Genomic DNA, 121,896 nt, shown 5'->3' on the forward strand with positions numbered 1-121,896 from the left:
TGTGTGTGTGTGTGTGTGTGTCTGTGTCTGTGTGTCTGTGTGTTATAGTGTCTTTGGCACAAAAATGCACTCTTCATGCTACCTGAAGAGAAACACTAAACACAAACCTAGACACAGCAACAAATTACACACTCTGAATGAGACCTTGAGATGTCTCAAACAAATTCCTTTCCTCAGAGCTCAAGGAAGCCCATAAAAGAGGAAGCAGAAATAGTGTGTCAGAAGGGATGAAGGACACCAGGAAAACAAGGTCCTCTAACTCAACATGAGCAAAGCTCCCATCAGCTAACAGAACCTGAAGTAGCTTGCATAGGGCCTGCACTGGTCTGCACCGGGTCCTTTGCATATGGCCTCCAGTTCATATTTCTATGGTAACCTTGAGTGTGCAAACTGGTGGGTTTCTGTTGCTTGCACCTCTCTCTTGGATTCTTTTCCTTCTGTTTGTTTGTTTTGCCCAACTCCAAAGTGTTAGTGTTTGTTTTTATCTTTCATCATTATCCCTTAGAAATCTGTCTCTTTTCTAGTAAGGGACAGAAAGGGCCTGGGTTCAGATGGGAGGACGTGGGAGAAGTGGAGGGAGGTGAAGTGTGTTCTAGATTTACCTGAGCTGTTCTGAAGCATCATTCTTGCCTTGTCGGTGTTGCTTCTGCCCTCAGATGTCTCTTTCAGTCCCTTGAGTATGTCATGGTCCTTGCCACTGCAGGGCCTCTTCACATGCTGTGCCCTTCTCACGGAATGATGCAGTATTACCTGTTCTGCATCTCACAGTGCCTCGTACTTGGAGAGGCCTTCTCTCACTGCCATGAGCAAGCCACAGATCACAGCACTTACCAGAGTGAGAGCTTTTCACTGTTTGTTTTGTAAGTTAATTAACAAAGCACTTTGAAAGCAGATGCAGTTTTTCACATATAGGCTATATCAAATTTAATGGGTCATATTTGCTTATAGTGGGACCTATTATAAGTAAAAATTGAGAACAGCTTGTGTCTGTGGTAAAAATAAACAGCAATTTCAGCCTTTGTGTTAAGAAACAAAGGGAAAAATGAACAAATACTAAATATCAAATACATTTAAATTGTTTAGATTCTCTTGTTAATTTTTTTAAAAGGCCTTCACTAAATTCACAGTGTAAAATAATGTTACTTAATTAGTTTTGATTTCTTAACAGCTTATATTAAAAGCAATTGAATTCTCTTTAAAATTTTGTTAAAATCTCTTAAGGACAGTTTGTTATCCTTTTTCCTGGGGATTGAACTAGGCTTTGGTGTGTATAAAGCACATTCTCCCTTATGCTATGTCTCCGGCTGATAGTCTTTTTCTGCATATATACGTGTGTGCATCCATGCGTGTGTGTGTGTGTGTGTGTGTGTGTGTGTGTGTGTGTGTGTGTGTAATGGAGAATATTTTCACTACTTTGCTAAAATCTTACATAGTTTACTCACATTTGCAAATGAAAATAATTACTGTTCTAAAATGAAGAATGTCTCAGATTTTCACTTACACTAGTAAGAAAGTAGACGGCTAGTAAATACCTGAAAACTTCACAATTTTGTTAAGAATTGTTAGGGACTCCTTTGCTTTATCTGATAATGATGTTGAAAGAATGTCCTCATCGTTTTGAGTGTTGATCACAATAAAATGATGAAAGGCAAAAAGAAATGTTCAAATTTAATCTGTTCAAAATTCAGAACAATGTTCAATGCAAATGAAATATGGGCTGGATAATTGATTTCTAAGTTCTAATAACAAATAAATGAATGAATGGTAATTTCTATAGTATGTCCCACTATAGCCAAATATATACTTAGATACATTCAAAATGGTACTGTTTCAATAAGTAGCCATATAAGTTACTGGTAAAATATTTTGCCTCTTGTGTTTATACTAAATGTTTCTAACTGTGGTGTGTGTCTTACGCTTACAACACCTCTCTCGTTGGACCATGCAGGTGCATAGTGGCTGCCATATTGAAAGGAGCAACAGTCAAAAAAGCAACAAAGGTTCTAACATGCAGTCCTGGCCCCTTTCTGTCAGTGGTACAAATACTCCACCACGGTCAACTTGAAACTAGCCAACAATGGAAAAAGATGCAAAATAGCAGTGTCCCATGTTTGCTGCAGGCAGTCACAGTAAACATAACATAAACAAAGGCCAAAGTTAGCTGTAAAATAATGGAGGATTCATGAGCCTGAAGTATTTCTTTGTTTTTGTTTTCACAGAAGCGTAAGTCACAGAATTTCAGGTTTATGTACACTAATTTTGAATAATGGCTGTGTTTAATAACTGGCTCAGAAAAAATTTGGATGTATTACATTTAACTCCCAGAAGCCAGAATAACACTTCTGCAGCACACAACTAAATTGAATCATCAAAATGGATGTCACAAAACACAGCCGGCGAAGTGAGCTATTTGGCTGAGAGGATCAAAGAAGTGCATATTTTATCTCCCTCCCAGTGCAGACAGTACCAAGTTGATCAAGGTATAAAAATTAGGAGAGCTGAGTAACAGAAAAGTATTTCTGTTTTAAGATGCTTTCTTTACGTTACAACTGTTGAGCTCATAGAAGCAGAGTAACAAATGCCAAGAGCCTTATTCAGGAATTTAATGCTGCGTTCCTAACATTGCTAATTTGAGCTGAAGAACTGAGCAGAAGTTAGTCCTCCTGAAATTATTCACTTATTAATGAGTGATAAATGAAGGGTGAAATGTGTGCCTTTTTAGTTTTCTGTACTAATTGTAATAATTTCTGCAATAATTGTGATAATTTACAGATCCACACAACACAGGTGTTGAAAAATAGCAATAGCTACTTTGTTAATTTCTGCTCAATGTGAGAAAACAATAGTAATATTTCTAATGATATCAAAATTATAATACTGATGAAATACGAACTATATATAGCCAAGGTATAATGATTAATACACTGCAGAAAATAAAGATTTCATGAACAATCATGCCAAAGCCATTAAAGGCGAAAGTTACAGGGCCCCCCAACCAGATTTGCAGATCCAAATAGGATAACACCCAAAGGAACTAAGAGTTAAACGTGTAGACAATTATGCACCCAGAAAAATAACAAAAACAGAAACCTGAAAAGGAACCTGGGATGACCGAGAGAAGATACTTCTTAAACAGCAAGAAGATACAGAGCCCTTGGTCAGGCTCACAATCTAGGCTCACAGTCTTGAAGGTCTATTCTTTGATTGATCAGCCTTGCTGTTTTCGTGCCTGCAGGAAGAAAGGGCATCACCACAGGAGTCTGTGATTGAGCAAACCGCTTACACCGGGTGGTGAAAAGCGTCGAAACAGGAGGAAGAAGCGGCTTTTTATTTCCACCAAACATGCCTTCACTGAGTCAGCCCCAGTTATCAAAGTTTCGTTTGCCTCCTGATGCTGCCACCTCAGAAAGGCCAAGGCTCTTAAGGTATTGAACGTACCAAAAGCACTTTTAGCATCCCTGATCCAAAATGAAAAAAAAAAAAAAAAGAAAAGACATTCCTGAAATCCCTGTTCAAGCTACTATGAAAAATGAATGAAAAAAAAAGTCTAACAGTGTGTGGATCGAACAACAGTGTTAGCTTTCTCTATAACACACCGCAACCAAGGCTACTTATAAAATAGAGCAGTTAATTGGGTTTGCAGTTCCAGAGGAGGGTTAGTAGAGTCCACGATGGTAGAGAGCTAAGGTATGGTAGCCAAAACAGTTGAGAGCTCACGTTTTTCTTTCTTTCTTTCTTTCTTTCTTTTTTTCTTTTCTTTCTTTTTTTCTTTCTTTCTTTTTTTTTTTTTTTTTTTTTTTGGCTTTTCGAGACAGGATTTCTCTGTGTAGCCTTGGCTGTCCTGGACTCACTTTGTAGACCAGGCTGGCCTCGAACTCACAGAGATCCGCCTGGCTCATGTTTTAAAACACAAACATCAGGCAGAGAAAACCAGCCCCAGGGACTTCCCCGGCAAGGACAGAACTTCTAATCCTCCTTGAACAGCCACCGACAGGGTACTGAGTACCCAGAAAGATGGAGGAGCCCCAGAACAGGCCCAGAGCCACTAAGGAAAAGAAAGATGGTGTCCCCAAGCTGTTCGATTTAAGGAACTGATTTGTTCCCAAACTAACAAAGAGGCATAAAAGGAATTGCAGGCACCCATGGGAAGATGTTTAAAAAAAATAAAAGTTAAAAGAAAGTCTACTTGAAGAGGCATTGGCTATGACCCCTAACAGAGGGAAAATGCCTTCCTGTTTGCAAGGGAAGAGAGATTCCAATTTCAGACTACAGTCTGTGTGTGGACACGGCCTGGAAAGATAGACCTTCCTAGAGCTCTGGCTCTAGAAAGTTCACCCAAGTGAGCAATGGTCCAGTGTTTACACATTTTGAACTTGGAAAAATTAGACTTAATGTGTGACAGTTCGCTAAGTTTGGCCTGAGGTCTGTTTTTGCACATGTATAAACTATGACCTGTCTTAGGATCATATTTAGAGTAAAAGAGAAAGTGTGTGTGTGTGGGTGGGTGTGGGTGGGTGGGTGTGTGTGTACGCGCACGTGCGTTGAATATGCTGAGCTGCTCACTTGTCCTGAGGACTCAGGGCACAATGACCTTCTATTATTTGGAATTGACCCTAGAAGCTAACTAACAGCAGATTCCAGCCTTCCATTTGAGGGTATCAAATTTTATATCTGTCACCCTTTACCTGGACTCACAAAATGATACAGTAATTATGCTAATCTCTTCAGCAGTATTTCACGTGTGAACAACCAAAAACAACATCCCACGCCCTTCTTGGCAATTCCCTGTCGTGATTATGAGAATTTGAGAACTGGGATTAATCACGGCAGTCCTGCTGAGAAATGCCTGCGATTTAGAGTTGAGGATTTCCTCCTGACCTTGCCCAGACATAGAACTGCAAGACACGGTGATGCCTGAATAATCTTTCCAAATAAAGACATGGAGCACGCTGACCTTTGCGAACTGTGCACCATCAGCACTGAGCTAAGAGAAAAATCCTTTGAAAGGAGAGCCAAGGTGGACAGGTGTTCCTGATTCGGATCACTGGGGACTTAAGCAGTATCTCAATTCCAAGGGTTTTAATATTGAAAAGTTCAGATACCAATCCCTCATAAAATAAAATAAAATAAAAATTATTTCACAGCTTCTGAGTTGTCAAGAGACTGCTTCTTTCAACCGTTCCTACCTCTCTGTCTTGCTGTGCCAAGGATGCCATCTTGCCCCTGGCATTTGTACTGACCCAGTCTGACAGAAGCAGGACAGGCTAAAAATAGCAGCCACAGAGGCAGCCAGGCCTACGCTGCTGCTCCAAGGATGTTTTTATGTTATGTTTTCAGTTTTAAAATGACACAATGATGCTTTATTACAGTGTGTAGAATGAAATTCTGATGCATGTAAACAGATAAATTACCTAAGAAAAATATGCTAACTCACATACATATGAGCATATAATCTTAAGCAATATAAATGCCAAAAAAATTACTACACAAGTCAAGTTTAGTTTCATTCCAGAAAGAAAGCATGTTCTTTCTGGCAATGTTTTTACCCTCTCAGTATAAAAGCGCTGACCTCTTCTCATATTCAATAATTTTTTAAAAGCTGTTAATCTGGTAGAGAGAAGCAAAGCATACTATTTTAATTTTGTTTTTCATCATTCATTCTTAGTGATGTGGATCATGTGTAATGTGTTTGTTTTACATTTATAATGTTACTGTTATTGAATTCCTTGTTTGCTATCCACCACCCATGAAATGAGGCGGTTGTCCTCTCCAGGGACAGCCTATAGGACTTCAAAAGAGGAAGATATTGCAAAATGTAATAAAAGACAAAAATTTGACCACATGAATAAAAGTTTCTATTCCATTTTTATCTTAGTGGCCTTCATAAAGACAACTTCTCTTGGTTTAATGCTGTCGGCTGCTCTGTCTTTTCCCTGATTCGATGCAAGGCAGTCCATAAGGTTGTTTAAACCTACTAGTGGCTACACCAGTGGTTTAGGAGTGTGTGCTGAGAATATTTATTATAGCTGACTGATTATATATTATATAATTTTGTTGGTGACAAAATTATATTCCCCATTGAGGAAACCAACAGGGGCCTGGTTTATCACATTCTTGCTTCCTTATTTATTTCTGAAAAGCAAAGAAAACACTAGAGAATATTAAAGTGCAGCGCATCAGGAGAGATCACACCTAGCTGTTTAACTCATGAGGTACGAAGTCCCACTGCTTCCATATAAGCATCTAAATCATTTTTGTTTGTTTGTTTGTTTTGTTTTGTTTTAGAACAGGAGTAATAAAGTTCAGAGGAACAGCCTGCCTTCTGCTCAAAGCACTATTAACAGAGAGCAGATCGTATCAAGTTCTTAACGTACTGCAGCTGTGTGACAGAAGCACATTAGCTCTAAGTAGTTGGCTGTCCTGTTTTTTCCGCCTCACTCATCCAAACAGTCTCACCTAGGCCCTGCACTTAGTGAAAATGTCTTGTGCTGTCCTTAACTGATCACTTAAGCAGAGTTGATTATACAGATATTGACACTAGACAAGGCAGTGAAAGCCACCATTTGGCTCCTGAACCCACACATCAGTGGGAGCTGAAGGGCGGGGTAGGGGTACCTCAGGCACCATTGACAACAGTTTCCTCCATAAACTCAAGCATTTCTTTTAACTCATGAAATACCTGTATGTAATTTTTGTAAAATATTCTTTAAAGAAAAAGAATTCCCTGTCAATTTAAAATGATTTAAAATAAAAATTTATTCCATGTCCTTAAATTGTTGTTTGTTTTACTACATTGTTTTTCTATTACCATGCTCAAGGTCCATGCAAAGGTGTGATGGTTTCCTTACCCATAAACACATTTAGATTCTTGGTCCAATACAGAGGTTGAAAAGCATTTGATTTTTAGGTGATTCAATTTTATATATAAAGCATGATATTTATACATCCATACTGTGTCTAGTAATGTTTCTATATGCACACTCCATGCATGGTTTAAAGTTAGCAAAGCATAGATATCTTCAAACACTTTATTTTCTTGTACACAGTGCTTCAGGAATTTGTGTGTCCTCTTTGTACAGGGACTGTGCTAATCCATGCCATTCCAGTTTTTAGTGTATGGGCTGATGGAGTGAGCACCGAACAAAATAATTTTAGGCATAAAATAGAGGCTTTATGACACTATGTTTTCAGTTGATATTCACACACACACACACACACACACACACACACACACACACACACACACAAACACACATACACACATACACTACATGTGACTAAGAAATAGAATAAAGACATTACTTATCTCTGCCTTCCTGGTATCTATTCTCTGTCTATTAATAGCAGAATCTCTTCCTGGAATACCGAGGAACTTGTGAGCTTTCACTGGAGAACATTTCTCTAGATTATGCCTTTGTCAGAACAATTGCATAACATAACAAGGAAATAGAATGTCACTTCAGAATTATGAGTTATGCCTCACACAGCAGAAGAACATGAAAGAAGAAATTACTCTGGTGAGGCCTCTCCAAGCACACTGACTCCCCTTCAGGTTTACAGTGGTGATTTAAAAGTTTAGAAGGTTGCTTGTGTGAACACTAGACCGTGACTCGTCTTTTACAGGTGTCTAGGCCTGATGCTCTGGTGGAGTTGGTCTACCACCTACAGCCTCTGAAATGATCATGACGCAGAGTCAGTTAAAGACCTCTTAGCCCAAGGATATGCAGAGATTTCATTTAGCTCAAAATCATGCCGCATTTGACCATCACAGCCATTTTTTTTTCTTCCAAAGCTGTGAAGACAATCTCCTTTAGCTGTCTTAGTGATCTATCTAGGACTTCTAGTACGATATTGAGGATATCCAGAGAGAATGGGCAGCCTTGTCTTGTCCCTGACTTCAGTGGAATTGATTTACATTTCTCTTTATTTAATTTGATATTGACTATAGGCTTGCTGTATATTGCATTCATTATGTTGAGATATGTGCCTTGTATTCTTGCTCTTTCCAAGACTTTAAATATGAATGGGTGTTGGAATTTGTCAAAAAGCTTTTTTTTTTTTTTTTTTTTTTTTGGCTCTAAGGAGATGATCATGTGGTTTTTGTCTTTCAGTATGATTGTGGTTGATTACATTGATGGATTTCTGTATATTGAGCCAACCCTGTGTGACTGGAATGAAGCCTACTTGGTTATGGTGAATGATATTTTTGATGTGTTCTTAGATTTGGTTTGCGAGTGTTTTACTAAGTATTTTTGCATCAATGTTCATAAGGGAAATTGGTCTGAAATTCTGTTTCTTTGTTGACTGTGACTTCATAGAATGAGTTTAGCAGTGTTCCTTCTGTTTCTATTTTGTGGAATAGTTTTTTGTTTAGTTGGTTTTGGGGAGGGTTGTTTGGGAGACTTGATGACTGCCTCTATTTCTTTAGGAGATATAGGACTATTTAGCTTGTTTACCTGATCTTTATTCAATTTTGATAATTGGTAGCTATCAAAAAAAATTGCCCACTGGGTTTAGATTTTCTAATTTTGTGGCATATAGGCTTTTGAACTAGGACCTAATGATTCTTTGGGTTTCCTCAGTGCCTGTCTCCCTTTTCATTTCTGATTTGAATACTCTTCCACCTGCCTTTTACTTAATTTGGCTAAGGGTTTTTCTATCTTGTTGATTTTCTCAAAGAGCCGGCTCTTGGTTTTATTAATTCTTGGAATTGTTCTATTTGATTCTAAATCATTGATTTCAGCCCTGAGTTTAATGATTCCCAGCCGTCTATTCCTCTTTGATGAGTCTGGTTTTTTTCATTCTAGAGTTTTTAGGTTTTCTGTTAAGTTTCTAGTTTGCAATCTCTCCAATTTCTTTTTAAAAAGGCACTGAGTATTATGAACTTTCTTCTTAGCACTATTATCTTCGTGCCCCTTAAATTTGGATATGTTATACCATATTTTAATTAATTCTAGGAAGTTTTTATTTTGTTTTTTTAATTTCATCCCTTACATAGAGGTTATTGAGTAGGGAGTTGTTCAGTTTCCATGAGTTTGTAGGCTTTCTGTTGTTTTGTTGTTGTTGTTGTTGTTGTTGTTTAATTTCGACTTTAATCCAATGTGGTCTGATAAGATTTAAGGCATTATGTTTATCTTTTTGTATCTGCTGTGGTTTGCTTTTGTGTTTGGGTGAAAAGTTCTGTATTTCTCAATTAGGGCCATTTGATTCATGATGTCTATTAGTTTCATTATTTCTCCATTTATTTTTTGCCCTGATGATCTGTCTCCTGGTGAGAGTGCCATGTTGAAGTCTCCCACTACTAATGTGTGAGGTTCAATGTGTGATCTAAGCTTTAGTAATATTTCTTTTATGAATGTGGGTATTCCTGCATTTGGGGCATAGATGTTCATAACTGAGACATCATCTTGGTGTATTTTTCCTTTGATGACTATGAAGTGTCCTTCCCCATCTCTTTTGATTAGTCTGTTTTACTAGATACTAGGATGGCTACTCCAGCTTGATTCTTGGGTTCGTTTACTTACAATATCTTTTTCTAGACCTTTACTCTAATGTAATGTTTATCCTTTATAGCTGAGCTGTGTTTCTTGTATGCAGCAGAATGATGGGTCCTGTTTTTGGACCCATTCTGTTAGCTTGTGTCTGTTTATTGGGGAGCTGGGACCATTGATGTTGACACATATTAGTGACTCCTTGTTATTTGGCTCTTATATGTTTTATGTTGTAGTGGTAGAGTATGAGTTTCCTTTAATTTTGTTGTGTAGATGTGGAGTTATTTATTTCCTTTGTTTTTCTGTGTAAAGTTAGCCTCCTTTGGTTAGAGTTTTCCTTCTAGTATCTTCTGTAGGGTTCAAACTGTGATTAAGTACTGTTTGAACTTGGCTTTGTTGTGGAATATCTTGTTTTCTCTATTTATCGTTATTGAAAGTTTTGCTGTCAATAGTGGTCTGGCTTGGGATCTGTGGTCTCTTAGTGTCGCCATGACACTGGTCCAGGCCCTTTCATAGTCTCTGTTGAGACATCAGGTATAATTCTGATAGGTTTACCTTTATATTTGACTGAGCCTTTTTCTCTTGCAGCTTTTAATAATTTTTCTTTGTTCTGTATATTTAGTGTTTTTATTATTATGTGGCAAAAGGATTTTCTTTTCTGGCCCAATCTATTTGGAGTTCTGTAGGCTTCTTGTATATTTAAGGACATTTCTTTCTTTAGGTTAGGGAAGCTTTCTTCTATGATTTTGTTGAAAATATTTTCTGGGCCTTGCAGCTAAAAGGTTTTTTTCTTCTTCTATTCCTATTAGTCTTTTCTAGTGTCCTAGATTTCTTAGATATTTTGTGTCAGGAGGTTTTTAGATTTTCTTTGACTGTTGTACTGATTTCTTCAGCCATATCTTCTGCCCCTGAGATTCTCTCTTCCGTCTATTTTATTCTGTTGATGATGCTTGTGTCTGTACTTCCTTTCCTCTTCCCTAGGTTTTCCATTTCCAGGATTGTCTCGGATTATGTTTTCTTCATTGCTTCTATCTCCATTTTTATGTCTTTTTTTAAATTGAATTTTTTCTTTTTTTTTTTTTTATTAATTTACTCTTGTTACATCTCAATGGTTATCCTATCCCTTGTATCCTCCCATTCTTCCCTCCCTCCCATTTTCCCCTTATTCCCCTCCCCTATGACTGTTTCTGAGGGGGGTTACCTCCCCCATTTTTATGTCTTGAAACCTTTTATTCACTTCCTTCTCCATTCTGATTGTAGTTTCTGTCTTTTGCTAATTTCTTTAAATGATTTGTTCAATTCTTTCATCTCTTTATTTGTATATTCCTCTTCTATTTTGAGGGATTTATTTTTCTTCTTTAAGACCTCTGTCATTTTCATAACCTCAGATTTGAAATCCTTCTCTCGTGCATCGGGTGTGATAGTGTCTCCAGACCTTGTGGTGGTGTTGGGACTGCTGGTTTCTGGTTGTATCAAATGGTCCTTGGAATTGTTGTTTGCGTTATCTAGAGGTACCTAGTGAGACCCTGTCTTACGAACAAAGAAAAAAAACCTTCCTTTCACCTGCCAGTGTCTTTTAAAGCTGATGAGTCCATGCTGCTCTCTCACGCAGACCTCTCTCAGTCTGCATAAAGCTTATTCCTAAATGTTGTGGACTTAACCGATATAACCAATTTCTCATGGGATTATCAGGACTTCCTGTTTGCACAGTTTGGAAGAACTTGAACTTAAATGAACCTTGTCTTGTGGTCCTATTTGTTTTCCTTTTGTTCATCTCAGTCGAGAATAACCAAAAAGTCAGACAGGACACAAGCATGCATGTTCATACCCATCTCAATCTAAATAAATACACAGTGTAAATGTATTCCAAAGCAACTAGCTATTTGCTAGGTAGTTGAATGGTATTGCCTACACTTAGGTTCTTTAAAAGGGAGAGAAACTGTTCCTAGAGCTTTTTATTTGGAGGCTATTGTTTTCAAGGTGGTTTCAAAGTGTATTTTGTAAAAAGCTCCATTAGCGCTTACTAAGGGCAGCTTCTCTGGTTTCCATAGCAACGTTCAAACTGAGTGTAGGTGCAATCAAAGAGAATGATTGCATTAATAGGTGGTTTAGCATTTCTGTTGAGTATGAAGGTTGTCCAACACTTTAAAATCATGCAGCTATTATTTAAGTATCCTTTCTTTAGTGGAATCATTGAACATCAGATGTCTTTTGGATGACATGACTAATGAAGCCCACTTAACTTCAAATTTAAAACAATTTCAAAGGTACTAAATGATATCCTGGTTGTATTTTTCACCTATAAAGACTATATTAATTATATTCTCAGAAACTACATAGGAAGGGTATTTTTATGCTCAATGTCACAAAAGAAAGAATGAGACATGTGAGTATCTGCAAGAGATGTATTTTTGAATTCAAAGAATTGATGTCAGTTTCTGTCAGTTGGTGGGCTGTGCACTCAGGCCAAAGGTTTTTTTTTTTTAACTGAATTTCTATTATAATAGCAACCAATGTCAGCATGTCCATGCCCAATGAAAGAGAGAATAAAAACATAATTGAAGTGCCTTAAAAATCTTCTTAAGGAAGCTCTTCAAACTACATGGGAGTGACAAGCTAAGGAGACAAGCGAGTGACTGCTGGCTCTGACAGATTCCTATGGACTCATTTAGGAACGAATCGAATCGACAAGATGTCTTTTAGCATTTATTTGAGAAAGAGCTGTTTTTCACAGTTACTTTTTCTAGAGTTCTTATGAATTATGTGAACAATATGCCTTAGAAGAAAATGTTAGAAAAAATAAATTAATGAAAAATCAAATAGCAACACAGAACTTCCAAACTAGCCTACTCTGAGAATAAACCTTATCAGATAGCAAAATGTTCTGACTTAATTTTGGGATTTGAACTTCTAAACACAAGAAATGTCATTAAAATATTCCTTTTTTTGAAACTTGAATTAATTTTCTTGAGCATAACAATTTCTTGATACATTTATCCATTTTTTTCAATTTCATTTTCATCAGAAACATGAAATTTTAAAATAAGGCAATCAGATTTTTGCCTTTAATGCATTACACTTTACTCTTTTTCTGTGGTGGTACAGTGAGGCTATAGACTGTTTCACCTAATGATATCCCTATGTCTGAACATAAATATCTTTCTAAACAAAATTACTTGGACTAAAGTCGGAGAAGAATAAACACTGCACAATCAAATGGGTTGACTAACAGAGATTGATGCCTGTATTCTAGACCCAGATGTTTATCAAAAACTAAAGCCTTTTAATTTGATAGAAACATTCGTTGTTTATGTAGATCTTTCTAATGTCTTCAGACAGAAAATCTACAACTGAGATCTGATTCTTTCTACATGGCATGAATTAAGCCGAACTCCACTTCTCAAATACGTGTGACCTTTGCTTAATTCTTATTCATCCTATGCCCACGCTTCTAGCTCCTTTCTTTGAGGGAAACACATAATTATTATTGTCTACTCTATGCAGAAATGTAGAAGCAAAGTTAACCCTGTGCTTGGGCAAGGATAGATCATATGTTTAGGAGAAGCGTATGAAGCCTCCTCACTCTGCGGCTACTCTCTGGAGCACATGCGTCTACTCTCCGTTCAGCACCAGCGAGCTGAGACTCGCTGTGCTGCCTGGATGACTCTAAGTGCTCGTGATGCATCACTCACAAGGCAGAACCTTCTTATGGGCCTTCAGTCACCCTGTCGCCCTGTGCGAAGACTCTCACTACTGTTCCCCCACTTTCTTCTAAATTGAAAATAATCCTAATCTTTCTCTAGAACAATCTACTCTCTGGCTCACACTGGCTGCCACAGTGGCCTCCTGTATTCTACCTTCCCTCCAGATGATTTTGCACTCTAGTCAAATGGCTATTCTTCCCCTGAGGTTCCTACTAGAGAGAAGTCTCTGTCTTCCCTCTTCCCCTCTTTCCCTTCTGTCTTCCCTGTGGTCCTTTCTTGTTTCCCACTGATCCAGTCTTCTGTGCAAACGGTAATGTAATTTATGTGTTGAGCATATAGGTGCTGGGGAGATAAAGATAGGGTTTTTTTTCCTCTCTGCTTGTTGAAACATAAACAAGTATGCCTTGTATTTTGAACAAAACATGTAACTAAAACTGTCAAGTATAAAACAGACCAAGTCACCCAACTGTCCCTCAGACTAGTTATAGCCATATCAAGTTATTGTGCAGAGGAAACGTGTGTGTTGCCTGTTTTCAATTCCCCAGCAATCAACACAATTCTAGATGTAGGACTGAGGCTCATATTTGTTGTGGAATGAATGAATGAATGAATGAATGAATGAGTTAATGAAATTATTAGAACCAAGATAAATAACAAATTGTCTTTAGTAAAACAGTATCCTGCAATAACAGAAGATTTGAACTAAGAACCATGAGGAGGCAGCCTGGAAGCATTTGGTTTGGGATGATAAAGATACATGAGAACAAAAGTGCAAATGCTTTCATGATGTCACCCATCACTGGACTGTTCCTGAGCCTTGTAATGTACAAGAAAGAAAACACGTTTTTCTTGAAGATTTTTTTAATCAATCAAGCAATAAATCATTTTTTTCTTTCTTTGAGGGTTTCACACTATACATCAGCCTGGCCTTGGATCTATGGTAATTCCCTAAACTCTGGAATTATAATTATAAGCTGCCATATATTGTAGTAACAAGCATTTGTTAAATCCAACATTGGAAAATGGGGGAGGGGTTGGGGTTTTTTTTTTAGATGTACATTTTTTAAATCACGTGATGAAAATGATATTTATTGCCAGGTTTTACTCATTTACCAGCAAACCCAGCTACACAGTGCTCAGTTCTCAGCTCCAACTGAGGTAGCTATAAATGAAGAGGCTAGTATTTGTCTTGTTTGGATTAAGTTAGACAAAGTGGAATAACCGGAGACAAGTGCACGGCATGAATTCATGTATGAGGGAGGTGTTCAGTGAACACCCAAGCACACTGAGCACTGCCATGCTAGGGGTACACCAGCAGCACAGTGGTAGGCTGAGAACTCCGGAGCCAATCAGGCCTCTGAGCGCCTGGGCAGTTATTGTGTAAAATGAAATCAGGCACTTAACTTCTGTCTGCTTGTTTTCTCATCTATCAATATGAGGAACAATATGAGTATTTATATTTTAGTATTATAAAAAGCAAATGAAAGTTTTAAAAGGTACATTCTCATTACGGTAATATTAACCCTTCAAGAAACACTCTTACTTTTAGACAACATAGAGATAGAATGTTGGTTGCTGTCCAGCTTACTTTATGCCTGCATTTAAACTACAGTTTCTGACTACAATTTTATTACCGTTTAAAACCAACCTGATTGACCAGGTGAGCAAGAGGTCTCACAAGATGTCCTCCAACCTTCACGCATACACTATGCCGTGTATGCACACACACACATATATATACACACACATTAGTAACTATAACAAGACGAAAATGAAAATATAAGCTTTGTGATGTTTAAATTTAATAACTGATCTGAGACTGAGAACATTCTACATTATTAACACTCAAGAATAAGCATTACTCTTTATAATGAAAAATTACGTACCCTCATGGTGCTCATAATCTATAGAAAGAGTGAACAAATAATTGCCATGTGCAGTGGGGTGGGCTAATGGGCATCTGCAATGCTTAATAGGAACGTGAGATACTTCTGAGCACCTTTAAGGGAAGTCATCAATTTACTGATAATAATAGCCAAGTATATTTATTCCAGCGTACTACATTCACACAACCAGCTAACTGGAATAACAAATATTGACAAAGAAGTGGACCCCCAGTAGAGAAAATAAGCATCTTCTTAACGGGGTGTCTTTGCTTTGCTTATAAATGACTCAGAGGCATTCATTTACTCCAGGTCTCCAAAAACTTTCTCAACTGTGGAAATAACAGTGGATTTGGCTCTTACAATATTAAGAGAGAAAATGTGCTTAATTAGGAATGAAAATCACAACACATCCCTCCCCGTGACACTGCTATTGTCACAGCTTGCTTCATACCTCTTCTACCAGCGCCTGGTGCTGCTTCTCTGTGTGTTCTGTACGCTGGGGATCACTGCCGTGCCTCCGCTGACTCTAAATGGGCTGCCTGCACCCAAGCGCTCCGTGCGGCTGCCTCCCACACATCAGCCCCATCTGCCCACCTTGCTTCTATTGTTCTTTCCACCATCTCCCAGGATAATACTGAGAAAGATCAGTACTTAAGAACTGGAGCACTTAAGAAAGATCAGCAGATAATATTGCTACTTTGCATGGGTGTTGTTGGGGAAAGTGGGTTATGAATCAGGAAGTTTAAGCCGAAGTCATCAAAGCCTGAGGTTAACCGAGCTTTTGTAGATATCCTCTCTGCTATCCCACGGTTGTCACTGGATAAACTAAAATTCACTATCCGTTCTTCTGCAAGCATAATGAGTACTGTAGAACATGGAGCTCCAGAACACACACACACACACACACACACACACGAAGCAACAACAAAACAACCCTATTTTGATTTTTCTGTTCATCTGTTTTTTGGGTAAATGTCTTGCTTTTTGCAAATCAGGTTTCTTTTGTAGTATATTTCCCTTAACTTTTTGTTGTCTTTAAAGGGGAATGTAACAGTTTTAAGTTGCTCTTGTCATGGTACTAAAAGGCTTTGATAAGTTTACAGTCAGCTTTTCCCCAGGATGCTAGTATTGTCTCCAGGAGCAAATGCAGAGTCAGACACAGAAACTAGAATGCCTGTGGAGCAGACACAAAGGAAACGTGGATCAATTTTCTTTACTCTTTTACTGGATTCTCAATTTGTATTTTCTTGATTAAAAAAATTAATGAAATATGATATATGTGATTAATTTATTATTTTTCAAACTGGTAAACACATTTAAAGTGTTGACACATTTAATCTTAGTAGGATAGACTAACAGCTATAATTTACCTGAGCAAAAGATCCATTGAGTTTTTTGTCCTTTTTGAGAAAACAAGATACTAAGGCAAAAAAAAAAAAAAAAAAAAAAAAAAAAGTCTGAGGCTTCCTAAAACAGAAGCTCATCAGTGGGACACTCAGCCCCTGCTTAACCTAAACTCTAGAGTATGTTCTTTGAGACCAAAGCTAGAGTCTTAGTGGTAGCCAGAGGTTATGCTAGATTCATAGAGCCCTTGGATGATATGAATCTGGTCTGCTCCAGTGAAGTACAGACCATCCTACCTGATACGTGCCAAGTAATCAGAGACAGGGGCACAATGCTATAGTGGTTGAAAAAGAACCCAAGAATGTTACATGTCTTGGCTTAAGGTCACAACCTTTTAATGACATAGCTAAAATACCAAATGAAGTATTTCTATTCAAAATTGTCATTGGAAAGTATGAAGATTCCAGAAACAAGTATCATAGATAGCACATGCCTACAGCCATAATACAAGGCAGCAGGAAGTCACAGACAGCACATGCCTACAGTCATAACACAAGGCAGCAGGAAGTCACAGACAGCACATGCTTACAGTCAAAGCCCAAGGTAGCAGGAAGTCACAGACAAGACATGCCTACAGTCACAACACAAGGCAGCAGGAAGTCACAGACAGCACAAGTCTACAGTTGGAACACTCTCAAGGGTGTGGGAGAATCACAAACCTGAGGCTAGCCTAGGTTACGAAACAAGGCCACCTTAAAAAAGTAACATGTAGAAGGAGGAAAATGAGAAGAGGATGAGGAAAGAGAAAAGAGGAAAATAAAGAAGAGAAGGAAACAAAGAAAATGTTCTGACTTCTAAAAACTCTCTTCCTATCTTTCAGCCTCTCTGAAATATCATGCAACTAAAACAGAAAGAAAAATGCAAACCTTATGTTTATCGGATTGTAATTTTACTTGCATCTTCCTGCGAATTAATCATTTTAACTAGGTCTTGTACGATCTACCAGACACATTCACATTTTCCCAGTTGTAAATTAATTTAAAAACCTAAACATCTTCTGCCATGTATCAATGAGCCCTTTGCCTGACTATCCAACCTTGAATCTGATCTGTGCAGTGCCAATGCCATAAGCTCTCATATTACCCCTGGCTTTGCCATCCAGTCCTCTCCTCATTCTCCTTTCTCTTTTACCCTTTATTTATTTCCAAGAAAAAAACAAAGGAGACATCTTATCCATATGTCCCATGGAGACTGACTTACTTCTGCCTTTATTAATCTCTCATTTTCAAATGTATATGTTTTCTGTAATCCAAAACCACAGGAAGGAGCCTCTCAGGGCAGAAACTGACTGTCCATTCTGCCTGCTGTCTGCAGATGCCTATGTATATATACCTAGTTGGATGCTTAAGGAGCTAGCTGGTCAATTCTGTTTGAAATCAACTTTTCAAAGTGACATGTGGCCTTTTCCTCTCCAAACTGTTCATAGAGTGGGACAATTTATTTTGGTGAATATTTTTCTTGACAGGACAGTAGAAATCAGTTTGTGATTTTACTCTCTGCCTGTCTAGCTCGTGTTAAGTTCTAAAGACATCAGATGATAGCAGTTAAGAGAAGGCCACAGGACATATTGAGAAGGCTTAACCTTTCCCACAGAACAGCCCACTCAATAGCAGCAAATACATTACTAATGTTTTATTTTGTGGCTATGATCCATGGGCTTATTTTATTTGCAGCTGTGAAGTTTGCTAAACACTTTTGTTTTTTCTCCCTGGCTGTCTTCTAGGTTATAGACATGGCAACAATTCATGAAAAATGTTTCCAATTTCAGTATGTGAATTCCATCTCCGATGTTTTGTGCAGAGTGTCTTGGAGACAAAAGTGACCATTAAACCTGCAGCTCAGTGTGATGGCTAGGGTACCTGTTTCGCCAACCTCTGGGAAATCACCATCAGGTTGTTTGAATATCCTGGAACAATAAACTATAATTGTACTTGCCAATAGCTCTTGTGCATTGTCACTATGAATATTTAAGAAGATTGGTCTAACACATATTGATAACTTCTACTTTTAAACAGCAAGCATAAGTAGCTAATTGTTTTATTTGAAGAAAAGGGTAAATAATAGAATTGGTCAGAAAGAAAAAGAAAGGAAAATCTTGACAAGAGAGATAATAGTTTTAGTTTTTCAAAGACACTAGCAGACAAACATAGGATTAGAAAAAGAGGACATTTGACTGTGACAATTTAGAAAAACAATCTAACGACTAGGATAAACCAGTGGTCCAAATGCATGCTGCATTCATAACACAGGTCAAAGATTCCTTGTCAATACTGTACTGTCTGAACAAGCACAGGCAAGACTGCTTCACTCTGAAACCTTCCTTAGGTCTAGAATCATCAACCATCTCTGGAGATTTGGAATTCCTGGAGGCTGGAAAGTAGCCAGAGTGTCTGGGACCTGCTTCATGGAATTGTCTCTTGGGAACTTGAGCAGCTCTTTGGAAAAGGCTAAGGGAAAACTCCTTCAGAGCACCAGTGGCTCTCACTAGCTTCCTGTGATGGAGTGAGAGCAGATGTTACCCACGCCCTGGCCAAGAGTGTAGTCTCCAAGTGCTTGGCAAACAACCCCCAACACAAATTGTCCTTTATCACTATATCTCCAACTCCACAGCTTCCTATGACTAGAGCATGGGTTCCTGTGAGAAAGGAGTAAATAAAATAAGATAGCTCACATTAATCACTTTGCATTTCAATTTCAAATGATGTGAGGAAAAAAATCCAGAAGTTTAAATTACATTTTATTTAAATGGATGGAGCCTTGTACATTCTCCAAGTAAATTCTAAAATCAACCAAAAACCTCCCAAACAAAGAAAGAAATAGAGAAACAAACAAACAAACAAAACAAAAGTAGACACATCTGAGTATTTTACCTTGGGATACTATGACAAAAGCTCAAATTCTTGCTCCGACTTGTTGGGTGAATATGGCAGTTGTAATTTGGCCCCAGGAAGCCCTTTTTTTGAAAAGTCAGACATATTGATATTTCAGGTACTTCCAGTGGACACTAAAGCTTTCTCAAACTTAAATTCTTTATTACAAAGTGCTTTTAGCCTCACTTCTTTCCCTTCCTCTAAATAATGCATTCTGTTTGGAGTTTTTCTGGCTGGCTGTGTGTACTCTTGGGTTTCATTACAACTGGAAGCCAGAACTGCGTAAACCTGATAGCATGGGCTTCATCTGCACTGTGGGTGACTTACAGGCAAAGCACACAAAGGTGCTATTTGAGTTTAGAAAATTCCCCAGGAAAACAATGTTGTTTTTTCCCCTGAAAAGAGTGGTAAAGGGGACTCAACTACTTATTGTGAAAATCAGAAGCAAACTCTCAGTTGTTTTTTGGAGGAGGGGTGCACTATTCTTTCCAGAACCACTGACTTGTATTCATTTGTTCAAACTGTGGAAAGCAATTTAAAGTCGTGGATACGTGGTGAATATGTAGAACACCAGGTAGGGAGCTTCAGAAGCCGGTTAGTACTTACAGTGCCACGTGCCGGTGTTACCGGATTTCGTCAGACTCGAACTTCCTCAGGCTTTGAAAGTCCTAACGCATAGGATTGCAAAGCTTATACTCATTCTTAAAATACATAATTTTGAGTGTCTGATGTTATTGTAGATACAAAAAGGGCATCTTCATTCTAAGCAACGCCATAACCTTTTCATAAGACCAGGTTAAGCTTACTGAGCTCATGGGTAAGAGACACGCCACCTTGACCAAGGTGCGATTTGTCTCCAACAAGGCGAAGTTGGCATGTACCGAGATTTATAGGTTGAGCTGGGAGTCTCTGGAGGTCAGGAAATGAGGGGTACCTGATGATTATGGGGTAACAGTTTAGAGTTAGTGAGAAGAACAAGGAGGAGATTGCTGTGGGGAGAGATTCAGGTTCTTTGTGAATTGACTGCCAATGTTCTCTGCTGCAGAGTTGAAATCTTCCTGGAACTTAATAGAATAATCATTCAGGTTATGGGCTTGGGCAAGAGCTTCTTGCATTGGGAAAGTCAGGCTAGTAAAGACAAAGCGTGTAAAGTCATGCCACATCGCTAATAAGTGCTGTTGAGTGGGAACATACTGACTCTTGGGTGCTTCATCTACCAGTAGGGAAAAAGAAAAAGAAAAAAAATGGGGAAGAAACGTTGTACACCAGCCAAGGACAATACAGGCCATAAACTTCAAACCCCTACCCAGACCTAGCCAACAGACAGGACATTCTCCACAGTTGAGTGGAGAGTGGGGTATGACTTTCACACGTACTCTGGTGCCTCATATTTGACCATGTCCCCTGAATGGGGAGGCCTGGTGGCACTCAGAGGAAGGACAGCAGGTTACCAAGAAGAGACCTGATACCCTATGAGCATATACAGGGGGAAGTAATCCCCCTCAGTCACAGTCATAGGGGAGGGGAGTAAGGGGAAAATGGGAGGGAGGGAGGAATGGGAGGATACAAGGGATGGGATAACCTTTGAGATGTGACAAGAATAAATTAATTAAAAAGCTAAACTAAACTAAACTAAAATAAAATGAAAACAAAAACAAAAAGAAACATTGTACATTTATAAACTTTACATTCCAACCATTTTAATGAACATCAGATTATGAGCAAAAAATGTTCTTTTACACTTCAAATTTAGAAGCAATTCTTTATTCTATCATTCAGAAACACAATTTGAGCTTTTATAAATGTCTGGGCTTACTCTAGGTATGTTGGCAAGTTCTGCCCTCAGGAATTGTCATGTCTAATTGATGACACTAATTTAGAAATTTATGTTTTTTACATGAGATAATAAGTGATTCTTAAGAAAGTTTTACTTATCTGCTAAAAAAAAAAGTTAAAATAGTATTTTTTTCAGCAGAGTATCCTACTTAGACAGTGTTATAAGACTTTAAGACACAGTGTATGAAAAAAAGATGAGTAGGCAGAAAGGTGAGTGTTCAGTGTGCTTATATCTTGATCCAAGATCGTTAATTCTGTCTCATATGCATTATGTGCTTGAATGGGCCCCAAGGTCACTGTGTCTACTTGTTCTTATGACTAAGCATGTACAAATTGGAACTGTGTCTCCTCCCCATGCCCTCACCCTGCTCTGTATTCTGCAAGTGGTTTCAGAAGTTGTCTGATTCACAAGGCCTCTGCAGGAAAAAAGGAGTGTTGCTCACCTAAGCACAACTATAGAATGGGAAGTGAGATTATCTGGTGAGCCCGGGGCTTGCTCAAGGGTACCAACATTGTCCTGGGAGAAGAAAGTGCAAGTCAATGAGAGCTGTGCCACTTGATTTGGCTTGCCTGAAACTGCTTCTTCACATTAGCTAACATAAGGAAGTATTATCAAGTAGGGTTTCACACTCTGAGGCAACAGATGCCCTGGTCACTGCCTCAGCAAACAGAAAGCTGCTATGTACCTCACAAATCTACTAGGGCATTGACTACTAGCAACCCCTCCTTTTAAGAAATGTCATACATAGCCATCAATACAAGGAAATCTAAAACCTCACCTCAAGTGAATGTGTCATGGGCTTCGATTTTACATCTAAAATATCTCTAACGTGCAGGCATACAGGAGATATGACTGAGAAATATGTCTCACCCTTTGCACAGCAACCACACTCTCCTCCTTAGAGATACTAAAAGTCTAAGAGCCTCAACTTACTTTATGTCTTACATAAGCAGCTAACTGTACATATTGCTACATTCAAAGGTAAAAGAGTTAGGCTCTACCTTTTCAACAACAACAAAAAAAAACTATCAAAGATTTTGTCTAGATATTTCAAAAACATCCTGCATGTATTTTCCTGTTTTAATAGCCCTAATTTCATATCCCAACCCTTACTACTCTTCTTAACTTCTTATATTTATAATATCTTTAAGATCATTCTGAATAAGCAGTCTGAAAAGATTTCTTGTTTGGTCATCCTGTATTGTTTTAGCTGTGTAGTATTCCTATAAGGTAAAACAGATCATAATTTATGAAACTAACTACTGAGAAATAAACAATTAAATTTCTTCTAAGCCATTATTCTTGGGTCAGTAAGATGCCCCAGCAGGTAAAGATATTTTAATGCCAAGTCTGATGATGTGAATTTGAGACCTAGGAATCATATGGCAAAAAGAGAGAAGTGACTCCTGAAATTTTCCTATGGCCTATACACACATACCATACACATGTACCCACACATATACAGATATGCACATATCACAAACACGTACACACATGCACACACATGTTCAAAATAAATAAAATGTAATGAAGTATAAACTATTACTACTTTAAAATACAATCTTTTATGTTAGGTAAATTTAAAGTAGGAATGTCAAGTCAAAGAGTCTGCACATGAATGATTTGATTCTGCATTACAAGTTTTCTCTTCATAAATAATAATCTGTTTTATATTCCTAACAGTTGTAGCAGAAGGAGCTACACTCAAATAAAAAGATGTTTTCATTCCATCTCAGTACAAAGGATCTGAAATTGCAGCCCGTTTTCTTCTTCCGTAATGACAATGGAATAAAACGTGGATGACAAATTACCTTCATATATCTTTCTGTCATAAGCAGAACCTTGACTTCGGCTACGTGAGGCAATCATTTGAAGTAGGCAGCAAAGATGAGTAAATCTTCCTGAAATGGATGCAAGCCTGGCCCTAGCACTTGCCCCACCCACCACACATTGTCCATCTGCCCAGCTGTAAAAGAAACACAAAATATTTTGTCTGTAGCAGGGATAATATGTAAGCACACATTGAACTGCACATGAACTTCAGAGATGTCCTCTGTGTGCCTGCAATGCACCTACCAATACATACCTTCAGGCATCTTACAGTGAGACTATAACGGCTGGAGACTAGAGCTAGAGACAGACGTTCAAATTCCAGGCCTGCCTGGTGATGGAAAGTGTAAAACACTGAGATTAGAAGAAAAGTTCATGGAAACCCAGTGTTCCTGGCAGATGGAGACTGTTCTCTCTGTCCTTGCAATCTTACGTCACAGTCATTGAAAACAGAGGCTTCTACTGAGATGTTGTTTCCAGGCATCTGCATCCCTTGGTTTCTTCATCAGTAAAATGCAGACAATGGAAGAAACTCACAGGTTAAGTTCAAGATGAAGTAGCTCCACTTTGAGTCATGATTTGCACATAAACTAGCAATGAACTTTTTAAAATGTAATTTTATATTAAACCATTAGTATAGTATAATTATATTTTATATTAAAACAATTTATATTATATTTTAATAATATTCTTGGGACAATTAATATTAATACACTACTGTCAATATTATTTTGTAGTATATCTAACTCCTTAACAATTGTGTTAATTATCCTTTGATGTATAAGAATTTAGTCCCACACTAACTAGTTTAAAGCAGTATTTATTATCACTTCTTCTGTAAGTCAAAGAGTCTGAGTGCAGCTTATTCCAAGTTACTTTACCAAAGTGCCTGACCAGGGCTGAAATTAGTCTTTTAAGCACCATCATACCACTGTTGCTTTGTTTGTATTTGTTAGAAACAAATTCCAAATTTTTAGGTTTGCACTTACAAGGAAGGGAGCTTCTACGGAGTGGACCCGAGATGGGATGGCTGACTGCAATAGCTTTGCCCTGGCTTTTGCAGTTTTTGTGATGAGATAGAAGGGGGTAGGAGGTATTTACTTAATTTTAACAGAGATCATACAGGTTAAAGATTATGGTATAGCTTGAAAATTAGTATCTCTTTTATGTAAATTTATCTACACTAAGTGGATAAGGTTGAAGATAACAGTAAGCTAAGGCCCATTTGAAAACACTAAGATGTGTAAGGCATATGGCGGAGGTGTCTGCTTAGCCGTACTGTGAGAACTGCAAGGACACTGCAGCATTATTTAAATTGCATGAACGATTCTGCCCAATGACTTGGTTGATTGCCAGCGTGATGGGGTGGACAACTCCTTGGAGAGAAAAGAAAGCAATTTCTGAAAGTCCAACAATGCCTTTGATCCTGGAAAATAAGTAGTGACATGGTTATCTGGCCTTGAGATCACTGCTTAGTGTTCCTTTTACCTTCTACAACTCATCATTAAAGGCATTGGACATACTAAATACTCAAGAGTGAATACATTTGGACTTAATGATACAATGCCTTAAAGCATGGCAAGAACCCAAATTCCCAAATAAGACTCAACCCATTTATTATAGTCTGTTTACTAAGCTTAAAAAGTAGATCTTGGACATGTTTCAACAAGGGAACAACTAAAGGAGCAATTTTTTCAGAACTCATTTTGTAAAATCCAATTATCTGGAACAATGCCTTGCTTAGGCAGCCTCTCTTTATTGAGCTAAAGTCTCCCTGAAAAACACAAATGAGTCTTTCTTTAAGCAAAGCATACTAATGAGTGCCAAACATATTAAATATAGTGAAAATAAGAATACAAAAAGGAAAAAATGCTTCATCTGGCTTGATAATGCATATGCATTGTGACTTTTTACTTCCTGTTTTTGCTTTGATTTATATTCATCCTCGTCACCAGAAGTTTAGAAAGTATGTGACAGGTGCAATGGCAAACCACGTGAACAGACCTTAGTGGAGCCCCCCAAATGTATGCAGCAAGCAGAGTCAGAGCAGATGATGTTCCCCGGGGGCAACAGAAGGGAAAAGGAGTGACTTGGGTAATGCAGTCAGAAGTCAAAGGAGAGCAAGTGTCTCAGCACCTGCAGCGGGGCGGCAGAGAGAAGCATGGGATGCATCCATCATGAGAATGAAGGGTTCCCCAAAGGATTGCCTCACAGTTTAACCTTCATCACTTAACCAATCCTTGGTATCAGAGAAAACTAACCCGCGTGTTGGTAATTCACAAGAAGCCTCTGCATGGAGGGACAAGCGGGGCTGGAAGCATGGTTCTAAAGAAGCAAAGTGATATCAAAGTCGCACGGAAGGGGACTTTGATGACTCAGGGTCGGAGACTGAGGTACTTACGACTCAGCAGACAGGATACATTAGTCCAGATGAGGCTGTTTGGCCCATGTCTGGAGAGAAGGCAACTAGAGGGGAAAGTCCGTCCTTGAAGAATATCACTGGTGTACAGAGCCACGTGGAGGACCCCCCAACAGTGTCATCTTCGTCATGGCAGAAGTAAATTCCGCATCTGGAGGCATCTCATTCTTCCTGTTTACTGAAGACCTTGTGATTAACTCTGGGAGAAAATAAACAGGATAAAAGCTTTGCAATTCTCTTTCCTAGCATTTGCTTTCTACACTTTAGTGGGCAGGGATTGGAGTCCACATAGACAATCCACTTATTCAGGAAATGAAAGATTTGGGGTGGAATTCGTTTGATAGATTGTATTTAGATAATTGCATGTGTTCTACCCACACAGACTCTGTAATGTAATCTCCTCCTAGCTAAGTGCCCTTGCTCCGCAATACAGTGATTACAGAGTTCTCAAGTAAGCTAGAGAAAATAAGAAAGGAAAGAGAAAAGGAAACTGAACCTATCAGAAATGACAAGTAAGTGAGATTGTAAGTATGTGACTTTGCATGAAGCTTCTACTTTTTTATTTAACTTAGTTAGTATATGTATATTGGTGTTTTTCCTGCTTATATATCTGTCTACCACATTAATCCAGCACCTAGAGAGACCAGAGATGGCTTCAGATCGCCTACTCGGTTATGAGGTGCAACGCAATCCCAGGGAATCATGCCCAGGTGCTTGGGAGGATGAGCCAGTGCTCTTCACCGTCAAGTCATTTCTCCAGCTGATTTTTTTTTTTAAAGGATAAGATTACAAGAAAACATTGCCAGATCCGAATGTGAACATTGCTAGAACTCTGTCCCTGAGTTAGGAGGAACTAACGCATGAGTGCTTGGCTGTGTTTAAAGTTCAGGAGAGCAAAGGAAATCACTTAGTTGTTTTAAAATGAAGGGAGCCAGGAACACCGGGAGAGTGCACCAGGAGGCCAAGACAAAGTGTGCCTGATAATGTGGCCACCGTGCAAGCAGGATGGTTTTCCTCCAATAAGGAGGTAGAGCGAGCCGGGCTCTTGTGCAGCCTGTGTTCAACTCCCCCACCCGCACCCACGCGAGGTATGGCGTGATGAGCTAAAGTTTAAATCAGTGATGCTCTGATGATGGCCCACAGTGCCATGGACCTCCATTATGGGGAAGAGCCGCTGAGTGCTGCTGAACCACGGAGGGTCAAGTTTGCGCATGCTCAGTGTGGATTCTCGCTGAAAGAAAAGCTCAGTTTTCTGCTCAAAGTTACAAGCAGTTTTGTTGTTGTTGTTGTTGTTGTTGTTGTTGTTGTTGTTGTCGTTGTTGTTGTTGTTGAAACCATTTCCAATTGTCTTATGTCCTGATGTCTTTCTGTATTTTTTTCAGCGCCTTAAAAGAAATTAGGTGTTGGCAATTTTCCATAGAAACGTCTTCTGTATTTGCAAGTTTCAGTTTGAGCAGAACTGGACATGTTATTATTCTCTCACTTGTATTCCTGTGATGTCAGCCACTAGGCACAGAGGAAGACTTGAAAGCGAGTAACTGGATCTTAGCCACAGAAAAGAGTCATTCTGTTTTCATGATAAAATGTTCAGATACCAAAGCAGGACCTTGTTTGTGGCCTGATACAGAAATAAGAGCATGGCTCCTAGGCATGAATCAGGCCTGATTCCTGGTGGAAGCTCACTAAGTCACCGTCTTGGGAAAGTCAGTGCTGAGATGAACACACTGACCACAGCCTTTAGTTGAATATCTGGGATGCCTAACACTTGGTAACTTTCCATGGAATATAGGCAAGGTTTTCATAGATGTTCCTACTTGAGAGCATCCTGGCTTTGTTCCAGATGGGCTAAGGGCAGTCAGCTCTGCTCACAAATTCTTAAGGCACAGCTCAGAATGGTTTCGCGACAGAACTGAAAGACTTTCAGTGCTCGGGTTGTTGGGCAGCCGAGGCCAGGTACAGCATGGTGTCAAGAAACATGTATTACCTTGTGAGTTCACATGGTGGGATAAAATAAAGAAAATTTGGTTAAAGAAAGAAAACAAGAGAGACAGAAAGAAGCATGTATTAGTACCAATCAGCAATAGATAAAATTTACTCTGCATTATAGTCATGGGTAACTCAGTCTTAACGATTAACACGTTTACATGATGAAATCGGTAATATCTGAATCAAAGACGGGACACCTAAGCAGACAGACACAAGACACCAAGTCTATTATCCTATTCAGTCACCCAGCAGATGTACATCAGCTCCGTGGATGATTCATGGCTGCTTCTAGCAAATAACATATAGAACCTAAACTATAAAGCGAGTAACATATATTACTATAGTCCACATTGGACACGCTACCTTGGTAACCTGTGTGCCATAGCTTGTGAAGGTTCTAAGGTATCACAGACGACACTCAGACAATGGTTGTTCTTTGGGGGACTCAAGATTTACTTAACACCAGAGAGAGTGTGGCAGAGGTTCAAAATAAAAGGAAGAGAATCTGAGGCTACCCAGAAAAACAAGGAGGCCTACTGGAAGGCATTTGGGAAAGAGGGGAGGAGCCCTTGAGGAAGTGAGGATGGAGCTAGTGGGTGCAGAGGAGGTGTGGGAGAAAGGCCTCTTTGGTCTGTTCCCTGAATTGGCAGGGATTCCTTTAGCTCCTTGCTGTGTGAGGTCGCTACATTCCTTGGAGCCTGTTATTACTTTACAAACTCAGATAGGCTATTACCTCTCTCTGTAGCACCAGGGTTCCCAGAATCAACTGTGACAAACAGGCTGCCTGAGGTAGAGAGCTTCCATGTCTCTGAGTGTTAGTATTCTTTTCCTGAAATCCAGGACAGCAGGAAGCCACAGACACAGAGACATATTCCCAGTAGGGTATCTGCTAGTATCTGGAAGAAGTCAGAGAGATATGCTTTGATTAGTGTTAGAATACAATTGAAAACCTATTACAGCAAAACTTTTATCTCCCAGCCTAAAGAATGGAATCTACCTCCAGGTGGAGACAAACATTGTCTCCTCCCTTTAGAGTTAAAACAATTGGGAAGGACAATTACCTAGCCAAGTGACCACACCCTCAAGAGCATAGGTTTACCCTAAAGATGGTAAAGACATAGGTGGGATAATTAACCTTTTAATGACAGTTCTTTCCAAGAATTCCTGTCATTTATTTACCTCAGTCCCTAAAGGCTGCCATGAGATCCTACTGGGTCTGTCCACTATTTTTAGTCCTGACCCACAAAGGTGTAATTTCTGGGTGTTTTGTTTTGTTTTTGTTGTTTTCTTTTCTTTTCTGTCTCTTTATTTCACATGATGGACAGAGGCTAAGTATACTTTTCCTGGCACTTTGGACAGCCTTACTCCTTCTATAAAGCTCTCTTCTCACTATGAGGCTGGTCTAAAGCAGCTTTGAACTCTATAAACTGAGCCAAGATCAGTCCTTTGGATTAATGGTAGCATGATTTTTATATTCCATAATTAGATGTGGGGCATGCCTACTACTGTAAGCTTGGTCCAAAACCTATGACTGAAGAAGTCTTAGAGCCTGGAAGGGAACTTAATCCTACAAGAATATTGGGGTGTCTTTGAGAACGATGGAGTCTTTCTTCTCAGGGAAGTAAGTTTCTGGAAAACTCAAAGGCTACTCTCAGCCAGGGGCTTTCACATTCTTCTCTTGTGAATTTGAAGGATGAAATTAACAGACCACAATGGGTAGAAAGAAGTTTATTAAGAGATTTATGAGTGTTAGTAAAAGAAAGAAAATAGGAACAGAGTTCTTATATAGTAGGATGGGTTTCAGGAAAGCAACTTGATTGTCTAGGACCTTTTTAAAGGATTATTCCAGAAACTAGAGAGGTATAAGGGGATGCCAGTTTGTCTATACATATGAAATGAAATATCTAGGTACCTCATTTTATTTTCAGACTCCTAGGCAGGTACAACATTTAGGCAGAGATGCTAATTTAGAAGACATCAACAAAAACAGGACCCAGAGACTAATAAATACCTTAGTAGCAGTCATGTGGGTCCTAGAGGAGACTCTAATGCTGCTACTTTCCAAAATTAATATGATCCCTAACTGCATTCTAAATACTTATCCTTATAATCAAAGATAAGTGTAGCCCTTACCCCTCAACAACAACAACAATAGCTTCTTGGAATTAAGGGCAATTACAGAAAGCCACAACTATACAAAATGCAAACAACAACTGACCATGGGGTGTTTAGCCTCAAGTGACACACCTACAACATGGCTAATGCGCTTATGGCTCAGGGAGAATCACAGAAGAGGAGACAGGAAGACTGTAACATCTACAGGAAGTGTGCTAAACGATTATGCCTTCTAGGTATGACAGGAAAGCCACACCCATGAAATCTCAGTAACATGGCTGCCTAAACAAGACCTGGGAAATTCCATCAGCTGTGGTTCTAACACAGATGTTGGAAATCTCGAGAAGTCCACCACTAAATGAGGAGCTGCAGATGGAGCTGCTGAAAGAGGGAGAATTTGTCTCCACCAGGGATGATCCTCTTGCCTGGTTATTCAGTACGGTCTGGTCAGCCCTACAAATATATGTGTGCAGACAGCACTGAACGAGCTCAGTAAATCACATTTAAATATTTATTTGGTTGCACATGACAACAAGGGTTTAAAGAAGAGGAAGCCATGAATTTGAGAGGAATGTGGGACGTAGAAGCAAGGAATAAGTTGGAGGAGAGGAAGAGATACAGGAGTGACTATATTGTCACTAAAAACAAAAGCAAACAAACAACAGCAACAAGAAAAATCCCAACTAGTTTTTGGCGTCTTTGGCCTCTAGGAAGGAATTTCTCGAAACTGCTGCTGTGGGGCCTCTGCACTACATGACTTGTTTTCATCTCCCACTCCCATAACTAAGATGACTGCCAAGCAGAACCACCATATCATCAAACAAACCCTGTACATCTGTGTTTCCACACAGAGACAGAGACGCCTCTCCTTGCCAAGAGCATAGATATATGCAGAGACCCATGGCTGTACTGAACGGTGAGGACAAAGCACTGGTGAGGACTCAGACTTTAACAAGACATTTACATCACCCTATTAATTCTTGGGGAACACTGAGGGAAAGGGGGGAAGAAAACTTTTTTGTAATTTCAATTTGATCTCATTGTTTTTTCTCATCCTAAGCAGAATATTCTGTTTATATACACCAACTTCCTCACTCTTGGGCTCAGCTCTTTCATTCAAATATATCTTCTTTTCCAGTCTTGTTTTGGTGAATGCAACCAAGAATATTACTGAAAAAAATCATAATTTATTTTTTTTCTCTTTATTATACTATACTATCCTTTTTCTTCCTTAGCGTTTGTCGCATGGTAATTATCATGTTTTTCTTTAAGACCAGTTTTTGTTATTTCCCCAAATATTCAGCATATTAAAAACACTCATTAATTTTGTGATTAATGGAACCATGTGTTATGCCTATTTCTTCATAAAAATGAACATTTTCCATAGCAGGTTCATGTCCTCTCTATGAGTTTTATGAGCTTCTGTATTTTTTTTTTTTTTTTTGATATCTAACTCACTCAGTTCACTGACTTCTTCCGAAATTGTTCTAATAAGTTAATGCCATCCCAATTCTAGGGCCATATGTACTTCCTTTTTTAAAGATAAGTTTATTTCAGGAACAAAATCAAGCAGACATAATTTACACATTTATTTATGTAAATGGAGCACAAACATGTGCAGGAGCCAAACGGTGACTCATGTCCCTGATTTCAACAACTCTTTTGTCTGAACCACAGAAGCACGGGACTCTCTCGGTCCAGTGAAGCTCAGGCCTGGAGACTTCTTTTGCTTCGTGTTTTAAAAATGGTGCTGGATACAATGGCTGCACCAGAATGATTTTTATGCATGCTAATATTTATGTATGGTCTGCTACCAAGATATCAAAAATTAAATTTATAATTTTTATTTGGAACCTTGACTAGACTATATGTGTAAGCCAGGCGACAGAAGTAAATTTTAAGTACCTGAAGGAAATTAAGATTTTATTTTTAGATAAAACAATATATTCGATATTATTAACCCTTTCCATAAGATTACTTACAAATTAAATAGGAATGAGAAGTTACCTTGTCATCAATTATGTTTTATGGTTTCTTAAGTGTTTCTAATTTTGAAGTAGTCATATATCACCAACCAGGTAGCCTTGAATGATCTGCTGTTGACACTTCCTGGGTTTTGAGACCACTGAGAGAGTCAGGCTTTCCCAGCTTGGGTAGCAGTGGTCTCCTTAGATTACCGAGGTGACCTCAGCATCACACTGAAACCCTCTTCCTAGGAACTGTGTGGCTTTGGCACGCTGCTTAGCCCTTGTGGCATTCGGCTTCCTTGTTTGAACAGCAGTACCACAGTGCTCTTAACATGGGGTCACGAAGTATCCTACGAACAGCCCCATGCGTCTGATAGTCAACAAAGACTCAAAGAAATATTCAACAAGGTGCCACTGTGCCTTCACATCCAAAGTTTAACATACCTTAAACATGCCAGACCAACACTTGGAGCCTTTGTAGTTTGCCCCTTTAAAAAAAAAAAAAACATCAGAATCTCTTTACAGATATCCATTGCCTTGCTCTTTCTGATTCTTTTAAGTAACACTGAGTCCCAGCACTCAGGAGGCAGAGGCAGGCAGATCGCTGTAAGTTCGAGGCCAGCCTGGTCTACAAAGTTCATCCAGGACAGCCAAGGCTACACTCACTGAGAAACCCTGTCTCAAAAAACCAAACCAAAACAAAACAAAACAAAAACCCTAAACAAAACAAAGAAAAAACAAAAAACCAAAATTAAATGAAATTCTTTAAAAGATTCATTTTAATTTATTTTACTTCACAAGGCATGATATAGTCCTCTAATCCTCGCACTTGAAAGACGTATATACGTATATATTATATATGCATAGATCTTTTGTACAAAATTGAATTGAAGGGAGGAAGGAAGGAACGAAGGAACGAAGGAAGGAAGGGAGGGAGGAAGGAAGGGAGAGAGGAAGGAAGGGAGGAAGGGAGGACAAATGTAGCCTTTTCTGTAACAGACATGCATGGCTCAGGATGGGAGACGTTGCATTTGAACTCTGGGCTATAAGGAAAGCCCACAGTTATGAAGCCCTAAGAACAGAGCTGAGGTGTTCCCAAGCCACTAGCCCTGACTGGTGAGCAAGCACTCTCCTTCTACATAAAATGCAGATGCCATAAATGGTAAAGTTGTAGGTTATTTTAACACTTAAAAGGGCAATCTTTTTCTTCCCACCCCTTAGTTAAATAGGCAAATTAGTGTTAAATTTTAATAGAGGGCTTCCTTATTTTAAGGTAATTTGAAAATGAAATAACCCCTTTTTCTGTATTCAAACAAAGTTTCCTATTACATTAGATGTCTGTGATGAGCTCATTCTTTACTGCTGTAATTAAACACAGGCAGAGGCAGAGGCAGCCGTCTAACTCTGAATGTTAATCTACTCTTTTCACAAAGGACGTATGTCCAGTTAGGAAGCAGTTGACTCTGTTTTGTGCTGTGGAGGAAGATCCACATAGCATGTGTTTGCAGAGTAACTTTTGCTTCTCTCTCAGATAGTAAGCAAGGAAGGTGGAACTATTTCTCCACAGCAAATTCAGTTCAGAAAATCCCCAGCATCCACAACAATTGCACACAGCGGGAGGAGATTTTTTTTTTTTTCTCAGAGAAAACATTAGAATTCTCTGGGCTGAATACTACTCAGCTATTAAAAACAAGGAATTTCCAAAGTTTGTGGACAAATGGATTGAACTAGAAATTGTCATAATGAGTGAGTTCACACAGAAGCAAAAAGAGCTAAATGGTATATACTCACTTATATCGAGACACTAGTCCAAGGTGTACGTCCCCATGAAAAACTGTACCTACCAGAATAGTGGGTAAGAGGGGAGGACATCCTATTGAAACTTTAGGTGTGAGAAGCCTGGGAGAAAGAGGAAATAGAAGGATCCAGTGGGTCCTGGAAAACTACAGGCGAGTCTGGGCCCTGGGGTCCTCCGCAAACTGTGGCAACAGCCAAGGAAAAATAGGCAGTAAAAACCTTGAACCCCTACCCGGACTAGCCGATGGACATTCTCCACTGTTGAGTGGAGAAGGAGATCTAACTTTCACACAAACTCTGGTGCCCCATATTTGAACATGTCCCTTGGATGGAGATGCCTGGTGGCACTCAGAGGAAAGATAATAGGTCACCAAGGAGAGACTTGATACCGTATGAGCATATTCAGGGGGAGGAGGTCCCCCTCAGACACAGACTTAGGGGAGGGGAGGGGAGTAGGGGGGAAGTGGGAGGAAGGGAGGAATGGGAGGATACATGGGATGGGCTAACAACTGAGATGCAATATGAATAAATTAATAAAAATGTATTTAAAAAAAAAAAGAATTCTCTGGGCTGACTGCTCAGGGTGGTCCTTAGACAGTCTCCAGTAGGTCAGCAGCCTAGAAGTGACCACCTTACACAAACATTTCTACAGCTCTGTGCACCTGTCTTATTTGTCACCATTTAGTAATACAGAAGAGGAACATGCTAAAGTGCTCAATACCTAAACCTCTAAATATAAAATAACAGTACCTGCAGTATGGCCTATGAATGTGACTTCCAAACGAGCATTGTGAATTCATAAGCATGAATTTTTTGACAATCAGTATCTATTTCTGTTCTTATAATGCTAAACAAAAATTACTTTTCATTAGATCAGCCACCCAGACCAGTGCTATTTATGAAAATAAAGTAAATAAAGACAGACTTTACACTTGGTTACAGAGTGTTGGTCATGCTAAAAGTCGGAGTGAATCAATTCCATATTTAGAAAACTTGGTGTATTCTAATTAATCCTCAGATTCATTAACAAGACACAAAAAGGGAACTATTGTTTCTAAAGCCCAAACCGCTGCAAGGTACACAGATGTTTATAGAGTCTATGCCTCTCGGGTTACTCAGGCCGGTTTAGGAAGCGCTGTCTTTATGTCTGTGGATCTCATCTCATGGAGTGTGCACTTAAGTGAAGTCATCATGTACTGGATTCACCCTGTAGTTCAACACACCTGTCAGTAAAATTCTGAGGATCCCTGTCCTCTCTGTTGTCTCTAATGGTCTCCAGACATCCTCTATGCTGATTCACTTCAGACCTGCCTTCCCCATGGTGGACATCTGGATGAGATTTTGCACATGCTGGTGGACAGTGTCCACTGACATCCTCAGAAGAAACATGTGTGTGTGTGTGTGTGTGTGTGTGTGTGTGTGTGTGTGTGTGTGTGTGTTTAATTCTGAAATGCCTGGACTCTAGTTTTAAATCTACTTTCCATTTCCCCAGCTGACATTCACTGACATTCAATTTTCACACTTCCAAATCTGAACAATGATGCTTCGCCAACATAGATTCTTTGCTATTTAATAAAAAGTTCTCAGAATGAGGTATTTGTCCTTGGTTGACCTGTGGTCTAACTGAGTCCTGGATTTACGTGTGGTTAGAAGTAGGAGCATGTGAGGAATGTGCCACCTTACCCAACAAAACTTCCTTTTGAAGAGGGCTGAGGAAAGGCGGGAAGGATGATTCAGTTGTTAACAGTGTTTACTGTCCTCGCAGTAGACCTGAGTGCACAGCCCAGTTCCCATGTTGGTAGCTCACAGCCACTAGTAACTCCAACGCCAGGAGATCCAGTGCCCTTTTCTGACCTACTCAAGTACCACCATACACATGGAATACATGCACACAGACACAAACATTTTAAGAATCACTTTTGAAAAAGAAGGCTAAGAGGCCTTCTATGATGGGGCATCTGCCGTGGAGAATTTAGTCATAAGACATATGACAATTCAGAGGTTTTTGGTTCCAGCTGTTGATGTATCTTAGTTTAAGCTTGTGTTCTAGCCCAGCTCACCCCTAAGTGCCTACTGAAGAGCCTGCATGGCTTGTTGACTGAAGCAAGCCTGAAAGGCTGGTGGGATTTCCCATTTCCGCCAAGGAGATGCCTTTATACTATGGATAGTGAAATGCATGAGAAATCAGTTATGAAAATACTTAGTACAAGTTGAAAAGGCATATGGAATCTCTTGTACGTTTGCTGCTCTAACAAATTAGAACGCATTTGCTACCCTCTGCTTTCGAAGAAATTATTATGTACCCCTCATCACTTCAATAACTTTTTTGTTGAAACTGGTGAAAATTATAGTTTCTATTTCTTTATCATTTTGATCCAAAAAGGCACAGGAAAACAGAGGGGTTAGGTTGTCACCAGAAAGTCATTTGGACAATTACTGGCCAGGAATCCGCTTTCAGGCAGATCCCATGCAATGGAAATGTTCTATTCTTCCTTGCAAACTGGTTATCACCCAAGATTACTCACTATCAATGCTTACTCCTTTGTGAGCTGAGAAGAAGACAACGAACAAGCCTCAAAGGACAGTGTCTTGGGGACAATACTGTCCTCGTTAAAAAACCTTCAACTCCAAACCCAGAAAAGACAAAAGACAGAGAAATCTGAACAGCAGAATGACTGGTCACAAACAGCTTAACACAATCAAAAGAAATTAGTGCTAAAACAAAAGTTTAAATGCAAGTTAACACATCAAAAGAGAAAAGTAGCCATCAGTGTTACAAGTAGTTGTGTCCCTCCAAACTTTCAGTAAGATTTATTCTTCAAGACCTCTGACTAAAGTGTTTTGGGAGATAAGCCCATCAAAGAGATGGTTAAAGGAAAATGACAATGAGTCGGCCCTAATCTAGTATGGGTGGAATCTTCTTGTAAGAGAGATTTGAGCATAAATACATAGGGAGGAAAGACATCTGGGAGGCACAAGAGGCCATAGTTTGCAGACCAGGACAACAGCCACCCTGCTGACCTTGTGGTTTGGAACTTGCACAGATAGGGTAGATCTTCACTGCAATGGCTGGTACAAGTCTTTCTCATAGCACACTGACTGACAAACAGCCCTTTACACAAAATAAGTCGTCCCCAAACATAGAGAGCCACAATGCTTTTTCTTGGCTCTTGAGATTGGGACAGTCTCTCTTTTCAGATTGTCTGCGGGTTCTCAAAGCAGCTCCTCCCCTTCACTCTCTTGTCTCATGGGAACACATTTAGCAGGTAGAGAAGTTGAGTGGAGCAATGGCCTATAGTGTTCCACAATTCCTGGCTTCCTTCCAGGCCTTCCTACCCCTTCTTAACCAAGGAGATATACAGTATTGGGCCAAACGGAAACAGGCAGTGTGGCAATCTGCAACACCAAAGGAGACTTTTGTATTTCTGACTTTAACGTCTATTACTGACACACGCCTGCATAGGTATTCATGGGTGTGTATAGGTGTGTGTGTATGTGTATGTGGGAAATAGAAGTCTGCAGGCGTGAGCTTTGTATTTTGCTGCTGGTGATGCAATCTCAGGTCTCCATACATATGCAACAAGCATTTTACCAATGAATCATTGCCCCAGTCCCTGACTAGGTAATTTCTCTTTCAATCTATTTATAATATATTTTCATTGTATGAATCAAAATACAATAAAGAATCAAAATATTTTATGACAAAAAACCTAGAAATTTTTCTTTTTTAATTTTTGTAATAATTTATTTACTTTTATGTCATGTTTTTTGGTGTTTTGCCTGAACGTGTGTCTGTATGAAGTGGCAGAAACCCTGAAGTTAAAGACAGTTGCAAGTTGCCATGCGGGTGCTGGCAATTGAGCCCAAATCCTCTGGTAGAGCAGCAAGTACTCTTAACCACTGAGCCATCTCCCCAGCCCTTAGAAGAAAAATCTTCAAGAATATAAAGCATATAGTAAGGTATCATATATGTGTGAGTACTTGTCTGTCAGGTCCCGGCCCGCTGGACAAATTGAATCGGGGTTCACCTGAAAGAGGGAGTGGGGATTGAAAGTAGGGTACAGAGATGCGAGAAATAGTGAATCAAGTTAGGAAATTTCTGATCAAGATTCACTTTAATGCCGACTAGCAGGAACATGTATAGAGCAAGGTCAGTAGGATCTATTCTAATCTCACTCACCCTAGACCCCCCTCTCGCCCCCGGGCAAGAATCGCTCCCTGTAGAACTTCCTAGTTCTCTGAGTAGTTCCCTGTAAGAACTTCCTTGATCCTCTGGGTGGTTCCAAGTTGGGACTTCCCTACTTCTTTCAAAGGTTAATAGTCCAAGGATAGCCTAGAACACAAGACCTCATGAGGTAAAGGTCAGCAACTCGAAGGTCACAGCATACAGCCTAAGCACAGGACTTCTGACATGGCAGAATTTGGCATGGAATCCCATATTTGTCAAACTCTGTAAACTGTACAGCTCAAAAAACAAAATAACATAATGTAAACTATAGGCTGTAGTTGAACATGATGTGTCCATGTTGGCTGCTTCTCAGTAGCACTTGAGTAGGACAAGAAGTCTAGACATTATTAGGAGAGAAATAAAGTTCTGGTTCAAAAACTTTCTTATTCCTCTGTTGAGAATTCTCTGTTTAGCTCTGTACCCCATTTTTAATTGGGTTATTTGGCTTGGTGGTGTTTAATTTCTTGAGTTCTTTATTTTGGAGATTAGCTCTTGGTCAGATGTAGGGTTGGTGAAGACCTTTTCCCAATCTGTATGCTATAGCTTTGTTCTCTTGACAGTGTCCTTCACCTTAAAGAATCTTTTCAGTTTCATAAAGTCCCATTTATTAATGGTTGATCTTAGGGCCTGAGCTGTTGGTGCTCTGTTCAGGAAGTTGTCTCCTGTGCCTGTGCCGATGAGCTCAAGGTTTATCCCCACTTTTTCTTCTAACAGATTTAGTGTGTCTTTTATGTTGAGGTCTTTAATCCACTTGGACTTGAGTTTTGTGCAGGGTGATAGATATGGATCTACTTGCAACCATCCAGTTAGACTAACACCATTTGTTGAAGAAGCTATCTTTTTTTCCATTGTATGGTTTTGGCTTCTTTTTCAAAACTCAAGTGTCTATAGGTGTGTGGGTTTATTTCTGGGTCTTCGATTCAATTCCATTGATCAATCAACCTGTTTCTATGCCAGTATCGTGATATTTTTTATTATTGTTGCTCTACAGTACAGCTTGAAATCTGGGATGGAGATTCTTCCAGGAGATCTTTTATTTTACAGGATTGTTTTAGCTATTCCAGACTTTTTGTTTTTCCATATGAAGTTGAGAATTTATCTTTCAAGGTCGGTAAAGAATTGGGTGGGTATTTTGATGGGAATTGCATTGAATCTTTATATTGCTTTTGGTAAGATAGCCATTTTTTACTATGTTAATTCTCCTGATCCATGAGTATAGGAGATCTGTCCATATTCTGGAAATTCTTCAAATTTTTCTTCAGAGATTGGAAGGTTTTTTTTTTTCATACAAATCTTTCACTTTCTTGGTTAGAGTTACACCAAGATACTTTATATTATTTGTTGCTATTGACCTCATAAAACTGAGAAGCTTCTATGGGGTAAAGGCAAGAGTCAGGATGTGAAGAATGTGAACTGCAGAACAAGCAGGTAATTTATATTACTAACCCCACTATGTGGGAATAGCTCTGAGACTGGCTGAGCCATGAATGTCTATGTATAGACAGTGCTTCTTGTTGGCTACAGAACCCCTATGAATTATTATTAGATGCCATTCTTCATATGGCATGAATGAAGATTTACAGATGTCTTCTTTTCCTGCTCATACAAAGAGCAAAAAAACAGCCTAAATTGTTCTGTGCATCATGCACACCGTATACACTTATAATTTTAGGACTGATAATGCTTGTGAGGAATTATATGCTTTCAGAACAAAAGAACTGGACACAGACATTGGATCTGACCTGAAAGGATGAATTCCTTTCAGCATGCTGGACACTGACATCCTGTATCCTTCATGTTCCAGCACCAAGTGCTTCAGTTGCTGTTCCTCACCAGAATAAGACAGCTCCCAATTGGTCCAGCATTTCAGACTGTCCCACACAGGACTCTAATTAAGCCTGGAATTTCTCAACATTTAGAAACTGGACCACAAATGCTATTTCTACCTTGTTTAACCTTTTCCCCAATTTTATTTGGGCCCCTACAAAAGTATTATTCATTCCAAATCAGCCAGAAGAAACCTTAAGAGAAACATGCCTCATTTCCCTGAAGGGAGTTCGGGTAGATTTTCACTTGCTTTCTTAGGCTATAGAGGGTTATTATCAATGGAAGTTGATTTCAAGTTATTATTTGTCTTATTTAGAGAGAAAAAAAGGTTAGACTCAGTGATGTCTTTCTTATCCTTTATCTTACATTCTTAGGTTTTGGAGATAGGGGTTAAAAAGAAAGAAGGGGGAATGTAGAAATATATAGGGAAGATAGAATAAAAAGTAGATTAGCGAATCTACTCCTTAACTTAATACCACAATTGTCACTCACAAGGTTATTTTTAATTCACTGGTATAGAATATTGTATATAGATGCAAAATAAGTTTAATTCTAGTTACAGTGATATAGAATTCAAATGGAAGATTAGTCTTCATGCACAATATATATATTTTTTCTACTCTAATATGAGGTATTGTACCCATATAACTCAATTACAATACAAGGTTTACTTCCAAAATTTTGAAAGTGCTATTGCAGGATGTTTAGTATAAATAAGATATACAAGTTAACTGTTCATTGATCATGGTCATGTCAGTTACTAGTCTAATTTTATCACAAGAATATATGTCTTAAGTACTGCAGATATATATGATTCTGTGGAAAGATAAAGTAAATAAAATAAAATAGCTAGACAAGGTCTTCAAAAACCTAAGACATGCAGAATATGGGATTTAAAAAATATTTTATTATTTTAAAGATTCACTAACAATGAGACAGGTTAGCCCCTGGCAACACCCATCCTACCTCAAAGGGGATGATGAGCATCAAAGAACCTCCTTATGGAGATGGCTTCAAATGTAGCAAACTAGCCATGGGCAAAATGTCCTCATTTCTACCACAGACAGAATTCTGCCTAAAAAAGAGCAAGCTTGCATGCAGGCAGAGTCAATGGGCAAACTCTGCCAAGACAGGGTATCCTCAATAGTTCCTGCCTCACAAATATGTCTGTCAGATATACTGGCCCAGATGGCTGAAGATGATGCTCCAACGTTATAGAAAGTTTCGAGTGACTGTGCAGGCAGCAAACTGTCTCTGTCATCTTCTCATTTGGAAAGCTACTAACCTGCATTCCTGGCATACTCAGGCAATCAAGTTTATTCCTTCTCAAGTCTCTGATGGAATTGAAGACCAGGTAGGTTAGTTTTACAATGAAGCTTAATTATTTAGAGCTTAAAATGCTTTCAGGTCTAGGTAGGTGTTTTAAGTTGATAATGACAAGATGTGATGGAGATTTATTTACATTCAGAATCTTAGACACACCAAGATAGGAAAGATGTTTTCTTCAAGGCTGTCAAATACAAATATCCAAAACACTAAGAATGTAACATGTATATAATTCCTGATTGTGTCATGGTTCTTCTTGCTGTAGGTAGTTTATTATATGTGTGTGTGTGTGTGTGTGTGTGTGTGTGTGTGTAACAATATAAATGTATATGTAAAAAAATCTTATATGAAAGTTCCCCAAAGGAAAAACTACTCATAATTAAAATAAGTGTGAACATCACAGCCCCTGCTTATAGCTCAGCTTTCTCCACTTGCTGACAAATGACTCACTGTCTCTCACCTTCGGGAACTATAGAGCCAAGGGGCAAAGAAGGTAAAGATGACTTCATCTTTAACTAAAAAATGGAGAGAAAATGCTCTTTAAAGTGGTTCCTAACTGTCCTGAATATTCTGTAGATTCTTCTCAGGCTTCTAAGGCTGGAGGTTCCCATTTATAAGATGAAGCCACCCAGAAATCAATTAAATTCAATCAGGAGTTTCCAAGAAGGAAAGGCAGGCTATCAGCACAAAGGTTTCTGAACATATCTTTAGCAAAGCCATGGTTCTTGCTTTAAGTTTCTTGTTTACAGGAAATGTACTGAGTTTTAAAGTGACTTCTACTGGTGACTGGCTCTAGCAAAAAGGGGCATATGAACCCTTTGGGCTGCAGTAGAATTGAGCTGAGATAACAGACCCTAGTCAGCAATTCTTTTTTAATTATATTTCTTTTTTACCTATACATTTATGTTATTACACATAAATAAAATAAACTACATACAGCAAGAAGAAACAGGAAACAGTCAGGAATTAGATAAATGGTACATTCATACTGATTTGGCTATTTGTATTTGGCAACCTCGAGGAAAACATCTTTCCTAGCTTGGTGAGTCTAAAATTCTGAATGAAAAACAACATCTATCATATCTCATCTCTATTGACTTAAAACATCTATCTAGACCTAAAAGTCTCTTAACCCCTAATCAACTAAGCTTAATTGTAAAACTAAGCTACCTGGTCCTCAGCCCAATCAGAGATTCAAGAAGGAAGAGAACTTAATTTTCTGAGTGAATCAGCAGCAACTCTTAGGAGAAAAAGAGAAGGACAGTCACTGAACAGCCCAAGAAGGGAGGCTAGAACTTCCCAGCCAGCTACCGTTCCATGTTTGTCCCTCTGTCCTGTGGTCGTGACTGAATGAAGTAATCGTGTCTCCCCAGTAAAAGAGGCCTGGCTTCCTGTCTAGCTATGCCTGGGGCTTGTAGCGCCCTCTCCTTCTATATTTATAAGATACTCTACTTGCAATCTACTATTCTCACTCATTCATCCCACACTCATCCCTGTCAGACCTTGGCTCGTGTGCAGCAGCAGCAAGACCCTCTCACCTGCCCACTCCAGCTTTAGCATGCTTCTGTAAATAAATAAAAAATATATATGTTTTAGTGGAAAGTCTGTCTGCCCTGGATTGACTTCTTTTCTGGCTTGAGCCATGTACCTGCCCTGAAATTCCGTCTGAGTTAGACTGAATCAAATGGAGAGCTTTCTAGAACATAGCTGAGGAGAAACTTCCTCTAAGCAGGTTAGTCTTAAGATTTTCCTGTTCACTGATCACTTCACAAACATGGTTTCTCCTCTGTCTCTAGGAGACCTTTCATTTGTTTGTTGTCAAAAATTAATACTACTGGAAGCTATGAAGACTGATCAGTAAATATCTTAAAATAGAAACAAAACTCTTTGGATACCTGATGCCACATTAATGGACCAACAGTGTCATATTTCTCTCTGCAGCTTTGAACTTATAATATACACAGCCATTAACAATGCCCAGGCCTTCCTCCTCCAAACCTCCATTGCACAGGTCTTCTCCAAATCATCCGTTTGCCTTACTGCAAATCATCCGTTTGCCTTACTGCACTGCAGCCTGTGACACTCAAGCACCTAAAAGCAAGAGGCCAGAGATTTTGTAAATAATATTTAATGACGTTAAAAACTAAACTCACTAAAAACTTCACTTTATTTGATTCATAAAGGCTATGTGCTGGCTAATATTGTATTTCTGAATGGAAAAAGCAGATGCTTAAGTATTATAAATACAATTTTCAGTAATACCATCCAACAAAAATAAAATGCCACCAGGAGTATAAAATTTGTATATGCTAAAAAATAATTTTGGGAGGTTAATAGGTAATTTCAACAGATACACAAAAATGTTTAGATAAATAGGCACAATTAAATTTAGTAGTATAGGTTAAGCTAATATATTTTGCAATATTATAATTTCTATATATAATAATACAAAAATTAGTGATATTTTAATATTATTTTCTAATGGATCCTGGAGGTTGAGTGTGTACTTTACTCTCAGCTATATCTCAATGTGAACCAGCCACAAGGACAAGCTATTCAAAATGTATGCATTTGTGTGTGTGCATACACATGTGGGTTTATTCAAACTGTGTGCACTTGTGTGTGTTCATGCACATGTGGGTGTATTTGTGGGCCAGTGTGATATATATTTTTCCTTCATGCTCCACTTGGCAGAATGAGATATATAAGAACCTAGGGCCACTTAAGTCCTTAAATAAAATAGTCCTTACACAGAAACCATGTGCCATGTGCCATTGGTTACACTTTAAGGCATATATACATTACTCACAATGTTAATGCACTGTGCATGCCTCAGGAATAGTTACTATACTGCTTTTGTTGCTTTCAGGAAATAATGAGGACAACAAAAATGTCTTTACATGTTAAGTAGAGAGGCTATTGTAAATATTTTCAGTCTGCATTTGGTAGAACCTGTGGATGGTTAGCTTGTAGACACAGAGGACTCAAGTTATACATGCATACAATTTAATATATGGTAAGAGAAACATTCAAAAAATTAAAAACATACATGGGGAGCAATTCAATATTCAGTATATTGCATTGGGGGGGAAAGCCTCAGTATATGGAGCAAAATAAACTATATCCTTACTTTATAAAACAAGATGAACACTGATTAAAGATATAAATTTCAAGTTTTGAGACATATCTAGGGAAATACGTGTAATATAGTAGAGGGGGAAATGTACTTGATTCATAAAGTGGGCGCTGGGGACTGGCTCATGGCAGCATGCATGCCTAACATGCACAAAGCCTGGGGGCCAACTCCACATAGTCTGAGCTTGGTGGCACATGTCACCTTAGTACTCAGAAGGTGTAGTCAGGAGGATCAGGACTTCAAGGTCATCTTCAGGCGCAACATAAATTTAGCCATATTGGAACGAGAGCTTTGTCTTTTACCATTAAGATCTAAGTTACAAACTAATTACATTCTGGTGGAAGGACCAATAATGCTTGAAATGGGCAAGGCATTTTTATCTTAGTAAAAGTCCTTGAAAATCAAAACAGAAGAAAAAAGATGAGCATGTGCTAGAAAAAGAATCACACAAAAATTAAAACTGGACAGATAAGGAGAGCGTCAAACTCACCAGTGACCAACAAAGGCAAATGTGGAGCTACCCAATCCACAAATATTAATTTTCATCGTGCCCATTACTGATGCGAACATGAGAGAGGGAAACATTCACACGGTGCTGAGGACAGGAAACGCTGGAGTCAATCAAGACCAGTGGCCGTACAGCACCCATGAAATTCACTTATCAAAGATCTGTGATCCCTCACATCCATTTATGGGCGTAGATCTGAGAAACTCTCTCAAAATCCATCCCATGACATTTGCAAGGACAAGCACTGCAGATTTGTGTTCCCGGAAACTGGAGGCAAGTTACGCAAATGCCACATTATGCATTTCAAATTTTTACAAATATGTGTTTTAGAAAAATACCTACACACCCACAAAGTATGTGTCAGTCAGAGGAAGGGGTCAAAAATGAAAGGTGCCAAAAAGGAAGAAGAGGGCAGTGCTGTTAGCCCCGAGGATGGTGCAGTTATCTTATACTGAGCAAACTGTACTCGTGTATTACAACAAGGAATTATGAAAAAATGTAATTAATGATTATTCTGAGATCTGATTAAGTGACAGAAGAAATTGCTAGTGTTTGTGGGTAATAAAAATATCCAGTTTTTCTCTTTGGTATTATAATGTGGCTGTGGTGAAGTTTTCTTCAAACTCAGCTCAGGACACAGAGCACATCACTAACTGACATCAGCTTTCAGTTTCACCGAGCTGGCACTTTCCAAAGGGCAGCAGATGAACAGTGTGACTATTTAAAGACGGTTGTTGGAGCTGCTTCAGTCTGAGTCTTTTGTCTTATAATATTTACTTTACTCCCACTTATTTTTTTAGTAATTCTGCTCAGTTTTGAGGACTGAGTACAGGAGACACCCTGAATGAGCTTCGAGACTGATGGTATAAAGTCCTTGATATAACTCTTACATCAAAATTCACAACCCCAGCCAGGCACAGTGCTGCACACCTTTTATCCCAGCACATGGGAAGCAGAGGCAGATGGGTCCATGTGAGCTCAAGGTCAGCCTGGTCTACAAAGTGAGTCCAGGACAGTCAGGGCTACACAGAGAAACCCTGTCTCAAAACAAACAAACAAACAAACAAGCAAGAATCACAAACCCATAATTTTTCTTCATAAATTCTAAATAAAAATGGACTTGATTACCTCTACTGCAGCTTGTTTTCTGTGCTCACCAGCCGCAGAACAAGACTGGCTTATTTAGCCTGGTGTATTTAAGAATAGTTTGCTTGTGTGAAAGTCAAACCCTACTCTCCACTCAACTGTGAAGAATGTCCTGTCCATTGGCTAGATCTGGGTAGGGGTTCGAAGTTTACTGCACGCATTGTCCTTGGTTGGTGCCATAGTTTGAGCAGGACCCATACAAACTCTGGTGCCCCATATTTGGCCATGTCCCCTGGATGGGGAGGCCTGGTGGCACTCAGAGGAAGGATAGCAGGTTACCAAGAAGAGACTTGATACCCTATGAGCATATACAAGGGGAGGAGGTCCCCTTCAGTCACAGACATAGGGAAGGGGAGTAAGGGGAAAATGGGAAGGAGGGAGGAATGGGAGGATACAAGGGATGGGATAACCATTGAGATGTAATATGAATAAATTAACAAAATATATTAAAAAGAATAATTAAAAAGACATGTTTTAAAACGAAAAATAATATTTTGCTCACTCCAAACGTTTCTTCTCCCGGTTTCCTGACCAGCCTCGTGTTACGCATGTAAACTTCTGTTTACTACTAGATAGAGCTGTCCCACTTCTGTACTGACCATCTTATTTCTGGCAAAAGAAGGCTGTTCTGTTGGGGAACTGTGGTTCTGTCAGGACCTTTCTAGAGTGTCCAACCCAGACACAACGTCCTGGAATCCAGTCATGGTGCTGTATCCTCGTATGGAGATCAGGTACATTTTCAGAAAGCCTTTAGGACCCATAGGCTTAATACCACCGAGTCTTCAACGTCCCAAATTATGTTCATTTTATTATTTATATTAGCTAATATGTAACATTATATATGTGTTAGTTTTTTCTTTGTCATTACCAAATATCTATCAGAAAGCTACTTAGGGGAAGAAAACAAGTGTTTGCCTGCATCCTCATTATTTGAAGCAGCCTAGTCCATCACAGTGGGGAAAGCCTGTGTTGGGACCTGTATGGTTCCTTGTTCACTTCAGCAGGTCATGAGCACAGAAGTGGAGAGCTCGTGTTCAGCTTGCACAGCTCGCGTCTTTTTCTATCTCTGTTTGTACTGGGTTTCTAGGCCGTGGAACTGTGCTGCCTGCTTTCAGGGTGTATCTTCTCTCCTCTGTAAACCTCTACGGGGACACCCTCACAGGCATGTCAGAGATATGTCTCCTCAGTGATTCCAAATACAGTTACACTGAAGATTAACCATCACAACAAACCTACCACATCTTGACTGTGGGCTCATCTTTTTAATAATTTTACATGTTATAATATAATCACATCATTCCCTCCTTCCTTCACTCCCTCCAAGCTCTCCCAGGTACCTCTCTTTGCTTCCTTTCAAATCCATGACCTCAGTTCTTATTAGTTGTTGTTACATTCATATAGGTTTGTGTGTGTGTGTGTGCATGCATGTGTGTGTATGTGTGTGTGTGTATACATATGTATGTGTGAGTGGGGTGGAGAAGTTTTCTTAATTGCCTGTATTCTCTGACTTTTCAGGTCCCTAGAATCCCTCACTCTCCTGATCTCTAAGCAGTTGTTAATCATTATTCTAAATCAAAGACTGACTTAGGATACTGTCTACACTGCCTCAATCTTGTATTCTTTTCAGTGAACTTCTTAAATCTCTCTGTCTCTTTTTTCTTCAGTGCTGACTAGAGAAAACAGTGATAATCTATCATACACAATTTGATGTGAGAATTAAGAAATAGTAAATGTTCATTTCACCTTCCTTATTATTATTAATGTGTTATTAACATTCATTTTGCCACAATGGAGGCAGAGCCTCTGTCTTTTGTTTTACCTAACTTTCTAAGACTGAACCATCCACATCAATTTCCTACTGAGTAAGAGACAAAGGTTCTATAGGCAAACCCTAATCACTAGATTCTTTGTGTCTAGATCCTTTAAAGCTAGGCACCTCAAAGACGAAAGGGCAAAAGTATATAGTAAGTATTGCATGACTCCAGTGAGGACTTGGTCATGACAGAAGTTAATAATGTAATGCCTACTGGAATCTCAAAACCAAACCTTAGTCTTACTATATACATCAACTCTGTGAACTTGCATACCTGCCAGCCTTGGAAACCTCACACAGGTGTGATGTGCATGAAGTGGCCATGTCTGCATCCACTCAGAAGCAATATCTGCATTGGGTGGTACAATCAAATTCAGCTTTACACAATCCTAAAATGTGTTGTATTTATAAAGGTAGTATTTGAGCCAGGCATGGGGGCACATGTCTGTAATCCCAACACTCAAGGAGGCAGAGGCAGGCAGATCTCTGTGAGTTTGAGGCCAGCCTGGTTTTACAAAGCAAGTCCAGGACAGCCACGGCTTCACAGAGAAACCCTGTCTTAAAATAAATAAATAAATAAATAAATAAATAAATAAATAAATAAATGTAGTATTTACCCTTTCTTTGACAAATTCATAGCTTAATCATTCATATGGGAATTTGCCAGTAGACATCAAAGACAGAGAGCTATGTAATTTTATGATCGATCACACAGAAGGGAGGCATGTACTCCCTTGGACATTACACTATGCCCAAACCTCAGGGAAGGATACTCAAGTGTTGCCTTTAGCAATATATATTGAATGCCTGAGCTTAGAAGAAAAAAAATCCAACCAAGCAACCAAACAAACAAAGACTCTATCTCTAATGTAAAATATTCAGTATAATTTTATTCTGGTCTCTGTCAGGTAGATAGAGTTTCTAAGATGAAAAAAAAAAAAGCCTGTCTCTTTAATGGTATGCTAGCAGCTGAGAGCTATCCCAGAAAAATAGGCTCTCCATCCTGCATAAAGTCTAGACTGTCAGAAGCTAATGTGTGTGTGTGTATATATATATATATATATATATATATATATATATATATATATATATATATATATCCACTTGTGCCTGCATACATTATCCAGCCCACACCAAAGCAATCTACTAGATCTCAGTGTTCAGATCGAGTGCCTGCAAATACACAAATGGGCGCACACAGACGCTCAAAGGCTTATTAATAAATGATGGCACATCTGGAGTCTTGCTGGCGTAATCTTGTTTGTTTAAAGAATTCCATGATAAAGGCCGTGGGATTCCCTTAAATCTTTCTGCTGCTTTATGTTATTGATCACTTCAGTCACGAAATTTAAGTTCAATGACTGTGATTTTTTTCCTTTCAAAACAAGCCCTCCTTTACTGATTTAAATATTGAATACAGTAGATTAAAAGCATAATGGATATGATACACTTCTATGAAGATCTAGCAAAAAGAGACATTCCTCAAGAAGTCACTAAGCCAGTTCAGCCATACTTAGAAGCCAGAGATTTCAAGCCATTTTATATGCCTGGCCTCTAAGAAAATATTCCTGAGCTTAAAACTGTGCTGTGAGTGAGTGTGTGTGTGTGTGTGTGTGTGTGTGTGTGTGTGTGTGTGAGAGAGAGAGAGAGAGAGAGAGAGAGAGAGAGAGAGAGAGAGAGATTCCAACTTTCCCTTTCCATTTTAAACTATAAACATATTTTATTTTCTATTTCATTTCATTTTCTCTCATTCTTGCCTTCATTTATTAAGTTGTTTGTTTGTTTGTTTGCCACAACTTTAGTCCCAGCACCTTAAGCAAATCAGCTCTTCCCTTTCTCTCTTCCTCATGGTCACCAAACCTGGGACTGGGGTTTCCTAAAGAGAGAAACTAAAATTTCTTTTTGAGGCAGGTTCTCACACAGAGGCAGCTGGCCTTGAACTACCCATTCTCCTGCCTAAGTTTCCTGAATGCAGGGATCACAGCTGAGCACAGCCACACTAATTTAGAAATTGTGAAATCTTACACGACTCCATTTTGTTCTCTGAAGTAAGTAAGTAAATGAATAAAAATCTTCAAAATTATTTCTGTCCTGAAGGACACAAAGGGGGAGGAGGGAGTGTTGAATAAACCTTACCTGAGATGAAAGGTTATAACTACTGAAATGTAAACAAAGCCAACCAAAATCCAGCAGAAACAGCCAAACCCATGATCTTATGAGCTGTAATCATACTGCGACACCACCACATAATTGTAATTATGTTCAGTAATTTTGAATATGCTGGAGTGAGGTGAAATGTGTAGAAAAATGTGTCCATCCGCATCGCTGTGGGGTGGAATCACATTTCATAACTGCAAACTTAAGCAGTAATGAAAACCTGGCTGCAGCAGGATGACCTTTTACACTGTGCCAGTGTAGCCTAAATCAACGGACTCTTTTGAAAACCTAGGTAGGACAAGGAAACAAGGAAATACAAGGAGGGTGGCACATGTTTCAACCAGCCAAACCAAGCCAGTTTGTGTCTTGACGATATCCCTGTGTATGAGGAATAGCAATAGCTTATAATAATGTTCTGAAAGTTTAATTTCTTTTCTTTGATCTCTTCAAATTGTATGCTGTTTTTAAGCAGTTAGTAATTATATCAGATATATTTTTTCAAAAACACCCACCAAAGCTGTGTAAAATATCATGCTTATTGAGTATATTGAAGGCACTTTCAGTGTTTGCAGAGAAACCATCAAATTGAATGCAGATTCATAAAAGTTTGGATGCATGTTCTTACTTGTGTTTACATATACCCATACTAACTTGAAAGAGTTTTAAAAATAAACCCAACATCTTCAAACATAAACTAGTGAAACATATGCTTATGAAGGGCAAAGTTATATTCAGACCCTCAAGTGTTTCCTTGTTAACTGTTCCACTTCTGCGTCTCACACACAGCACATGTACCTGAGTAGAGGCAACTGGGGGACACTGCTCTGACTGCCGGGTGCTTCTTCTCCCTGTAAATCTTCTGCAGGTAACTAACCTTGGCTTCACTACTTGGGTTTGTTGTCTGAGAGATTTCTTCTACTCTCTCCAGCTGTCTGATTGCATTTGTCCTAGCAGCTTTGCTGCTGTGTCATTACTCCACGATTCAGAAAGCAGTCGAGGGTCAACTTGTTTTGAACTCTACAGTAGGCTTCCACCATGTGGGCAACATTATAGAAGAAATCTAAGTAAATGAATGTGCAATAAATATTTTATATTTGTGGGGAGAATAATAGAATGTTTTAGCTTTCTCTGAGACTAAAATGATGTAGATTTTAGAAATGAGGAGCCACTTTGCTACTCTAAATTTAATTTAAATATTATGCCACATCGTACTCTAACTGGCACATACTCATAGTAAACTTTCCATGGGAAAGGCATCACTCTCTTTTCCAGTGAGAAGTTCCCTGAATGCTGCTCCCGTCTACCCATCTTCTTTTAGGCGGGGTCGGCAGCACAAAGACATAGTCTCTGGCAGCAAAGAGAACAGCAAACTCCAGTGTGAGGGAACATTTAAGGGCATTAGGGAAGTAAAGAGAAGTGTGGATGGGCGGGAGGAAATAACTCATTCTCAACTGTTGAGAAACTATGACAGCCTCAGCAAGCTCAGCCTTCTGCTGTAGAAGTACACATGGAAGTCTTTGCATGGAACTCTGGGTGCCAGCAGCCTTCCGTTCTCCCTCATTCCCAAATGCCACTTCCTTGTTCACTGCGTGCACACACACCCTTCTTGCCATTACCGGACCTTTATTCCTTTTTCATATTGTAGAGCAGCATTCAATGTGAGATCTCCCCTTCAGGCAAGGTTTCAAACACACGGGGCAGGATCGCTGATCACAGGTCTGTTGTCAAACAGCTGGTCGCTGGAGCTTCCTCCTCTTACTCTACTGAAGCCTTGGACCCCCTGGTGTGGTTTCCCAACCTGACACTCTCCCAAGGCCTGGAGCCACCATTCTAAGCTCCTGCCAGGTCCCTGCTTTACAGACCACATAGAACAAAAGCTGTGCACTGAGCATCATCATCTTCTGCCTGATTTCACGCAGCAATATCTTGAGTTTTATACATGTTGTCACCTCTGTTAAGGGTTCTTTCCTCATACATACACACACATACATGCATACATCCATGCATGTGTACATACATAACACACAAGATATATCATATTAGTCTCCCTGCCTTGGCTACTGTGACATGGAGGGTGGACATTTCTTCAGTATCTAAGCAATGCACTGTGTGTTTCATAGAGTTACAACTAGGAAGGGGATGGTGTTTTCTGGACCGATGCTGGTTCCTCGGCTTGAGAGTTCCCCTCGGGGATACTAATTTCCTCAGTGTTCGTGTGCACTAGCTGTACACGATCTGTACGTACCTGCAGTCTGTAAAGCTCCAGCAAAGAAGCAAAGATAAGCAGTGTGTCGGGGACAGCAGTGTTGTGAGTTGATGCTCTTGCAGGGCTGTCTTTAAGGCTCCAGGTAGAACCAGAGATGATAACTTCAAGAATGAATCTGGCACCATGGCGATCTAAGTCATCCTTGCTGGAAAAGTAAATAATAAATGCTCTCTATTAAGGGACTTAGACTCACAGACATATTATAGATTATCACAAATACATCTTTGCTGATTTTTTTTCCTTGTGCAAAAACACAAAGATAATTTAATTATGTGTGGCTGATCATGTTGAGTGACTCATTTATTGCAAAACGAGAACCAATCAATAAATTCTTCCTCTGGAAAGGGACAAAGTCCCCTGGTTCTATTAACAGTCCCTTTATAGAAACATTAAATATTTTAAACTCTGGTTTCAAAATTAATAAGAGAAAATGATGTAAGCCCCTTTTTTAGGACCTTCAGCTGCTTGCCACTTGATGTCAGTACCCAGCGCCCTTTGTTTAATTATCCATCAGGCCATCAATAAATACGCCAGTCATAGATGAGGGCAGGGCTTTGCGAAGCTGTTGAGGGATAGGGAGGCACTGTCCTGACATAGCAACTGGTGAGGTGTTCATGCGTCACTCCCATGGCCATGTGGGCAGCCCTGCTAAAACTAAGTGAGTCACAAGACCAAAACTAAAACAAAGCAAGAGAACACAAATGGAGGAAAACGTGCGGGGGATCATGGGGGCTTAGTGAGAGGGCACAGGTGACTGGCGAGGAGATACTAAAAAAGAGAAAACAAAGAAAGATGTCAGCATAATCCTTAACTTTCAAAATTGAACCCTTCATGTGCTTTTAAAATATGAATCCTTTTCACCTCTTTTATTTCATTTGAAGACGTATGTTAACAGATCCATAGGCTGAACATAGCATTGGGGTATAATTAAGGTGACTAATAACTTACTATTAAATTGTAGGGATAGTGAGAATTTAAGTTTCTTCCTTTCATTATTTGTAATTTTCCAGATGTTTACTAGGCCTTGCAGGTAACTTTTACAGTGGAAAACAAGCCTATTCTATATACGTCCAACTAAAGTAAAGTAAAATGCTTCAATACTATTTTTAACTCAAGTGTGGCCCAAGATACCTTTTGTGAAAAAACTGCCACGGGACAGATAGTCTATGTAGAAAGGTTCTATCACCATGAAACACCACCTATGTTACGCCGAGTCGGCTTCATTCAATCCACTACAAAGATACGAATTCCTTGCTTTAGGAGGTAAAGGCAACAGTTTGTTGGTGAAAGAGATCCAAGAACTTGTACAGAAGAAAAAAAATGCTTGAGGAAAAAAGTTTACATTTCTTTTTCTTATAGTCAGACTAGAGGATATCAACGCAGGCAGAAATACAGGAAGAGTCACAAAGGCTTGCTAAGCTTATTCTGAGCACAGAGAAGAACAGAGCATTTTGGCATGTGTCACCTCAGGTCATACCTTCCTGAACTTGGTGATGACCCTATAGGAAACAAATAGATTTACACTGTATTCTGCTGTCAGGGATATTCTTCTTGGCTATACCTTTGTAGCTCACCTCCTATGAGGTGGAAATTTCCATAAAGGTACCAGAAAACCTTTTCCTTGAGGGAGCTGGCAACTCCATTAATGATTAATGACTGCAATCTCACCAAAACATCAGAAAGAGCAGAGGTAGGAAGGCCGAGCTGTCTCTCCTCTTAGGCCCAGCGCTTGCCACCAGCCAGACCCAGGCTGATCCTGTGAGTTGTTATCTCTGGGTCACATTGCGGGCCTTTCTCTCCCCACAAGCTCCATAGAGTGGGGTCCACTATCATTGCCTGGCTAGAGCTACAACCCCCAGCCTTTCTCTTTTCCTGGGAAAGATAGCTCAAGAGTGAATTTCACCTTTTCCGGGCATCCTGGGTTCAAAGATGACTGTATCAACTCTTTTAGTAGATAAAGACTTATTTCTCTTGGAACAAGATATAACTAGACATAACACACACACAGGAAAAGGAAAAAGAGAAAAATATTGGGAATAAAACTGAGTTTCAGGTCATCACAGTCCTGACACTATAGATATATAAGACAAGATATTTCAGGAAACATGAAGATGGCTTATACGCAAAACTTACCTGTATTAAAAAATTTTTTTAAAAGGCTTTGGACTTTGAGATACACCATAAATTATATTTCAATTCATGAAAGTATTAACTGCTACTGTCAATATCAGAACAGCAATTTAATTCTCTTAAAATATTTAGTTTGTAGAATTACTTTAATTTTTGAAAGATATAATTAAAATGTTAATATTTATTCACTTACAAAGAGTTCAAAATATGCAGAATAATTCCCCAACCTTTTCCCTGTGATTTATAAAGTTCTGTCCCCATGGTTTAAACTGATTGTTACAGTTTGTGAATTTATATATATGCATAGGAATACATATATATACACATATAGGTTTACTTTATTTTAACAGATTTTGCTTAAATGGTATGGTACCACACTATTTATTACAATTTGTTTTTCTCACCTAACAGGTTCTACCTAAACTTAATTTATTCCTTTTTTTTTTTAAACATGGTACATTCAAGTTCATATTGTGGATCCACCACAGTTTTGTTTTGTTTTATTAGTAATAGGGTGAATGTGAAAATATTAATAAAGAGTTCTTCCTCACACATGTTTCCATCCCTTGCCTCTTTCGGTTAGAAGTACTCACACCTTCAGCTAAGGGCTAAAATTTCTCAATAAATCAGTCATATCACAACTTTTAAGTTTCTAAGTAAGCTTTAGAAAACCATATCAAAAAACTTCATGAAGGCCTTAAAACAAAACCTTACATAGGGGTATTTTTTATTTTAACTTGTAAAATCAAAATTAAAATTTGTGCAGAGTTTAACAAAAAAAAAACAAAAACAAAACAAACAAACAAACAACAGCAATGCTGAAAGAATAGCTTGGAATTAAAATAATCAAAGAACCAAAAGAAAAAAGAAAGGCATCAAGGAAAAGATCAAAGTTTGCCCAAGGCTATCTCTAGACTTTGTAGAATAAATGTCTGCCTCCAATCCAACCACACCCAGTACGGAAGTCTTGATAATGTTGCCAGAAGTCAGGAGTCCATGTGGGTCTCCAGGACAGGAGCACCCGGCCAGGAGCTTTCAAGCTACAGGAGAGGCTCATTGCACTCCACAGCACAAGGAGTGACCGCAGGACTTCACCAGCTTTAAGTGAAAACAACTAACCCTTCATCTCTCGCCTCTTATGTGAACCTGAAAATCAATAAAGACTCGGCTGCCTCACACTGACTCCAGGAAGCCAGTATCCTTAGTGTCATGTGACCAGAGGGGTCAGCCACCGGAGAGCCATGAGTGTCCAAGCCTCGGGATGCCTGAGCATTTGTGATTTGACAGACATCCTGTAGGACTCAGGTAATTGTACAAATGTAACCAGTTTGAAGAGCCCCTAACTCCTGACTAGAGTCACAAGAATACCTACAAGTTTGGGCCAGTTTAAACCCGTTCAGAGAGCCCCTAGTCCAGGACCTAGCCCACATTGTGCTTACACTCTTGCTCCTGATATGCCCAATAGAAGTAAAGATTACCTAACCCACCTTGGAACATTCCGTGATTATCTATTAAAAAAAAAAGCCTACATGCTCAACTCAGCATCTTTCGCCATCTTATTTTGCATAGGCAAGAACCCAGTGCACTGGATTTCTGCAGAAAAAAAGGCTCTTTGCTTTTGAATACATATCACTTCAGACTCCTGATGGTCCTTGCGATATGGGCATAATAGTCCTGGGGGGTGGGGGGGGGGGGGACAGATTGTCCTGAACTAGCGTTTGTTTCCGACCAACAGACCAAATGAGAACTCAACATGTCATCTTTATCTTGCGTTATAGAAGCATAATGTTGCCAATTCCAGTTTGGCTTGTAAAATTCAACTGCTATACCCCATACCTTATGAAGGTATGTTTAGATTGCTTCCGGTTTTTGCTACAGAAATAATGCCATGGTAACTGTGTACATATACACATACATGTCTGTTCTCTGGAAAAGACAGCCAGAAATAAAAATTCAATATGTTCTTTAATACAGGGAATTGTCCCATTCAACCATTCATTGTACTGCTAGAAGAGGCTGCTTGGGAACTGGGACTTATTCTGTGTTTTGTGCACGCAGTAACTCAGTTTTAAACAAATGACTCACATTTATATGGGTGAGTTTGTGCTCTCTTTCAAATATGTTTATCCTCTGTATAATCGCAAAGCTCCATTTCCTCTGAATAAACTCAGCTGAAGATTGCCAAGTGCAACGTGAATCCATGGACCAGGGATCCTTGCCTTCAGGAGCTCCTCTGTTGTGTGAAGGTTTTACAGCATAATTTTGGGTCCTGTACTAATTACTTTCATTGCTGGTGAGATGAAAATATCTGGTAAAAAAGCCAGTTAAAGAGCACGGGTTTGACTCACATTGGTGCGGATGCATCCATCGCTACAGCAACCACATTGCTCCCTGGCAAGCAGCTGCCACTCACCTTTTTATTCAGTCTCAGGGAATGGAGCCCTACACTTAGGGTCAGTCGGCTGCCTCAGTTGTACCAGTATAGAAACCGCCTAACAGGCAAATCCAGAGGTGGGTCTTCTAGGTGGTTCTAGATCTTGACAGTGCTATTATATTCCTCTGATAAGTTCAGGTGTATGTCAGTGACAAACCTTTGTCTGCCAGCAGGTGAATTTTAAAGCAGGTATCAGCTAACAATGCACACAGAGACTTACAGAAGCAAACTCATTTTGTCATACAAAATAAGGGAAATAAGGCCAGAGGGAAGAAAGGATGGTAAAGACGTGAGTCTCCTTATTTAATTTTGCCTGGGCCACCTTGACTGGGATGGCTGGTGACAGTTTTCATACTCAGAGAGAACTTTAATCATTTCATAGTTTTATTTCAACTCATGATAGCCCTCACCTTTAGCCTCCTCAGTTTTCTCCTACACAGCTATTTCTACCAGATATCTGAAGGCTGATACATTATTAGGATTCATTTAGTGTAAATGTTGCTTTTATTTCCTCAGACGAGGGCATGACTTGAGAACTCTTCCCTAGCTCTTTCAGAACTCTTGCTGGCTGCCTCAAATGAGCTGTTCTGGCCCAAGTTCTTCTCCAAGCTGATTGATTCACACTGGCTTCTTTTTGGCTTCTAACTGAGGTGTTCTGCCTGGCCTCTAACTAATCCTAGCAACATGTTTTCATCTTCTGGCTCCTTCTCATTCTCTGTCTTGTTCTGTCTTCACCTGTGTCTAGCTTGTTCTCTCTGTAACCTGTCTGTCTCTGTACCATTCTTGGCGGGGGGGGGGGGGGGGGGTGGACAAAAAAACACAGACTCTCTTCTCTCTCCCTGAACTGTTCTGAAGTAGCCTCTCTTTCCTGTCCTGTTCTCATGAAGTTGGGCATATCCTATCTCTTGTTCATCCTGTCGAATTTTTCTCTGATTCATCACTTTGCCTGCCCCTCAATTAGACACCATTTTCAAACATGATTGCCTCCCTTTATAAACTAACCTTACCTTCATTGTTTAAGATTAAAGGTATGTACTAAGAGTATATCTGGATTCCAGCCAGATAATACTGTAATGCAAAGTGTGTCCGCATTCCAGCTAGGCCTAAGTGGTCCTTGGATGTGACCTCTTGCCAGAGCAGCCATCTTGCTGCATTAAAATTCCTCTACAAGTTAGGACTAAACACTGTCAAGTTGTCGCTGGAATGCTGACACTGTCATTTAATTCCTTTTTTTTCCACCCAGGGTAGCTCAAATTATTCTAACATATCCGAAGTGTCATTTTCATATTCCCAAATGACTTATCAACAACAAATAAAAATCAGGAAAGGGAACATTTCCCTATGGAATATTAAAAATCTAGGCAATTTGATCTGTGAGTTTAATATTTAAACTTTAAGCTCCATATGACCATGGAACATATCCTCCTGGAGGGAAGACAAGCAGAGAGGAAAACGAAGAGCACTGAGTGCCCTCGAGGCTGTTCTTAAACTGCTAGGATTATATAAGATACTGTGTTCTGTGTCTTTAAGCCAGTAAGTAGAAAGGATCTCATAAGTGTGTTTTTGGAGGAGAAAAGGACAAGCTTGGTGAAATAAGCGCTGCCTGCTAGCAGGTTTCAGACATCCACCCGCTTCCTCTGATGCTCTGGCACAGCAGTTCAAGGATGGGCTATAACACTTTGGTAACATCCTGGGCTAAACCATAGCGTCCCCTGCAAAACTCATTTTTTTCGCCTCCCCTGGTGAGACCATAAACCTGGCTTAGAGCCCAGGCCACAGGCCTCACCCTGAGTGCTCTAAGCCAGTCCTGAGTAAGGAACAGGAACTTGGTCCTGTTTGATCTCAAGGTCCATCCGTTCTTGTCCAGCAGCAAGTAGCCCCAGGACCAGCCTGCTGGATGTGGAATCCAGGCCATTCACCAGACATAGGATGACGGTGGCTGTTCCTTATTCTTCTGCCTACATGTGGGACCCTTTTCCTCCTCCTGGGTTGCCGTGTCCAGCCTTGATGTGACGGTATGCACCTGGCCTTATTGTAGCTTCTTATACGGTATTCGATTGATGTCACTGGGAGGCTGGCTCTCTTCTGAGCAGAAGTAAGGTGGGGCATGGATGAGGGGGGCTGTCAAGGAGAGACTGGGGACAGCGAGGGAAGAGAAACTGTGCTCTGCATGTAATATATGAAAAGAAAAACTTGAAAAAAGAAAAAAAGAAAAAAATATCACTTAAGAAAAGATACCCAAATTTGTCTCTTAGCCTCTAGACTCATGTGTGCACAAATGTGCCTTTCTGCACTCTTGCATACACATCCACATACTCACATGCGCACATGCACACACACAAACACATATACAATCATAAGATAAAATAACATGCTAGCTTCACGTTTATGAAGTGCATACTGAGAACTCACTAACTGTACACTGCATAATTTACGTGGCTGTCACCTTCGTTCTCATAGCACTTGTGAGTCTTGGTCAGCAGCATCACCTCATTTTAGAGAAGAAAATTAAACTCCATTGCGCTAAGACAGCCATAGCTGTCGTATTGTAATGCACAGGATTAAAATGTAGATAGTCTGGCTTCAAGGCATAAGGTTAACTCTGTTGCAATAAACTCTCATGTTTAGATCTCTTCTTATAGGCACCATAGGTGTTAGATCTGCAGCCAGCCTTAAACTATTAACATCATATTGCTGTTGCTATTGGACTGCCTCTCAAGGAACTTGAAGAAATTGTGTGTGTGTGTGTGTGTGTGTGTGTGTGTGTGTGTGTGTGTGTGTTTTGCTGGACACATAATGTATGAACAAAAAGCATTTGAAAGAATAATCTTCTTTCGAATGGTGAAGATTTAAACAACCTTAAGAACCAGCCACCCTGCGTTCAAATCTCAGTGCTGATAATTATTGTGTGACGATGACTCTGGACGAATCCGTTGCCATTCATTTCTGAAGAGGTAAGGAAAGCTCCTTCTTTGTATTATTGCTGTGCTGATTAAAAGTTTAAAGAACAACAACGGAAAGACTGAAACAGCGTTTGCCAATCAGAAAGCAGTTCAGCGAGCAATCCAATTCACAGACCACTTTCATCAGTGTCAGTCAGATCCCAAAGAAACTCAGGACAAAGGACCACTCGTGGTGCCTATTAGCATACCAAAGCACTTGCAGGCCTCTAAGCTCACTCACTTACCCGGCTCCTCTCTGCTCTTCTCACCTTGCGCACTACCCTCACCTTTATAGGCCAGGGATGGCTTCTCTCTCTCCTCTCCTGCCCGCCCCCCCCAGCTTTGATCTTTAGGGAAACAAGCCATTTTGGCCCTGCAGTCTCTTGCTGCTCTTGACTCCCTCTTGCTCCTCAGCTCCTGGATATTGGTTCCTCTTCCGGGCCCCCCCCCCCATCTCTTCCTCTCTTGCCCCCACCTTCTTTCTCTTCTCATGGCCCTGTTCAGACTGGACAATTCCAGATGCCTCTAGCTGTAGTCTCCCTCATATCTACAACAAGATCCTACTGCTCAGACATACCTTGGGGCAGGCGTGTCCTCATGCCATTCAATCGCGAAGACACTGTTCTGACACAAGTGGGCTTTTCACTGGTATCAAAGGCTTACTAAGATTCAGTGGGAGACTGGGCGCTGAAAGATAAAGAAGACATCTTACGCAACAGAACACCGTTCCTCACGCCTTAGCGATCGATAGGCAGAATTCGTCTATGGGGCAAATACCCTCTGCTGTACTTTGTGGTTTCAGACTATGATTAATTCATCAGGGTGGGGGAATATAAAAACTCTCTGTGAACTTCAAAGCATTAACTCAAAGTGGCTGACCACAGGAACAATTTGTGACCTTTGCAACAACATGCATTTCCTGGTTTTACTACAGAGATTTTAATTCCTCAGAACTGACACAGCATTGCCAAGCCAACATTTGGGAAGGTGGATGGCACCATTTTTAAACCTGGAGATCCTGGTTTAAGAGGAGGCCTGGTGGCACTCACAGAAAGAATAAACAGGCTACCAAGCTGAGACTTGATAGCCTATGACCATATAGTGGGGACGAGGTCCCCCTTGGTCATAGACCTAGGTGAGGGAAATAGGGTGAAAGTGGAAAAGAGGGAGGAATGGGAGGATACAAGTGATGGGATAACAATTGAGATGTAATCTGAATAAATTAATTAAATAAAAAAATTAAAAAAAAAAAAAAGAGTTCCCTACTATTGCTCTAATGTTTCAAGGAATGCTATCAAAGTCAGGCTCTGGGTCACAGCTCCCGCTGCCACGCTCTGAGTCCTACTCAGAGTTACCTTGCCCTCCTCAGGAGCTTTCCACAAATGGCCTTTGCCCCTCCCTTTGGTGAGGGTTACAACATACTGAACATTTTATAGAATGTGTATTAGAAACATATTAATATCCTAGCACTTTATGCTGCCAGTAATTAAAACTGTGACTAAAATTACTGACTCAGAAATCATAGATTTTAATGAACAACTTATACAATTAAAGCAGGTTCTGCATAGCTGCTAAACCAGTGGTTCTCAAGCCGGGGGTCGGACAACTCTTTCCTGGGAGTCTTCCCCAAACCATCCGCAAACATGGATTTTTATGTCATGATTTATGAACAACAGCAAAACTGCAGTTATGAAGTAACAATAAAAATAATCAGGGTCACCACAACATGGGGAACTGGATTAAAGGTCACAACATTAGGAGGACTGAGAGTTACTGTGCTGAAAAAACTCTGGCTCAGATAGAACAGAACCTTACTTCTCCCTGATGTCAGTTCGCTTATTTTTCATGATGACCTTGTGAAATTGCTGTCTCTTCACCGTTACCCTGATGAGCAAACAGACAGGTGGGCAGCTGAATAACCTGTCCACGACTCCATGCACAGCCAAAGGATGAGCGCATGTCCAAACCTAGACCCCCCACCCAACTTTTGTTCAGAACCTTCGCTCCTTCCCTGACTAACAAGGGGCAGCTAATTCTGCTTCTGCTATGATGGATGTGTCCTCAACTAAGGGTTTCCCTAGAGTGTTCTCAATTTGCCATAATCCTTTCAAAGACCCTACGGTTTTAATCTCTGTTAGGAGCACTCCACAGCCCCAACAATGAATAGGCAGGAAAATTGGCAGCACAGGCCAGAGTCAGATTTAGTCAAACATCAATCCACTTGTAAAAGTCCTTGTAAAAAATCCCTTTGATGCCCTGCCAAGCAGTGGGAAAGAGGCTGACATGCAGCTTGTATGAACTTTCCTCGAAAAACTTCAGAGCATTCTGCTCTGCAGCTTCCAATGTCTGTCCACAGATTTCCTCATCTCCGTGGGTCATTTTCAACACACTTAGAAATGACTTTCCCCACAGGACACGTAGAATTTCTGGGTGGCCCTTTGGTATCCCACGGTGGTATGTGCCCAACATCTTCTGCTGAGTAAGCTTCTTGCCTGACGCAGTTTGCAGCCCGCAGGAAGAAGGCAGACATTTGTACACCTATTACTTATTAGAACAGCCAGTGCTACCCACATCTGCTCCAACTTTTCTGTCTTCCTTCATTTGAGGCCTTTCCTGTAGGTCTGTTGGCCAAGAAAGATTGGGGACATGCCACAGAAAGTGACAGCAGATTCTGAACTCTGAGAGAAAATTCTAGGTAGAGGTGAGGGGATTTCATGACTGGGATCATTATTTTTCAGCTTTGTTCTTTTTCACCAGTTCACTCAACCCCGTAAACATTGCATACTTGCTAAGAGCTTTGTGAGCCCTGGGACTGATAAACCACCTGTGGCCCAAGCATACAGTCAAGGGAGGATTCAGGACAGCAGCCGAGTCATTGGGAATGCCGGAATACATAGATGCTGTCTTAGTTAGGGTTTCTATTGCTGCAATGAAAACACCGTGAGCAGAAAGCAGGTTGGGGAGGAAGGGTTTATTTGGCTTACACTTCCAGATCATAGTCCATCACTGGAGGAAGTCAGGACAGGGACTCAAGCTGGGCTGGAACATGGAGGCAGCCACTGAGGCAGAGGCCATGGAGGGTGCTGCCTACTGGCTTGCTCCACATGGCTGGCTCAGCCTGCTTTCTTACAAAACCCAGGACTACAAGCCTAGAGGTGGCCCCGCCCACAATGGCTGCCATCCTTCCCCACTGATCCTTAATTGAGAAGATGCCTCTCAGCTGGATGTAATGGAGGCATTTCCTCAGGTGAGCCTCCTTCCTCTCTGAGGTCTCTAGCTTGTGTCAAGTTGACACACAAAACAAGCTAGTTCAGATGCATATCTCAGCTTTGGGATACTGAGTGAGGACTTAGGGTACGAGTTAGGAAAATGCTCTCACGGTGACTGGACATGAGGGATTACACTGAGTTAGAAGAAGGTGGTATTTTGGACCAGGGGCGTTCCAGATAGTAACGATATCGTGAGCTGAGGCTTGGGAGAAGAAAAATGAATTCACATATGGATGTTAATAGTTGGGGTTTCCAGGGGGAATCATAGTATATGCAAGTGAATATGGGGTATGTATATGTATGCTTGATGTATGGTGTTTGTGTATGTGTGCGTGTATACGTGTGTGTGTGTGTATGAATGTGCGTGTGTGTGTGTGTATGTGTGTGTGTATGAGTGTGTGTACATGTGTGTATAAATGTGTATGTGTGTGTGTATGTGCGTGTGTGTGTGTGTATGTGTGTGTATGAGTGTGTGTGTGTGTGTGTATAAATGTGTATGTGTGTGTGTGTGTATGTGTGTGTGTGAGGAAAGCAGAAATAGGACCAAGTGGGGTAGAGAAAGAAGTCTAAAGAGGGAAGTAGCAGAAAGAAGTGGGAGAGAAAAAAAGATTATATTGCAAGTATTCTCTCATATATAGAATCTATCTATCTGTCATATATATATATAAAATGTGTGTGTGTGTGTGTGTGAGAGAGAGAGAGAGAGAGAGAGAGAGAGAGAGAGAGAGAGAGAGATGACACAGATAAATAGATTATACACGATATATATCCAGACAGAAAGAATTTTGGAAGGTGGATGAGATAAGTAATTGGGTAGAGAATAGATGATAATATTGGGGTTGCAAATATGGAAAAAAGAGCAAGAGATTATATATATGAACATGTCACAGTGCGTGATCTTGTGCACTTGGGAAAACGTGGGTTAGAAAAGGATCCTGGTAGATGAAGCTCTAACTTCCTGAAGCCTGCACACAGGACTTGCCCTCCTGATATTCTCTGCCGCACAACCCAAAGGCTCCTCTAGACTTTCCTAGTGTGAGATAAGAAGCTGGACTTTGGGGATATTGAACACAAGGGATTGGATACAGGCAGCACGCGTCTGATTCTTTTTTTTTTTTAACTTTACATACTGATGACATCTTCCCCTCCCTCCTCTTTTTCTAGTCCCTTCTCTCATGTCCTCTCCTCTCTCTTTTTCCTCACAAAAGGAGAGGCCTCCAGTCTGTCTGTCTTGGCATATCAACTGCAGTAGGGCTAGGGACATCTTCTCCTGTTGAGGCTAAACACAGAAGCCTAATTAGGGGAAAGGGATCCAAACACAGTCAACAGAGTCAGGGAGTCCCTGCTCCCATTGTTAGGGGACCCACATGAAGACCAAAATGAACATCTCTTACGTATGTATTCAGGGCCCAGGTTCGTCCCATACATGCTCTTTGGTTGGTGATGCAGTCTCTGTGAGCCCTATGGGCCCATGTTAGTTGATTCTGTAAGTTTTCCTATGATGTCCTTGACTTCTCTGGCTCTTCTCATCCTCCTTCCTCTTCCACAGGGTTCCTTGAGTTCACCTAATGTTTGGCTGTAAATCTTTTCATGTTTCCATCAGCGGCTGGGTGAGGCCTCTCAGATGGCACTAATGCTATGTTCCTGTGGGCAAGTACAGGAGAATAGGGTCTGATTCTTGAGTCCAGTGCCTTATTCTATAAAGCAAGGTCAACTACTTAAGACGTGGTGTCCTAGTTCTTTGTTTATAAAATAAAAGGCTGGTGATCTGACTACTGATTAAAAAAGCCTAGCACATTCCATTGCATCCATAAAGGAGGCCCTCAGCAAGTGTAATACAACTCTAGTTATTGCTACAAAGCTGATCATTTACGTCTGATTCATTATCTAAGAATTTACTTCTTAGCACATAAAATATTTAAGGTACATTCATAGCAAGTGACAGAGTTGAGGACCAGAGTGTCTTAATTTATAGTAGTATACCTATATAAACAGTTTTCTTATAGGCCTCAGTTTTCTTACAAGGGAATTATAATTTATACCAATGGTATTGATTCTCATATGCAATTCAGGTAGTGACTTCAGACCCTAGAATATATTGGATATATAATGGAAATACACACTATATATGGAATATAGTTTCAATCTCATTTTATGCATAAGTAAGTGCTTACTAATAAACTTTTTGATGAGTCCCATAAGAAGACATATGAAATTAACAGACATTTATTAGTCAAAAGCAATTTTAGTACAAGACCTCTTATACTCATTTCAAAATTCTCCTAGGTATAATTAATGAATGATGGGTGCCTATCTCAGTTTCTCATTCCTATAACAAAATACCTGGGAGTAGGAAATTTGAAAATAAAGAGGGCTTATTTAGTTCACAGATGGGGCCTGCGTTCCAAGGGGCAACCTCCCATTCTGGGCCTCTCAGGCCAACAAGCTTTAGTATGGATACATTATGAAGAAAACTAGAAAGGAAGACAGGGTAGGACCGGAAGCCACACCCCACACTCTCAAGAATCAGCTCAGAGTCCTATAGAACTGTCTTAATTCCTTGGGGGAGGGGAAGTAGCCTAATAACCCTTTATATAGCCCCCACCTCCGAAAAGTCCCATTGCCTCTTAACATCACCAAAGTGAGGACCAAGCTTCCCACACATGAGCTTCTCAGTCACAAGTTACATCTAAAATTACCAGGAGTGAAGGGAGAGTGGGGAGGGAGTCTTCTCTTGACACGCACAGAGAATGGTGAGACACAAAGCAAACAAAAAAAAGCAGTGGCCAAGGAAAGTTCCTTAGGAACATGAGTGCTAACCATAGTACAATAATACATCCAGAAGTAGCTGTCTTTAAATGCTGTGCAATTCTCTGTGTAAGAGGGATGCACAAGACTAAGTGAAGCGGGGACTGAGTGGGAGGAAGGCTGACGCAGTCTCACCTCGGCACTGCTTCCGTGGGTTGAGTGGGCCATTACTAACTGGTTAACTTCTATACCTCCATTTACTCTCACGCCAACCACCCTTTCTATTCCATTCCTATACAAAAGCCTCATTTTCAACACACCTGCAACCAAGTAGAGAAGAACGCATCCTCTCCCTCTCCCACATGAAGACAGCTTCCATCCCTCCCAGCCACAATAGCAAAGGGTGTGGCTATTTAGTTAGAAAAACTGATGCGACCAAGCAAAAATATTTACTGTTTTCCTAAGGTGTATGAAACCCATCTCATAGGTAGCAATGAAATACTACATTTTATTGGGTCAATTATGCCATCAGTTATAACACTATAAATTTTTGGTTATTTGAGGGGCTTTATTTAGGACAGATTTTCCCTGTGTGTAGCTGTCCTGGAACTCATTCAGTAGACCAGGCTGGTCTCAAACTCAGAGACCCACCTGCCTCTGCCTCCTAAGTGTTCCTACCATGCCTGACCCATGATAATTTTATGTGAACCATAAAAGGTGTAGCTCATAGACCTGTCAGGTAGCACAATGGTGAGGTATGTGCACGTGTCCAGTCCGATCAGTTCTCATCTCATTGTGGTTTTACCTTTATCTGTAACTGGTGGGCAATGACTCCTTGCTCTTGGCATGTGATTACTGGTCTCCTCTTCCTCCACATGTTTATACAAAATGCTGCAAAGCTTCGGTCGCTCTGCCTCTCTCATTCTTCAGAAAGATGAGTGCAGCAAGTGTCTAGGGCAGAAAAAGAATAATTTGTGCTTTACTTTCTCCCTAAAGGGAAGAGCAAAGACAATTCTGGTTTTAAATCCTGTGGTCCTACTTCCTGCTTACAAAATATTGAACATTACCATTTTATACAGTGAAATATGACTGTAGTTCATAGGCGTGAAACTGCCCAGAGGACAGCCAACTGTTCATGCCTTACAGCCTGCCTCCATGAAGTGTCAGCCAGAGGCTATAGTTCATAAATCTGGGCAAAATGCCAAGGACTTTCATGTTATTCTGAAATGTATGTCCATAACACCTCTTATGGTTGAGTTGTGTGTTCCAAAATATAGCTAATGTTTATGTTTAACGTAGCACTTAAAACATAAAGTACATAAAACATCATGGTAAGGGAACATGATCTCCATGGTGACCGAATTAAAATGAGATCTTAGGGTAGGTCTAATCCATCATTGGTGACATTGTAAGAAGGAGGGCATTAGGCAGGGGACATCCTATACTGGAGAGGGCTGCTGTGAAGACACGCGGTGTAGTGCACCACAAACCACCTATGGGAGGTGAGGAAAGTGATTTGCATGCGAGCCCAGGGGGCCTAGCAATTGTGGGAAGTGACGAGAAGCCATAAAGAGGCTGGGAATGAGGCTTTCGATCAGGTCCTAAAAGGAGTTTAATAGTGCCTTGACACCTTGATTTCTCACTTCAGCTTCTAGGAAATAAATAAATGTGTTGCTTTATGTGCCTGGCCTCTCGTGCTGTTCAATATCAGTGCTCAGGAACTCACACAGCGTGCACATCAGTCCTTCTTTTAATGGAGGATGATCAAACGCCAGCACTTCATTATTTGCTCAAAATATTTTCAAACAGAGGATGGTATGGACAGGAAAAGTCAAAATATATCTTATTCATGTACTGCAAGTCAAACAAATGCAACAAACAGCAACACATTTGGCTTGCAGTGGGTTTCCCACAGCTTCCATGGGAAGTGCTGATGGACCTCAGGTTGGGTGGTTGCTTCTCGCTGGAATGTGATCAAAACAAAGCAGGGCTAGATCACAACATAGAAGATTTCCAGCACTGGTTTTTCTCCAAAGAAGAGAGTGGTGAGCACTCCATGCCTGAAGTACTATTCAAATCATAGGTGTTGTGACCAAAATGGATAGGGGTCACTCTCAATGAAGAAGTCCTGGTTTTCAAAAATTCCATTTCCCTAGTAATGAATAGATTCTTAAAAACTTTGTACTGATTCTTTGTGAATTTCACATAATATAACCCAATCCCACTCATTTCCCTGTCAGCTCTCCATATCCACCCTCCGTCCTTGCAACTTCCATTCCAAAAGAAAATAAAAAATAAAAATAAAAATACCTTACCATGGATGCTGCAGTGTGACACACAATATACCTATTTTGCCCAAACAACTTTACTTGCAAATAAATGTGCATTTCAATGAGACATTGGTCTGGTTTGGGGCCTCTGGTTTCTGCTACTGTACCAGTCCTTTTGGGGACTCCTCTCACATATTCTGTTGTGCCCTGTGTCATGAAGATCCTGTGGCTTTGGCTCTGCAGGGCTACCTCTGTCACAAGCTCCAGCAGCTCACAGATGGGGTAGACGTTAGGGTGGGAAAACTCAAAACCCTGGATCTGGGTGGCAGCTGAGTTGGTCAACCTGCCAGCTCTCCCACTTTGCCCAGCTGAGGTACAGGGCAGCTCTGCCATGAATACCGTGGAGTGCCCCCAGGGCCTGCTTGCCTACACTCGCCTGCCTAGGGTCAGGGACCTTCCTTCACTTTCTTTGCATTTCCAGTTTCTCCTCTCTACATAGTGCACAAACCATTGCGTTTCTCTTTCTCTCCCATCTGTCCACTTGCTCATCGTAGTGGCCCACGCATGTCTTCCACCCATCCCAATGAAATAGGTTTTAAATTGAAAGGGTACAGTTAACACGTAACCTCCAATGCCTGAAGTTAATGGTTTTGTTAAGAATTCTAGACCTCAGGCTGGAGAGATGCCTCAAAAGTTAAGAGTGCTGTCTGCTCTCCCATAGGTCCTGAATTCAATTCCCAGCAACCACATGGTGGCTCACAACCATCTGTAATGAGATCCGGTGCCCTCTTCTGGCTTGCTGTCACCCATGCAGGCACAATACTGTATACATAATAAATAAATAAATCTGTAAAAAAGAAAAAATTCTAGACCTCACTATTTACTCAGGCATTTAGAATATACAATCTATGGAAGAGGTTCTGTCTTCTGAATGAGCACAGAATCAAAAGTATTTCACTTGATCTCACTCAAGACATGCTATGACTTAGAGCATTATGCTAAATTCCACTTTAATCCACAGTCAGCCCAGGCTGCCACTATTAGGGTTTATAGATTACACCATCTGTCCAAATAAAGATTAATCCAAGATTAGTTTTATGCCATAGTTAGTGTAGAATGTTGCTCATCGTCAAGAGACCAGAGCAGTGAGTTCACAGAGCAGGAGCAGAGTGGCACAGCACAGTGCAGGGCTAGCCCTCTAGAGGTCTCAAGTTTTATCCCAACACTGCCTGGGCAATCACCGAGAACTTAAATAAGACCATTTTTATGCCTGTGCTGTGTCTTCCCTAAGTGCTTCTGTATCCAGGAAGTTCTGCTTACCCCTGCTTACACTGGCTTCTCTACATACACAGCACTGCTGTCCAAGTCGGTGGATGAGCCTCCTGAGAAGTATTCCAAACTCAGAGTTATTTATTAGCTGCTATTTCAGAGGAGTGTGTGTGTGTGTGTGTGTGTGTGTGTGTGTGTGTGTGTGTGTGTGTGTGTGTGGTCTATTAGTGTTATAGAATTGAACCACTATTTATAACTTCTTTCTAAAAAACATTATTTGATTTTCTGACTCGCCTAAAAGAACATAAAATTTTCTACAGGACTAGTGCATTGCTTGTACCAAAGAAAACTTGATTTATATTTTAATCTTGGTTGTTGTTTTTTTTTTAAAGCGAACAGATTGCTACAGTTGTCTCAACACAGATGTTTTTGCTGTCATTGCTGTTTGTTTACAGGGATTCATTAGCACCCAAGGAATGAGAGCTTTCTTCCCTCTCTAACCAGACCTAAATGCCCTGCGTATTTTTCCTTGGTCACTATTACTCTCAAATCCTTCTGAGCCACTCCTCTTGATTCGCCAAACTCCTCATCACCTCAAACTGCCCAAGATTCCTCAGATGTGACTGAAAACCAAACAAAGTAACAGTTTTAAACAGATAGAGTTTATCCCGAACAGCATTTCCTGAAAAGACATCTAAGATAATAAATAGGCCGTGAGTTCTGAGGGAACTCAGGATGGTCTCAGGCTCCTACCAGACAGCACGAGGATGTGTGAGAACATGGCTTCAGGTCTCCTGGCCTTCTTCTGTGTGCAATTCCCCCTCTCCACCCCGCAGTGGTCACCGCAAGAACTGACCACAGGCCTGGGCTTTGCGTACAATGTTTGTTACTTTACGTTTGCTTCTCAAAGGACAAGAAATACCTCCAAATTTAATTTGTCTTTTTTAAGGGTCAGCCTGGCTGAATCATGTCAGTGTAACTGACTTGGTTTCTTACGGGTCATTTGGTGTTTTTTAATTATCAAAACAATTGATTGAAAAATAACTCAGTGTGTTCTGTTGTGAGGCTTACCTTTACTTGTGATTTCCCATTCTGCACTACCAGGTATAAATTTATTTTTATTCTACTGACACTAATGTGTTATGCTTTGGGGATTTTCTACCCCCACTGTAAGATTTTTTTTTCTCTAAAAGAATTTCGTGATCAGTCCTCATATTGAGATTTCATGTGTCTAATGTATTCCTTCCACTCATCTGCCCAAATCAAGTCTAATCTAAGATTAGTTTTATGCCATAGTTCAGTGTAGAATGTCACTCATCACCAAGAGACCAGAGCAGTGAATTCATGGCATAGGACCAGGAGATGGTGTCCTCTGCGAGGGTCTCACACTTTATGCCAAGGCTGCCTGGGAAGTTCGTGGGCACCTTAAATTGCGTGTCTTCTCTGTATTCCAGCTCTAGAAGATGGGCTACCAGGATGAACGCTGTCAAGCAAGGGAGGATTGATTGATACCCATCCAGTATTAGAACATGGGTTTAAAAAGTTAATGTTCTCCCTGCTGTATTATTATTACAGAAGTTGCTTTTGGTCAGAGTGCTTGATCAAAGCAGCAGAAATAAGACTAAGACACAAATAGTTTATGTTGAAGTCAAATGTAAATTTTTTCAAATGTTTTGAGCCCTGGTTAATTGAATCCATAGAAATAGAGACCATAAATATGGAGGTTAACTATAATCTACCTATCATAACATTATCAAGTGTTTGCTGATTTCTAGTGATTTTTAGTACAAAGAAGTACATAAACAAAACATTTTCACTGCACAAAAAAGAAACTCCTTGGCTATTAATAGTACTGCCCCTTTCTACTTCCTCACGTAACTGAAAACAGCTTGTCTTTTTATCTTTTTAATGTTTTTAACTGAAACAGAATTACATCACCTCCTCCGTCCCCTTCCTCCCTTCAGCCGGGCCCCAGCTGCATCCTTCACCTCCTGCTGTGCCAGGTTGATAGCCTCTGTCCCTCTAATTATAGTTGTTTCATACATATATGTGCACAAATATATATTAATATCGTTTGTTATATTTATATTTTAATAGAATTTATGATATTTAATTGTATGTGATATATGAATTATACATATAAAGCTACTGAATTTGTTTTTGTTGTTTGTGCAGATGTGGCTTTGAGGCTGACAATTCTTCATTAAACAACCCATGGGGGGGGTTCATCCCTACAAAGAGCCAATGCCCCTTGTCCCAGAAGTCATTAGTCTTCCTGCGGTATTTCCCTATTCTGGGTATGGGGTATGAGAGGAATCACATAATGTGTGTTCTTTTGTGGGTGGACTGCATTCACTTAGTGCTGATTTTTCAACGTTTATCCATATTCCACTTCCCGCTTTCAATATTACCATTTTATTTGTTTTAGCTGCCTAATTACTAAACAGTTAGTCAGGCACAGCAGCCCAGAAAACCCTACTTGCTTCTTCTAGAGAAGCCTTCCCCATTAGCTTGCTTTGATTCGCTCTATTTTTGAATTGTTCCTGAATTTACTCGGTAGGACTAGTCTTCCCTTGGGTAGATCCCGGCTGGAAGCAGAAAATACATGAATTGGGCAAGGTGCTGAAATTCAGTAAAAGAACTTCACTGTATAAAGAGTGTGGGTGGGATATGTAATCTACACAAGGCAGTTCCTTGAGCAGTGACTACGCCCAAGCCTGAGAGTCGAGGCCACAGAACGGTGACGAGATACCAGGGAGGAAACTGTGGAGAGGCACCTGTGTAGCTGGAGGAGAAGAGCCAAGTGCCAGGAAGGCAGGCCTCGGGCAGGGCCGCTCTGTCAGAGATGCCATGGCAGGCCTAACAGGAAGGGATATAGGGAGGGTGCTTCCTGGGGCTCCGTATGTCCGGAGAAAAGCTTGGCAGGAGAAGCCGTGTCATGAGTGAGCCAGCGAGGCCAGCAGACACTGCTCACCCCCTGGTGTGACACCGCTAGATCTTTAGGAAAGTTACAAATGATGAGATGCTCTTGCAAAGAGGATCTCTTTTCATTTCTCCTTTCCTGGAAACCAGAATAGGACTGTTCCGGGAAAGCGGGAGAGCGCACAGGCATAAAAGAAAAATGTAACAAAAACTGAGAAATCATAAGAAAGGCTTCTTTTTTCCCTTACCATTCAGATAGGGAGGGTGGAGACACATTTGCATCAAGAAATAGAGAGGTTCATTTTTATAACAATACATTTATATCATATTTCTTAGACTCCTCTAACTTCTCTCAAATTCCTCCCACCTTTATACCCAATTTAATTTTCTCTCCTTTTACTTAAAAAAAAAGAAAAGAAACGCATACAAATAAAATCTATAAAAATCAAAATAATCAAAAGACCTATAAGATTTAAAAAATTGTCAAAATGAAACAGAACCATGCATGTGCATGAGCGAGCACATACACTCTCAGACACACACACACACACACACACACACACACACACACACACACACATACACACACACACACACCACAATGGGACTCATTTTGTGTTGGCCAACACTTCTGGATATGGAGCATGCTTTGGGGTATGGCTGACACACCCAATGACACTTCCTAGGAGAAAGTCATTTCCCATGCTGGTCAGTATCAACTGCAAATAGCTTCTGGATTAGGGGTGGGACCAAATTTCTACTTCCCTCTTTTAGAGCTGGGGCCCTGTTTGACTTCAACCTGTTCTGGTCTTGGGCAGTCTGCCTCAGTCTCTGGGGGTTCATATGTTTGTCAGTCCAGTTGTGTCTGGAAGGCTCTGTTTTCTTGGAGTCATGTGTCACCTTTGGCTCTTACAATATTTCTGCCTTCTCTTCTGCATAGATCTGTAAACCCCGAGGGAAGGGATTTGATTGAGACATCACTACTGAGTGCTCCGACATCTCTCTCTCTCCCTCTTTCTCTCTCTCTCTCTCTCTCTCTCTCTCTCTCTCTCTCTCTCTGTACATTGTTCAGTTGTGACTCTCTGTGTTAATTTCCATTTACTCCAAAATGAAGCTGGGGAACCCATCATTTACGTGAAAAGACTCCTGGTAAAGAAGTGGCTTTACTGCAGTGCCCCAGTTATTACAACCCACTTGGTCCTATAATTAAGCCAAATTCTAAATGCATATATCATGGCTTCTTCTTATCCAATAGCAACGAACTGTTTCTCTTGTTTAGTTATGAGCACCGCAGTAATGGCACCCTTTCAAAATTCCCTTCACTGTAGATGAACAGTGTCCTAACTATATAAAAGACTGTTAGGTTGGAAGACCAACCACCACTTTTATAACATCTGGTAGAAATGTTCATTTTGATTTCAAATATGTCTTTTGTGATATGCTTGTGTGTAAACTGGGGACTGTTAAGTTTGACAACTGAGTCTTATTCAGAAGAAGAGAAAGATGGGAAAGAATACAGAAGAGGAAGCCTTTTATGGGGGAAGAAACTAGCAAAGATGCTGCTCAGGGGTCAGGCTGTGTGATTTAAAGGAAAATGCATGACACAGAAAGAAGACAGTGTACCAGGTGAAATATGTGCAGCCACCGAGTTCTAAAGAGCACATTTTTCATCAAGGCATGAAGAAAAACTAGGTAAATAAAAAGAAGTTCTTGTGAGCAGCTAGAGGCAGTTGTGAGGCAGGCCGGGTTCACAGTTGAAATCGCTCCAAAGGAAGAGAGGCTCCTGCCAAGCTGAAGGCTCTGGCACCTCTCCCAGTTGCTCTGGTTACTGAACCCTTTCTAATCTTAATGGTTTTATAATATCAACGTCACATGCAAATAAAATATGCTTTTCTTTTGCAGATTAAGAACTGAGTGCAGGGTGAAGGATGACGTCCTGAAGAAAGGTGTTTAGGTAGTTAATCTTCTCAAAAGAGTACTTGCTATGAGCACTCTAGCTTTTGTTTAGGCTCTCGCACTACCATGTGCACACCTCTGCATCACCAACGTCTAGTTCAGTAGGTGTCGGATGGTACTCTGGATTCTGCATTTCAGAATGAAAACAGCTGGTCCACGGGTCATTGCTCCACTCTTCCTTGCATCAAATACTGGTGCTGATGGATTGCACATTCATGAATCTTGATGATTACGTAGACTGGGAGAGATGCGAAGTCCTGCAAAGGGAGGAGTGACGTCTGTCTCCTTGTGACTTCTGAGCTGGCTTCACTGTCGTCTACGGCCACTTCTACCTTTGCCAATTTTACTACCTTTTTCTACTGCAATCAAATGTATCCAAGTTTTTACATTCACTAGATGTAACAGCTAATGAAAATATTATTGTCTGAACTACGAAGTCATCCACTTTAATATTTGTAAGAGTACAAAGGGCTATTACAGATTTCTAATCTTAAGAATTTCATAGCTTGTCATGAAGGATCTTATCCTTGGGGCGGGGGTGGGGGGGGTGGGGGGAGGGAATGGGAAGCGCCCATCTACATCACTAACTGTTAAGTGGAAGTTGGTAGTCCTGTTGTTATAGGCTCCTGCCCTTAACACCTCCAGAGGGCTACACACAGGTCCATCCTTTGGAGATATAACAATTTTAAAAAGTGAAAAGATAACAAATTTCTCCCTCCTGGAATTCATATACTCATGAGTCATTTTTCACCTTACCGTGGGACAAGAAAACCAGAAAGAGAAATACCTAAAGTCATAATGACTTCTTTCAAATAACCAAAGTAAACAAACTATCAACATTTTTATTTAAAAAGACAACAAATAAATGTTTACTTGCATCATATTTTAGTTTTTTAAATTGAATGTTTTACTTCAGTCTTTGCAATAGTAATTTAACTATTAAAAATGAACAGAGCACTAGAGGTAGGTGTTCCTATAGCTTGACTAAGCACAGAATAATATTTATAATGAGTCCACTTGGGAGGACTGGCCACTTTATATAACTATTTAATTAATATTTTGTGGGCATCTTTTGTAAACTATTTCAATGGTCATATAGCAAATGGTATAATTTTACTTGAAAAAACATTTAGGCTAAGTAGGTTGAAGTTACAGTATATGGCTAAGATCTACAAATATAAATTATAATGCTCCACATCTTTAATACTTTTATTAAGTATTCCTAAACTTTCCCAGAGATATTGCAAAGTTCTCTAAGAATCATATATACAAATTCCTAGCGTTAACAATAATTGAAGCATGCATGAAGATCTACAGGAAACTGTTCCCAGGTCTCTTACCCAAGGTTGCAATTTCTTCTGGAGCCTTTTTTGCTTTAGCTCAAGAACAATCAACAGTTGTAACCTATCCTGAGTTCTTCTCTTCTTTGACCCCTGCGAGCCAGGAGAGACCCGAGGCCAACCTCCAGCACTGTTCACTGCGAGCCACGGAGAGACCCGAGGCCAACCTCCAGCACTGTTCACGCATCTTTGTGCACTTCAGCTTTACCACAGCTACTGTTTCTCTACGCACACTTACTCTTGCTCTCATTAACTTGTTTTAGTTACTTTTAATCGTACATAATTTTAAACAGACTCAAGTCCTTGGTGAAAAGTAATGCTATATCAAGGAAGTCCATACAATGTATTTGACATAATATTATTATCAGTGCTTTACTAAAAACTCATTTTATTACCAAAGCTATTCCAGGCATTTCACATATATGGGAACTTCAAAATTTAAAACAACAACAACAAAAATCTTGTTTTTATTCTAATGGTTATAACTTCTCCTACTTCAGACCTTAATACCTAAGCAGCTTGGCCAAAATATAAATCTAAGATTTGTAGAAGTATCCCAATTCTGGGACATTTCAAGTCTAGTATTCTGTTTTCTTGCACCATAATATACACTGACCTTTGGATATACTTTAAGCATAATAATTTAAGCCATAAGACATGAAAATCAGTTACAACCAAGTTACAATGAAGAATTTACAGTGGAGCGAGGTACCTATATTCTTTTCAACATCTTCATAGACATTGATTAATCCACAAAGATATTTTTCACCTAAATAGTGAGCTGTTATGCTTAAGCGTAAATGGAGAATAGATTCAACTTCACAGACATTTCCCATATATCACGAGAACCACGGCGGAAGACGGAGGTACCATCAGGACTACTAACACTATTCTACAAAGAGACCCTAAGATGAACCAAGAGATTCAATCAAGATCACACAAAGCAACAAAGTGCAATTCAGTTCTGTTATTCTTAGTCAGAGTCTGTCTCATCCACTGAGGCCCTGACCACCCTTGAGAAGGTGAATTAATTATTAAGCAATTTCTGTAAAAACTCCTGAAGTCAGCTTCTTCCTTCCACCCCCAAGGCAATGATGCAAACAAATGTACCAAGTGGGATGCAATTAAAGCCTCAATTGATTCCTTTCCCTGACTATACTTCAGTAACATAGTGGGTTTAAGATCTGTTTTCCCAGCTAGCCAGTTTCCTCCAAATAGAAGTCAAAAGGGCTTTCATCTCTTTGCCTAAGACAAGTTCTGACATGTTCACCATTCTTCTGTTAATATAGACCCTGTTAAGAATATCAATTGTTTGTAGTAATTCCAGAGAAAATTGTTAGCTAAGACTTTAAAAAGCGGTAAAAAAAACTTCTTAAATCTTTTAAGAAAGGGCCATGACAGTTGGGGGTTTAGCTTAATGGTAGAAAGCTTGCTTAGGAAGAACAAGGTGGGTTCTGTCCTCAGAACAAGGATTATGAAAATAACAAGCTAATTTTAGATTATTGAATGTCTCTAAAATATTTCCAATAAATTTTTAATATCTCCATTTAAGTTGTGCTTGCCTGGCTCAATAGCCTTAGGACTATATAAGGTACACTTAGCTAACTCTTTTTTTTTCTGGTGTTACTGAAAAATGAAAATGCATAGAAAATGCTTTTGAGACAGGTCTCGCTCTGCAATCCAGGCAGGACTTGAACCTAAAATTTTGTATCTTTGTGTCACCAGACAGAGCTGATGTAAGTATTTTAATCACAGTCAAGGTATAAACTGTTGTGGGAGATAAACAGCTTCTCAGGAACAGGAAGCTGATGCTGGTATAACCGAGTTCTACCGGAACCAGTGGCTTCAATGTTTCTCTCCCTTGTCCCCTAACACTTCTGCCCTCGGATGGACTCCCCACAGGGACTCAAATGCCCCAACCTTCCCGGCACAGTCTCTGTGCACCACAGCATCCAGGAAGAGATTTTATCTTCAAGATCAAGCTAGTCCTATCCTACACACAAAAATATGTTAATTAGGACCAGTTTCCTAGGAGATTGAGATTTGGGGCTTGAACCAGCTGTATCTCCCACGAGACCTTCTTAGTGCTGTGACCCTTCAATATAGTTCCTCACATTGTGGGGACCCCGAACTGTAAGATTATTTTGTTCTTACTTCATAACTGCAATTTTGCTATTGTTATGAATCTTGATGTGAGTATGTGATATACAGGATAAGTTATGTGTGACCTCAAAAGGGGTTGTGGCCCACTGCTTGAGAACTGCTGCTCTGGGCTGTCAGAGTAATGATCCCATCTGACCCCAGGTGCTACACATGGCAGAAGCAAAAGTGCTTCTGAAAGTCTTCAAGATTGCCCTCCAAATAGTTCCCCATGCTGCCTACCAGAGGTCTAGTGTTTGAGTTTCAGATGAATGTTCACAGTAAAAAATTTCTGAATGACTGAAAGACAACAAACAAACAAACAAACAAACAAAGAGAAAAACCAAAACAACAAAAAGGTTAGTTCTGGTAAAAATCAGAGGTAGTTGTATTCTGAGAAGAAAAGCAGTGAAAATGTGTGATGGTGGGAAGACGCCTGCTGCATTCACTGCTTTATTCGGGGACTGGAAGGAGACTCAGTGTGATCAAAACAGAGTGAGAGAGCAGAAAGCACGCAGCAAGGGAGAAGAAGCAGAGGACATCGTACAAGGGATAGGGATGGAGCTATAGTCTTCAGTCAGAGGAAACACTTTGGCCATAAAAGTCTGCAGGATAGTGCACTCCTCGTTAGTGTAGTGGTGAGGGTCCCTGCCTGTCACACGGGAGACTGGGGTTCGATTCCCTGGTGGGGAGAGGCCTTACTTGCTTGTCAGGCAGATGGTGGTGCACGCCTTTAATCCCAGCACTTGTGAGTTCAAGGCCAGCCTGGTCTATGAAGTGAGTTCCATAACAACCAGAGCTGTTACACAGAAAAACCCTGTTTAAAATAAAAAGAAGAAGAAGAAGAAGAAGAAGAAGAAGAAGAAGAAGAAGAAGAAGAAGAAGAAGAAGAAGAAGAAGAAGAAGAAGAAGAAGAAGTCTGCACGACAGCTGCACTGGATTTCTCCAGCACTATATTAAAGTTACATATTGTAAAACTACCAGGTGTAAATGATGTTGTAGATGTTTCTGGAGGCCAAATCACTATGTGAAAGATCATTACCACAAAGAAACGCTTTCTAAATTCCAAACAAAAGTTTCCACAGTTTATTTAAACACAAATCATCTTTAAACTAGGCTGGATCTTCTTTTGCACATAGCTTAAGCATTGTCATGTGTCTCGATATTGCTTAGTGTTGATTGGTGATCATAGCTTTGCAGAATGGAGAGCTGCAGGTTGCTGGATGCTCTAGGCCTCAGAAAGGCTGCATCCAGTCATTGGTCTCCGTCTAAAGATGTGCACTAAAATCCATCACCAGCAGAGTCTGTTTTCAGAGGTCATTTCCACTAACTACTGCTGAGCCTGCAATTCCTACATCTGCTTTAATTTGCTTTGTGAACGTGTTACGACAAAGAAGAGGAAACATTCCTTCCCACTGACTTCTGTACTCTGTCCTAATTAAGCCAACTTTCATTTTGAGTTTTCCCAGAAGCCTTGTTGACCTAAGCAATAGCAAAGAATCATCCCTTTAGAGAAGAAATGCAATTCTATCTTAAATCATTCCTGAGGACAACTCTTTTTCGTATTTTTCTTTTGAGGACAACTCTTTTAGGTTCAATTTTTTTGAGAAATATATTATTTTTATGGCTACGTAATAGCATATTGATATATCAAAGCTCACATCACATGATTGGAAACAAGTTGGAGCATAAACAATTAGAGAAAATAAATGGTTTCTTCTAGTATGTTAGTGGCTATTTGACATACAAAAGGCTTACCTGCCCTCTAACTAAACTGCCGAGATGGAATATAGTAATGTACTACTTTTATCATCTTAAACTGAGTCTGACTGTATCCTTAATGCGAACAGTTTTCTACAGGAAAAGATAAGATAATATAATAGAAACTTATTTTATGAATTCCACAGCACCAAGCACCCAGATTTTGAAAAACTTAAATAAATCTAATTTTCCTGTTACAGATAGTTACTATGAAAAATATTGCTAAACATCTTCAAAAGATTTTTTACTATAAAAATACATTAAATAAACCTAAAATTGAAGGAAATGGTAAGGAGACTCTCTGCAACGCCCCCCACAAATTATCATCAGTATTTGTCCATGTTGAATCATTATCTCCTTCATTTCTGAAATCACTTTAACACCTGAGAAAGGACATGCAATATCTAGATTGCTTTTCAGTGTTGACTGCAAGGTCATTATCTTCCTTAGCACTTCATACCTCTTCATTATTGATTATTTATTTTTAGTCATTAATGTTAAACCCAGTTTGAGTTTCTTGGTCAAATAATAAGAGCATAATAATACTTGTTTTTGTTGTTGTTGTTGTTGTTTTGGGTTTTTTTTTTTTTGGTAGCCTTACATCTCTGGTGACTATTAATTCAATAAGAGATAAGAACCAACATTCTTCCATATCTAGATTTTCGTTTTTAGAATCATAATTGATAAAGTTGGCAAGAGCAAAGGGAATGAGACAACAGCCAGAAAGAACAAATGGGAATTGCGTTTCTGCTGGGTGACGCCGGATGAGTTTTGACCAGGATGATGTAAATGACACAGCCGTGTAAGGATGAGGGCACTACAGCTAAAGGGCAGCGCTTTCTTTGGAACTGTACCAATGAATAAACTGCAGTTACTTTGTTACCGTGTGATGCATTCTCACACATCTCTGTCCCCTCAGCTGTTGTTTTTGTCTAAGACTTACATTGTTTCCTCCTTGTAAGTTCTGTGCCCATTTTCTGACTCCCCCCAACTCCAGCATGTTTTCCTACACTGTCCATGTTGGAGAAGTATTTCTCAAGTTCAGTTGTGAGCCTACTGAACTCATCCAATTATTCTGAACTGACTTCGGCATCCAGACTTCCTTGGCATGTCCTCCTTAAGCCAATCTAGCTCCAACTTGTCTCTCTGCCAACATGTTGCAAAGCTAGGCAGGGACTGAGCTAGCTGTCTGTGTGTTCCCTTCAGGTGAGCTCTCATTTCACATCAGCTCTTATTCCTTACGTTATCCTTTTGTTTGAGAGCCGAGGCCTCCCGTATGCAATGCCACCTTGTTTTCAGAGCTCTGGCTAATCTATTTGAAACATCTGTTGACATCTGCACTCCTACCCAGTCCTCACGTTTGAAGGTCAAAGTTCTCTACTGCCTACTCTTCAGCCTCTTCTAATTAGTTATCTAATGGTTCTTAAATAAATGTCTGAGGTAATGAGTTAAAAATATTAAATTCTGCCACTTTTTGGTGAAAAAAGGAAAATTGCCAAAATAAGAAAGAGTCATTCTTTGGAAGGTCACTTACTACAGTAAGCCAGCAGTGAGGCGGCCATTTGCTCTTGGCTCTTCTACTTCCTAAATAGAGCTATTCTAGAACAACAGTCACACAGGGTTGCTCATCAAGATCAGATGTGCACTGTGCCTCCATGGGACTGTAATAGCACAGGGAGCCAAGGATCAACCCTCACAGCCTTCTTGTCTCAGAAGCCAGAGGCGAGGCAGCTCTGGGTTCCTGAGTGCGCGGAAGTTCATTCTATTTCTCCCAAAATAAAGCAAGCCAGCATTCCAAAATCTGAAAGACCAGATTGCTTTAAAAAAAAAAAAAGTCATATTGGCTTATTTGTGTTGCTCTCATTTCACAAGTAAACCATGTGTATATTATATACTATCTTAAGTCCTTTTAGAAAAAGAGCATAAAATGGGTAAAGTTGCAATTTAATCTATATCTGCACTATCTGTATAACTACAGAATTGTCAGTACATGCTGTGTAATATGCTGGCTCATTGCGCTCATATTCATGAGGTTAAACTGATTGATTTTTTGTGGCCTGTAATATTAATAAAATTCTTTAATTCATTTTTAAGAGGTTTAATGCTCACTACTCAAGATTAAGTGTCAATATTGCCAGCTGCGTCATTAACACTTCCGGCTTGCACCCTGTGCATAGCAGCAATCACTAAAGCAGCATGCCCCTTCAAAGATCTCAGGAATACACAGTTCTTTCAAATAATCTTTAAAAAGAATTTTAGTCTCAAATGTAATAACTTGAACTGCCATTTACTTTTGCTCTCAAATCCTTATAATCTTTACTGCATACCTCTGTTGAAAAAAGATCACATTGAGTCTCTAACAATAAACACTTTAGTAAACCAATAGGGCGTTCAGCTTTAAGGGACACAGTAATTTTCTGTTTTAATCTTCTTTTTTTTCAGAGACAGGGTTTCTCTGTGTAGACTTCGTTGTCCTGAAACTAGTTCTGTAGACCAGGCTGGCCTCAAATCCACAAAGATCTGCCCCCTGCGTGCTGGGATTGCAGGCATGAGCCACCACTGCCAGGAGATTCGGGAATTGTTAAAAGTCTCTCAGTGTTTATTATTCTAGGAGAAACTGGGCAAATAAGTGATTCAGGTTCCTTAAATATTTACCAAAGAGGCGTGCGTGCTAACCACTCTGACAAAGTACTTCTCTTGAGGTCTCATTCGGTCTTTCTGACAAGGTAGAAGAAAGGCATTACCAGCACAAGTTCCCAGACACACAACCGGCAGAAGTCAAGTTTCTTACTGCTTTTGGAATGTTCTCTAAAGTCCCATGTCAAACCTGCAGTTGCTAGCCTGGGGGTGGCTGGGAGCGGGATCTTTAAGAGGTGGGGCCTAATCAGAGGGCTCTAAGTCTTTGGGTGTATGCTTCAGAAAGGATTGCTGCCACTACTCTGTTCTTTAACTCTTTTTTTCTTTTCTTTTCTTTTCTTTTTGCATTCAGAACATTAGACTAGCAGCTTCGCTGCATGGGCACACTCCCCACCTACATGTGCTGCCTCGCCACAGGCCAAAGCAACAAGACAGTCCACCTTAGACCGGAGCCTCCAAGACTGAGCTTGAAGAAACCCCTCTCTTTATCAAAGTGGCTTTATAAGGGAGATCTATCTATCCATTCCTTTTCAATTTCCAGAAGTGCAACATAGTTTCAGATTAAAAAGAAAAAGGGGAAGTTTGGGAGCTGGCTCAGTGGGGTACCTTGTCATACAAGCATGATGTCCTTAGTCTGAATCACGAGAAATAATGTAACAACGCTGTGCATATTAGCACACATCTGTAATCTCAATGCTACAAAAATGAGATGTGAGGCAGAGCCCTTATAAAGCCACTGTTAGAGAACAGGTGTTTGGAAGTCTTTTCACTTCTGTTGGCCATCGTTAATTTCCTAGTATTTAAGGAATGTGCCTGTAATCTGTCTACTCACACAATAACAGACTTTCACATGTTTAGAATAACCTGAACCTTGAAAAATACCTAGGATATCTGTAGCTTCCTTGTATAGGTCACAAAAAGGAGAGTCACATAGAAAGTAATGAAGGTAACCAGGCATTCCTTGTAACACAGAACTTGTTTTCCTTCATGGGTAACAGCAGCAGGAAATTCTGAGCTGGGGAACATCACAGGTAATGATGTACCTTTGTTATATGCAGTAACAAAGCGTTGGAGAGATAATTTATCCCACAAAGCTAGTGAACTTCGGCAGAGATGACAGTACCGCTTGATTCAATTTGAATTTATGGTCTGTCTGGTGTTGATTATGAGCAAGATACTGCTTTACTGTTGGGGATACAAAGATGAGTAAATTAGGCAAGCATGGCAGTATTTGTTCTCAAACTCAGCCTAAGCTGAACGTAGCTCTACTAATTATTAACATAGTCCTGATTTAATTATTAGCATATTAACTTATTTTAACCTTGGCAAGTCCTTAACATCTCTGGCTTTCTGCTACGCTAACCTGCCTGATAAAGCTTCCTCTGACCAATCAAATGTGGGAGTTGGTATGCAGGCACTTAGCACAACAGCAGAGTCTAAGTGTCAGTCTAAGCCAGACCACGATGATACGTGCTGTATCGCACACACTGACAGCTGCATGGCAGTGCAGAGTCCTGAGCCTCCGTTGTTGAGCAAGTACACGATGGAGAATGAGGAGGAAACATTTGATTGGAAAGAAGCTGGGATTCTAAGAAGTGGCTGTGGACAGAGTTTGGAGATCAGTATCTTTGGAATACCCTCCATATTGACAGAGCATAGCTAAAATAGCAGCACAGTCTATCTATTTTGTTACAAATTTGAAACAGTTACAGTAATAGAGACTACAAATAATCATAAATCGTATGGTTTCATCGATTCAGATCTTGTTCCTTCCCTACCTATTTATTTGTGCTGGGTGCTATGCTAGACGCTGGATATCGCTGTGATTTGTCCTGAGTACTATGCTAGACGCTGGATATCAGTGTGGGCCAAGAGGACAGTTGTCATCCCCTTAGATAGCAGTCCTGAGATTTAAAGATACATGCTATAAATAATGATGAGCAATATTTGGAGTGTTTTGAAGAAAATTTAGATAAAAGATTCAGCTATGTCATCCTAAGTGACTGAAGTTTTACTCTGAGTCCCGAAGGGGAAGGTGGAGCTAACTGTACTGAACCAGCTACACTGCATCAGAGTGACAGGCAGAGGGCATGAGATGCAGCTCAGTAGTAGTGGAGCACTTACCTGTAGGGGTGACGGCCTCAGTTCTGTCCCCTGTGGTGCACAAAGCAAGCACACCAAACAAGAACCACAGGCAAGGAGAGCAGCAGAAAGAGTCTGAAACTGAAGCATCAATTGGCCCCACAACATAAAAGCCACATTGCGGAGACCTCCTCACGGTGCCCACCTTTTGTTAAGTAGCTGGGTAATTAACAGATTCATTTTTGGAAAAGCTAACTAACTAGTTAACAAGGATATTGAATGAAAAATAACATGGTTGCAATTGTGAAGCCATGTGGCAAATGGATTGTCAGGCAGAAGGAAGCAAGTGATAGCCATTAGGATAGTTTTTGCCATAGCACAATTTTACAAATTCTGAGAGTATAATTTAGGAGAATGAAGTTGTTTAGACGGAGTTTAGACCCAGTTTGATATTCCTAGAAATGAGCCCCAGGATTGACAGTCTGGTGGTAGATGCTACGTGTATGTGTTACTTCGGGACTTGAACTCTGTCTCGCAGAAAGTAGATGGGCTTGGTAGGGATTTATTGTCCCTTAGACAAACCATGGCAGTGACAGGATAAAAGATGAATTTATAAGCTCCCCAAGATAAAAGAAAGGCAGAGGTTATTGTAATTTTCTCATGAAAAATAATGAGTGAGATTGGTGGGAGGTAAACAAAAGTAGGAGGCTATTGTAATACTTCGATGGAAGAAATAATGAGTAATGAATGAGGAAAGCAGTATCACATAGGAAATAGGACGCTGACTCAAACTACTCAGGCATAGAATGTTTGTGATTATTCAGATAGGCAGAGGGGGAGGAGTAGGAGGGATTCGGGTGAGTCACAGGTTCCTGACTAGGATGATTGAACCATGAAAAGAGCAAGAAGCCTGGAGGAAGAGCCCACTAAGAAGGGAAGATAAAGGGGGTGTGAGCGAGATGAGTGAAGTTTGGGGAGCGCATGGTACATCCAAAAGAAGACACTAGAAATGCATTTTGCTATCCATTTCAGGTCAAAGATGCAAGGTCAAAATAGCACTAGAATAGAACAGAATTAGGATTATAAAAAAATAGAAAAGTGGGTAGGTGGATGATGATTGATTGATAATTTTATGAGAAATGCTGTTGAATGCTTCAAAGTAATCAAGGAAGCTGAGAATTGAAAATGGCCCATGTATATAGGTAAAAGTAAAAACTGAGGACACCGGACACTGTCACACAGTACCAGAATTGAAGATCTCCAGTAGGAATATGATGGGTAACGAACCTTAGCATACTGTGACTGTGTTGGACTGAGGTGGTGCGACGTTTACTATCAAGAAATCAAGGGACTGTGAAGTCTCCCACCCACACCACCGCTGCAATCAATGATGCCCTGGCAGAGCACGTCAGACTCTACTGTGCTGGAGGTGAGCAGTGGGACAACTTGCGCCGAAAATAAGGAGAATGACGCAGTCTGTTGTTGTTGCTTGCACATCGACTAGAACGGAAAGGCTATGAGGACCCTGCGGGCTGTAGGTTTAGGTATGAACTGAGGAAGACGAGACTGACGATGGATCAAAAGCAGAAGGCTCAGCACAGAACGGCCTGACATAAGAGGACTCAAGTGACTCTTGTGCTCAGGGAGACTGATGGAAGACTTACAGAGTGCTGTTGTCTGGAAGGCAGTAAAGCTGGATGGATTCAGTAGGGTGTGTGTGTGTGTGTGTGTGTGTGTGTGTGTGTGTGTGTGTGTATATGTGTGTATGTGTATGTGTATGTGTGTGTATGTGTGTGTATATATGTTTATATGTGTGTATGTATGTGTATGTGTGTATGTGTATGTGTATGGGTGTGCATGTCTGTGTGTCTGTGTGTATGTGTGTATGTGTGCGTGTATGTGTATGTATGTGTGTATGTATGTGTGTATGTGTGCATGTATGTATCTGTGTGTATGTATGTGTGTATGTGTGCGTGTATGTGTATGTATCTGTGTGTATGTGTATGTATGTGTGTATATGTGTGTATGTGTGTGTATGTGTGTGTATGTGTGTATGTGTGTGTATGTGTGTGTATGTGTGTATATGTGTATATGTGTGTGTATGTGTGTATGTGTGTATGTGTGTGTATGTGTGTGTATGTGTGTATATGTGTGTATGTGTGTGTATGTGTGTATGTGTGTGTATGTGTGTATGTGTGTATGTGTGTGTGGGCAAAACAATGATAAGGAAGGGATTATTAGTTTTGAGGACAGCACAGTAGTTGGTAAAAGAAGAATAACGGGCATGCGTGATATCGATGCAGTGCTTTGATATGAACTACTCAAAAATAAAATTATTAAACAAAAAAGGAGGTGAAGAAAAAATTAGGAGTGAAAACTTAAATGTGGTCCCCTAGCCTTTTTGGAATCTATATATCTTTTCTGTCATGGGAACGCACTTTCTCACTAATTCAGCACATGTAAAGTCATAGGTTAAATAAAGAGTAAGAAGCTGTCATCCAGAGAACGGACGAGGACACTGTGGGACAGACGGGGCCACTAGGGAAATCAGCAGCTGAGGTGCAAGGGTGGTGTTGAGTCCAGATTTGTTGCAGCCTCGGAGAAGAATGGGACAAGGTCAGCTGGAAAGGCAGGCGAGACAGGACAGTGTGCAGTATCTGTGGACAATGAGCTACCATGTCGAGTACATATCGTGGGGAGTCAGCAGGCCAGGCCTGAGATACCACGTGGCAGTGGCTGGGCTTCAGTTAAGGGCAGACAGGAAGACCAAACACACATTCTACTTGTTCTGGTTGAAAGAACCGTTAGCAAATACGGAGGAGAAGCTTACCCTTTGCTTCACTGGAGGGATCCTTGGTCCTCATAGCCTGCGTGCACTTTTCAGAAGGACTCTAGCGTCCCTCCTGGACGTGAACACGGCACATAAGCGAGAGCATCCTGCGCCAAGCCTTTGTAGAGTCCTCCCCTCCCCACCGTGTTTCCTGTTCTCTCCCCTTCTGTGGGCAAAGCAGCCTTTGCAATGAGCTGGAGAACAAACCTGAAGACGGCAGGAAGGCAAGGAGCTTCCGGTAAGAACAGCTTCAGGAAACGTGCGCACCAGTCAAGTGGCCGTAGGTAAACAAGGAAGTGCGGGTGGTTAGCCACAAGGCTCTAGAGTTGTCCTGAGAAAGCAAGAGAAAGTGAGAGATAAGAATAAACCCCGACTGGAGATACATAAAAAGGAAGCACATTGGTATATGTGGTTTTTTAAAAACACCTGTTGATGAAAAAATTAAAATACTCAGTAAAGAGAAATAATAGCAAGCAAAACATCACAAGACAGTTATTTACAACAGCGTTGTCACTTTCACTACCTATTCTTGGAGTTACTGTCTCTTTTCAAAGCATTTTATAGTTAAACAGGCATCATGATCTTTAATGTAATTCCCATATTCTTTCCTGTATTTTACTAAATTTCACAGTTCTCTTGTGTATAATATCTATTATGCTTCTGGGCGTATAACCAAAGGACTGTACTACAAGATACCTACACAACCATGTTTATTTCTCCTGGATTCACAATAGCTGAAAAACAGAAACAACCTAGATGTCCGTCAATTGATGAATAGTTCATGAACATGTGGTGCATATAAAAAAAAAACTGCAACTTTACTCAGCTCTAAGGAAAAATGAAATTACAAAATTTGAAGCTAAGTAGATAGACCATAAGGAGATATTTTCAGTAGGATGATTTAGATTCAGCAGAACGAATACCATGTGTTCTCTCTCATGTGGTCCTAGCTTCTATTTTGTTCTGTTTGTTTAACAGAATGAAGACCTGTGGAGCTAGGAAGGGGGCACTGGGAGAGGGGAATAGGAAGAGGTAGGAGAACTTACATAAAAGGAAATTAGAGATGGCGATGCTGGAGGCAGAAAGGTTTAAGTGGGTGGAGGGATGGGGGATGGGCAAGAGAAGGCCAGTTAAGCTACAGAAAGTGTATATGAAAAAGATATATTCAAGTCAATTAAAAACTCCAAAAGAGAGACTGAAGGGAGTTGCCCTGCATAGCTCCATAATGGTGCTCCTAGAAGTGGTGGATTACCAAACAAACTTCCCAGAGTCAGGCGCGGGCTGTGTAGGTGTTGTTACAGGTCAGGGAGAGTCTTCCAAACAATAGACAGGAGTCAGTCCTTGGTTACACAACAGAACCAGAGGGTGTGAATCTGTTACTGAAGACAGCATGAACCTTGTTTGCAAGATGTAGAGAAATCAAGCTGGAATGTCTGGGAAATGTCTTGCTTCCTAGCCTTAAAAGTTCCAGAAGGTTCTTTCAGTGGTCTTGCACAGCTGTGAACTCTCCAAATGATGTGCATGTTTTAAACAAAGGAAGCCATCCTGGGTAGATTGTGTTTGTCTTTAGTGAAAATGAGGGCCGGAATATGCCACAAGGAGTGTAAGGGAGAGGTCACAGAATAAAGGGAAAGCAGACTGCTTTTCCCCTGGGCAATATGAGGAGGAAAGTTTCAGGAGTCAGCTTTTGCCTGAGTGAGATGTAGTTCTGAAACCAAAAGAGAGAGAGAGAGAGAGAGAGAGAGAGAGAGAGAGAGAGAGAGAGAGAGAGAGAGAGAGAGAGAGAGAGAGAGAACACGGTAATGTTGAGGTAGTGACAGAGGTAATATTCAAAATTGAAATCAGTGTGTGGCAGTGTACATCACCTTCTGGCAGCACTGATATGAACAAGCTGTGTCTCTGGGAGGTGATGCTCACACCTGTGTCCGTTCCTAACACAGGCCTGGTGCTATCCCCGCCAAATGGCCTTCACGTTCTCTCTTACGTAGAAGGTGAGGTTGTTTGATAACAGGGAAGGGTAGAGCACGGGTGGGATTTCAGAGGTAAATATTTAAAGGGAATTGTGAACGTGAACAGGACACCTTATCAGCCAAAGATAAGCACTACCTACAAAATCAGTGCCTTAGAATGTTAAATGCATTTCAGTTCCTGGAGGTACCAGGTTGCCAAAGAAAGTGGTATTAAGACTGATTTATTTAAAAAAAAAAAACTTGGTAGGAATAAATAAATTTTATTTTAATGTATTTAGTGCTTCAATGTGTTTTTGATCATGTTTTATATTTGTAACTGGCATGAAAAGACAAAGACAAAGAAATATTAAGTTTCACGAATAAAAAGCAGGAAAAACATAGGGATTATGATATGCTTAGTAAGTAACGTTTCACTATTAAAACCTTCAAATAATTGCATATGAAAGCTGGATTATTAGAGATGAAACTTTAAAAATCTACTTTGTTCCAAATGATCACATTTTAGTGCCATACACCCACAGTAGCAACATAAGTAATATGAGAAATTTGGGGAGAAGAGAAAACCAGGTAAGACAAAGAACTGTGATTACATTACCACTATGAATTTCTATCCTCACATTTAAATGGACTTTTATTTTAAAGGCCAGATCATATTGAAAATTGCTAATATCCACTTCCACATTGTTGATATCTGGTTCTAGTTCTGAGAGATTTTGTTTTTTGTTTTTTGTTTTTTGTTTTTCCAGACAGGGTTTCTCTGTCTAGCCTAGCCGTTCTAGACTCACTCTGTAGGCCAGGCTGGCCTTGAACTCAAGAGATCCATCTGCTTCTGCCTCCCAAGGGCTGGGATTAAAGGCATGGGCCACCAAGCCCAGGTGGGATTCATTTTTTTATAAGCAATACATGAGCAAGGTTACGGGGCCAGATCTGCTTCAGTGGTAAAAGGTATTTATTAATGGATACTGAGTGACTAGTTTTCTATGTCAAAATTTCTGTCTTAGTAATTGGAATCACTAACATTTATCGACTACCTGTTTTCAAGGACAAATAAGCACTATAGAAAGGATCCTAAATCATTAATAAGCCTTTCTACCACACCTTCACAGAGAGTTAGAAGTGTCCATTTAATCTGCCAACAGCCACGCACAGAAGAAAGGCATACAGCCAAAGCCTACAAACTGGAGGCCATTAACCAACCTGAATTAAGTATATAATTCTTAAACAGAGAAGTAAATAAGGTCATTCCAAATAATGGTAGGTGTTTTGCTAAAAGTACAATAAAAGCTATGTACACAGGAAAAGTGTCAGGACTGGGGCTCTGGTGGGGGCTTGGCTTTTGATTTGGGCATGTGGGGGTTTTGGTTTGTTTGGTTTTGGTTTTCTGTTTCATTTTTGTTTTCAGACAGGGCACTCTGCAGCCCTGCTGATGTGTAGCTCACTTTGTAAGCTTCACTTGTCTTACACTTGTCTTCCCAGTGCCAGTGTTAGAAAGGTATGCAGTGTGGCAGAAGAGTGGTTTAAGAGAGTGCAAGCTCTTCCTTGCAGTATTCTTCCAGTTGAGAAAACCAGTGACAGGCATGTGAAATCCCAGAAGAGGACTCCAAGTGCAAAACAGCAGTATAGGAGACTACAGAAAATTAGAGAGACAGAAAAGGACGAGTCTGACGAGGAAGGCTGAAGCTAGGGTGCCAGCCTTGACGGTAACCAACCAAAAAAACAAAACAAAAACAAAAACAAAAAACAAACAAAAAAACAAAAAAAACCAAGAGCCTTTCCTATACAACTGATAATCAGACTGAAGAAGATATTAAAGAAATAACACCTTTTGCAATAGCAACAAACAATATGAAATATCTTGGTGTGCCTCTCATCAAGCAAGTGAAAGACCTGGATGACAATAATGTCAAGTCTTTGAAGAAAGAAATTGAAGTAGATATCAGAATACGGAAAGATCTCCCATGCTCTTGGATTGGTAGGCTTAACATAGAAACAAAACAAAAAACAAAACAAAACAAAAGTCATCTTACCAAAAGCAATCTACAGATTCAATGTGATTCCCATCAAAATTCCAATGCAATTTTTACAGAGCTTGAAAGAACAATTCTAAACTTCATATAGAAAAGCAATAAATCCAGGATAGCTGAGACTATCTTGTGCAATAAGAGAACTTCTAGTGGAATCCCAATCCCTGTCTTGAGCTGCACTACAGAGCAATAGTATCTGCATAAAAACAAACAGGTTATTCAATGAAATCACATTGAAAACCCATAAGCAAACCCACACATATATGGACACTTGACTTTTGACAAAACAAAACAAAACAAGACTATACAATGGAGCAAATGCTACTGGTATTACTGGATGTCTTCATGTAGAGTAATGCAAATAGATCCATATCATCACCTTGCACAAAAGTCAAGTCCAGTGGATGAAAGACCTCAACATAAAACCAGACACACTGTATCTAATAGAAGAGAAAGTAAGGAAGAGCCTTGAAGGCATGGGCACAGGAGACACCTCCTGAACAGAACACCCACAGTGCAGGCACTAAGATCACCAATTAATAAATGGGACCTCAAGAAACTGAAAAGCTTCTGTAAGGCAAAGGACACTGTCAACAGAACAAAATGGCAGGCAACAGAATGGGAAACTATCTTCACCAACCCCACATCCTACAGAGGGATAATTTCCAAAATATATAAAACAATTTAAGAAATTAGAAAGCAACAAACTAAACAAGCCAATTGAAAAACAGGTTACAGACCTAAACAGAATGCTCAACAGAGGAATTCTTAATGGCCAACAGGCCCTTAAAGAATGTTCAATGCCCTTTGTCATCAGGGAAATGCAAATCAAAATGACTCTGCTCTTCAGAATGTCTAAGATAAAAAATTCAAGTGGCAGCATATCCTGGTGAGGATGTGGAAAAAGGGAAACAGTACTCCATTGCTGGTGGGAGTGCAAACGTGTACAACAACTTTGGAAATCAATCTGGCACCTTCTCAGAAAATTGGATATAGTGCTACCACAATCCCCAGCTATACCACTCCTGGGCATATGCACAAAAGATGCCCCACCATACAGCAAGGACATTTGCTCAATTATGTTCATAGTAGCTTTAGTCATAATAGACAGAATCTGTAAACAGCCTAGATGTCCCTCAACCCAAGAATGGATAAAGAAACTGTGGTACATTTACATAATGAACACTATTCAGCTATTAAAAACAAGGAACTCATGAAAATTTGCAGATAACTGGATGGAACTAGAAAGTATCATCCTGCTTGAGGTAACCCAGACCCAGAGAGACTGGGTTATGTATGCATGTAACAGATGAACAGCTTGTTCGTCATGTGAGGTATCTAACAGCAGGAGCAGGGACTGTCTCTGAGTCTGTTGCCTGCTTTGGGAACCCTTTCCCTCACTGGAAAGCCTTGTCTAGCCTCAATAAAAGATGTGCTCAGTCCTACTACAACTTGATATGCCAAAGTGGGCTGGTATCCATGGGAGGTCTCCCTTTCTCTGAGGAGAAATGGAGGGAGGCATATGGGGAAGGGTGTTGAGAGGGAGGGACTGAAAAGGAGAGAAGGGAGGGGAAGCTCTGATCAGGATGTAAAGTAAAAAAAAAAAAAGTAATTAATAAATGTAAAAAGCAAAGCAGTGAATGCTAGTGCTCAGCTTACTTTCGTTTTTATGCAAACCAAGATCTCAGGGGGCAGTGCTGCGCACAGCAGATGGGTCTTCCCATTCCACTTAACATAACTTAACATAAACAACTTTATCTCTTGGCCATACCCAAAGGCCCAACTGCTAGGTGAGTCTGGACCTCACCAAGTTGACAGGTACAGTTATTGAAGTGTTCGCTTATGCAAATTCCCAAGGCCACAGACTCCACTTCTGCTTCTACAGTATGGTGGGCAGAAAGCACAAAGGCATGAGCCAGAGTAAATCTTTGCTTCCAGAAAGAAGAAAGAAAGAAAGAAAGAAAGAAAGAAAGAAAGAAAGAAAGAAAGAAAGAAAGAAATACCCTTTGGTGCTCCAGAAAGAGCTAAGAGAGATTACAGTGATGAGCTCAATCATCTTTCTGGTCATATAAAAGTTTGGATGTCTCGTAGGCATCCAGGAGTTAAATGGACAGGTGCGAAAGAGGACAGCAATCTGGAGGAGAGATAAAAATTTGGGGGCTTGAACTAGGTGGTTTCTAACGCCACTTGGTGGGATAGAGCTTGCTTAGTGTGTGAGGCCCTAGATCTCACATTTAATAGCAACTCTTTATTTTTATTATTTTCATTTAAAATAGACTTATTGCCGAGCAATACGTAAGGGTTACAGTTTCTCCTCTCCCAACTCTTGCTAGATCTTCCCTAATTCCTCACCCACTCAAATCCCCATCTTTTATCTTGCTCATTAGAATACAAACAGACACCTAAAAAATATTAAAATCAAAACAAACCAGAATAGAATAAAACAAAGTAATACAGGAAAAAGAGCCAAAGAAAAGGCACAAGAAACACAAAGAAACATATATGTTCACATGCATAGAAATCCCATAAAAACACAACACCAGAAACTACAATATATATGCAAAAGACCTGTAAGAGGAAGAAAGGAAGGAAGGAAGGAAGGTAGGAAAGGAAAAAAAGAAAAAAAATGTCCAGACAAAGCATTGTGAGAAAAAGCGCGTTTTTAAAAAATGCAGTTTAGTTCATTTTGTGTTGAGCATGAGGCCCATCCTTAAGAGTGGTTTTGTGTGCCCCAGGAGACACCATTATAGAAAACAGCCGAGAACGGTTACCAATTGGAGACAGCTTCTGGGTTAGGGATGGGGCTTGACTTCACTTCCCCTCTCAGCACTGGGGTCCCAGCTGCCTTAGGCCTGAGCATGTTGCCAGAGTCTCTGAATTCATATGCTGTGTTTGGAAGGCCTTGTTTCCTTGATGTCCTCAGTCCACACTAATTCTTACAGTGTTTCTGCCTCCTCTTCTTCATAGAGCTCCCTGAGCTCTGAGAGGAGATGTTTCCCAGAGACATCTTATTTAGGACTGAGTGGTCCGAGTTTCTACATTACAGTTTTGGGTCTGTTTTCCCTATCTGCTACAAAAGGAAGCTTCTCTGATGATAGCTGAGCCAGGCACTGATCTATAAGAATAGCAGAACATCCTTAGGGACCACAGTCCGTTCGCAGAACAGTAGGACTTGGTTATGTTCAATGTCTCTGGCCTGTCTAGTGTCAGGTTCCGGCCACCTAAGCAGTGCCAGGAACGGATTCCATCCCATGGAGTCGGCCTTAAACCCAATCAGATATGGCTTTGTTATGCCTACAAGCATTGTGCCAGTAAAACACCAGCATATTTTGCAGACAGGTCACCTCTGCAGGTTGAAGGGTTTGCAGCTGTCTTGGCATTTGCCTTTAGCCCTTTAGTAGCATGCAGAGTTCCCTGAACGGATGAGGAGAATGCTGTACATGTACACGATGGGATATTACTCAGCTCTCTTTTTTAAAAAATTGAATATTGCAAATGAATGAATGGATCTGGGAAAAAATTATCCTGAGTCAGGTAACTGAGACTCAGAAAGACAAATAGGGTATGTATTCTTTTATTTGTGGATGTTAGCTTTTAAGTCTTCAAAATTCAGGCTCTAAAATCCATGTAACCACAGATGTTACATATAGAGTAAGGGGCTCAGGGAGAGATGCAACTGCCTAGGAAGAGGAGATAGAATAGATAAGTTATATGTGGATGGCAGGGCATGGACCTCAACAAGAGAATCACATGGGGAGGGTAAGGGAAGAAAGATGGTAAGGAGAGGGAACAAAGGGAGGGACAGCTACAACTAAAGGCCATTGGAGAGGTCATATGGAAACCTAATACAGTAGAAGCTTCTTTAAATATATAGATATATAGACATATAGATATAAATGGAATCACCAAATAATGGGGTGGGGGGCATTGAAAGCACCAACAAGACATCTCTTAGCACCAAATAAAGCCCCCAGTTCCAAATATGGTTACTTACATCTAACTTAGTTGTTGGGCGAAAGAGCCCTGTGGACACCCCCAAAGAACCCCAGCTCTTTCCAAAAGTATTGGTGGCTCTCCACAAACTGGTGAAGGCAATACCTATACAACTTGAACAAAACCCGTCAAGTGTCTACCTAGAGCCTTCACCCCTACTGACCAGTGTTCAGGATACTAGAAGGAACATTTATTTATTTATTATTTTTTATTTTTGGTTTTTCGAGACAGGGTCTCTCTGTGTTAGCCTGGGCTGTCCTGGACTCACTTTGTAGACCAGGCTGGCCTCGAACTCACAGCAATCTGCCCGCCTCTGCCTCCCGAGTGCTGGGATTAAAGGCGTGCGCCACCACGCCCGGCTAGAAGGAACATTTAAAAGGAGCTCAAAAGTTACATTTAAAAGTCTTGATGACCAAGCTAAGAAACGTGACTGGAAAAAAACGACAAAGGTCTGTGGAGAACTCCATTAATAAGAGGCCCAACAAAGAAAGGTCGGTTAGATTTAGCTCCAACACAAAACAACATAGAGGAACCTGAGAAGAGAGTCTTGGAGGAATTGTCTGGATCAGATTGGCTCCTGGGTAGGTCTGTGCTGGATTGTCTTGTTATGGCATAGGAAGCCCCGTCTGTTGCAGGTGATTCCAGTGCCTATGCAAGCGGTCCTAAACAGTATGAGAGAGGGGAAATCCAGCTGAGAGCTATCAAGCAAGCTTGCATTTGTTTTGTCTTTCCTCTTGACTACTGAGAGAAGGTGACAAGCTGTTTGTGCCTTGCCTTCATAGCTCCAAAATGGCAGGCTATAACTTGGAACTGTAAGCCAAATGAATCCTTCTCTTGCCTATGTTGCTTTTTTGCCACAGTAGTATCACAGCAAAACAAACAAGCAAACACAAACTAGAACAAAAGGCTAGCCATGGAGTCTAATATAAAATAGATAGCAAATTACTCTTTAGTCCCAAAAAGATGTGTTAACCCAGCAGCAAAAAAAGAGGAGGCTGATCATTGTATCAGATAGATGTCATGACAAGGAAGAGGATAGAGAAAGCAGAGCTGGATTCCTTTTGAGTCTGTGATCTGTTTGGTCTCTGCTGATATAATTTTAACAAACACCGTTTAATTTATCTAGTGCTGTGCAATGCTGACTCAGGTGATTCACATGGGGACAGGAATGAGGAAGTGAAGGTAACTATGGAGAGCATCTCTAAGATTTGCCTGGAAGGCATAGATTTACAAGTCCACCTGGATCACCTGGACCACCTGGATGCTGACGCTCACCCAGGTGTGCAAAGCGCTCAAGGCAATGGGTCAGACCTTCAGCCTCCCCTGTTCCAATAAGCTTCCAACCAAAGGAACTGCATTTTGATTAGTATATAGAGTATTTTTCTAAGTATTTACTTAGCATCACACTATTAGTTTTCATAAAGCACTAATACTGAGTCCACACAGTTTTCTGGCTCTGAGGAAGTGTCGGTATCAATGGCTGCAAAAGCAGCTTTGGAGCTGGGAAGGATTGGGAGATGATTGTAGAAGTGTAGTGCACACTTGTGAAGAGATTCACACCTATTACAAGGAACACGACTGCACATTGCGTAACTGGGGCCATTTCCAGGAAGAGAAACAATTCTCTTTTCCTAAGCATATAGCTTATTACAGAAGAAGCCAAGCTAAAAGTTGTCCCAACAACACCATCCTAAAGCTCATGCCTGACGCACACCTAGGAGACGGTTTCTGCTTGGCTTCTGTTTAAGGTCAGTATATTCATCATGCATGAAATGAATGTCACACCAAGAGCGACTGTTCAGAATAGTAAATTACATTGCCATTTAGGCTTGGGATAGTGGTTCTTAAATGTGACGCTGAAAGTCGACAGAAGGAACAAATGTGTATTTATTAATACTAAGAACAGAAATAACAAAGGGGAGCGAAGGAGAAAGCATAGAGATTATTGCTCACGTGTCCTGGCATGGAGCTAAGTGCTTGAAAATGCATGGTCTTTCAGTTCTCACAAAAGGTCTTACAAAGCTATTTTCAGCATTTTTCCAACATGGACAAAGTGAATACGTACATTTTCATGTTACAGTAGACCAAGTTAGACTGAGAAAGGGCTTACAACTGATTTCACCAGGTTTCAAAATAAAATGCATAAAATGTCTATCTGAAATAAAGTAGCCATCTATTTTTCAAAAATAGAAATTAAAACAGGAGAGACAGAAACCCTGGCTGGTACGTTTGCATCCCTATTGTCTTCGGGGGAAGGGCTAGGCCGCATGGGTTGCTTACTTGGCCAGCAAAAATAAGCTTAAATGTGGTTTTCAATAGTGTTTTATAGGGGAGTAAAATGGGGAATAACTTGGCTCCAGGGATTTTTCTTCAGTTGTACAGTAGTTGTGATGTCTGACTATCAATAAGGAATTGCCATGGGCCCTGTAAGTGGACATTTGTTCTTGCAGTTCTGTCGCGGTGACACATACAATAAGGCAAACAAGAGTAGAGTTCTGAATTTTATTAGAGAATATATCTAAAATACATTATTCATTAATTTATGATGTCATCTGAAGGGAAATATACTCTGTATCACAACTATATCAATTTTTACATCTTCATTTGCACCTCTAGAAATTATAAGTCACTAAGTTACAACATTTCATATTTAAGATAACTTTGCTACAAATATATAAGCATTTTAAAAGTTTTTCCTTAATATAACATCCCAGGATAGTGAACTTTTATCTAATTTATAATCATAAAACTATGACTATTTTCCTGATTTGCCTAAATTTTCTTGGTTTGTCTCACGATGCGGACTTTAACCAGCCATTCTCCTTTCATAAGTTTTAAAAAATAGCATTTTAGCAAACAGGCCTGAGCATTCGTTATTCTATGGCTATGAAGAAAGGCAAGAGGCCATCTCTGTCCTTAGCATTAGGTTGCCATGAGCCTGCCACCGTGTGAGATGCCTGGGTCTTGCTATTCACATCTTATTAGTAAACTCAGCAGGTGAGAGATAAGAGGCCTATCATGTCAGGTGCAAAGGTGGGATCCGAATCACCAGGAAAGAATTGTGCTTAGCTACAGAGAGGCGGCTGCACTTCTCTCATTTGGAGGCCGCCTCCAGGACCATTTTATTTGAAGGATGCTCTGATTTTTCTGTTCTTCAGAGGCTGAGCTGGACGCCAATTGTCCACCATCAATTGTTCGGGTTCCCCCTCCGCATTGAAGTTAAGCTTACGGAAATGAGTCATCTAAAAAATAGAAAGAATTTAGAAGTTTAAAAAAAAATTTTGTTTCACACTATTACATACCAAAGTGGCATGTTTTGGATTTAAATTCAGCCTCCAAAGCTGGGCGGTGGTGGTGCACACCTTTAATCCCAGCACTCAGAAGGTGGGGGCAAACAAGAAGAAAAAAAAAAAAAAAAGAAAAGAAAACAAGAAATAAATATGGCCTCCAATATTCAGGCTACCACAGATTCCAAATAGCTGTATAATTACATGTAGGTAGATGGTGAAAGTGTGCTTTCATGAGAAATCTATTTATGCAGAATACAGAGCTTGCTTTCCTTTCCTTTTATTTTATAATATATTTTATTAATTTATTCATATTACATCTCAATTGTTATCCCATCCCTTGTATCCTCCCATTCCTCCCTCCCTCCCATTTTCCCCCTACCCCTCTTCCCTATGACTGTGACTGAGGGGGATTTCCTCCCACTTTATATGCTCATAGGGTATCAAGTCTCTTCTTGGTAGCCTGCTATCCTTTCTCTGAGTGCCATCAGGCCTCCCATCCAGGGGACGTGGTCAAATATGGGGCACCAGAGTTCATGTGAAAGTCAGTCCCCACTCTCCACTCAACTGTGAAGAATGTCCTGTTCATTGGCTAGATGCTTTCCCTTTAAATAGAATGCAGAAAACTCTGTAAATCAATGCCTCTGATATGTAAGGCAAAGTAACATTTTAGATCTATATTCAAGTTCTGTTTTCTGTCTCAGAGAAGACAAAGTACAGCAAGTGTTGGAGTGAATGAAGAGCCAGGCTGCCTGCTTCCACAAAGGACTGAGTAGCTGACATCTCACTTAGATACTTAGACACACGGTTGCACTGGGTCTCAGAGACCGTTCACCCTGGGAATTGGCTGAGTTTTAGTCTCCTTGAGGCTGTTCTGCTTTCCTGGGTCAACATGAACACAGGCAGACTCAGATGTGGAAATCCTGCTTATAACATGCACCAGGTGTGTGTGTGTGTGTGTGTGTGTGTGTGTGTGTGTGTGTGTGTGCGCGCGCGCGCGCGCGCACATGCATGTGGAAGGCAGAATCAACCCTGAATATTTTTTCACTAGTTGCTGGACACTTGTTTTTTCAAAGATGTCTCTCATTGGCCTGCAGCATGCTTAGTGGGGGTGGGTGGCTGGCTAGCTTGTGGGCCCCAAGGATCCTTCAGTTCTCACTTTCCTAACATTGGGATTAAAAATTAACAGCAATGCACCCAGATTTTTCTAAAACTCTCTGGAGTTTGATCTCACGTCCTGGTGTTTCTAAGACAAGCGCTCCACAGACTGACTGAGCCATCACCTCAGTCCAAATGTTTCTTCATCGAGTCGATGTCCTCCCTTGAAGCCACACTAGGTAGGAAACCCACGAATTTTCATCTTTCACAGTAACACGTTCTCTTGCTAGACTCTGACTTAGAAATGAGCAAGGAACCCAGTGCTAGTCCGCAAGATGTGATGGATACAAGGTGTCTGCATTCCCAGAGAAGCAGTGGAGGTTGCATCGGAGGTGGGTGTGCCTGGATGTGATGCTCAGGAATGTTTTCAACCACTGAGGTTGTACAGAGCCAAGAAGCATAGCAAAGCAAAGGGAACCTTGGAGGAGGAGCTAGAGTTGGGGCTCTGCACTGTGCACAGCAAGCCTCCAGATCCTGTGCTCCATGATACGCAAATATATCCTTACCGAGGAATCTCACCAAAGCATGCAATTCATATGTGCAGCTTAACACTATTTCTATAGTAAAGGGCAAATTCACTGTCCACACTTATCTATATTTGGCACTAGAGTGTGTGCAGACAATAAATCTACCTGTCAAAGCAACTATTGAGAGCTGACTTTGAAATATGATAGCTTGTTCTTAGTGGAGAAATAAAAGGAATGCTGGTGTTTTGCACCATATCTCAAGCACCACATTTACAACAAGAAGTGGCATTTTAATCTTTTCCTCGTGCTACTTCAGGGTGCTTGCACAACTGTTGAAACTCCCAGTTTAAATTTCAAGCCTCATACCAGCCAAGAATACAGTTGTGTGGCCCACATTTATTACACTGCATGTGAGTTTCTAGTTGAATATTGACAAGCGTGGATTGTTTTTTAGCACCAATACGTTAGTATTCTAAAGGAAAGCACAGAAAAGAAAATATGTTCCCAGCCATACCTGGTGCGGCCCAAAGAATTGGATGGAACGCACTCCCATTTTCCTGTGCACACAGGTTTTTTTCAGCAAATTCCAGACAGTGAAATAATGTCTGGGCAATGTGATCTCTCTTTCATACTGTAGATCTGAACTCTCATGATTCCAAAGATGCTCAGGTTTAAGTTACACAGTCACTCAAGTAATTGTCCCTTCCAAACTGGCTGCAGCTGTCTTTTATATTAGCAGGATCTGACCTTTTGTGATTCCTGAGAAAAGTCTATTTCCTATGTTTCGGCTGTCTGCTGAGGAAACCCAGAGAAAATACATTTGTTGCGTGGGTGCTCTTGAGTGACTTGGGAGTTGAATGGAGCAAACATCACAAACTAAATTGCTCAGGAAATGGAAGAAAATCTGGTCTGAGCCTCAGAACCAAGCTGGGGTGGGTGTTTTGAGAGATACTTTCTCTCTAAGCCAAGACTCTCCCTTTGTCTTGGATTCAGAAATGAAGGTATCTTACATTCATAAGACTGAGCTAAACTCTTACGTCAGTGTGACGAGGCTGTATGTAACCTCCAATATAACATCTCATTTTTCAAAGCCTCTATTTCCTTCTAGCTCTCAAAAAAAAAAAAAAAAAAAAAAAAAAAAAGAACATGCTAACACACAGATATCTTTCTCATGTAATCCTCACAGTAACCAACAACTTCACTGATTAAACAACCTGCTGAAGGAGTGTCAAAGGCGTCCTGGATGACACCAGCAAATGCTGCTTCCTAACTGGAAAGCACTTCTGTGACAACAGGCACAGGAGAGTTAAATCCCAGATCTGACTGGGAAGGGCAGCTTTTCTGCCTTCACTAAAACACCAACCTCTCCCTAGAAAACCAACCTGCTCACTGCTGACAGTGATGGGTTCCTTGAGCACAATCCAGGTCACACATTCCAGCAGTGGAGGAGTGGTCAGGGAGCCAGGGTATGTCCAGAAGTCCAGGTTTCCAGGAAGAAGGTGGCGAGGATCGAAGTTAGCAAAGGCGGCGCTCTTACCCTGCAGGGCAAGTGCACAGAAGGAAGTCAACATCATAGCCAAGGGAGGAAAGACTGGGATGCACACGTCTAGGCAGCTCTCACTGGAAGCCTTTGTACAGAGGCTCCAGGTTTATTGACAAACAAAGTGAAGAGAACTGGAAGAAGACGTTTCACCTGAGAACATAGATTGTCAAGTGAAAGCATGAAAAATTACTTACTGTGTTTCATCTTGTCACCAAAACAGTTCTTTAGTTTTTTTTTTAATTACCCTTAACTGATCATGTCTGACATGTATTGTTACCACTAAAAGGGTAAATATAATTAGGTTGCAATGACAGAAATATAGGGTTTTTGATAATAAGGGGATAAAAGTTTTGCAATAGCATTTCACAGCTCATTAGAATTAAAACAGTGTTCAGCTTTGGACACAGCACTTTTAAGGGAGTAGCTGTGGGTGGAAATGTGAGATTTCACACTAATGTTTTCTTTATAAGGTTGTTGCAGAGATGAAGCAATATGACCATAAGTGAAGGTGATTTAGATATAGCAAGCAGGAAAGAGAACAGGACCATATGGAAGATGGATGTACCACATATGATTTGGCAGGGGGGACGGCAAGATAGGAGCAAAAATGAAATGTACATTTAACAAGTTGGATGGTGTTTCAGTTTGAAGATGAGCTTTGTGCAGCCAGCCTGGAACAGGGATGACCGACCAGTCACTGCAAGTGAATGTTGCATGTAAGCAAACACCCAAAGGCCTCAGCACACCAGCGTGGCACAGAGGGTTTAGGAAAGGATGAACTCAGGTCACGGAGTGTGAATTTCCATGAAGGAGCTCTTTGTCTATCCCAGGAATCTCTGTTTCTCTGGGATTAGCATAGTGACCATAACACAGCAAGCCTCCCACAAGCACTTTCTACAGGAATCACTGAGTTGTTTGTCCAGACAATCTTTCTGGCTCCTCAGTGTCCTCTACCCCTTGCATATGTGTGCTTCTAAAAGCAAATCATTACAAGCCAAGCTATTTACCAAAGTTAGAATCCACTTTTGCAGGGAAAGAAAAATCATTATACATAAGCAATCATTTACCGTCACTGAACAATTCATTCTGATTAAAGGAAAAATTTAAAAATCATGAGAATTGACAGGAGTTACCTTTGTCTTAATGGAACTCAGAGCATCCAGGACTTTCTGAAGGCCTTGTGTAGCAGGTCCAATCTGCAGAGCAGCAGGGGTTATAAGACCTCATGAGTCAACTGGCACTAACTACATCATCTTTGATTTGAGCAGCACTATTGAAAAATTTCTCTAAGAAGAAGAAGAACAAGTGCAATCTACTCCTTCGACCTTCATGGCTTGTAAACACTGACAACGTAAGCATCACAGCTGTCACTCAGTCTTTAGCCCACCTCTGCTTCCTCCTGTAACTCATTCCCCTGACTTACCTCGCCTTATGTCCGCTATCACCACCAACTGCTAAGCCGAAAGAACTCAAGGGCTTCCCTCAGTTGAGGCCACTGAGGGAACTCACCCGCCTGCCTTCCCCTCCTTAGACAAATTGTCTTTTTGCTTTCCTAACACCCTCTAATCTTCCTAACATCTCTTGACTCCTGTTTCTTTTCCACTGTGAGAAACCATGTTCACACTCCTTTAGAGCCTCGCACTTGATGTTTCTTGGGAGTCCCTGGCCCCTCCCCCACGCAGCTTTATCTTGATCATCTCTCTGCTGTCTTGGGATGACTTCACAAGCTCCTGTAGCTTCCACTTCAGCACGTAACGTGCTTATGAACGTCCGTCCCACAGTCTTCTACACTCCCCTTTCCAACTTGACTTATGAGATCCCCTGGTTCCTGAAATTTGCCAACATTGAGCCCCTGTCCTAGATCCAACCTAGCATCCCACCAGAACTTAATGTCAGTTTAGCATTGCCTATCCCAAAATAATGGAGTAGACCCTTCACTGAAGATTCAATGGAAACAAATCCTATCCTGCTGTTCTTCTCAGTTTACCTCTGTCTGCTCTTCGCATTAATATCTAACTGGTTTCTAAGTGACACATCCCAAAGTGTCCTTCAGATATCCATCAGGAAGGCGTGGAGTGATGGAGGGAGAATTAAGCCTGAAAGTGCTTTAGCCTCAAAAGTGTTTCCTCAGATTCTTTTGTAGAATATCTACCCTATTATAAACATTCTGTCTAATCAGTCACTTTTGAACACAGGAAAAAAAAAAAACCAAGAGATTGGACAATTAACTAACCTTCAAAAAAATACCCAAAACAGCCAGTCCATCTGGTTGCTGCACAGCTTTTCCAAACTCCCCATATTTGGTGTTCCAGTGAACCAAGTGAAGCTAAAGTCATGGGACACAAAAACCACAGTAAGTGATTCATAGGATAGAAACCAACAGATCGTACCTACTGACGACTCTTCCCTTTATAGCTAAAATGCTATTAAAGAGAAAATGTGGATAATTTTACGCAAAACTTGATTTAATCCAGTTATACTTGTTATAATAATAAATCACTTCAATAACAACTCCAAGGCAAGGAAATGTAGAATTTTGAGAAAGGGCACAGATTTTTATGTATTAATTTATAATATAACAAACACAACACTGTTCTTGCAGCCTTAACTGGATGGTAACAGAAGATCTAAGAAACCAACATGTAGGTCCATTGACAAGAGTTTGTTCACTTGCTGTGAATTGGACTTATAAAGTTAAGCTTTGAAAAATCAATGCTAAATAGGCTTTTCCCTGTGAATCCAAAACCATCTCTCACCTCTGCAGCATACTTTGTTTTGTTCACGGTGTGCTCAGAGCCCAGGCCATCGGATGAACCCCAGTGAAAGTGGAACTGGATCAATCTGTAGGTGCCATCAAGGGGCCCTCCTTTCAGCACTGAAATTACAATGAATGCATTTAATGTCTCTGTATACACACACATGTACACACACACACACACACACACACACACACACACACACACGAGAGAGAGAGAGAGAGAGAGAGAGAGAGAGAGAGAGAGAGAGAGAGATTAAGTATTTCAACTGTGTTTTATTCTCCTATGTGCTAGTTGATGGATGGGTGCCTTATCCATCTTGGCTGGGCAGATTGGTATATATCCTTTAGGGTCTCAGGTAAAGGTCCAGAAAGAGGTGCTTTACAATTTCACTAATTTCCAATTAGTGAAAGGGCCAATGGAATGCCCTGTGAACTCAAGGTCCTGTTTTCCTGTGTGGTTCAAAAATTGTCCTGACTTCCTGCGAGATCATATACCAGAATCTGTGAAATAAACTCAAAATATTATAATATGTAACTGTGCCTATGCGAACAGGTTTTTGTCTCTTGAAATTTTGTGTCAAATCTCTGGGACTTCCTAGTCTGTGAAACGTGTGCATTCTTCATTTACTTCATTAATAACAACCCGTCCATCATCTCTATGTGCAGGTCAAAGTGCTTTGCTTCCTTCCATAAGCTAAGATTCTAACTAAAGGAACTCTCCTGGGTTCTTTATAAAGAAATTATTGAGGCTTTAGTCAGTAAATCATCGTGGCAGCCACATGCTTCGTCTTCTCTGTTCACAGGACTTGACATGTGTCTTGGAAGAGGATTACAATAGACGCAAACAACCAAAACGTTCACCTTAGTGGTATGTATCTCTGATATTTAAACAACATACAGACATGTTCTCAGAACTAACTCAGCTCCACTGTTTTATTTTTCTACTACTGAGATCAAAGCATCTGTTGCTTTAGGTACATTTTTTGGACTATAAATTCTACAATACAATGACCTTAACTCAACAGAGCTTTTAAAACATAGGAACAAAGTCTGTACAATAAACTTTGTTTGCTTCATTTCACTTAAATATGTCCATCCAGAAGCAAGGCCTAGTCATCTATTCAAAGTAAAAGGTGAAACTGGCTGAGATGTGCAGTGTGGCCTTTCCTCAGCCACTATACAATCACTGGCTGCGGCCTTTCCAATAGGCCAAGAGACAACAGGAAGAATGAATCATAAATGGTATTATATCACACCTATGTGAAGACATTCAAACTCATATGCACTGTGATATGATCATGTTCCTTAAGGCACAGAAGCCACTGTGTTTGTTTATCTGAGGTGTCTGCAAGGAGAAAATTAAGCTCAGACCCCTATACTATTTCTTCCAGAAATTAAATAACTTCTTTTTCTTAATAACACATGCTTAACAATGAAATCATCTTTACAAAGCACTCTGTACATTCCTCCTCAAAGCTCACAACCAGAAAATGTCATGTATAGCATCACTAGATCAGCTGAGGGGCAAATCCAATTCAGTGCGCATCAGACACCAGCAATGAAAGTGTATTGTCTGCTTTTCCCCCAGGAGACAATCAAAATAGCATCTCGTATTTTACAGATAATAAACTTTGCCACTGGTTCTTATTCCCTTCTTTCCTGACCTTGAAATTTCATTGTCTTTCATTTTTTTAGGGACTATTTTAAATATGATATATTTTGAATGCATATATGCTTTTATTTTAAAAGACTTTGTGAACCCTAAAGGAAATGATTCAATGATTAAACATACCTGGTGGTAATCTTTAACACCAAACAGCTATTTCACGCATATTAAACTGAAACTTGTTGCTATGTAGATTAGAAGTCCATTGCAATTAGAAAAAAATTATTAAATGCTTAGAACTAAATTGCTACATACAGTAGCAATCCTGTTTTCAGAAGATTGTTAGCATGGAGTTCAGTTGAGTAAATGCTTGGAAAACAGTGTTATAATCACACAATGCCTTTATCTCTGGTAGTCGCAGCACTGATTATTTTGTCTAAGAAACAGGAATTAAAACACTTTGATTAAGTATAGCTTTTGCCATATTCCGAAACACACTCGTTTATTCTGATTGCTGTATACCATTTTTAAAACTGTCTTGGTTTATAATGAAATCTGTGTTTCTCATGCAAAAGAACAATTTTTTTTCAGTGTAGTAGAAGTTACTGGCTATATGCTTATCCATAAAATCCAGGCTTGGGGGGGGTGGGGAGGGATTGTGGGGGGGGGAGGGATTGTGGGGGGGAGGGATTGTGGGGGGGGGAGGGATTGTGCGGAGCCCTTGCTCTGCCTGTGCTACAGAAACATGTCCCCCGGGGGGCAGATACAGAAAGGGGGCTTTCTATAGTTGGTCTTCTTTTGCTTCCAATTTTTAATTTAAATTTAAACTTTTTAATCTTTTTATTTTTCTTTTCTTACATACACATTTATATTATTACACACATATACAACAAACTACCTACAGCAAGAAGAGCCATGAAACAAACAGGAATTATATAAATGTTGCAATTCATAGAGTTTGGGCTGTTTATATTTGGCAGCCTTGAAGAAAACATCTTTCCTATCTTGGTGAGTCTAAAATTCTGAATGCAAATCAGTATCTATCATATCTCATCTTTATCAACTTAAAAAAATCTATCTACACCTAAACCATTTTAACCCCTAAACAACTAAGCTTTAAATTTTAACTCTTAATACCAGGAACTTGCCCTAATTTTAACTTTTATAATCTCTTACCAGTTAAACACCATATATACTACATAACACCATATAATAACCTGAATAAAATATTATGGTATACTTTTGTTATAATAGGGGATTCTACACTACTGAAATAAATTAGAAACCCGTTGAAAACTTACCATTTCTCACTATTTTTCTTCCTAAGCAGTATTGCTAATTAAGACCCACTTGAACAAGAAGCTAAAGGCCATTGGGGTAAGTAACCTCCTTTAATCCCAAATTACAAGTAAACATCCTCCAATGTGTTGTTCATAAACCAACATTTTAGCAGTTTCCTGTTCAGGCAAATGAATGCTTCCCAGAGATAAGATGCCCTTGTTAATAGCAGGAACATTTTATCCACACGTACTCTGAAATGCTAAGGTCAGTGCTTACTTACAGTGTTTACTATTGATTAAACTATGCATACTTCTCCATTGACAGCATCAAATAATCCTGGGAATACTGTGCAAGCAAGTCCGAGAAAGGTTGCTCACATTCTGTTTCTTCTAAACAGCTAAAAAATCAAAAGTGTGCAGAAGTTTTAGTTTAAGCTATATAGGGATTATGTTGGCTTAAATCTGACAATTTTTAAGAGTGAGTTTCGTTACTCAGAGTTAATTAGGAAACTGGTCAGTGTCCTAGGAATTAGCAATTCTGCTGATTCACTAACCACGGGCATGGAAAGCCCTTCACTGGCTGCTTATGATAGCAGTAAGTTTACAGCCTCAAACTTAAGTCCCTGGAAAGCTAAGCAGAACCCAGGTACAAAGCCCCATTATGTTTTCCAGACAATGGTCGGCTTCAAAGGCACACACAGGGGAGCCACACAGCCTCCTTCTTTCTTCCTGAACTAGCATAAACAGATAAACATTGTTTCTGCTTTAAAACAGAGCTAACTGGAATGAACACGATGTGGGAGCTAACCCAATAATTCCGACATCACTCTCAATGTTCCTGCTAAACTTTGCAATAAAGCAGAGAGTTTTCCGCTTATCAGCAAGAGTTAATAAGTCGGCAGTGGCTAACTCTTTGACTCCTGTCCCAGGAAAAGCTGGCAAGAGAACATCTCAAGCAGAGAAGGTTAAATCTTAACAATACTTCTTTAAAGAACTTAAAAGAAGTTACTAGCAATTTTTTTTCATTAATTCAAGATTATTGGCTTTAAAGGGATTTTTTTTTAGAGTGAGCTTCAGACTATGACCTATTTAGAATTACCTTCAGGTAAACGGGCACAACACCAACACCAAACCCAGCTGGCTCAGTTTCTGACACCAGGTACTTAAGTCTGGCTGTAAGGTAACATTCAGAACACATGGCAAGGCCTGAATTCAAGATGAATTCTAGAAGGCTGGGATCTCAGCACAGGGGTAGAGTGTAGGGTAAATGACTGATGCATTTAAGTGCAGAAAATAAGAAATATTGAAAAATTCGTAAAATGCTAAAGCAAAAAGAAAAATCCAACAAAGCATTGTTAAAGTGTTAATTTTCAAAATATCAAGCAACCAAAATGAATTATTTTTTTTAACTTAGGTGTGCAGAAAAATTACATTGGCTTTTTAAAACATGGTGTGCACAACTAGGCATTTGGAGATTCTTACTTGCATTCTCTTTTTAAACTGCTGCTAGTTAGTGTTTCCAAGAAAGTGGTAGCACAAAGGGCAAGCCTCGGCAAGTGATGTTCCTGCCCACAATGCTGTGGGCTGACTATAACATCACTATCACCTGTTATACTTTTGAGCATCTCAGAATCTTTTAAAAGAAAATCTAAAGCGTACTTTCCCCACATGGCACATTACTTTTTCACTTACTCTGTAAGTAGGTTTTCCTTTTATATCAACACTTTATTTAATACAGCCTAGGTTCTTGTTTAGCCAAAGTAACTGAAAGAGATAGGAAATATGGATGAAACTACAAAGGAGCCTCTCAGGGCTAAGGGAAGACTCCAATCTTGCGGAGCTGTGGTTTTCCTCGACCTTGTTGCTATCTAGGGCGCAGAGGCACACATCCTGTGCTCCCTTTCCGCCCCTGGAGTCTCCTAATACCCTTTGCTGGAGTCTCTTCCAGAGCACCCAAATCCTTTGTTCTTCTGAAGGCGCCTTCTTTACTCTGGGAACTGTTTGCTGAGGTGTCATGCTGAGGACCACAGTTCCTTCCTGTGTCTGCAGTTCCTAGTCACCTTCACAAGCACCAAAGTGACAGCCCTTCCCCTCTTCCTGATATTGACAGACACCCCACTAAGGACACCGAATTTCTAGCTAACAGCCTTCCAAACCCAGGAGCCCTTTCCTGCAGAATGAATTTAAATAAAAAGAAGCACTGGTAGCCACTCTTCCGGCTCCCACCCCCTCCCTGCCCACTGCCTGGGAATTCCTGCTGTGAAACTCTCTCCTTTAACCTATTCTCCAGAGTCCCAGAAACCCTGACTTGTGCAACCCGTTCCTTCCTTCAGAATCCCCTCCCCCATGCTGTCTGTTTGAGGGCTGGGGTCTTAAACTCTCCTTCAAAGAAGCCTTACACCAAACAACCCACTTCAGTGACTTCTTGAATCCCCAATCAAGAGCCCATAGTTTCTTGAACTTTTTTTTTTCCTGTATCAAAGTTCCAGTGAGAGCCTATTATGTCCTCTACCTTTCTGTTTTAGGTGATGAAATCTGAGGACATACGAAAGGAGTCAGGCTCAACTGCCCTCATGACCCTTAGCTTATGGGGCATGATAATGGTAGACCAGCAAGTGAGAAAAACTCCCTTTTAGGCAGACAGGGAGAGGAGGCCCTGGCTAGGTAATAAAGGTGGTGAATTTCCGGGATGACCAGCTTCATCAGCGCCCCTCATGACTTGATACAAAAGCCTGGCAGCCTAAAACAAAGGCTCTGTAAGACTTCTGTCTCCCACCAGCAGGCAGACCCCTGCTGATGGACTGGCTCAACAAGTTCCGAGGCCTGCCCAGGTCACACACAGGTCTGGGCCAATCAACCATCCGAGCTTCCTTCAAACTGACCAACCCTAAGTGAGGAGGGGAAGATTGGACTTTTTTTTTTCAGAGGGTCTTTTTCTCTGTGTGTCTGCTGCATTTGTGTGTTTCCTCACCCCCAATAAACACACCTTTCTTCAACTGTTGATTCTGCCTGAGGTATTTGAGAAACATAAGGGTCAACCTGATTATAACACGTTAATTACACATTATATAATGTGATAATAGTATTCAGCATGGTCATTGCTTCCAACCCTGACAGCAATGCGAGCCTTTCCTCTAACACACCCCCTACTGCAAACCACCACCAAACATAACGTGTTTATAGCCGCATCTCATCCAGTGACCTTCAAAGGAAAACATTCAGGAAAATAGGACACTGGCAATTAAATCAGCCAGCGAGCAATAAAGGCAGCGACTTTGTCTAAATGGGACCATTTTCTAAGTAAATCAGAAAAGCATTCACCAGCATCCTGTCAACAGGCCATGTTACAAATAAGTGATGATAATTGGCGTCTTTCAGTAACTGGCTGAGTATATCCAACCGACTCTGAAAAATCTTCACTTGTGGAATAAATTTCTGAGTGAGATACTACTATCTGTGTACACAAACTATGCTGACACTGACCTGTGCGCACAGCGTTTACCAAGAACGTCGACATTTTAAGTCAGCAGAAGAAAACCACTTTCTGCACTGCTAACTTAAAACAGCACACTTAATGAGGACAGATATCATCAGCCCAGAAGGACAAATGTTTAAAAAGGAATCCTAAAAGTTTAAAAGTCTCGTGGATTTCCTGGTTTCTGTATTGCTAAGGCCCTGGATTGCTTTCTGTGACTTCCCAGAGGCTCATTGACCAGTGCCCTACATATCTGACAATCTGACAAAGGAGAAAACAGCCCCCAGGATAATTCACAGTAATTAGCCTACTTCTGGGACCCAAGGAAGAAATCAGAGAGACATGGTAGCTACTGGAAACACAATGTAGTGTCGGGGGCCTCATGCCAGTGTCCTGTATGTCTTCCATTAAGATGGAAAATAACTATTGCCTTATTTCCCAATAAGTATTTCCCAAACACTGACCTGCACCATCCTGGGAGTCGTCAAACTCAACGTTGAAGGAGTGACCGTTGTTGATAATCTTCTTGGAAACAGGTCGATCATAAGACACACACAGTGGCTTTAGGGCAGGGTCATGCTGGGCAGCACTAGTGTCGATGTCCACAGGGGACTGTCGCTCTCCATTGGCAATGGGGAAGTCCTGGTGCCAGTGCTCAGGTCCTGGGGATGAGAAGACAGCGGTGAAGTCACCAGTGCGGGAAAGGAGACACAAGCCACTAAAGGCCACCGGTGATTCTACACACAGTGGGCTCAGTTACAAAGTCGAAGGTGATACTTAACAGCACTGTAACATTTACGAACACAAAATGTGCCTCTGTACCCTTATTTGTAACATAGGGTAATAATGTTTCAAGTCTACCTCATAAAAGTTAGTGGGTAAATTAGAATACACACACACACACACACACACACACACACACACACACACACACATATTAACAGACAATGTCAGACAATCCTTAACAATCTTGAGATCTTTTCACCCCAAATCAATAACTAAAGCTGGACAGAATTATTGACAGGGATGTGGTCTGGCTGGGGGACATGCATCATCTTATAACTGAGTTTGTGGTCTAGATTCTCCCAATAGCATTATAAGCAAGTCGGGATGCCTCTTGCTGTCACACTAGGTGACAGTACATACCATATAGACCAAGACTCAGACACAGACATCTCCTTGGGAAGTCTCTCTGCTGGGGAGCCCACACAGAGAGGCAGCTACACCTTCCTTTCCCCTCATGCGGCCTCGGGTACCAAGGTTTCTGATGAAGAAGATGTCTAGGAACCTGTGACTGACCCTTTAACACGGGAAGTATATAGATGAAAGGAATACTATGGAGCCAGCGCCAGCGCCGGCTGGAGATTCAAGCCAGCTCCAGAAGATTCTGTGACAAAGTGCGCTGGGAATCTTAGCCACAGGTGTGGGGCAGAGACTGATGCGAGCAGGACGAGCCCCGACTCCCCCCCCCCCCCCCTTAATCTTTCTGCTTACGAAAATGTTCGTTAACAACCCTTGCACGGCGGCCCTCCGTAAATTGACCTAGGGTGAACGGCTGTGGCCCCCATAGAAACTGTCGTCGGGTCTTGAGCTGGGCTGTCCCTCCCAGTCCCTGTACTCATCAGAGCAGGCTTGAGGTCAGATCCTCGACAGCGCTCCGAGTCGGGTGCCAGGGACGTCCCAGCGCTGGGACCCGGCCATCCAGGCTGCGCTACGGGAGCAGCGGAGCTAAGGCAGGTGCTGAAGCGCAGACCCCGGGGCGCACGGCCTCCGCACTCACCGTTGTGCTTGCCGTATCCCCAGTGGTGGGACATCGTCACGGCCGGTGCTAGAGACAGAGCAAGAGCAGCAGTTGTCCTCCGTCTAGCGGTCCAGCAGTGTGTGTGTCGCGGGGTCGAGCGACCTGGCTTTTATAGGCTCCCGCCAACTTGGTGCTCTGGGCGGCCCAGGGGAGGGACCGAGTGGACCTGAGCGAGGGGTGGAGACGGTGGAGGTGGAGGACAGAGGTGACAAGGCGGAGGCCTCGGTAATCGGGGACTCCTGCTGCTTAGCTGGTGCGGGGCGCCCTCCGGGTGCTCTTAGCTTCAGCGCCGGACCTGCTCTGCGGCAGCCGCGCGCTCTCCACCCCTCCCGGGCGCGGCGCTGGCTCCCGGGCCGGCGCCCCAGCTCCTCGGCCTCATGTTGAGCAAAGCACTAGCCACTCGCCGGCGCAGGGCGGCCTCGCTCCCCATCGTCTCCCGGCCACAGCGCGGGAGGCCCCCGCACTCACGCTGCTGCCGAGTTTGACCTTGGGCAAGAAGCGTCCTGGAGGCATCTGGAGCTGGAGATCCCTAAGCCGGGAGCCGGGAGCGGGGGAGCCCCCTGCTGCCCGGCTGCGGGAAGGCGACTTGGCCTCACCTCCAGGGCGCCCTCCTACAGCCTTCTCAATTGCCCAACAGATTCACCGGATGATGTACTGAACTTTCCAGCTTCTTGTTGACTTAACAACACTTCTCAAAAAATCTTTGCTCTTTGAAATCAAGGTTTTAAAAATCTCTTCTCTTCGAAGAGATGAAAACTTCTTCCTCTGTCTGGCAAAGAAATTTGTATTTGGCATGCTTCGCCAAACAAAATAAATTATCAAAATGACTTTTAAAAAATTAAAAATAGAAAGAAAGAAAGAAAAGGAGCCCTATGACTTTCCAGGGACCTAGGGCGTCCCAGGGACACAGTTCAAAGAGTTTTGTTTGTGCATTTTTATGTAAACATGTTCCTTTACCTGACACTTTGTTTTTTCCATTGTGACTTTGAGAAAAATTTTTGTATTGAATCTATTGTAGACTTGAGGCTATAGTATGTGGAATTTAAATTGATCAGGATACGGTCTTTGTGTTACAGACATCATGTTACTTAAATATTAAAACCTATATGTGAACAGAATGAAAAATACCATGTGGCTACGTTGTGAGTGTCCTCAGAATTGTCATCTACATTTATTTCAGCAGCGCCACACAAAGACGATGCACCTGTAGATCTGCATGTTTGTGGCTGTGTACGTGAGTGTTTGGGTTGATGTCAAAGGAACATTTCGACAAGGGGGCATCAGTCACACTTTTAGATTTCTAGAACCTTTACAAAACGCAGTTCACAAAGAGTCCCATCTGTGACACTAGAGCAGCATAACTTGCTGCAAATCCCCCATTTCCTGTGAAACACCCTGTTCCATTGCCGTGATGTGTAGAACAAGACAGATTTTGATTAAGTACCGCTCAAGACTTCAGACCCCACCAACTCTGGCTGCCGCCAGGGGAAAGGGTCTTTGCCTCTGATACTTCTTAGTGGGAGCCAAGTTCCTGATAGGGAGTCTCCTTGTCCATTTTTGGACAGTCAAGAGAGTCTTATTCATTTCCATTTCTATTTTCCAGTGGTTGTCAGCATTTTCTTCCTGCCAGGTTTTTGTGATGGAGATGGCTTCGCGCTGCCATGTAGATAGATCTGTCACTGTCTAGCGCCACTGTACTGGAGAACATTCTTGCCAGGTGGTCATCAGTCACTGGCTGTCAGAGACCAACATTGGGTTGTAAAAAATAAAACCAGTGCTTATGCACTCACGTCTTTTTAAAGAAAAGAAATGTACCTCTTTATGACCCCCCAGGGGGATATATATATATATATGAATAACCTGGTAATTAGGAGAACACCATATAAAAATTACTAAAATCATGTTCCAATTATTATAATTAAAAAGTCTTTAAGATGAATGAGAACGAAATTTTAACACAAAATGAGAAAGCATTTGAATTACCCCCCAAATAAAGCTGGTTAATACATTCTACAAAAAAATATGTGATTATTCACTAATTAATGGAATAAGCAGTGTAGTTTTATAGTCATTAGAGTATTAAGTTTCTATGAAGGCTGAGGCCCATTCACTTCTCAGGGATCCTAGAACTCTATATGTAGACTTCTCTCTCTCCTACCGTGATGCAGCATTCTGACCTCATATGGCTATCTAATCACCTGTCAGTAACCCATCACCCCAATACGCTGTAGGTTGCTCATTTGTGAAGTGATAAGAGTCGCTCTGAGGTAGGGATGCTGTAATAATTCAGTTAGTGAGTACGCAGCAGTCACCTCCGCCTGGAGCCCCCAGTGAATCATGGCTTCACCCTCCATAGAGCTGTACATAATGCAACGCAACAAATACAAAAAGTAAATATCTGGGAGAAAGGGAGAGAGGGAGAGAGGGAGAGAGAGAGAGAGAGGGAGAGAGGGAGAGAGAGAGAGAGAGAGAGAGAGAGAGAGAGAGAGAGAGAGAGAGAGAGAGCCTCCAGTTGTCTGGATTTTCTCTGTGGGGGAACGGAGAATGTTTGGGACATGAACATCCATTCTACTACACTTAGGGTGAGTCATTAAAGTGCAAATGGTATCATACTCTGTGCTGGGTAGTTTTATGTCAACCTGACACAGCAAGAGTCATCTGAGAAGAGGGAACCTCAACTGAGAAAACATCTCCCCAGGATTCAACTGTAGAGCATTTTCTTGTTTAGTGATTGATAAAGGAAGTGGGCCTTTGGTCCTGGGTTTTATAAGAAAGCACGCTGAGCAAACTATGGGGAACAAGGCCTAAGTAGCACCTGTCCATGGCCTCTGCATCAGCTCCTGCCTCCAGGTTCCTGCCCTTTTGTTGTTATAAGGAATTGTGAGTAAAATACATCCTTTCTTCCCCAAGTGGCTTTGGGTCATGGTGCTTCATCACAGCGATTGTAACCCTGAGGCATATTCCATCTCTAGATGTTAGACACTGGAGCCTTTTACCTAGACAGAGTCCCAGGACACATGCAATAACTGCGCATGTAAAGCTCTTGACAGAATTGTGTTTTCATTAATGAAGACAACAGCAACTTCATTTTAAAATCCAGCTACTTTAAAATAACATTGTGCTAAAACTAGAGTGCCTTTCATCTGAGTTTATTTACTAGTTTTATGGCCTTGGGAAAAATTGTATATGTACATATAAACATTGATATATATATATAGTTTCACAATATAGCCTAAGGTGGCTCTGAATTAAAATTTAGCATCTCACCTATAAGATTAAGATAATAATGGTACTCATGTCATAGGTCATGGTGAGAACTCAATGGCATAACATGTATTTAAAAAAGGTTTGTCGTTATGCCAACAATTACAGCTTCTTAAATATTAGTTATCATTTTACTATTGTATTTCTTGAGCCCCTACTAAGTATTCAATATTTTCCATGTGCTTTTTCAGTGGCAACGTAAGTTAAATCCATTCCCTTACCAAGATCTCAAGTGCTACTTTGGACTGCAGCCATGTTGACTTGACGTCATTCTTCTGGGAGTTCATGATGAACGGACATGGAGGCTGCAGGAAACGGTAAGCAAACACCAGCAAAGTGAATTTGAACGGTGCCCAAGAGTTTGAAGCTTATGACACAGGGACTGAGGGACAGAGTGACACAGGAGGGGCCACTTTTAGACCGAAAGTGCTGGACACCCTTCTGAAGGAAGCACTCAATGAGCCACTAAGGAACGGCCGGGAATAGAACAGGACAAACATACGAAATAAGTACAAAGGCCTGGACAATGACGTTTCTAGAATGGAAAAGTTTGTAGCTTTACCATTGGGATCAAGAAAGAGAAGGCAAAGAGTAGTGTCAGAGCCAGGCAGGACCCGCAGCCAGCAGAGCCTGACAGACCACACTGCACCCAGGAAAGCTTTTCTCTTTAAGTGTACAAGGAAGCCAGCAGGCAGGTGTAAGGAAAAGGATGACACGGACTATAACTAAGACAAATAAAAGCTTTGAGGCAACTTGTTCCAACTTTGTTTTACAGACAAGACTCAGACAGAGGGGTCTGTGTGACCCTTGCTATCCCCTCCCGCCACCTTGCATTTGCCTCTCAAAGAACTATCTGCAGAAAAAGAACGCAAGGTCTCCTCTGATATGAAAGCCATCTAACTCGGGCCATGGCTTCCCTTTGGGCCTGTGAATACGCCAGCATTCCTCCCTAGGGGAATGGGAGCCGGGTTTTGTGGGTTTGTACTGGGTCTCTAGGCCTTACCTGCTTAGCCCTGTGTAATTGTGGAATGCATTAAGTACACCTAGGATTGTAGACTGACAAACTTCATTTATGTGGCTTACTTGCGGCTTCCTATGATATTAGCATCTCTGTTAGAGTCCTTTTTGTTACAGGGGAGGAGTACCAATTCGCTACATTAGAACCAAGCTTTCAGTGTGAGCTGACTCCACCATAAGGTTCCCTCACACCCTGAGCAAGTTAGTGAGTCTCTTGCAGCTTCCCCTGCTCCATTTGTAAACTGATGAGAAATAATTCTCACTCCAGGATATCATTATAAGGAAGAGGGTCTAGAGGATCACAAAGGCATGCATGAATAATGTAATGGTCATTATAATACTTTCCACTGAAAAATAATAGATTGTCTATTTTTTTTAATGTCTGTGTCACTAACCTGAATGGAACAAGAATGTTTAATCAACATGTCTGAGTTTTTACATTCTTAAAACACTTACTAAAACTATTCATTTACCAACACAGTGCTTAAAAATAACTTACTAAAATCATTTATCTACCAGTGTAATTCTAAATGCTTTGCATCAGTCTTTATTCAAGGAGGGACACTGGAGAACAGATATAAGCTTCTTGACCACAGGTCACTCAGCTAGCAAGCAGTCCATCCGGTAGGAACCAAACTGGCAACTCCAGTTTGAGCCCTCAGCCACCTGCCCTTTGGCTTCCTGAGAGCCAATGCGTTCCTCCTTGTTAAGGGTCCTGCTCCATTGTGCCTAAATAACAATGTGTTAAGATTCTATGGGCAGCTCTGCTCTGAAAACTCAAAACCTAGTTGTGTCAACATGCCAAGAACGTTAGAGCATCCTGCCAACATCCATCTAAGCAAAGTATGGGGAAGAGATAACGTTAACTTTACATCCATAAGCAGTTGAGTTTAACTGCCCTTAGCAAGCTGTTTTCTAGATTTTGAGAAACAGTATGTACACTTCTAAATTTAAGGACCTTTTTTTTTCAAATTTCTTTGCTTTTTTCTGACACCTGGTAATATTTGACCCCTAGGAGAACTAAATCCATCCAGAGTAGTCGAATGACTCAAGTTTTTCAACAACTTTCCATTTCAAGCAGAACTGGAATGAAATATCACATGAGAAAATTAGACTCAATTGTGCAAATTATACCTCTTTAGTGCTTGGTGTTTCAGGGCAGCTGCCACAGTCACCATGCACAATACTCTAGTAATAATAAAGGCCAACTTCTTTTCAGAGCATCGGTTCTCAACTGACTTGCCCCACAGGGAACATTGACTATCTGTACTTCCGATTTTCCCACTTTGCGAGACAGGAGTGGTGTTCCTGGCTTCCAGGGGACAAATGCCAGATTCCCTACATCGGCCACAATACACAGAGAAGACACTGAAAATCATTTATTTCCCCCCCTCCCATGTCACCTATCTAGTAGAATGTTCCTAACCCATGGTCTCATTAGCATCAGTTACCCATGGTCACCATAAAGAAGAGGTAGTAAATGGAAAAGTCCTGAAACAAACAATAAGATTTTTCTCGTCGACCATTCTCAATTGACCCAACAATGTCCTGCGTTATCCCACCCATGAACCATCCATCCTTTGCCAAGCGTAGCCATGCTGTAAACACTCCGTGCCAGTAGCAACTTAGCAGACATCTTGGTTATCAAACTGACTGTCCAGGCATCATAGAATTTTGTTCAATCAACACCTGTTTTACTAAATCATGACCCAAAGCACAAGAAACAGGGCAGGACAAATTAACTCTGGAACTATGGTGCCAAAGCTTTAGGGCAGTTAGGGATAAGAATGCTATTTTTATGGTTTGGTTCTGTCTCCATTTTGAGGTAGGACTAGGGGTCTTGGGCTGTATCCCTTCAGATAAGAGAATGCCCACCATGCCTGGCTATGAAACTCAGACATAAGACAGTCTATACAGTAAAGGGATGAGGTAGAGCTCAGAGTCAGAGTTCTTGTTACACACACACACACACACACACACACACACACACACACACACACACACACAATCTATAAGGTAATTCTTTTCTCAAGGCCTAGAAAATAATTATTATGAGAGTTATGTTTGTATTAGAAATCACCTGTGACCTAGAACAGTGCTGTGATCCTAATAGTCCCTCACTTATCTTTTGTTCATTGGATTGAGTAGAAAAGAATAGAATCTTACCACTGCACTTTGGGAAAACTGTCAGGTTATGCCGCTTGAGTGGCTGCCCAGTGCTGCCCAGATCCTAAGAGCTCGTTAGGTGACATTTAGCTTCTCTGCATGATTAAACTTCTCTTTTACCTATAAGTCACCACTCTGGGGAATTTCTGACTTCCTCTTACCAACACAAGCAAGCTAACTCTTTCCACGAAGGGATAAAGGTGTCATAGCCAAGTGATTCCTTTTGCTTAAGGGCAGGAGGCCAGAGTGCCCGGTCCTGCTGGCTTGGGAAGGGCCACCCAGCCAGCCCCTTCACAATCCTGCAGCATGTGTGAGTGGGCCTCAGTAAGTAGACAGGACAGAGCTAAGTTTTATAACTGTGGCTGTCTTGTTTTATGATTATTCAAGTTAATTCAGAAACAGAAAGGAAACACATTTTATTTACGAGAAAAACTATTTGAAAAGTTTTGTACTGCTCAGAATCAGAAGTCAGGAAAGCGGGAAGCATATGAGCTAAGGAAACGGCTCCTGACCTTGAGCGTGACAGCGGTTTCTTTAAGCGTCTTTGCTTCATACAATAACTTCACCAATTCTAACCACTTCACACAAAGTTTTCAAAGTTATACTTTGCAATTAGCAACAGTATTTCTAGGCCCCTGTCTTTCTCTTCCTACCTCAGTACAGTGTCTGAAATATAAATATACATATTTGAATGAATAATGTAATGCTATTTCAGTGGACAGAAGGAATATAGTAAATGTCACTTTGCCCCTATATGCACCCCTATATGTGCCCCTATATATGGCCCTATATGTGCCCATATATGTTTTCTTTCTCCTCTTCTTTCCTTTCCTGCCTCTTCCTCCTTCTGTTCCTCTTATTCTTTTCTTTCCTCCCCAACAGCAGGCATCCTTTAAACCCCTTTTTGTTGCATTGTCTGTCCAACCTGAAAGGGTTACATATCACCCGCTCAGTACACACCCACCAAGTGCTCCAGCTGGACAGTCTTCCCTCCTCCCACTACAGCAGGATTTTCTGTTTTTCTAAAACTTGCAGTACCAGACTCCTTTTGTTTCCCTCTCAGGTGCTGACTTAGTAAGTCTGTGAATGACATAACAGCAGGCAGAGAAAGCCCAGGACAGAACAGGCAGATAGACGGGCAGCTACTCTCCTAAGCAGAAGACTGGACCCAATTGTCCACACAAGGGTCACACGAGCTATCCACACACTTCAGAGATGTCCATGGTATATCACTCCATGGCAGGGAAAAAATGGAAGAAATTGTGTTTGTGATTAATTTTTTTTTTTAACTTTTTCTATTTTCTTTTCTTTCTCCCCCACCCCAAGACGTGGTTTTTCTGTGTAGCCTTGGCTGTCTTTGGCTTGCTTTGTAGACCAGGCTGCTCTCGAACTCACAGAGATGCACCTGCCTCTGCCTCCCTGAGTGCCGTGTGATTAATTTTTTTCACCTTCTAAAAATGTCTGCTTTTGTTTTGTAACAGACACTCAGGTATTGCAGTTTTTATGCCTGTGTAACTTTAAAAACATAATGTCCTATTTGGGGATTGTGTGCTGGAGGCCATTGTGGGCTGCCAGGCCTGTTGACCCGGAACCATGCTTTGCAGGCCGTCTGCCCCAGACCTTGCTATCTGAGACTCCTTCCCAGCGGTGCCGCCAGCGGTGCTGATATCTCTACCGAACACTCCCCTCTGATGCACACCATGCCTATGCCTGATAAGCTTCCCTTTGGTAGCCACTGCCCAAATCAGCCTTTCCCTCACGCAATGCTTAGAGGCTGCCCTTCTGTTGCTATTTGTTTCTGCTTCCCGCAACCAGGTAATCTATTGACCTCTTTTGATCTCTTATAACCTTGACACATCAGCTCAGTTGAAGAGCCTGCGATCCTTCTGAGAAGCGGCCCTACACAGTCACGTAAGGCATGTTCTTAAGCATGGGTCCCCTACTGAATGCTTGCTCGGCTAACGGCATTCCTTCTAGCTACGCCTCTTGTTCTCAGAGGCTGTGCTTTGTTTCCTGACTCCTCTGGAACTCTTCCTCCCCCTTGGGGCCTAATCTATGTTCCCTATCAATTAGGCTGCTAAGGACAAGAGGCTCAACGCACCTTACAATCTCAACAACAGGCCCTTCGTGAAGAAAACAAAGTAAAAGGAGAAATAATTTTCCCTTTCTTTAATGAAATGTCATTAAAATAGCTCTTTGAAAGGATTTACAACAAGCAGGTAGAAATTTACAAGTCAGCTTATGAGCTAAGACACAAAGGACCACCCAACCTTCCCACATCAAGATAATCTTGATTTCTCTTAATTGATTATCTGGGGTCAAGTTTCAGGTTTTCTTGGGGTTTTTTGCTTTTGTTTTTTTGGGTTTTTTTTTTTTTTGTTCTCAGCTATATTATAAAGTGAAGCTTAAGATAGGCCTGATGTTATATCTTAACCACCAGATAGACTGACTGAGAAAAGCACAAGTCAAGGCCAGCCTTGGTAATTTAATGCAACTCTGTCTCAAAATTACTACTACTGCTGCTATTGCTGCTGTTGCTGCTACCACTACCACCACCAGCAGCAAATAACAACAACAATAATAATAATAATAGCCAGGGCATAGCTCCTGGTAGAGCACAGGCCTGCAGCCCAGTATCATACACACACAACAGAAAGATACGAGTAGGCATTATAAGTACATGAACACATTTGATAGGGTCTGCGTCTGTGCTGCATGTGGATGGGGCCTTTTCCCTGAGCTCACTGTCCTGGTGGCACGTGCATCGGTTAGGAGTGCTTACGGAGTCTTCCGAGCAGTCTCCTCTCAGATTTCTGACCATGACGCAAGGATCAGACCTAGGAAGAGGACTCTTTATCACGTACGTGGAACCACTCTAACCATCCTCACACAAAACTGGAAACAGCTGGAGAACTAAAGTCACCCCTGAGAAAATTGGGAGAAACTTCTAGAAAAAAGAAAAAGCAAGCAGGAAAGCACAGCGCCAGCCAGGATGGTGGTGCAGATGGGTGCCACTACAGCCCGGTCCCTCAGGCTCTCTGCCAGCCCCTCTCCCAGCTCCCCGCGCACTAGTGCAGACGCTAAAAGAGATAAGTACCCTGGCACAGAATCTACTTTTATATCTCCTTACACTCATCTCTTCTTTACGGAGTTCAATTTTAAATTCACAAAGGACAAACGTTTGGATATATGTAAAACCGCTTTTTCCTAGTTTTTTTCTTTCTTTCTTTCTTTCTTTATAGACAAACTTGGATTCTACAGTTTTCGAAAAACTCTGTGCAGTGTCTCTGACCTTCGAAGAGTAAGGAAAGAGCTCCTGCCCGAGCCTCCATGAGAGCAGCCAACAATACTCTACAAGTTCATTTCACCATCCTTTCATCCTTTATCCACTGAACAACTATGTTTAGTGCTGACAGGTGCCTGATTCTAAGTTAGGTCCTCAGGCATCAGTGTAAGAAGACAGACCGAGTCCGCCCTGCCATAAAACCACGCTACCCCCACTCTGCCCCACACTCAAATGAACACACAGCAAACTTCATTCCAAGTAGAGATTTCAAGTATGCTTGCTGTTGCTAAGTGAGAATTTAAGGCAAGAATGTGAGTCCTTTCTGCTCACTGAGCTTTATGTAGCCGTCCTCGCTCATC

The 121,896-nt window shown here is 40.7% G+C and overlaps 1 protein-coding gene and 2 long non-coding RNA genes across 5 annotated transcripts; 1 reads left to right on the forward strand and 2 right to left on the reverse strand.

Annotated features, from left to right (window-relative positions):
• Positions 1-42,578: 42,578 nt before the first annotated feature.
• On the reverse strand, positions 42,579-66,191 carry LOC311604361. The gene is made up of 4 exons (XR_014781461.1): positions 66,042-66,191; positions 63,883-64,132; positions 51,693-51,858; positions 42,579-42,778 (listed from the first exon to the last, which is right to left on the reverse strand). It is a non-coding gene; the product is annotated as an uncharacterized lncRNA (long non-coding RNA).
• A 20,185-nt stretch (positions 66,192-86,376) lies between these two features.
• Positions 86,377-110,443, forward strand: LOC311604360. 3 transcript variants are annotated; one of them, XR_014781459.1, is made up of 5 exons: positions 86,377-86,680; positions 104,446-104,510; positions 106,153-106,256; positions 106,579-106,625; positions 109,054-110,443. It is a non-coding gene; the product is annotated as an uncharacterized lncRNA (long non-coding RNA). The 3 variants fall into 3 exon arrangements; XR_014781460.1 differs by lacking the exon at positions 106,153-106,256; XR_014781458.1 differs by having other exon boundaries at positions 106,153-110,443.
• Positions 96,918-112,277, reverse strand: CA2 (carbonic anhydrase 2). The gene is made up of 7 exons (XM_084794147.1): positions 111,784-112,277; positions 110,468-110,665; positions 103,641-103,759; positions 103,118-103,210; positions 102,018-102,080; positions 100,724-100,879; positions 96,918-97,671 (listed from the first exon to the last, which is right to left on the reverse strand). Exons 1-7 carry the CDS (start codon positions 111,815-111,817, stop codon positions 97,552-97,554), a joined length of 783 nt encoding a protein of 260 aa, XP_084650273.1. The 5' UTR covers positions 111,818-112,277; the 3' UTR covers positions 96,918-97,551.
• Between the last annotated feature and the right edge of the window lie 9,619 nt (positions 112,278-121,896).

This window comes from Acomys minous (genome assembly GCF_964271855.1).
Source record: "Acomys minous genome assembly, chromosome: 9".
Taxonomy (NCBI): Eukaryota; Metazoa; Chordata; class Mammalia; order Rodentia; family Muridae; genus Acomys; species Acomys minous.

Coding starts and splice junctions, on each gene's coding strand:
- CA2 (XM_084794147.1), bottom strand. CDS start 111,817: ATGTCCCACCACTGGGGATACGGCAAGCACAACG. Junction 103,760..110,467: donor CGACTCCCAGGATGGTGCAG/GTCAGTGTTTGG, acceptor TTGTAATTTCAG/TGCTGAAAGGAGGGCCCCTT. Junction 103,211..103,640: donor AAACAAAGTATGCTGCAGAG/GTGAGAGATGGT, acceptor CCATGACTTTAG/CTTCACTTGGTTCACTGGAA.